Source organism: Phocoena phocoena, chromosome 4 (genome assembly GCF_963924675.1).
Source record: "Phocoena phocoena chromosome 4, mPhoPho1.1, whole genome shotgun sequence".
Taxonomy (NCBI): domain Eukaryota; kingdom Metazoa; phylum Chordata; class Mammalia; order Artiodactyla; family Phocoenidae; genus Phocoena; species Phocoena phocoena.
The window spans coordinates 138,979,927-139,124,105 of NC_089222.1; the positions used below are offsets into that span (position 1 = coordinate 138,979,927).

The 144,179-nt window shown below is 45.6% G+C and overlaps 1 protein-coding gene across 1 annotated transcript; it reads right to left on the reverse strand.

The window, feature by feature from the left end:
* Positions 1-7,577: 7,577 nt before the first annotated feature.
* KCNJ6 (potassium inwardly rectifying channel subfamily J member 6) lies at positions 7,578-97,105 on the reverse strand. Its single transcript, XM_065876335.1, has 2 exons — positions 96,193-97,105; positions 7,578-7,903 (listed from the first exon to the last, which is right to left on the reverse strand). The coding sequence occupies exons 1-2, from the start codon at positions 97,088-97,090 to the stop codon at positions 7,578-7,580; spliced, it is 1,224 nt and encodes a 407-aa protein (XP_065732407.1). The 5' UTR covers positions 97,091-97,105.
* Positions 97,106-144,179: the final 47,074 nt, after the last annotated feature.

Sequence of the window (144,179 nt, forward strand, 5' to 3'; positions counted from 1 at the left end):
TTGGACTTCCTTACACTTACTTCATTTATGCATTAGTATTGTTTGATTTTGACTTACATATGGGAGGGGCATCCCTGTGCATAGGGGACTCAAAAGGTCTTACTTGAGTTCTTCTAGGGAGAGTCATCATCCCTAACCCACGTGGGTGCTCTGTGGGGTCAAGTGTGCTGGCCAAGAGAAGCTCAAAAGATACAGGCTTCCCAGCAGACACTTCTGGGGGGTCATTGTCTAAATGGGCAGAAACCAGGGCTGGAGGGAGAGACTCACCCAGAGAGGTGGTGGGTATGAACAAGGCTTCTGGACTACCCAAGGCTGAGCCAATGGACAAGGGAGGGAATGGCTCATGCCCCCGCCCCCCCCGCCCCCCCCCCCCCCCCCGCCCCCGCCATCAGCCATGCTGAGAGATGATGCCAGAACGGCACCTGCTGTGCCTGGATCTTAGAACAGTGTTCGTCTCCTTCTCTAAGAAGGCTGGCGAAAGACCAAGAGGTTCCAGTCATGCACAGCTGTCGACAACCCAGCTCTGTGCACTACAGCTGATCCAGTTCCGCTACTTTTGTTTAGTGGTGAATATTGAAATATTCCATAAGGCATTCAGCTTGGACTGGGGTTTTAGTAGCCAAAGAGATCTGATCCTGGACTCCAGGGATGTTTGCTCCTTTGGATGGATATTTTGTGGTTTCCATTAGAATTTTAGAAATGATGATGAATTACATGTTTATTTCACTAGTGCCTGTTGGTAGCAGATATTTACATTGCCTGAGAGAAACAGCCTTTCCTATTCTTATAAAGATTGGCTGGTTGGTATCACAGTATTCATGATCCCTGTTAATACAACGGGTATGTAGCCTTAATCTTGAAATGGTCAGTTACGCTTTGTTAGTAGGAAGAGTTAGTTCTCTGAAATCAAGCTCTGTTGCTTGTGTGGTCACAAATCTCTAGCTGACCACAGGGCACTATAGGATTGATGTCTAGGGGGGTAGTGTCTAAAATTACCTTTACAAATACCATTTTCACTGGTGATAAATCTCAATCACTTAGTCATGCTGACTACTTCAATTAGCTATTCTCTTAGTGCTAAAGTATTTTGTCCTCTTTCCCCTAGGACTCTCCTATTTGAATTAGGTGGATGCATGAAGCTTTCTTTCACCAAGGTAATGAGGCCAAGTAACAGTTTGACTCCTTTTAACATTTATTTAAGTTTTATGGTGTTGAACTTTTTTCCCCTCCCACTTAGTTATGCTGTTCCATGCAGTTGCAAGATTGCAAGCTTTTTGCACGATTGCAGATACCATCAACTACTTAGTTTCAGACACAGGACCAAATTCATCTCAATTTCCATCATTTATCTGTCAGCAATACAACATCACAATGATTTATTACAAAACTTTTTCTTTTCCACCTAACTTCCAGGAAAGCACTCATAAGAGAACTTGATATATTTTTCAATAGAACTAAAGAGATAAAAAATGTAACTTGGCTGACCTATGTCTGGATTTGGAAATGCTTCCTTAGAATACAAGTGAGTTCAGCTTAGTGATACTAAAGAATGTCATTTAGTATTGATTTATCTCAAAACTCCATGGTCTGAATTTCTTTGATCCAATTGGTAACTACAGAGTTACCAATTTTTATCTTGTGCTTCAGACTTAGAAAGCAGCAAACAATGCAATAACCCTTTACTATGCCTCTGTTTTTCCTGAGCTCTTTCACAGAACCTGTTTGTTTTCTAAGAGAAGCATTTAGTTTTTATTTGCATGTTAAACTTTTAGCTGAGTACCTAGAGGGAGCCAGAACAAGTACAACTAAACAGGAGTGGTGGTTTAAGATTCTTCTTATCACGCTGATCAATTGTGAGCTAGAGGAAGCTAGCAAAGGAAGATGGAGAGACAGCTCAGCAGTCTAGTTAGTTCTATTCCAGGAAAGAATTAGAGGGAAGGCATGTAGGGGAGGGGAATTTGTTTGGATGTGTGACAACTACTGCAAGTCTAGTTCATCCCACTCAGCAGAGGCCCAGGCCCCAACTGTCTACATATTTAAATACCTATGCATGTCAGCGAAGCAATAGCTCAGTCCCTGGAATTCCCATTTTTTAAAATTGTTCATTAATGAGTAGTTGTACCACATCACTTTCTGAGCTGGCCACTGGCTCTTGCCTGACTATTTACTCTATTTACCACTCTTGGGGGAATGGTTATGAAAAGAAAGGAATTTTCTTTGAGACTCAACTCAAAGTCCTGTGAAGCAGTTGTCTCTCTTATAAAAAAATGAATTATTTTTCCTTGAACAAACCTAAGCACAATACTGGAAAATAGAGTTATACTGGAAAAGAATGTCATCATTCTAATTTGCCCAGGAATATTTTAATAGTACAGTACAATATGTAATAGTACTTAATGGTATTAATAGTAGTTAATAGCACAGTACTGGGGTTGGCAAACTTTTCCTGTAAAGGGTCAGAGAGTAAATAGTCTTCTGGCTATGTGACCTCTGTTTTAATTACTCAACTCTGCTGTGTATTGTGAAAGCAGTCATAGAAACAGATAAACCAATGGGTGTGCCTGTGTTCCAATAAAACTTTATTTATGGACACAGAAATTTGAATTTGATATAATTTTCACATGTCACCAAGTATCCTTCTCTTGTTTCTTTTTTTTTCTTTTTCCCAGCCATTTAAAAATGTAAAATCAGTCTTAGCTCGCAAGTGGTGCAAAAACAGGCAGTGGGCCAGATTCTGTGCACAGATTTGGTTTGCTGACCCTTTTTGTAGTAAAAAGAGCCCATGGTTTTTAGCCTCAGCACCTGGATTTGAGACCAGGATCTGTGATTGACTTGCCTTGTAGCCTTGGGGAAGTTACTCAGTTTGCCCAAACCCTAGTTTTCCGTCTATAAAACGTAAATTATAATACTCAAGCTCTGATGGTGGATTAGAATTAAATGAGAAAACTTGTGCAAGTACTCTGAATGCTCCAAAACACCACACAATGTAGGGTGTAATATTGTTTGGTTATCATTGTACATACTGTGCTTTGTCAAAATCAAATAGTAGCCTGACAGAGCTTGGACTGCTAGATGACATTCTACATCAAAAGCTCTCCAAGACGTTGAGGGCAGAAATATTAGGAAGAGGTATGCTTTACTCAATTTTAAATGAAAGGATAACATTTTCTTAAATGCGGGGTGGCCATAGAGTCTAGAAACAATGTATTATTAGTTGATTATATTGTAATGCAATATCAATGAATCATCTATTATGTATATGTTGCCTATGTTTTTTGACTTTATAGCCATCCATTGAAATGAAACCATAGAAGATAATGTTTACCATCTATGTAGGACATTTAATCTTCAACTACCCTTATGACTCTTCTGAATCACATAGAGTATCATCCAAGTCAAGGAAAGAAAGACTGTAAAGTAGTCAGACCCTTGGCAAGCTGTTTTGGAAATGACTATGTATATATATATATATATATATATATATATATATATATATATATATATATAATTTTAAATCTTGTATCACTTAGCTAAGCAAATGATTTCACATTATTTTGCTGAGTTAAAGTAGTTTTCTAATGGAATTTTTAGAGTCTCTTTCTCTGTCCACCAGCTCCCATATTTATAAACAGTTTCTGAACATCCCAAAGATACTGGCTTCAATCTAAATAAAAAAGCAAAGGGGAAAAAGTAAGAAACCTGAAATGTAAGAAAATGTAGGAAGGGAAAACATAAGAATGTTGCTTGGAGACTTCAAAACTTAGGCTTTTAAATGAAGTCATAAATAATTTTTAAATTAGAGTATAATGAAAAACAGACATTTCAGAGCCCTAGTTTGGTTAAACCAGCAAGAGAAAATTGTGCTTAAGAAATAGATTGACCTTTTTAGAAACAGTAGCTGGATTTCTGTTAGGGAACATAAGATATTGAACTAAATCAATGGAACTGGAACTGGAGAACTAGGGAAAGAGAAAAAGAGAGGGACAGAGGGAGGAAGGGAGTGGGGAAAGAGAGGTTTCCTTCTCCTGGACATAGAGTGTCTATGTATTGGACCAACCAGGCTAAAAGGCCATATTTCGAAGGGATGGAAAAGTAATGACCTGACATTACAGCGATTGCAAAGGTGTTAATCCAAAAGAGTATAGTTTGCCCATGGGACATCCAAGGACATAAACAATTTTATCAGTTACATAAAGCTGACATAAATAAATAGGTGCTCTTCCAGTTGGAAAGCATGTTGAGGTGGGTGGAAATGACAATCTGAGGGTCTTGTCAGCCCTTGGGGAGGTCATGCTCCCAGCTGAGTCTGCCCTTTCCTCCAAACTGGAGTCAGTTGTGGCAAACTGTAACCCTTTAGCCCAAAGTTCTTATCTGGCTAATGGATACTGCCATGCTTTTATGGGAAAGGGACTCAAATACACCATCAAACAGACCAAAATATCAAGTTGAGTGTGATCCTCATTCATTACGAGTATTGGTGCATTAAAATAGGCTTATTTATTTCCATAGCTCTGGATTTGCTAACAAAGTGACTGAGTGATTGGAGCCTGGATATGGTGGAAGAGAATGGGTAGAAATTGTAGGGTCATCTTTGCTGAACTGTTAATGAAAAACACCATTCAATACTTGCTACTTAGAAAATTCAGTCTTAATGAGCTTTTTTCAGTTCCAAATTTCAACAGTTGACACAAAATACACTGTTAAACTGTGTTATCAATAATTGTAGAAAAATAGACATGTTTGATAAGGACATTCTAATAAAAGGTTCTTCTGGAGCATCCTCATTTAAAGATTCAGAGGCTCACATTACAAAAATGAGATTTGGTTCATGTTCCATCTCCAACCACATTGACACCAAAGACAGTGAGAAATAGGGAAGGACCTCACACCTGGGTGCCCTGTCACAGATACAGAACTGACGTGTGTGTCTGACCAAAGGGTTGTCAAGGCTCTTCATTTAGTTGTGCTCAAGGGCCCCCAATTGCTCTTCCAACCAGACAACAGGGTGTGTGTTGTCCTTTAAGCCTTAGTAATGGACTTAGAAAGACCCATTGAGTCTTTAGGAGCTAAATTAGCAGACTTTTTGCAACCCCAGCTGATCTTGCTTTGTGCTACCATGCCTGGCCCTGCAACCCTGGTGATGCTGCAGGGATAGCGCCCCCAAGGCAAGAGGGCCCTTCCTAAGACTACACTGAGGTAAGGCCACAGTACCTCCCCACAGCCTGGCAAGAAGTGTATGGGGCTCCCTCCTCCTCCTCAACTACAACCTCCTCTTTGGAGTATGTGGAATGAATAAATGATTCAACAAATATTCAATGCGAAAAGTGAAATGTTGGCAAAAGGAAAGAGTTATGGCCAACAGTTTTGTTTTCCATACCGTCAGTGCCAAGAAGCAGTTGTCTTGATACAAGGTGTCAGAAGTGGGAGAAGAGAGACCCACCCCCCATGTCAAATTGAGGAGTTACTTTCCTTATCTCTGGGACATGCTTTTTAGTAGACAAGGTCCCCAAACTACAGTGTGAAGCCCTGTGATATCTGGTCAGGGAAGGCAAGGGCAGCAGGGAGGGACAGCTAGTTTGAGCTCTTTGACCTCCATGGTGCAAAGCCTCAAACTGAGCACAGCTGTAGAAGTTGAAAATGAACTTGGATCCAGTCAATGAATATTTATGATGGATGATTATGTTAGGGAACAAACAGTTTATAAATGCCAACTTAATGTGAAAGATCTGTTTCAGTGCAAAATCTCCACCTGCCCTTGAGGTTTTGTCTAAGATTCTCTTCCTTTTCTTATTTTTTCATTTGAAAATTTTTTCATTTTGAAAATTAGATTTTCCTTACAAAATACTATTCCTTCCTTCCCTCCTCCTCTCCTCTCCTTCCTTCCTTCCTTCCTTTCTTTCCTTCTTTCTTTCTTTCTTCTTTCTTTCTTTTTATCTTTGCAGATTAAAATGAATTAAGGCTGTAGTTTTTTGTTTTCTTTGATTGGGAGACACTTTGGATTTGATTTCTAACCTGTGGCATACTCTAGAAATATTTCTTAGACAGTCACCAAGATTGTTGATCTAATCTTTAAATATTGAACTCTGGAAATTTCATAATAATAAACTAATAATAATAATAATAAATACCAATGCAAGGAATGCTGATGGATAAGCCCCCCAGGTATAGGAAGAGTGCCAGATGGAGTCAAGGTGTGTGAGATCAGTGACTACAATATACTTCGCCCATTACATGTCATTATGAATTTCATGACTTTAGACCCAAACCACCTTTTACTAATTTAACATGTCTCATTTTTAAACTGTGATTATAGAGTGAAAATAGTTGGAGAGTCAATGGTTTTGTAGAAAAATAGTTTCTCAAACTGTGGTACTACAAAGGGTGAGAGCTAACTTGAAAAGCATAAACACAAAATTCCCATCATTGGTGGGAATTCCCTCGTGGTCCAGTGGTTAGGAGTTGGCACTCTCACTGCTGGGGCCTTAGGTTTGATCCCTGGTCAGGGAACTAAGATCCTATAAGCTACGAGGTGTGGCAGAAAACAAAAACAAAACAAAACCAAAAAACACACATCATTGATGACATGCCAGAGCATGTCCTCCTCCTGAAATTCTGCCCAAGGCTAGTCAGTGAGGTCTTGTTACTTAAAAAAGAGACCTCAGTTTTGTAAACATTTCACAGTATATCAGCATACTGGTGGTGTGTTTTGCCATCTACTGAACCTCCAAACTTCTCCCAGACCTATGGCTTATTAGATTCAATTAAAGGGAACAGTGAGGTACCCAAACGGCTGCCAGTCTGGGACACGGAGCAAAGGCCATGCACTAAAGGGCCAGCGGTCAATGGGACCAAAGAAATCCAGAAAACAGGACATCAGAACAGAAATGCCTACTGTACTTTGGGAATCCTTTTTTTTTTCTTTTAATCTTATTTCTAAAGTTATATATCTAAACCTACATTATTTTTACATCTATGTACATTATTTAGAAGTTTTGTTCTACAGTACTTTTGTACATGCTGGGTTTTATTACTAACTGCAAAAGAAAATAATTACATAAGGCATATATATGTACAGTATTTTGTCATTACCTCACCTGGGTCCTATAAATGCAATGCCTGCAGAGGGCAAGCACCTCGCCCTGTAGATGAAATTTATTGAGATGTATAAAACTGAGGGCTCGACTCTATGTCTCACTGCATGAATGAATAGGCACCAGAGACCTTCCTCATCATACCCCAGGTAAACTCTTTGATGCACTCTTTTGAGATCTGGTATTGTACAACACATGCAGGTAAGTAGCAGAAATCTCTAGGACTTGGATGTGTCGTATTCAGGGAGGAGACCAGGCTTGGGTCACAAATGAGGGCACATGACACCTTAACCCAATCTGAATCTGCCTTGTCAATCTGAATAACTGAGAGGGCAGGTAGATATTTTACACCTTGAAGATTTGTTTTCTGGTAATGCCAAACTTCAATATAAGGAAAGAACAAAGTAAGAGAGACAGAAAAGAAAGAGAATGAGAGACAAGGGAAGGTTGTGGGCAGAGAGGAGAAGGGGTGGCCCAGCCAGGGGACTAAACTTTGGATTCGTTCTCTAAATTCGCCACATCACCATTCCTCTCCGTCTGCTCCTCAGGGTTCTTTTCTTCCTCCTCAGTCTCCAGTTCTGCGTGTTGGTTGAGTTTGCTGGAGACGGACCAGCTCAGGGGCAGCTCAGCCCTGCTGGCTAACTCGGCCAGCTCTTTGGCACTGAGAGATGGGGTGCTGGTCTCGTAGGTCTCGTGGAAGCTGTTGTAGTCGACTTCGTAGAACCCGTCCTCCAGCGTCAGGACAGGGGTGAACCGGTACCCCCAGAGGATCTCACTAGTGATGTAGGAGCTTCGAGCTTGGCATGTCATCCCTGCAGAGAGGAGAACGGAGGCTTTAGTGTGTGTGTCTGTGGGCTTTGCATCACCCAGGGGACTCAGGGAGACAGGCAGGACTGCTGCATGTGGTGTTGAGACTGTGACCCACATAGGCTGCTATAATAGGGAAGAACAGAATCTGACTCCATATTAAATCTGCTTCTTTTACTTAAACCTTGTATTCAATTGCTTTTGCTACAAGTTAAGAATGTTGCCTATAGCCTGAAATATACAGGATATCCCATTCTCAAAACTCTGACCTTTAAAGGTATAACACTTTCCCATTCATATAGAGGTAAAAAGTTGCAGAACAGAGGATAACATTTGTCTTGTTGGAGGTTTACAGGGGTATCATGACCTGACCTACCTGGACAGCTGCAAGAACAAAGGATTCTGACCCCAAGAAGTCTGCAACAACCACCTACACCCCCTCCCTTTTTAGTATAAAAGAAGCCTGAATTCTAACTCAGGTGAGATGGTTCTTTGGGACACTAGTCCATCATCTTCTCGGTCTGCTGGCTTTCGAATAAAGTTGCTATTTCTTGCCTCAACGACTCATCTCTTGATTTATTGGCCTGCCGTGAGGTGAGCAGTACAAGTTTAGACTTGGTAACAGTGTCACAACTACAAGGAGGTGTCTTTCTTGTTGTAGACATGTGCTACCATGCAGGAGGGCATGTGGTGGAGATACCAGGCTTCCGCATGGAATCCCAGAGAGCAACGTGAAAGTCCTGGCTCACACCAGGCACTTGCCGGCACTTGCCTGCAAGGTCAGGCACACACACAGGAAAGCATGTGTGCACATGCATACAGGTGCACACTCATGTGGTTGTGCCTTGTCCACTTTTTACTCCAGGATCATCTGAGGTCATGACTTTTGTCTCACACTGCTTTTAGAGGTTTTGCCTGAGCCCTGCTGGGATTTGAGTCTTGGTTTTGGCCACAGACTTAGAATGAAATTTGACATTTTAAACTAAACTTATGCTGCCTTTCAGCTGGAGGCCACAGATTTGTGTTACCCTCCCATTGCCGTGACACAGAGGCAGCTACTGTGGTCCCCCAAATGAGGTTGGAAGGGATGCTGATCTGAATTTGTACTTTCCCCAGGACCAGTGGAGATGGTTGTTCAGATGGTGTGATAATATAATACTTTAAAGTTGCCCCCCCCATCTCACCCGCCCTTCCTGCTTATAGACAAGAAGACTTTTTCTAATTTGCACAAAAATGCCATATGAGCTACTGGCAGCCCAGGAGTCAGGGATAGCTTCCTTTTAAATGTGAAAAGGCAGAACAAGGGAAATCCCACCCACCTCCTTAGAAAAGGAAACTAGGCAACAGGCTTGGTGTAAAATACGGGGAAGACATTGGTGCATTTTTTTTCTGAGGTCGAAGAATCTCTTATGAAACTTCTCAGGACATGGAAGCGTTCATTCAGCCATTCCTTCAGGGCTGACTTTCCATTAGCTCAGTAGGTCCAGTACCAAGGGCCCACAGTGCTTTTAGGGGCCCATGAAAATATTCATCTTTATGTAAAGTATATTACATATTACATAAGGTAGATTATACACTTTATATTATATTATATAATTATATAAAAATATAATTAGAAAAATTTTAAATGGAATAAAGGGCCCGCAAAGGTAAAACCACGTAGGACTCACCATAGTCCTACTGCAGCCCTGTGTTCATTCATCCAGGGAAGCAGCCAGCCAGTCAGTCAATATATTATTCCTTAGGACAGCCTATAAGATATATTAGGCAATTGCTTTATGCTGAATGCAAGTGTGGTAAGGAGAAGAGGACACATGTAGGTTTTACACAGAAGCGTTCAGATCTACAAAATATTCCCACAGCAGTGCACCTGTTCCTCGTGGCTAGAAGAAGAATGTTGGGGCCCAGGGACTGAAGTGACTGACCCACAGCAGCTGGCAGAGTCTGAGCCCATACGGCCCTCATTCACATTCTGCTCTTCTTCTGAACCTTAAAACTGAATGCTACCCTTCTTCAGTGTTTCCCTGACTACCCAATTATTTGGTCTGCCCACCCCCATGCCTCTGAAACAAGTACAGCAGGGTTACTGGGCATTGTAAATCAAAGAACAACAGCATCTTGCTTTTATTTCTCAACATTTCTCTTCTGAGTTACCAACTCTTTATCTGTGTTTGGGAGTGATGGGGGAAGACAGGTGATGACAGGGTTCTGTGGGCTCAGAGTGAGGCACAAACAGGAAGTCAAAAGGAAAAGGTGATAAAATAACTTTCAAATTTTTCTTCCCATTGAGGAAGCATATGTTTATTGTGACATGACTAGAAAACAGAGACAGGCAAATAAAATTCACCTAGATTTTGATTTCTGGCTATGTAAATGGCCAAATGGAACTAGAAATTAAAAATACAATTATTAAAATTAAAATCTATATGGAGGTTTAACATCCAATTGGAATTGACTGAAGAGAGAATTAGAAACTTGGGACACAGGTATGAAGAAACAACACAGGATGCAGCCAAGAGGTTGTCATTGGGACTGCTGGAGAAAGGACCTCTGAAAACCCTCTCCTCCATGAAAGCAATGAGAACGCTGGCAGAAACTGACAAAGCAAACTCTTTTAGAACTCTGTAAATGAACTCCAGGAGTGTTTGCTCAAGAAAAATGGCTGAATCGCAGTAAAAACCCTGAGCTTTGGGAAATTTTAACTTTCCCCCTGCTCAGCTTTACGTTAGCCTTAAAAATCAACAGCCTGCAATCATGGTGCAAAAGAGCAGTCTAGCAACTGCTGGAGGGGTCAGAACAGGATTGGAGCTCTTTCAAAGCCTCATGCTCAGAACTGTCATCATTTCAAGTTTCTAGCAGTTCCCTAGAAAATCCCATTTACAAGGCTTGTCTCTTTTTGACTTGGGACAGAGTTTGCCCAATGCAAATAACTTGTTCCCTTGGGCTGTTTGTCAAAAACAAACAGTGGTTAAACTTTGTACTCTCCCCCAGCCCAAATTCCTATGTTGTTCTAACCCCCAGTACCGCAGACTGTGACTTGTTTGAGAGAGGGTCTTTAAAGAGGTAATTAAGTTAAAATGAGGTCATTGGGAGGGGGTCCTAATTCAATATGACTAGTGTTGTTACAAGAAGAGGAGATAAGTTACACAGACATGTGTAGAGGAAATACTGTGTGAGGACATAGGGAGAAGATGGTCATCTCCATCTATAAGCCGAGGAGAGAGCAACCAACCCTGCCAACACCTTGATCTTGAACTTCCAGCCTCCAGAATTAGGAGACAATAAATTCCTGTTTAAGCCGCCCAAGTCTGTGGTACTTTGTTATGGCAGCCCTAGCAAATGAATGTGCTTATTGAATTCCACAGGGATAGTAAAATACCTTTTCATAGTACCACTTTAATAGGATTAATTTATGTAATCAAAAATGAATAAGAGAGATTTAAACAAATGTTTGTGGATGCTTTCCCAATTTTTATTCACCTTTTGGTGTCCTAATTTATTTGAAAAGAGATGAAAAGAATATTAATATATTTGTCTAACAATATCGAAAAGTATTTCTAGTGTAAGCTGATAATTTTCATCTTCTTCAGAAAGATTCCTGTTTTACATATTGACATTGGTCCCAGTCCATTCTTAGAAAAATTGTGATTTTTACTGATGTTGAAAAAGTAACAAAATAAAACCAACTAAGGTGCAGCCACCAAAATTACATCAGTGTGTGACAGTGGAGCCCTTGTGATTTTCGATGTCACTTAACTCACTGAAGTGTGACTGTGACTCTGAGACCAATTTTTCACGGATTGTGTTTCAGGCTTTGAAATGAGTGTGAGCTGAGGATGCAGAATTTTCTTTGCTTAATAAAAAAGACTAAAAATGAAAAACATGAAAATATCTACAACACTAATAATGGAAAACAGGAATGACACATGTATATTTACCATGCACATAAAAGTTTAGATAATACCTGTCTATGTATGTACAGAAATATAAAGTAAAAGGAGACCGCCTGGTCATCAGAAAAAAAAAAAGATTCAATCAGTGTGTATGCAAGTTGTGTTTGTTTTTTCATATCAGAAAGATCATTACGGTGTCCTGAGGTAGGTTTTTTTTTTTTAATTAATTAATTAATTTTTGGCTGCACTGGGTCTTTGTTGCTGTGCGCATGGCTTCTCTTGTTGCGGCGAGCGGGGGTTACTCTTTGTTGTGGTGCATGTGCTTCTCATTGCAGTGGCTTCTCTTACTGTGAAGCACGGGCTCTAGGCACATGAGCTTCAGAAGCTGTGGCATGCGGGCTCAGTAGCTGTGGCTCGCGGTCTCTAGAGTGCAGGCTCAGTAGCTGTGGCGCAGGGGCTTAGCTGCTCCACGGTATGTGAGATTTTCCCGGACCAGGGCTCGAACCCGTGTCCCCTGCACTGGCAGGTGGATTCTTAACCACTGCATCACCAAGGAAGCCACTGAGGTAGGTTTTTGAAGTGAGTGAAGTAATCTCTGGAAAAAGAGAAGCTCCTTTTGTAGAGATGAATAAAACCTGAAAAATCTGATCTCCAAGTTCAGATCACAGCCTTTACTCTGAGCATGCTGGCTGTCTTGCCATTTGCATTTATATTTTTATGCCTATATGTGTGCTATTTGCTTTATCTTGAATGCCCTTCCCCCGGTGGACTCCTGTTCATCTTTCAAGAGCTGATTTATTATCTCCTTTCTAAAGCCCTCTGTGACCGACCCCACTTGAGTTGGAACTAGGAGCCCACGGCTATCAGGATATTTCAGTGACACCCCATCACAGCCTTCTCCACAGCCTTTGCAGCTCATGCTAAGTGTCTGGTTTCCTTGTTGGACTGTGGATGCCTCAAAGTTCGTTTATCTTCTTTATTTCCATATTCCTAGCATTTACATAGTGCTTCAACATTGGAGGTTCCCCCCAAATACCTGTTGTTAAGTGAAGAGAATGGACCTAAGGAACTATAGAGAAATGTTGACTGGAAATGTCTGACATGTATTATTAAATTAAAAGATGGCTTGTGGTCCTTAGAAAAGAAAGTGGGAGATTTCTGTTTCTGTGTCATGTCAGATTATCTAGGAAGGACCCTCAGCTAAAATACAAGCTAGACACTGGAAAGTTACAAACTCCCTAATTTTAATCAAAAATAAGTTCAATAACAAGTAAGGGATGGGACTTCTGGGCTTGGTGAAGATGGAGTCAGTGCAGCCTTTGTCTCCCATTGCTTACAATGAAGACTTCTAGACAAAACACAAAATGCAACAACCTGCAGACTCTGAAAAGTTACCACTAGTGGGAAGATTGGGGAGGGGTACCAAAACTTGAAGAATGACTTGTTTGGGGGTAAATTTCTTGGTTTGGTTTTTTCTCTCTTTTATCATCTGGCTTTAACCTGAGAGTGGTCCCTATGCAGAACTGGGCTGTGGTGCTGCAACAAAATCTCAGAGAGAAACCCTGTTTTTCTGGCCAAAGGACCAGGACAAGGTCCCCTCTGGGCTGGAGAATGGGGGTGGGGAGCCCTTATTAATTTTGTATCTCTGAAGCCAGCTCTCAGTGCTGCGTAGTCCAGAGCTGGGAGAAAATCTTTCTGGCCAGAGGACTGGGAAAAGAGGTCTCTGTGGACCAAAGAGTTTGTGGCTGCGTTTTCCTCTCTTCTCACTGCCTTACTCTGAGAATGAACTCTGAGCCTGTGAGACCGGGCAGCAGTATGGGTGGCCAACACGTGGAGAGAAATCCTGTCTTTATAGACAGAGAAGAGGGGGCCTGGGAGCTGAAAAGGATGGGGAATCTCACAGAGGACAAAACTGAAGAAGAGTATCCCCTAATTCTGTGTACGAATAGATGCAAATCATGAATAAAAAGAAACAATGAATGAAAAGAAACTACTATGTGTTTCATAACATATAATCATACTTTGAAATGACTTCAATGAAGAAACTCTAATGGGAGTTCAATAATACGTAGAAATGAATGATACTGAAATGTAGAATGTCAAGATTGTGGGATACATGGAAAGTAAGAAACATGTATAGACCTAAATGCTTATATTAGAAAAGAAAAAAGTCTGTGCAGAATATCCAACTTAAGAAATTAGTAAAAGAACAACAGGATGACTCCATGGGAAATAGGTAATAAACATCAGTATATAAATGAATAAATTAGAAAACATAATATTGAGTGAAAAAGCAAGTTGTATAGAATATATAAAATGATACCATTTGTATAAAGCTAAAAGTAAGCATAAGTAATATAGCATTCAGGGGCACATTCAAAATTATTTTTTTAAAGAAATTAAGAGAATGATAAAAATAAGTAGTTATGTTAGGGTGGAGAAGGAATACAGAAGTAGATACAGCAGTAATGTTCTAGCTCTTAAATCGAACAAACTGGAAGTGTTTTCTTATACCCTGTAATGTAATGCGTGACATGCATTATTTTGTACTTACCAAGTGCTACTTTAAAAGATGGCTAATTCCATTTGTTCTTGCAGTATTAGCCTGCTTATCTTTTGTGCAAAAGCTCCTCTCGTTCTGTGTTTTCAGAACTGCTTTTTCTTCTGTTTTTTTATTGAAGTATAGTTATTTACAATGTTTCAGGTATACAGCAAAGTGGTTCAGTTATATATATATATATATATATATATATATATATATATATACATGTATGTATATTCTTTTTCAGATTCTTTTCCATTATGGTTTATTACAAGATATTGAATATAGTTCCCTGTGCTATGCAGTAGGTCCTTGTTGTTTATACAAACTTATATTTTTATGTAAAGAATTGGAAGCAATAAAAAAGAATTGTGACATAATCTAATCTATATAATTCTGCTTTGTACCATCATTTAAATGTTTCCAAACATCTGTTGGCTCAAAATAGCTATAATGTCTTTTCCTAAAGTTACCCTGTGATCAGAGCTGTTAACCACTCATTTATTCGGGTCATGTTTATTAAATGGAATCCATGTGCTAGGTAATGAGTTCCCAGCCTCAGGGAGCTTACAGTCCATCTTCTCATTCCTGTAGAAGCTCAGAATCAGGAATTCTGACTGGGACTTCCAGAAATGAGGGCCCTTGCCTGCGTGCCCTAATGACCAAGGGTTCACGCTAACTGACATCCAACTGGGTGCCTGGGGTCTTCGGAATGTATGGTGGGGGCAGGGGAAGGAGGGAGGCTCAGTGCATCTGGGGCATAAACTCCATCCATGGTCTCCTTAGCTCCGTGACCCAGCTAGTGGGGTTAAACAGAAATACATGATTGTGTTTCTCACCCTTCAACTAGTTTTTCATGCATTTTTATTTCCTTGATGGTGAGTCAGAAACTGGGTCTCTGTACAGTAAGATGCTGTCTACTTAGCCTCCTTGACTGCTTTCTGTGCAAATAACCACAGGAAATTCCACAACTGAGAGTCAGCTTAGAGGTGGGCAAGACAAAATCGGGGAGGAGGACGTGACATGTGAGACCTGTGCTATAAATGATAGTCCCCGTTTCTTCTCATTCCTCATTATCACGTCACTGTCATCTTCATGGAATATTCCCAAGTAGTTACTGTGAGCTGGGGATTCCCTAAGCCCTTTACCTTGTCTATTTCATTTAATCCTTATAACAGCCCCATGAGCATGTGCTATGATTCTATCCCTGTTCTACAAATGAGGAAACTGAGGTGTGGAGACCACTCATGTCACATCCCTGGGGAATCTGGCCTCACAATCTCGAAAGAAACAGGTGGACACTGACATTGCGAGACAGCATTGAGGCCAGTGGGGTTAGAGGAGGAATGGCCTGTTGGTGTGTTCGTGGGTCAGGCATGCCTTTGACTTTGTGTTTGAGGAGCCTGCTTGATTTCCATAGCAGCGTTGTCTGGTCTAAGTTATTTCCCCAAAGCCCAAAGGCACGCGCGCGCGCGTGTGTGTGTGTGTGTGTGTGTGTGTGTGTGTGTGTGTGTCTTAAAAAAAATTATTGCACTTCATAATTTATCCACTGAGAGCTTCTCTGGTTAATCTTCCAAGAGTTTAACTCACTTGAAAGTGAATAGAAACAGCCCATCTTTTTGGTGGTGTTTCATTCCTTGAGTAAGAGTACATTAGAATAAGGAGTGGTGAAGGAGGGACTGCTTGTCATTGGTGATGAACAAAAAGCCCAGGAAGCTGGGAAGCCAGACTGAGGCCCAGTTGAGGGATCTAACAGGCACTGAACAAACACAGGTCAGACCCTGCAAGATGGAGATTCAACAGGCAAAGCCTTATTTTTAGATTCACGGTGACAGATGATGACTGGAGATGTTTTGTGCAAGATACCAATGTGATGAAAGCCATCCTCAAGAGAGAGCCCTCTGGATAAAGCTGGAGGTATGCACTCAGTAGATAGAAAATGCATCAAAATTGCCTGGAGAATGTGATTCCAATAAAATAAGATGGAATACACCACCCTCACCACTTTGGAATTCTGTAAAATTAACCTATATTGCCAATATTCAGAAACAAAGAATTGACTGCAGGCGTTTTGTCTTTTTATTTCAAATACCAGGCTACATGATGTAATGTTTTCCTTTACTCTTTGTTCTCATTCTCAATAAAAACTGCACTGAATTAGTGCAGTAATAAAGTGTTCTGCACTAATGTTTATAAGTCTTTGTGAGGGAGAACGATCTTGGTGATTTTCCAAGCCCAGTGTCAAAAAGAAGCAGTATAGAGTAATCTCTGCCATAATGTAATGGTAATCTTATTCATTAGGCTCAGCCAACTGCTGATCATTTAAACAACAAGCCCTGTCTTATGCTCAGGTTAAGAATACCTTCAATAGGGCTTCCCTGGTGGCGCAGTGGTTGGGAGTCCGCCTGCCGATGCAGGGGACGCGGGTTCGTGCCCCGGTCCGGGAGGATCCCACGTGCCGCGGCGCGGCTGGGCCCGTGAGCCATGGCCGCTGGGCCTGCGCGTCCGGAGCCTGTGCTCCGCAATGGGAGAGGCCACAACAGTGAGAGGCCCGCGTACACCCCCCCAAAAAAAAACGAATACCTTCAATAAACTGTTGTACTTCTTCTGTTACTGAAATTTTGGATGGCCAGTGAGGTTCACCTCTAGCTACACAAAAAAATATTGAAAAGTGTATTTTTTTAAATGTTTGAAAAAAGGCATTCTACATGTGTACTCCCAATTGTACTCTCACCAAAGTAACTGATAAATTCATAAATCAAGTATTGAATTAAGTAAAAAACATTATTTATTGAGTGTTTATTGTATGCCTGGCACCAAATGCTTTATGTGCATCAACAAACTAACAACATCTTACAACAGCCCTCATAGGTGGGTGATGCTACGATATCTACTTAACATATAAGCAAACTAAGACAAAGAGAGGTTAAGTAAATGTTCTGGGTCACACAGTTTTATGGACTGAATTGTGTGCCTCCAAAATTCCTATATTGAACCCTAACCCCTTCATGTGACTGTATGTGGAAATAGGAACTTTAGGGAGGGAATTAAGGTTAAACAAAGTCACCTTATCCAGTAGGACCATTGTCCTTGTAGAGGAAGAGGTACTAGAGAGCTTTCTCTCTTTCCACGTGCCACATGAGGACACAGCCAGAAGGTGGCTGTCTACAAGCCAAGAAGAGAGGCCCTACAGGCAAACAGCACTGATGGTGCCTTGCTTTTGGACTTCTAGCCTCCAGAATGATGAGAAAATCATTTCCGTTGGTTAAGCCACCCAGTCTGCGGTATTTTGCTATGACAGCCCTAGCAGACTAATATCGGTAAGAGTGGAACTAGGGTTCTAATTTAGGGAGCCTGTCTCTAGAGCCTATGTCCTCAACTGTCACACTATTATATCTATTTTTGAAAACAGGGATCATGTGTTCATTGTGATCTTTATAACTCCTGCAAGTGCCTTATACCTATATTTACAAAATAAAATGGAGAGTAGATGAATCATCATGGCCCAAGGGATGTTGCCACTGGATGTTGTAACTTGACTGCCAAATAATACCTGCTCACCATTTGTCTTTCCCATCATATCTACCATTTGTTCCCCACCAGCTCTCCTAAGTCTGTCAATTCTTACCTTGTCTTCCATACAAATGTACTTATTCTCTACTCAGTCTGGAGCAGTGGCTACCAGATTCAGAATGTTGCTTGGAGACACTAAACAACCTTGATTCTTTTTGAAAGAAATCATGAGATAGCCTCAAATCAAATCATAAACTGCAGGATTCTTCTTCAACCTCTCCCATTCTATATTTGTTTCTCTCTTCTCCAACAGTTCCAGGTTCCCAAAAATCTATACATTTATCATTGGCTCTATCCTACGAGCACACAAAGCAGCTTTGGAATTATCACACCTATAAGTCTACTGAAGAATTGTTTGTACAAGACTCAGACCTCACAGCAGAGGACCAGATATGCTTCTAGTTGAAACAGGAAAGCCCCTGTGACTTTACAAGAAATCCCCAGTATGTACCAGTAAATAGTGAACCAAAGACTGCCAAATGCACTTGAAAGCCAATTAGAACACTTCCCTGCTTCCAAAAGTTCTATAATAGAACACTCACCAATCAAAGACTATCTTAACACTTCCTCCTTTTACTCTGTAAGTCCTGTGAGTTTCTACCGAAGGAAAGAGATAGTAGCAAACTATCTTGTATGATCTGAATAAGCAACCTTTTGTTAATAGTACAGGTGCTCTGTGTACTTTTGAAACCATCATCCGCAAACCTATGAGGTAAAATTAAAAACTGAAATTCTTTTTAATCTTAGACTATTCCCACTGAGGTAGTGCAATCCAAGTACTGAGTTCCAAAGTTATTGGATTCATCCTTTTTTCTATGTAGCCTTGTTATCTGTTTTATATCTAGTTAGGTTCATTTGTTTCTAATTGTATTTCCTTTTAGGATTTGCTTTTGTGGTCCTTTTTTTTTTTTAAAAGAAAATTTAAACCACTTAAATAGTTCAAAAATTAAGTCAGCATAAAAAGATATATTCAGAAAAGTCTCATTCCCACCTCTTCTTCTATCCTGTTTCTGCCCACCTCCTGTATGTGGCCATTTTCATTTGTTTCTGCTTTACCCTGTGCTTCCTTTTGTAAAATAAGCAAACTTAGATGCACACACATTCTTATTTCTCATTTTGACCCTGCAGAGGGAATATATTTCAGGACAGGAAGCTGTATGATGATTTTCTTCCGCTAAAGCAATTTGAAATCTCTGGACGTGCTCATTTCCTTTCATCATAGAATCCATAGGCTTATCAATGATACAGTGGAGTTGAACAGTGGGAGCTGGAAGCAGACTGGCCCAGGTTTAAATCTGGGCTGCCCAGAGCCACAGTGTGGCCTGGATAGGCTACTTAGCTTCTCTTATTCCTCATCTGTCATAGCTGGGAAAATAATGACCAGAGTAGAGAAATGATCTACAAGAAATTTCACAGGTGAAAGCCTTGACCTAGGGCTCTGTTTGAGGACAGCACTGGCAATTCTCTTAGTGCCATTCCTTCCCTTAGTCAAGCATAAAAGCTGACCTTTCTTGTAGAATTAGCAGCATTGATCAATAACATTTTTTCCCTTACATCAAGTATTTGGTTGCTTGTTGATTTTTTTCAAAAGGAATAAAAACCATTCAGAGAAAGATCTGGAGACATCATGTTTCATCTTCCTGTTGATGTCAGGGTTTATTTTATGCCTTACTATTCTTTGAACATTTCAAAATACCCTTTGGTGCCTGATATTTGAAGAGTCACTCGTCTCTTCATTGTCCCCCATTATTCTGCATTTTCCAGGCAGTGGTTCTTAACATTTTTTGGTCAAGGACCCTTTTGGGAATCTTATGAAATTCATGGATCCTCTCTTCTTAAAATATACAAACATACAACAGTTTGTAAAGGCTCAAGGGCTCAGGAACTCACTGACATTTGTGTGATCCTAGGTTCAAACAAAACAAAGAGAAGCAAAAACAAAAGAACAAAACAATTCTGCTTTAGGAGAAGGTGTGTGTGTGCACGTGAGGAGGAAGAGGTTTAAGGGAAAATAGAGAAGAGAGGGTTTCGTTAAACTGCAACTGGGTTATGGGCAGGTCATGTGCTTTCTCAGTGGCCAGTGCTCACCCTACCAGAATCTTCCTCACCAAATTGCAATTGTCAATATTTGTTCCTACATTTTCAAGTCTGGGGATGGGGGTTCCTGTGGGCAGGAGTTCTGTCTTGGCCACTACTTTATCTCTGTCCCCTGCTATAGTGTTTGGCAACGGTGTTTGATAATATGCCCAGTAAGTATTTGTTAATGGCTAAAGGAATAAAAGGGCCCAGGTGATAATAATTCATTTATTCATTCATCATATAATATTTATTGAGGACCTACTATGTGTCTGGCATTTTGACGAATTCTGGGCGTCAAAAGATGACATGGTCCCTGGGTTCATCGGATTTATAGTCTTCTAAGAATGGAATAAACATCTAAATGAATGTAAAATTATAACTGTAATAAATGCGATGAAGAAAAGGTGGATTCTTCTATAAAACATAACACAGAAATCACACTTGGGTTCACGTGGGAATTAGTGAAAGTGTCCCTGAGGATGTGGCGTTTGGCTTAAGACTTTAAGGATGAGCAATGGAGTGAGTGAGGTAGGGGTAAGTGGACTATATCAAGGAAGCATTTCTGGCAGAAGGAGGTTCCGTTGGAGGAGGGTCCCTGAGATGTCCAAGAAACTGAACGACTAGTGTGTTTGGGGTAGGGGTGAGGGGAACTAAATAAAATATTGCTCTGGCTACAGAGGGAAAAATGACTTGGAGGAGGGCAAAGTGTGTGTGGGGAGAAGAGTGAGGAAGCTACTTCAATAGTACAAAGAAGAAATCATAGTTATCAGAAGCAGAAGAGAACCAGTGGAGATGGGAGACTAAAATGGACTGAAGATGTATTTAGGAGGCCAAATGGATAGACCTCTGTAATGAATTATTCATGGGAGTGAGTTAGAAGGAAGAGCCAAGAATGATGCCCAGATTTCTGGCTCCGGCAATGGGATGGATGGTGGTGCCATTGCGAATCTTGAGTGCAGGAAAATTACATGTTTGGTTTTGGGAATGTTAATTTTATGGTGACTTTGAGATATGCAAGAATATTGAATAGGTCCTTGGGATAACCAAGTCTCAAATCCACAGAAGAGGTCTGGATTAGGTATATACTTGGGATGTCAGTGGCATGTGGATGGAATTGAAGCCTGGGGGCAGATGAAATTGCCAAGGGAAGGGTTTGTGATGAGAAAAACTGAGGATGAGACTATTGTGAAAATTTAACATTTGAAGGTGGAGAAGGATGAGCTTGCCCAGCATGTTGAGAGAGACAGAGGGTGGCTAGAGAGATAGGAAGAAAGACAGAAGAGTGGAGGGTGGCACAAGCCACGGGAGAGGAGTGTTCAAGAAAGGCAGTTGGTTAACAGTGCCAAGAACCAGTGAGAGAAAATTGCCCCAAACTGAAAAGTATACATTGGATTTCAGACATGGTGGTCATTATCAACTTAGTGAGAGTTGATGGGCAAAGGAGTCAGTGAAGTCGTTTGAGAAGTGGGTTTGGGGTGAGGAAATGGGGTAAGTGAATTTAGGAAATTTTTTAAGAACCTGACTATGAAGATGAGGAGAGAAGGCAATAGTTAGCAAGGGACATGGGATTGAGTGAGTTTTTAAAGACATGGGACACCTGCCCACGTTCAGATACTGATGCAAAAGGCTCTGGTTGAGTGGGAAGGGCTCCATGTAATGTAGGAGAAGATGTAATCAGTAGCTTATGGTACTGGAGAGACGGGTAAAGCTAGGAAATCAAGGTGGCAGAAGGAGGCTCTGTCCTTATAGACCGTGGGCGTTGGTCCAGGTAGATTTGTGATATGGGGCAGAGTTGAGCGAATTTCTGTCTGAAAGTGCCTATCTTCTTATTGAAGTAGGAGGTGGGTGGGGGAAGATTTGAAATTTTCGGTGGAGAGTGGGACAGCGGATTGATCAGAGAAACAAAGAAGGATTAAGACGGGAGGGTAATCATGAACTTGCAATGAATACTTGTTGCTTATATTCCTTCTTCCTAAAGGTACTCAGAGTTTTATTAGGTGCACCCCCTCCACTATAGCCCATGAACTCTGGGGTCCCACTCGGCTTAAGCTTGTGGATACATTTCATTTTCTTGGCCACGGTCATTGGTTGCAGAAGGCATATGATGTTCCTTCAGTGGTTCTTCGTTCAGGATGACTTTCAAACCATTACGTAAAGTGATGGGCAGAAGTAAGCTCTCATGATTGTGAACCAGGGCACATATAGCCCTGCTGGCTGCTGGTGGCCATATTGGGGCTGTGAAAGCAGAGAGATAGGAAGAGATGACCAGGAGCAGACACCTTATCTGTCCATGGACTTTGCACTTGTGAGAGGCAACAAACCCCCTAAGTGTTCTAGTCTGGTTGTCGACAGCATCCTAAAACAATCTGTCTGACCCTGGTACCAGTTTGCCCTGATGTGTGTTAACCTTCTCTAGCCAGACTGCTGGGGTTAACACATGGGTCCATTGATCTGCCAACTAGACCAAAACCAAATGAAGACTAACGTATTCATTTTTTTCAGTAAGAATTTATTGAATACCTTCAAAGCGCCATATATATTTTGTGCTTGGTGATGGGGATTCAGTGATGACCTTGACCTCATAGAGCTGACCATCCAGTGAAGGGCTGCAATAGGGCCAATGACCCAGCACCACTGATGATAAATTCTCATCAAATTTCAGTAAATGAATGAATGAGGGAATGAGTTTCTCATTATCACTACGGCAGTTCGGGGTGATTGGCCATATTCTCCTGAATGGCATATTGCCTTAAAAGGTCCCGCAAACTTCAATTCCTTCAATTCAACAAACTTCAAAGCTGCTCTTGACGTTCATTTCAACCTACTTTTTCTCATCAAAAATACTAATTTTAAGGGGGTGGGCAAGGAGACGGTGGGAATTTTCTCTGGGTCTAGACCTACATAGAGATGCTATCAAATGTGCTAAACAATAAACTGGTCCTGATGCTGACGTCCGAAGCACACACGCACACACACACCCACTCATTCTGGGGCCCGCCCCACGCTGCTGCCAGACACTCCCCTGTCGGTGCTTGTCCCACGCTGGCCACCAGCCTTTCAGTTTTCACCGTGCTCTCTGTTGGTCGAGGAAGCATCACTTTAGAGCCGATTCCTGCAGTGGGGATTTCCCTGGAGGGACCCATGAACACGCAGAGGGAAAGTCTTTTGGAAAGTTCATGAATACAGTCTTCTTCCTGATGACCCCAGGTTATTCCTGGCTGCCCTGTGTCTTCCCACTCATGGTGTGAATGCTTTTCACAGCTTCGTGGGGTGGGTGGAGAGGGGCCAGCTCTCAGCTTTGACACACTATAAGTTACACTTCGAATCCAAAGTTGCACCAGTGGCCTGGACAGCAGGGCCGTCATTGACAAGAGCAAAACTTTGTGGAGAGAAAATAAAAAGGACTTGGGAGTTCCAGAAGCCACAGCTATGAGAATTGAAGTCTTCCTGTGCCATTCAGGAAAGTGAGACCAGCTGGGGAGAGGGGGACCGGGTGGAGGTGTTGGGGATGTGACTAGGGTTTGCACACTGCCCGGGTTTCCAGGAAATGGCTCAGGACCCCCTGCCTTGGGCCTGACAGGCGTGGGAAGAGGCCAAACAAAAGGCCCTAAAGAGTTTGAAGTGGAGTCGGAAATCGTCAGGACTCAGTGCCTTTTCTGTGGCCCTGGAAGATTTCAGACATCATGGAGCAGGCTAGGGTTGGCCCAGCTTCTGCGAGGCTGGCTGCTAGCACCGACAGGGGAGTGTCTGGTAGCAGCGTGGGGCGGGCCCCAGAGTGACCGGGTGTGTGTATGTGTGTGCATGGGAGTGCACTGTGCCTGTTTGTGTGTATGTGGGTGCGTTTTGCCCTTGTGCAAGCTCCCCTCGTGTGTGTGCAAGTGCGTGTGTTCCAGAGCGTGTAAGCGGGAGTGTGTGCGTGTGTTCCCACATCGCTCCACCGAGAGGGTGGAGCCACTGGCAGGCCCAGTGGGGAGAGGTGCCCAGAAACTTCTACCCAGGAGCCTTGGCACCTGCATCCGACACAGGGACACCATGGGATACCCTCAAAGACCTTGGGGGGAGCAGCAAGGAGACAGGATGTACTTAAGCCACACCCCTCCATCCCTCGTGCCAAAATGATGTATAACCCACCCCGATTCAGAGCGCTCGTAGGATGGCAGAGGGGGACATCTCGAACGACAGTTTAGATCTGAGTTAACCCCATTTAAAGTTGGAAGTGAGGGAATTCCCTGGTGGTCCAGTGGTTAGGACACCGTGCTTTGACTGCCGAGGGTGCAGGTTCGATCCCTGGTCGGGGAACTAAGATCCCACAAGCCACAAGGTGTGGCCAAAAAAAAAAAGAATGTGCAAAAAAAAAAGCTGGAAGTGATTGTCACCTTTTAATTCCCAAATTTAAGGTTTCTTTTTTCTAGGAGGAAACAAAAAGGGAGCTTAAGAGTTAATTTCAGTCGCAGAGAAAGTCAGTTCTATCTCTACTTATCTGAGTGTTGTCTGTAAAATTATAAACTACCCTTGAACATGTTTTTAAAAGTGGGCTTAAAATCTTTAGAACTCCTTTTCAAATAAGACATCAAATGACATTTATAACTAAAATGCCTTTGTCTTGGAGGGAAAAATCAGCGTCTGTGAGCCCGAGGATGCCCTCTGATGAGTTTACAAAACTTGGGAAAACTTATGTGATCCTAATACTCTTTGTAGAGTTCAACATAAACATCCTATTTCTACTGACTTTAAGATTCTAGTGAAACCAGTTTTGAGTTTGATAATTAGAACAATATAGACATTTGGGCGTGGGGCTCAGTTTTTTTCCAAAGACTTAGGATCTTTTTGATGGGTAAAGATGTGTAGATGGACCATTTCTATGGACCTGTGGGCTTCTGTCCAGTACATTGATTCATCGGTGTTAAAAGCATGTACTGTGGTTTTGAGAAGACTAAAACTTACATGAACTACTGCCTACATTGTTTTTGTGGTAATTGAGAGTTAAAAATGTTGAGGGAAACTCTAGATGAGGACCTCATCCCACCTACCTAGCTTTTTATAAAACCCCAAACTCAGGTGAAACTGCAGGCAGGCAACAGATGGGTGATCATGTCCTGCAAAAATCAGTTACATGATTGTGGAGCTCCTACTATGTGCAAGCTCACTGGATTGGCTCTGCAGCTGACCAAGCCTGTCCTCTTGGTCATCAGGGCCGTCTTCTGGGGCTTCGGGGTCCTCTGTCTACACTCTCTCCCTGGATGACCTCATTCACTCATGTGATTTCATGTGCTGCTGGCTTTCAAACCTCCAGCCTGACCCTCATGTCTGATCTCCAGATGCAGACATTCACCTGCCCACTGGGCATCTCCCCTCCAATGTCTCATTAAATACTCCTGATGGAACACGTGCAGCCACTTTCCCTCCAAGCCTGCACCTCACCCCAGGTTTCTGATTCCAGGTACCATTACCACCAGCCGGACAGAATTCTCTCCTCCCCCCAGCATCCACTCCCTGAACACATCTGGTTGATTCTGCCTCTGAAATACTGCTGGGATCTCTGCTGTTCCCTCCCCTTATGGCCAACACTGTGACCTGTATCACCTCCAGCAGCAACTCCAGCCTTCAGCCTTTCTGCTCTCCTCTCTTTTCTCCTCCTGCCACCAGGGTGACCTTGGTCTGATTCTATCTGTGTCTGGCTTAGAGCCTTTCAGTGACTTGCTATCGCTCCTCGAATAAAACCCCAAATCCTTACAGCTTTCTCTCCGGGTCTCTGCTCCCACTACCTGAAGTCCACCCTCCTCTCGCCTGGCTGGCTTGAGACCTTCCTCGGGGGCCATATTGCCTTCTCCAGGGGTTCTTTCCTGACCCCTGCACTGAGTTAGGCCTCCCCGTCACTCTCACCATCACACCTGCCTGTTCCCTTTGAGACTCTCACTGCAATTCTTGATAAAATGCTTGTATTCCCTGATAGAACATAAATGCTGTGACAGCAGGGACTGTTCCTGTTTTATGTTTCTGGAACCGTGCCCAGAGTGGGACACGGTAAGTGCCCAATAAAGACCTGGGGAACTAAAGAAATGAGAGGAAATGACAAAGCATAACCAGCATTTCTTTCACTGATAACACTTACAATAGCACAAATCCAGTTGGAGAGGGGATGCCTTCACCTGGGCAAAGATAGTGGGTAGTTAGAGGTTGCATGTGATCAAACCTAAATGAGCAGCCCAGGGAGTGTTTCCAAGTTTAAAGGCTGAGGGATTCTCTCTGGGTTGGGGCCGGCTGGGAAGACTCTGGACCAGGATGCCTTTAGCTGGGCCCTGAAGACCGGGCAGGACGGGGTTTCAGGTTAGCAGAACCCCTACGCCTTGAAGTTTCCATCTGTCACTTGCAAACAAGCTCTGGGCTAAGGTGCTACCATTGAGAACTAGACACTTCAACAAAGGCTCAGTTTGGCATCTTGTGGATACCGTTGGCATCCCAGTGGGTGACCCATGTCTCTAGACCACCCCTTGCCACAAATTTGCACCTGGGCAGTTGTGTAGAAAGCTGAAAGTGAAGAGAAGGGTCTCGGCAAAGGTGACACAGTTACCAGAGAAAAAGAACATCAACTGATCTACATTTGATTTGGCCAAGAATACGAAGCCAGTAACACCTATCAAAACAACTTTTAGTTCTCCAACCTGAGGTTTGTCTCTGCCTGTAAGAGGCATGTGTACAGCCCTCGATTTTTTTTAGGGATGATTTACGTGTGGGAAGGGAACAGAGTGGGGGGACCCCCCTCCTGATTTTCCTTTAGGTCTATGAATCTGTCCTATCTCTCAGAAGTGTACACAAACTGGAGACCCTTCACTGAAAATTAAGTATAGCTTAAGCCTGGCCTAGACATAGTTCAATTTTATTGCCTTTTCATAATTGTTTATGTTTTCATTAATTTTACACCTTGGGAGCCACTGTTTGATCAATTTGCAGAGATAGAGTTTCTGTGTCTCAGAGGACCCATTTGTACTCTGCCTTGTTAATAGCCAGTCAGAAGGAAATGGCTTGAGAAAGACAAATACTGTATGATCTCACTTATATTTAAAAAAAAAAAAAGCCATCAAACTCAGAGAAAAAGAGATCAGATTTGTGGTTACCAGAGTTTGGGGGTGTGGGGAAGGGGAACTGGAGGAAAGTGGTCCAAAGGTACAAACTTCCAGTTATAAGAGAAATAAATCCTAGGGATGTAATGTACAACATGATGACCATAGTTAATACCACCGTATGGTATATTTCAAACTTGTTAAGTGAATAGATCCTGAGAGCTCATCACAAAGAAAAAACATCTTCATTTCTTTTTTTTGGTATCTGTATCAGATGATGGATGTTAACTAATAGTGATATTAGTGATAGTCATAGTGTATAGTCATAGTGTATTGTGTTCACAATACATGTAATCATTAGGCTGTACACCTTAAACTTACACAGTGCTGTGTGTCAATTGTATCTCAATAAAATTGAAGAAAAAATAGGAAATGCTTTGAGCATATTTTAAATTCTTCTTAAAGTTAAGGGCATACCTGCAAAACAATAGCCAAACTTCCTACCCTCCCTCCTTTCCTCAAAATCATTTTCTGGAAGATTCAAAGGTGCCCTTCCCCTAGGGGGAGGGAAAGTGATGGGCAAGGGAAGAAGCAGCAAGTGTGGGAAACACCAACTGCAAGAAAGCCAGTGTTTTTCTTTTGAAAAAATGAACAAACAAACAAAAAAACCCAATATAACCAGACCCTAAAGGATTTTTTAATCACAAGCAACAGATTTTTAAAAACAAAGAAGACCTTTACAGACTGACTTACAAATCTAGTGACATTCTTGTGATCTGTTGGAATTTCCTTGTTGTTCAACTAATGCTGAACAGTTAACGAACGTGGGGCCACTCCTACTTATGATTCTATTCTGCTCCCTTTCTTCAAATTTGGATTCTTTCCTGACATGCGGAAAATGGGGTTTGGCTTGTAGCATGTGAGGCAAGCCTTTTGAATGAGCACATCCTCGTAAACGTGCGTCATACTGTTAGAAAGGAGGCATCAACCTGTTAGCCTCCTTAAGCTAAGTTCTGTGTTGAAGCCTTGATTTCAAGTACATGTATCAACTAATCTCTACATTCCTCATTCCAAACCATTTATGGTGAAAAGTGTAACCCAGGAGGGTATGACGCTTCAAATATAGGGTTTTGATGTTAAATGAGAATCAAACATTTCTAAGGAACGAATGGAAACTTGGTGTGGCCAGATAAACCCTCACCACGCTTCATCCTTTGGCTCCGAATCGCCACCAGGTGTCTGGGTTCTAGCCCACCTGAGCTCCGGGCAGTGACGGGACCATCCCTTTGGTTTCTATTCTCACTTCTTGCCTGTTATTATCCTGGCATGATACCGTGTTCTGGGAGCCTCATCGTTTACTTGGCTCTGCCTTTTAAGGCAAGAAGGGTCCGTATAACGACACTGTGTTCCTCTTCGGGCTAATCTCTGCCATCTCATCTCACTGTTCCTCCGGGAGGGATGCTGCGATGTTCCAGCCCGTGTGCCGGAGATGCTGAGCAGAGCTCCCCGGAGACAGGAACAGCAAGTGCCTGGATTCTAGGCCACGGTGTATCTGCAATCAGCTCAGACTCTTTGTGACAGTGGCACTTGTGCAGCGTGTCGCAGATTGTGTGCGCAGGTCAGACTGAAGGCAGGGGGGATCCCCTCCTCTGTCCCAGTGGGAGGAAGACAAATCATATGTCAGATGGAGTAATACACGAGTATCTAGCACGGTGCCGAGCCCTTAACGCGTTCCTAGTCAATGGCACCATCTATTAAGCCTAGGCTGTTATGTTATGCTTATTGTATCCTCAATGTACTGGTGATTCTTTTTAGCTCATTTCCTTGCAACCCATGATTTTTGGGGTCTTTCTAAGAGTGCTTTATGAAGTGTAAAGACCTGGCCGAGGGGCGTGTATGTTTTTAGGGTCAGGGTGGGCTGGGGGAGCAGTATTTTGCGGCTGTTTTGTGGCTTGGTTCTGAGTTAAGGTACTAACCATGTCTTTTATTTTCTGTGTTCTGGTGCTTTGACACCTGGGGCCTTGTTGACCCTGGAGGGACTGTCCCTCCCAGGGTTAGTCAATCCATGCACATATTGATTGATAGTAAACAGCTTGCCCGTGAGAGAAAGTTTTAAGTACAAACTGACCAATCCAGAGTCGACGCTCCGAACCAATTCCTCTATGAGGTTTTCCCACTCCTGGGCCACTGTTCACCTGCCCTAATCACCTCCGGGCCAGGTGTCAGACAGCCAGGGGCAGCTCCTAGGCTTGGAGTCCGCTAAAACCATCCAAACCAGCCCATTCAGTCTTGCCCCTCCCTCCTGTGAAAATGGCTAAAGGAAACCTCATTGAAAATGGAGCCGGGAAGCCCTGAAACGTACAGACCCGGGCAGGAAGAAAGGTTTCCTCTGACCCTACAACGCAAGCTGCCCGCCGCCGTCTGCAACTAATGGCAAACCCCACGGCCCGCCCCAATTCCCTGCTTTCAAGCCGCCTCCTCTGTTCTCTGGACTTGCCTGTGGTTCACCATAGTTGGCTTGTCCTGAACTGCAATTTTTTGCTATTCCTGAATAAACTCATTTTGCTGGTAAAATACATGTTTTTTTTGTGTGTGTTTTTAGGTCAACACTCCCCACAGAAACCACAATAAATGCTTTTCCCAACGTTTCCCCTTTCCCTCTGCCTCCTGGCCAATCCTAATGCTTCTTCCCATCACACACCCCCTCCATGGCATGGCGTGCCATGGGATCTGTAACAAGTCGTCTTTGCAATGGCAATCATCTCCTGATCTGTTGGCCTTACGGAACCTCAACTTTTCTACTGATACATAGAAAAGTTGTTTCTCTATTTTAAAACAGTTAACCCCTGGAGGAAATGGAGGGCAGTGTCTGTGGCTTGGTTGACAGCAGTGTAGCTGGGGAGGAAGTAACAGCACCGCTAACAGTGATTGTGTTTCCTGAACCTCAGCTCGGGAACCGTGATCTGAGCCAGCACCATGTCTGTTGTGTTACGGGCTTTACCTGTTCTGGACTGGAGTAGCCAGGACAGGGTGGCTGCTGCCACAGATGCTCTTTAGACAGTCCTGGGGGGATGTCAGGAGCTCATGGAAGAGGCAGCTTTGAGCATGACCTCTGCCTTTCTCTTTCAAGAATTAAAATGCTCCCCAGGGCTTCCCTGGTGGCACAGTGGTTGGGGGTCCGCCTACTGATGCAGGGGACGCGGGTTCGTGCCCCAGTCCGGGAGGGTCCCACATGCCGCAGAGCGGTTAGGCCCGTGAGCCATGGCTGCTGAGCCTGCACGTCCGGAGCCTGTGCTCCGCAACGGGAGAGGCCACAACGGTGAGAGGCCCGAGTAACGCAAAAAAAAAAAAAAAAAAAAAAAATTGCTCCCCAAAAGAGCTAGGACTTGGGGATCAAGGCCTGGAAGGGGCCCACAGGGGAAGAGGCTCTGCCTGGGAGGGTGGAGGCTGGCCTCGTTGAGGCCGGCTGCTCTGTGTGCAGAGTTTGGGGCCATAGTCTTGCAAGTAGTGGGTTCCTTGCTGCCACCTCCTTGCCGAGCTCTTAGAATGTTCCTCAGGGGAGCCATGGGGAAAGCCGCCTGGCCTTTCCTCTGGGAAGTGCTTGTGCACATGTGGTGGGCGTCAACCTGGAGAGCTGGTCCATGGCCTCAGGGGGATGCATGTCATCTGGTTAATATTTAGATTGGGGGATGAAAACCAGAATTTTTTATTTTCCTTTCTGGATAATCTAACTTCACTCCTTTAGCATTTTCTCCTAACCAAACTGTCAGTAGGTGCATGTTTTCTGCTCCTGGAAGACAGGGTCTTGATTTCACTCTGCTACTTCCCAGACCATAGATGTCACAGGACCTTTCTCAGCCTGACGAGATGATGAAAACTAGCCTCCTCCCCTGTTTTTGGTTATTTCCCAGGGTCCATCATTTCTAGAGCCACATTCTACTGGATTTATTATGCTGGGGTTTTAAAGTTTGTTATTTTTTTAAAAGAACTTGTAATGTTAAAATCAACGTGCTTCTCTTTTCTCTCCCTTTGACTTCTATTTAATTTTTTTTTCAAATCTCTTGCCAATTTTTATTAAAAATTTTTTAAAATAAATTTATTTCTTTTATTTATTTATTTTTGGCTGCATTGGGTCTTCGTACCTGTGCGGGCTTTCTCTAGTTGCGGTGAGCAGGGGCTACTCTTTGTTGCGGTGTGCGGGCTTCTCATCGCGGTGGCTCCTCTTGTTGCGGTGGCTCCTCTTGGTGCTCTAGGCGCGTGGGCTTCAGTGGCTGTGGCACGCGGGTTCAGTAGTTGTGGCACGCGGGCTCAGTAGCTGTGGCTTGCAGGCTGTAGAGCACAGGCTCAGTAGTTGTGACGCCCGGGCCTAGCTGCTCCACGGCATGTGGGATCTTCCCAGACCAGGGCTTGAACACATGTCCCCTGCATTGGCAGGCGGATTCTTAATCACTGCACCACCAGGGAAGCACCTCTATTTAATTTTTGCAATTAAAATGTCCATGAGTTATGGTGGAAGAGACCTGAGAAGTTTCAACCCGAGGAATCCTAGCACTTATATTCCTAGAAGGAGGTTGGGATGCCTTTTCTCCTCTGGCCACTCCTTCAGTTTCCTCTAATTGTTCAGTATTGTTCCACAGACTGGGAATTCATTACAACTGTATAACTTCTCAATACAAGTTATTAAGGAATATAGAATGAGAAATTGAAGGAGACTTATAGAGAGGAATATTTTTGTAGGTTGCAAAAGCCCTCCATGACAGTCTCATGATGAAATCAATTGGAAACTAGGGTTTCCGCGGTGGGAAGCTGTGGGGATGACAGTAGTCTTTTGCCAGGGGCTGTCTGCACCATCTATAGAGATGCAGCCATGAACCGCAGATTGCCTTTGGTGGGCTGTCTGTTGCTGAGGTTTCAAAAGGCGCTGCTTCCAAATGAAGTAGCCTGGGTTCTGATTTAGTCACATTTGTATCCCGTATGTTTATTCTACGTCACTGAATAGAAGGTGACCACATGGCATAAACTTGATTCAGTGAGCATCTTCTATATGCGCCAGGGACATGCCCCTGCCAAGACCTTCATGGGCGATGCAGCCCTGCTTCCCTTGGACAGCCTTGGTGGCTTTGTTTTTGTTTTGTTTTTTTTTTTTTTTTTGCGGTACACAGGTCTCTCACTGTTGTGGCCTCTCCAGCCGCAGAGCACAGGCTCCGGACGCGCAGGCTCAGCGGCCATGGCTCACGGGCCCAGCCGCTCTGTGGCATGTGGGATCTTCCCGGACCGGGGCACAAACCCGTGTCCCCTGCATCGGCAGGCGGACTCTCAACCGCTGAGCCACCAGGGAAGCCCGGTGGTTTTGTTTTACGTCCCCTTGGTGGCCTTTTTGGTGGAGAAGGGTTTGGGGAATATCTCTCAGTTCATTGGAGGCCGTGTATTTCACTTTACAACTCACAGCACTTCATAAGGACTCCTTTACTGTGAAAATACTGATCGTGAATGTACACCAATGCGTGTGAAAGTAATAACTTATGACTTGATCTACATTAATCAGAAAATGTATAGTGGAAGACCAACTTTAAAGAACGCTAAAATGTTTGCATAAAAGGGTGTCAGGTGGAATTATTAAGACTGAGAAGGGGTGCAGAGACAATGCCAAGAGGGGGAGCATCCCTAGTGATTAGTACCAGCCAAGGCAAAGGCCCAAAGCACAGAAGACTGAGCTGGGGCCCCTGCATCCCAGCTCATTTCCTGTTTGAACCATAGCTATTTGCATATCTGTCTCCCTTTCCCTTTCCCTATTCAAGAGTAAGCTTTCTACCTAATGCAGTATCTACCCAGTGCCTTGCAAATAGCAGGCGCTCAATAAATCAATGGATGGATGGAATCATGAAAGAACAAAATGAGACAGATAATCAAGGAATTATCCACCGAGGTCTGGAGTGGAGGTGAGTTTGTGCTGGTCTGCACGTGGGCCCAAGGGATTCAGGCAGAGAGTGTGGGAGAGGGGTCAATAGGAGATGCAACTGGGGGTCCTTCTACAGGTACTTCTCCTCAGCCCGGGTCCCAGCAGCGGTGCACAGATGGGCTCTATCCTCTCCAGGCTCCAGGCAGCCTTCCTGCCTGCAGGGGGCACCAAATCATCCAGCACCATCTCATTAGCTGCATTCGCTTTTGCAAAAGCTTTCTCAACTCTTTGAGGGATGGTTTTAGTCTGTGGAGATTCTGCGTGGTTTGACACGTTTATATTGGGCACAGCGCTCCCTTTCAGCCCTCCCTTGTACATTTCTAGCTCTGCTTTTAAATGAAGAGGTGGAGTAGACTTGTGGTTGCATTACTTTTCACCTGACCATTTTATAGGGTCTTTCCTCTGCGACACGTTTGGGGCAAAATCTTCACTTTTTTTTTTAAGTTAAAGGTTTAATTGACTCTGAACTATACATGCATTCCTCCATTATGAGTTGGAATCTGCCTTTTAGCTGGAAGTCCTTCAAATATAATTTTAAGATTTTTATTAACAATCTGACTTGGGAGCTCCCTGTACCTCACTGATTCAGTGATCTGATAAGAAGTTTGTATTTCACAAAAGTGACAGTGTTACTCTAATAGAAGAAATGGAAGAAAGACCCTCCCTGGGTCAGGGAGAACACCCAGTAGCTTGCTTGCTTTCCTCTCTGTCTGTCTCTCACTCTCTGTCTGTCTGTCTGTCTCTCTTTCTAGGTCCCTGGAGACTAGTTCAGCCCTGGACTCTTATAAGGATTGAATATCCTCAAACCTCTATGTAAAGCACAAAGATTCATGGCAGAGTATGAGAGAGACAAATGTCTATTTATCTCTTTTTGGACTTGATAAACAAAAGGATGTCCTCATTTGTGGAAATAACAAGGAACTCTCATTCCAGCTCTTAAAACAATCTGTCTGGCGTGTCTGCATTCTAGAAAAGTAGTGCACTAAGATGTGACTTTGATCCTGCCTGGCCCACTTGAGGCTGATTCAGAATGTCTGGGGCCAGTCCCCTCCTGTCCTCTGTGAGCAATCAGCCCTGACAAGATGGTTCTGGGCAGGAAGGAGGCAGCCCACAGTCGTTGGGAGTACGCTACCCTTGTCTTCCTGTCACTCGTTGTGTGACTTGGGGCAAGTTGCTTTGTTTTTCTGAGCCTCAGTTTCCTTATCTATAAAAGAAGAATAATAATACTTTCCAGGTTGCTGTGAGGTGTACTATACAAGGCATGCAGGGAATTTTACCTGATCCATTGTAAGCTCTCCATAAAGAGAGCAGCTGGAGGGCAGCAGCCTCCACACCTTTGTGCCATTCCTCCTTTCTGGAATATTCTTTCTCCTCCTCTGCCTGTCAGAGTCCCATCTAATGCCATGAGGAGGCCTCTCTGAGCATCCCAGCCAGCTTTATTCTCAGGAATTCTGATTCATTTATTGTCTGTACCACTCACTAGGGTCTTTTCTTGTTCTGTCTATTGTTTTTCCCTTGACCATTTTTAAGGGTTTTATTTATCACTATTATAAAAAAGTTAAGTGTGAGTCTTAGTTCCTCAACTAGGCGGTAAGTCCATGGAGTTTACTTTTCATTTTTATTTATTTATTTATTTTTGGCTGCGTTGGGTCTTCGCTGCTATGCGTGGGCTTTTCTGTAGTTCCGGCGAGCGGGGGCTACTCTTCGCTGCGGTGCACGGGCTTCTCATTGCGGTGGCTTCTTTTGTTGCAGAGCACGGGCTCTAGACACACGGGCTTCAGTAGTTGTGATGCACAGGCTCAGTAGTTGTGGCATGCGGGCTCAGTAGTTGTGGCACACGGGCTTAGTTGCTCCGTGGCACGTGGGATCTTCCCAGACCAGGGCTCGAACCAGTGTCCCCTGCATTGGCAGGTGGATTCTTAACCACTGCGCCACCAGGGAAGCCCAGTCCATGGAGTTTAGTGAATGTATTTTTGCACCTCCAACCTCATCCCTTAATCAGATAACCTGAAGAGAATTTTGTATCTTTTGCATAAGCTTACTAAATACTTGAAGATAATATCTAAATAATATCCCCAGAGTGGGGTACTTGATTGATTCTACTGGCACTACACAAAGCTTTTGTTCTTTTGAAGTGGGTACTCACTCCCGCAGCCAGCCTGGATCAGGTGTCACGTACATAAATAAAAATCATTCAGTAATTCAGCAAGTGTGGGCGCCTATTATACGAGTCAGGCACTGTGTTGGTTATGGGATACACTAATGAATAACACCAGACACAAATCCTGTCCTCTTGAAACTTGTAGTTTGGGGGGGGGGTGATGAACATTGATCAGTGTATAAAAATTGTGATGAGTTTTATGTAAGAAAAAGGTATAGAAGGCTATGGCTGTAGATAAAGGTGGGGACGTGGTATAAACTGGTGAGTAGAGAAGGCTGTCTTGGTGTCAGAATTAACATTACCCAGGTGAAGGGGAATGTGGAGAGAAGGGAGTTATTGGACTGGTGAGCCAGCACCCTGTGGTGGGAGAGTGTGGGCTGGCCATAATGGGAAACAGGGCTAGAGCGGTGGGCAGGGGCCCACGTGCAGGCTGTGGTCATGTCAATAACTCAGCCTTTCCTCTGAAAGCAATAAGAGGTCATTGGGGGCGTTTTGAGGAGGAACCAGAAAGGACCGGATCTGCATTTTCATTGAAAAGGGCTGTAGTGTGGACAGTGGGCTGGAGGGCAGTGCACGTGGTCACAGGAGGGCAGCTAGAGGGCTTCCTGATGGTCTGGGTGATTGGAGCAGCCGCAGAGAGGGAGAGGGTGGGTGGATTCAAGAGGTAGGAGTTGAAATGGGCTGAGCTTGAAGCTGGATTGGAGAGGGGCGTGGGGAAGATGCAGGGGCCCGATGTCTCCTGGGTTTCTGGAATGAGCATTTGGAAGGATGGAGGTGCTGTACACCGACATATGGGCTCCTGGGAGAGGACCGGGCTTAGGGGGTATTTGTGAATTTAGTTTGGTTGTGTTGCGTTATGGTGCCTTTGAAACCCAAGCTCCAAGAGGAGCTTTCACGGGGGCCGTTGGATGAAGCATTCAGGAACTCTAAGGACAGGTCTGGGTTAGGGGTAAGCTTAAGAGTCACTGGTGTGGGGTAACTGAAGTTGTGGGTGGGAATGAGAATTGGAGACAGGATAGAATGAGGGAGAAGAGGGCTTAGATTGAAGCTTGAGAAACTCTTGACATTCATGGCTGGTATGAGCTTGAACAAGAGCCTGAGGGATGGACAGAGGGGAAGAAAAACCACGAAGGTTAGATGTCATAGGAGCCCAGGGAAGAGAGCAGAGGCAGAGGGAAAGTGTGGTCAACATCAGAAATGGCTGGAAGAACAAATAAAATGAAGATTGGAACTGGCTCATTGGATCTTGAGACTAGATGTCATTGAGGAGCTGAGTGAGAGATGCTGGACCAGTAGGGTCAGACCCCAGTGGGAGGTATGGATGGGCAAAGAGAAGAGGGAGGAGGGAAGTATAGACAATTCTTAATTTGCTTGTGTGGGGAGAGAGAAAGAGAGCAATGGGGAACTGTGGAAGCAGGGGGAACATTTCTTTATCTTTATTAGGTTTTTAAAAAAAATTATTTATTTATGGCGGTGTTGGGTCTTCGTTTCTGTGCGAGGGCTTTATCTAGTTGTGGTGAGCAGGGGCCACTCTTCATCGCGGTGCATGGGCCTCTCACTGTCACGGCCTCTCTTGTTGCGGAGCACAGGCTCCAGACGCGCAGGCTCAGTAGTTGTGGCTCACGGGCCCAGTTGCTCCGTGGCATGTGGATCTTCCTGGACCAGGGCTTGAACCCGTGTCCCCTGCATTGGCAGGCGGATTCTCAACCACTGCGCCATCAGGGAAGCCCCCTTTGTTAGGTTTTTAATAAAAGAGACTTGAGTACAATTACAGGCCAATGCAAAGGATTCACTGGCAAGGGAGAGGCTGAATATTCAGGAGAAAGAGGATCTTATCTAGAGTGTTTTAGGGTGAATGGCTGTCTTTGTTTGCCCAGGACAGAGGGGTGTCCTGGGACCCAGGACTTTCAGTGCAAAACCCAGAACAGTCTTAGGTTAACTGGGATGGTTGGTCACCTGAGGTTTTAGAGAAGGTGAGAGGGGATGAGATCCAAAGCATAGGAGTAGGAACCTACTTCTGCAGGAGGAGGGCCACCTTCTCTCTTGAAATGGAGGGAAGGAAAGGATGAACTGAGGTGGAGGGAGGTTCATAGGCTTGTTCTGCAGAGGAATCGAAAGGTGCTCATCTGATGTTTTCAATTTCATTTAGGAAGTAAGGGGTATGATTATTTGCTGAGGGGAGATGAGTGGAGAAAATTTCCAATGCTTCTCATGGAGCCTGGGAGAGCAAGTTGACCAGAGAAATATAGTGGTATTACTGGGTGGTGGTGAAGGGCCATGTGAGGTTGGGTGCCATGAATTTATAGCAATGCTCATTTGCCCGTCACGTGTATGGGATCATCCAGCAGAGATCAGCTGCTCAAGGGCAGCTTAGAGATGGTGGAGGGTTGGCTTCCCGCAGGGCTGACATTTTTCCAGCTGGTGCAACTATTCTAGCAACAGAACAAAAGGGTGAAAGGAAAAATGTAATGTACTGCCAAGAATTTTATTAAAGTGGTGGAAGACGGAACTTAGGCTGCATAAAGCAAAAGTGAAGAACTTAGGCTGGAGAAAGGAAGAAGTGATGATGGATTTGGAGTAAAATCAATGGATTGGTAAGGTTGGCGGTAAGGCTGTGAGCCCAGGGTGGAGGCTGTGGTTGAGCTGGAGGTGTGAAGTTGTCACCAATCATGCCAGAGGGCACAGGGCATGAGGCTCGGAGGGTGCTGGCTGCGACTTGTGAATGTGCATTCTCTTCATGGGACGTTATAACAAAGGGAGGGAGGGACAAAAATACTCTAGGGGGAAGTAGGGTGAGTGATTGATGGTAGAGGCAAGCTTCTAAATGTGTTGAAAAAAATAAAGCAAATGCATTTAAATGCTTTAGGGAAACTACCATTATCAACTGGTCTTTGATTCTAGGATGAATGGTGTTATGGGTTGAATTGTGCCCCCCTAAAATTCGTATGTTGAGTTCCTAACCCCCGTGTCTTCAAATGTGACCTTATTTGGAAATAGGGTCATTGCAGATATAATTAGTCAAGTTAAAATGTGGTCATTGGGGTAGCCCTAATCCAATAGGACTGGTGTCCTTATAAAAAGGAGAAATCTGGTCACACATACACACATACACACAGAACACCATGTGAAAATGAAGGCAGAGATCAGGGTAACACATGTATAAGCCAAGGATGCCAAAGATTGCCAGAAAACCACCAGAAATTAGGAGAGAGACCTGGAACAGATCCTTCCCTCAGCCCCCAGAAGGAACCAACTCTTTCGACACCTTGATCTTGGACTTTTGGCTCCAGACTGTGAGACTAGATTTCTGTTGATTAAGCCTCTCAGTCTGCGGTACTCTGTTATGGCAGGAAACTAATACATTTTGGGATTATGGGACTTCAGTCAGTATTTTATATACTCTCCTCTTTCATAGTTTTTCCCTATCCTGTCTCTAGTTCTGATGTAATTCTAATTTGGTATTCTGAGCAAATGTATTCCTCTAATTATCTTGCCTCTGTTACTCTCTTATGTAATATTTTTAATCTTTAACAGGCTACCCTAGGTAAGAATTTATGACCTGTGTTAAGGGCTTGAAATGCTTTCCACAGAAAGTTGGAGACACAGTCTCAGTTATAACAACTTCCAGAAAAATTAGGTAAGACGACTCTGTACTCTAAAGGACAGTCCTCAAAGTGTGAAGCCACCCTGCTCCAGCACAGACCCCGTGACGACAAGGAAGCTCAGGCAAGGAGACCCCAAAAGGGTCTGGAGCCGTGTGCAAGAGATGCCCATGCAGGAAGCTGGTGGTCTCTGGGCAACTTTCACCATCTCTTAGAAGCTGACATTCTGCCTCGTGGGAGCTTTATGAGCACTGGGGACCATGGACGTAAAAGCATCCCGCACACTTTGTCAGCTTGCCGCCCATCTCCTCAATGTTTTCATTCATTCATTCCTGGGGCCAGCGAGCCGATAGCCCTCAGGGCTGCTGTGTCTGAGGCACTGGGATCGTGGAGCATGCAGCATGGCCCTCAACACTGGGCAGACAGAAGCCGCTGTCAGCTCTCTGGCTGGTCTCCTGTCCTCCTGATGTAACAGTCCCCTGTATTGACGAGTGGGAAATAAAGTTTCCGTGTCTCCTGATAACTCCTCCCAGCTCGCTTTCGTTCAGTGACAAGCCCAGATCCCCTTCCCATAGTTCCTGTAGGCAGCAAGTGCAGGAGAAAGGGCACCGGCCAGCCGGGGGTCAGAGCCCTGGCTGTGCCCTCGGGCAGGGCCTGTCCCCACCTCCCTCCCACTCCCACTGGCCTCCTTTGACCTTCTCAAGCGCTCTGTGAAGCGGCGGGGGCAGTAGCTGCTGCCGTTCCCGTTTGACCGATGAGCAAATTTACGATTAAGTGACCTGCAGGAAGCAGAGGTGAATTCCTGGAGGAGCCTTGATGTGGTGGATATTTGGGGTTCTCCTCCCCAGCAACTGCTTCCTCATCCTCTCTGCACAGTGCCTGGCTGTGTGTGGGGTCACAGATGTTTTCCTGGGCTCCGGTGAGGACCCCGTGTCCAGGTCAGTGCCAACACGCGTGGACCTTCCTGAGGCCACGTGGGACCCAAGTCAATCACAGTGATTCTCAGAACTTACGGGGCTACAGGAAAGGACCTTAGCCCTTCCCCTTTGAACTTGAACCTGAGAGGTGTGAGAGAGGCTGGCTGAGACAGAGGCAACCCAGAGGAAGTACAGCTGAGAGAAGGAGGAAGGGAAGGTCCCATGCCATCGTTTGAACTCTTGGGTCAAACTGTATCTTAATTAGTCCTGCCTGGGTTTGTGACACTGGTCTTTGTGCTCCAGCTTGTGTGTGTGTGTGTGTATGCACACATGTGTGTTACTGGCACTGAAGAGGGTAACTGATACCCAGTGCTACGATGTGAAACCCTGAGACCCCAGACCAACACCCCCCAACCCAGTGGTAGCCACATTGCTTTCTGAAATAATTACGCTTTCAGAGATGACATCTCTGAATGTGACATGCAAATCAAAGCTGCTGCTTTTTGTAAAGAAGCCGAATGAGCTCACGGGCTGTTCTTTACAAGAATTTCAACAGACTCTTTATTCCAAGGAAGAAGTGATTCTAGATTTTATGTGGATATCTGTGCAGGCTGTGATTGTGTGTGTGAGTGACTGTGTGAAAGTGTATGCGGGGGAAGGTGGGACATAGGTGGGGGAGGATGGATGAGAACAATGATGGGAAAATTCTTTGCAAAGTTAAAGAAAGGTCTTGCTCAAATATGATGTGACCTTCCATGATTGTTCAGTTGATTCTTGGCCTCTGAAAGCCCCATGATTAGTGCAGCGCCTTCCCTTGATTCTTCCTGATGACCCGGGAGTTCCCGGCGGTGATGACTCACACTGGTGGGGTAGCATTTCTTCCTTAGAGACCATGACCCGGAGCCCAGCCTCGAGATGGAAGAGAAGGGAGCAGAGGCAAAAAGGAGGCCAGGCCAGCAGGTGCTGTGCTGGGGACCGGTTCTAGAGGCACATCCTCCCCTGGCCCGGCTTCTGGTGCTGTCACCACCTTCTCCTCTCCTGTGTCTGGAGTTGGTTGATGCCACTACTGGGACGCATGCAGCCCAGCCCCGGGGGCATTGCATGGACACAGTGTCACACCACCACCTTTGTCCTGTGGTTTCTCTCCACGTTTCCATAGCACACGGGACCCCCGTGGGCTTAGGGATCGCGCCGATGGTGGTCACTGACCATCCTGGCCCAGCCGATGGGGACCCGGGCAGGCACAGCATGCTTGCATATTGCATTCACAGCAGCAATGCTGTTTTTGTTGTTGTCACTATATATTCTATTTTATTTTTCATTTGAAATATTGTTAGTGCCTACCCTAGGTTCAGCCTTTTTCCAGGTGGGAAAATTCAAAAGCAGGGGACACAGGGAGAGGCAAATACCCTTGAGATGCGTGAAATATTCAGCACCCTCTCCCCTTATACTCTCCCTTGGGATCCAGCCTTCTCTGCAGATGGAATAACAGACCCGCCTCACCTCTCAGACCTTCTCTTACCAATTTACTCTCAAGATTTCACCTAGGCTCCAGGCTTTTAAATGCACATAGCCTGAAAGACGTAGCTCCTGGATCCATGGATCATTTATGGCTCAGTGTAAGCACATTTTCAATGAGTTTGAACAGAGCAGAGCACCCATGGGGACTGGGCTTGAGAGGCCACGTTGCCTGGGTGCAAGATGATGTGCTGTGCCCCCCCAAAGTGACGCACCCTTGCTCCCCAGACTGGCGTCTGCTGCCCACCACCACCTCCTCCTTGCCTAGCATTACGGGCACTGTGTTTGCTCCTGGAGACCGGCACCTTCATCACATTGCTTGGGGCTCCTTCCGTGGTGTGTCCAGGGTCTAGGCTGGATAACTCCTCCCTGGAAGATGCATGCTGGGTTTGAGCCCATGGGCTTCAGACCCCTCTTGACCGCTAAGGGGCCTGCCTCAACATCCCCGGCAGCTCACCTCTCTCTGCTGGTCCCTCCGAAGGTGCAGCTGCAGACTCAGCTTGGTTTGTGGTGTAGACGATGGCTTGCAGCTTGGTTTGTGGTATAGACAATGGCTTGTGGCTTGGTTTGCGGTGTAGACGATGGCTTGCAGCTTGGTTTGTGGTGTAGACGATGGCTTGCGGCTGGGTTTGCGGTGTAGATGATGGCTTGGTGGCCCTTGTCCTGGACTGGCTTCTGGCCCCTGGTGCCTCCACCTTGAGGGGGGCGGCCAGCACCTCTCACCCCCCAGGCTGCACAGAGCTGCAGGGATTGAGCCGGGTGGAGCTCCTGGAGCTGGGAGCTGGCATCCGATCCAAACGCAGTTTTCATTTCTGTCCTCACCCAGCCTGCCCTCTTGGACGGCGCCCTGGAGAACAGACCCTTGGTCTGGCTTCTGGCCAGGATGCTGTGCTGGTTGGGTGTGGGCTGAGGACAGAGGTGGTGGTCGTGCAAGACTTGGCCCCCGGGGCTCTCTTCTCTGGAAGGTGCTGGAAACCACTGGAAAGAATGGGGGATGCTTGCTCCTCCTTCATCCCTGGGGTTGTCTTGGCACTTGTGCTTCCTTCTGACCTGGAGAGAGGTTCCAGGTGCGTCCCTGTGCTGCTACACTGGAAGGTCTGGGGGAGGGGGAGAGGCTGCCCCTAGGGTGAAGGGGGAGTTCGGGGTGCCCCTGCCCTGGGGCCTGCACCGGCCTCGCTCCCTGGGATGAGGAGTCCCCTCCTCCACTGCCACCAAGCCCCAGATGTCTGGGACCTGGGAATGCCCTCCCACAAGTGGCTCCAATCTTATTCCAAGGCCCACGTTGGCCAGAGTCGCAGAGTTGGCTGTGTGGGCACCCCTGGGCCTGAGGGGCTGTAGGAGACCTTGGACATACCTGCTAGGGTGAACCCACATAGGTCCCAAGGACCCCCGCTGGACCAGTTGGGAGACGGGGACTGGATAGAAGAGGTGTGTGTCCTGGGGGGTGCCACCTCTGCGCTTGCTCTGGCCCCATGAAGCACAGCCAGTGGGAGCCCAGGGGGGAGGAGCTGGTCCTGAGATGGGCGGGGATCTGCCCCACCATCCCCAGAAAGAGCCCCACTTCTCCATCTGCAGCAGGAGCGCCTGCCCGAGCTCCGTGGGGAGCATTGGACCCTCTTCCCCGCCTTCCTCTCTTCTTCCTTTAAAGGGACACTGTCACTGGCTACGTAAGTTGTGGGGTCTCATGCAAAGTGAAAATGTAGGCCTCTTACTCACAACTGTTTAGAATATTAAGACTGTGACAGTGGAGCATTAAACTAAGTCAGGGCCCTGTGTACAGGTTGCTGGCTCATACTGTTGACCCCGAGCCTTTATAATTTTTACTAACCTAACTTTTTTCTTTCCTTTTTTTTTTTTTTGCGTTACGCGGGCCTCTCACTGTTGTGGCCTCTCCCGTTGCGGAGCACAGGCTCCGGACGCGCAGGCTCAACGGCCATGGCTCACGGGCCCAGCCGCTCCGCGGAATGTGGGATCCTCCCGGACTGGGGCATGAACCCGTGTCCCCTGCATCGGCAGGCGGACTCTCAACCACTGCGCCACCAGGGAAGCCCCTAACCTAATTTTTTACCGAGGTATAATTGATTTACAATATTATATTAGCTCAGGTAGTATAACACAGTGACTCAACATTTTTATGGATTATACTCCATTTAAAGTAATTATAAAATATTAGGTATAAAAAATAAAGTAAAGGGACTCTCTCCACTGGGAGAGGGTCCATCGGGATGACCACAGTGAACCAGAGGGGCTCCCCTGATTTTCTGGACTTGGTGGAAATCACACTCCTCCAGTTTTGCCATATCATTCCTCATAGAAAGACAAGTAAATAAAGTGGTGATTTCTCAAAACTGACCCATCCGGGCCACCACCTGGTTTGGAAAAGTCCCTGCAACGTGAAGCACCTTTTCAGGGGAAATGGCACACTGTGTTCTCTGACAGTGTCTTTCCCGTGGTTGTCTTGCAGGCTGGTGAAGTGGTGAGTGCGGGATTTGAACTCAGGTCCGTTGGCTATTCAAGTTCATCCCACCATGCCTGACTGGACTCAAGCTCTGAGACTCATGTTTCTAACTAGGATGTTTTCTTCTAAAACAAGGCTCCTGTTTCTGTAAATATTTATCGATCACTTTGTTACACATGGAACGGAATTTCTTTGAGTGAGGTGGGGGCAGGAGACATGGCCATCTGCAGAAAGGGCCCAATTAACTGATTTCATGCCAGCCACAGCCTGATGGAGACACTCATTTTAGTGACTAAGTTGAAAATAAAAGCGAGATCAGAGCATCGCAAACATGTAGCAGGAACGCACAGTGAATTCAAGGGAGAGACGGAAGATTTGGACCCTGAAGACAAGCATGACATTGCAGTTTAGTTTGGTTGAGAAAACTGAGATCTCTTGGAAATGCCTCTGCACGTGTGCGAGTGTCTCTATCAGGTTTCTGCTGCTGTGCGGCCATTTAACATTGGTCCTAAAATATCCTCAGTGCAGAACATTTGAAATGAGCTTTTCATTTGCTAAAATGTTGCAACGAGCAGGCCGAAGTGATGCTTGTGTGCAACTTTCTGATGGTTTAAAAAGCCTTTTGCAGAAATGGGGGGTGGTGATAGTTTTTCTTTTTCTTTTTTTTTTTTTTTTGGCTTGTCTACAGAATGAGTGGAAAGAGAAAATGTATCTAAATACTGTGCTCATTCCCAAGGGCACACCAGGCAATGCAAACACCAGAGGCAGGACTGATGGGCGGGAAAGGGATGCTGAGGCCAAAAGAACTCTCTGTGGCACAGATCCTGCCTCATCAGGGCTGGAAAGGACACCAGAGGCCATCCCCGCCCCCCTCCCGTGGCAGGTGGGAAGACAGAGGCAGTGACCGCTTGCTCCGGGCGGCTCAGCTGGCTAGGGGCAGAACCTGGGGCTCATCTAGACCCTCCATTCCCCAGGCCAATCCTCTTTCCATTCTGCCTCCCCCAAACATTATCCGTCTAGAAATGTTGGCTCCCACACTCCAAAACAGAAAGCTCCTTGTTCTCTCTCCCCATGTGAGTAATTTGTTTTCAGTGTTTACATTAGCTGGAAACAGAGCTGGGAATACTCCTCACTCTGTTTTCAAATGAGATGTATTTTGATCAAGTTTCCTGGCCTCAAATGCTTCTCTGCTTCGTCAGGGCCTGTTGGTTAGAACTTGGTTCGTGGAAGTTCTCAGAGCGGCGGGTGGAGCTCGGAGGAAGAGTTCCAGGTTGTCCCTGGGTTTTGTTTTTTTCCAGGCACGGCTGGAACCTGCAACACAGTCAGATCACACTGTTCCACATAAGAAATGTGCTGTGAGGTCTCATTCCTGACCATGACCTTGGCACCAAATGAGTCGTAGAAGTGAAACCAAAAGGAGTGACCAAGGGTGGGTAGATGACCCCTGAAGACCGAGCCCCGGCTTTCAGCTGCCACCCCATCACACCTGGGGCAGATCTCTTGTGACCCCAACTGCTGGAGATGCTATAAGCGTCCAGGTAGGTCTGAGATGCAGCGGAGAAGATGAGAATGGAAAAAGGGAAGCTTGAGAAAGAGAAAGAGGCAGGAATAAAAGAGGGGAAGAGCACAGGAGGACGCAGCCGGAGGGCAGGGGAGCTTGTGCTCACCACGGCCTGGGACCTCCCTGCCGTCCCTCAGCTTCCTCACTGTGGAGGGTACTCACATGAGCCAGTGGTCTCCAGCCCAACCCAGTGGAAGGACCACAGTCCACAGGTGGGGGCTGTCAGGGACAGCGTGATGCTTGGTCAATTTTGCGACTTCAGGATTAGGTCTGGTACACTCCTGGCTTCTTCTGGCCTTCCTTACCGGGTAGAGATTCAAAACCTTTTGTAAAACTACCCAAGCACTTCTGCGTCTAGCTGTGTAGGCAGCTGGAAAACTGTCCCCTTCAGAAATACTTAAAACGCCACCGACACACGATAAAAACGTAGGTGTCGGTACAGATGAAGCTGGGAGGAAAGGCCAGTCCCAAGAGGCAGGAACGGAAGGGGAAGTGGAGATGGCTAGGGGCCACCGCGGTGAGGTTGCTCTGGGTCCACCTGGGTGGCCGGCTCTGCCTGGAGGGCTCGGCACAGCATCACCTGCAGAGCCTCACCATCTGGGGAGCCTTTCCCAAACGTGTCCACCTGGCACACACCTGCAGTTTCTTTTCCCCGTTTTTATTTTTTTGTGATTTGTCCCCTTGCACTTGACCAAGAGTGGCCACATTTCACCAGCATCAGTGCCCCAGAGTGCAAGGACCTCCCGAGGCCCCAAAGGGGCAATAGGAAATAGAGCCGGTGGACACGCTTTTAATTGGGTACCACTCTGGGTCTTGCACGTCCTGCCCTGTGCGGGGAACACTGGACACAGGTGTTCTGGCCCAGGGGCGATGCCAGAATCCAGGTGAGCTGCAGAGCGGGCTAGCACATGGGGCACAACTCTCCCTTTAGCCACCTTGTCCCTTTCATCTCCTACTATGGCCACAGCATGTATTGTTCCCACGAGGACAAAACAAAGACTCTTGGATGGTTATGTCTCCTGTCACCCAAGCAGCAAACACACACACACACGCACACATGCACACACACACAGGACTCCACGCCTTGTCTGCTTCTCTGTGTTAGAAATATCTGGGCTTGGGACAAAGCATGCTGGAAGGGCCCATCGGCCTCCGAGTACCCTCTCTGCCTGTTTTCCACCTCGAGACAGAAAGAGCTTACTGCATGCAGGCCTGGCACCAGGAATTGCACACTTTGCTTTATTAACCGCATTGATCTTGGGGAGCCCTGTCTTATGCTGGTGTCTCACTCCGTGGACCGTCGCATGGTTTTAAGGACGAGAAAGTGAGACTGTCCACTTCTAGCAGGTCATTATGACATCTTTGAGAGAAGGCAGCATGTATCAGTGGTAAGATAGTGTTTTAGAGTTTCTTCAACATTATTCAGACTTACAGGGCAAAGATTTGCATTAAGTTTTGCCACAACTTTAATTACTGACTGAATGCCCTATTCAACTTTACCATTGAAAAGGTCTATTGAAATGAATATTTCTAGTTTTCTAAAATTTTTGTAGAATAGGCTAAAAGATATGCCTCTAACTACAAGAGTAACCAGCATAATTAACTTTGATTATTTTGATTATTATATAATTAATTGGATACTGGTTAATAGTATTAGATACTCTTGGTAATAGTCTTGATAACCCCTCCACACCCACACTCTGTATAACTCTTTGAAACTGAGAATGTGATTGACTGTAATGATTGACTAGAATGTGATTGATTAGTAATGCGATAGGGAAGAACAAATCTGACACCATGTTGGATCTGTTTCTTTTACTTTAACCTTTGTATTCTGTTGCTTTTGCTACAAGTTAAGAATGTTGCCTATCGCCTGAAATATACAGGATAGCCCATTCTCAAGGCTCTGACCTTTAAAGGTATAACATTTTCCCATTCATACAGAGATAAAAAGTTGCAGAACAGAGGATAACATTTGTCTTGTTGGAGGTTTACAGGGGTATCATGACCTGACCTACCTGGACAGCTGCAAGAACAAAGGATTCTGACCCCAAGAAGTCTGCAACAACCAGCCACACCCCCTCCCTTTTTAGTATAAAAGAAGCCTGAATTCTAACTCGAGTAAGGTGGTTCTTTGGGATGCGAGTCCACCATCTTCTCGGTCTGCTGGCTTTCCGAATAAAGTCGCCATTTATTGCCCCAACAACTCATCTCTTGATTTAATGGCCTGTCGTGCGGCGAGCAGTACAAGCCTGGACTCGGTAAGGGTAACAACCCCTTTTGTAAGTAGCTGGTTTCTAAGGATTTGCTTTTAACAAAACTAAAACAGGGGACTTCCCTGGCGGTCCAGTGGTTAAGACTTCACTTTCCAATGCAGGGGTGCAGGCTCGAGCCCTGGTCAGGGAGCTAAGATCCCTCATGCCTCACGGCCAAAAAATCAAAAGATAAAACAGAAGGAATATTGTAACTAATTCAATAAAGACTTTAAAAATGGTCTACATTGGGCTTCCCTGGTGGCGCAGTGGTTGAGAGTCCGCCTGCCGATGCAGGGGATACGGGTTTGTGCCCCGGTCCGGGAAGATCCCACATGCTGCAGAGCGGCTGGGCCTGTGAGCCATGGCTACTGAGCCTGCGCGTCTGGAGCCTGTGCTCTGCAACGGGAGAGGTCACAACAGTGAAAGGCCCGCATACCGCAAACAAACAAACAAACAACAACAAAAAACCAACAAAAAACCCTAAAACAGGACCTAATTCATGTCTCAGCATGTGGATCATTTAAAATATTTTTTGATGATTAATCAATATGTAATTTTTAAAGCAAATGATTCCAAAGAAGTTCAAAGAACTGAGTGGCAAGCTATAGTGATACGCATTCTACCCCATTTATGTATTTATAGGAATAATACTTATCAGTACTTGTAGCTAAACAAATAATAAATCAGAATGAAAATAATGCTCATCGCTGTCTCAGACTACCAATAAGTAATAGTATCTACAGCTACATGTGAAAAATAAAAACTCCACCCAAGTCTTTAAGAGATGTATATCTAATAAAATTTTTCTGTTTGTACTTAATAATTATTTACCCAAAATTAATATATTATTTATTTATTTATGACTGTGCCACATTGCTTGTGGGATCTCAGTTCTCTAACCAGGGATTGAACCCAGATCATAGCAGTGAAATTCTGGAATCCTAACAACTAGGCCACCAGGGAACTCCCTTTAATGTTTTTTATTTTTAATATATTTATATTTTGATTATTTGTGTTCTACTTATGTTGTAATGATATCTATGTAGAAGAAAACAGTTTAATCCTTGAAGTTTTATGATTACAAGAATTTTTTTTCAAATTTAAATTTGTATATGTATTCTTGTTGCAAAGAAGTCTGACATTGTAATCAAAAGATCTGGAAGCACAAAAATGTAACACACTACAATAGAATTATCTGGGGGAGGTGAAATGAAAATACAAGTTCAAGGGAAAAAAGGACACTGTAAAATGTCAGATGTTTAAAGAAAAGCTTGTCTTGTGTTTTTAAAATAGATGATAACTTATTAAATTGCTATATATTTATATTTCATAAAATATATTTAAATGAATTATGTAATCATTTTATAGTTAATGTCAGTATTTACAGTATGCCAAAAAATCTTTTGCAATTACTTAAACTTATGATAAATATGTTAGATGTCAAATTAAACCTCTGTGAGAGGCCTGTTTGCCCAAATTTTTAAGGAGTATGTGAACAGAAAAGTTGTATAAACCCCCCTTAGACCTCTGATGTACAGCACTCAACTAATTCCCTAGTAAAAAGACAAAGATGGTTCTACTGAAGTTTTAAAGAATCCAATAGCATCCTATTTATAAGAGGCAGTCCATCAAAACAGTATGGTACTGGCACAAAAATAGAAATATAGATCAATGGAACGGGGTAGAAAGTCCAGAGATAAACCCATGCACTTATGGTCACCTAATCTATGCAAAGGAGGCAACAATATACAGTGGAGAAAAGACAGTCTCTTCAGTAAGTGGTGCTGGGAAAACTGGACAGCTACATGTAACAGAATGAAATTAGAACACATCCTAACACCATATACAAAAATGAACCCAAAATGGATTAAAGACCTAAATGTAAGGCCGGATACTATAAACCTTTTAGAGGAAAACATAGGGAGAACACTCTCTGATATAAATCGCAGCAAGATCTTTTTTGATCCATCTCCTACAGTAATGAAAATAAAAACAAAAATAAACAAATGGGACCTAATTAAACTTCAAAGCTTTTGCATAGCAAAAGAAACCATAAACAAAACGAAAAGAAAACCCTCAGAATTGGAGAAAATATTTGCAAATAAAGCAACTGACAAGGGATTAATCTCCAAAATATACAAACAACTTATGCAGCTCAATATCAAAAAAACAAAACCCAATCAAAACATGGGCAGAAGATCTAAATAGACATTTCTCCAAAGAAGACACACAGATGGTTAAAAAGCACATGAAAAGATGCTCAACATCACTAATTATTAGAGAAATGCAAATCAAAACTACAATGAAGTATCACTTCTCACCTGTCAGAATGGCCATCATCAAAAAATCTACAAACAATAAATGCTGGAGAGGGTGTGGAGAGAAGGGAACCCTCCTACACTGTTGGTGGGAATGAAAACTGGTACAGTCACTATGGAGAACAGTATGGAGGTTCCTTAAAAAACTGAAAATAGAGCTATTGTATGATCCAGCAATATATGCTACTCCTGGGCATACACCTGGAGAAAACCATAATTCGAAAAGATACAAGCACCCCAATGTTCATTGCCTTATTCACCGTAGCCAGGACATGGAAGCAACCTAAATGTCCATCAACAGAGGAATGGATAAAGAAGATGTGGTACATATATACAATGGAATATTACTCAGCCATAAAAAGAACAAAATAATGCCATTTGCAGCAACATGAATGGACCTAGAGATTCTCATATTGAGTGAAGTAAGTCAGACAGAGAAAGACAAATATCATATGATACTGCTTATATGTGGAATCTAAAAAAAGTCTACAAATGAATTTGTCTACAAAACCGAAGTAGAGTTACAGATGTAGAAAATAAACTTATGGTTACCAGGGGTTAAGGGGCGAAGGGATAAATTGGAAGATTGGGATTAACACATACACACTACTATATAAAAAATAGATAACTAATAGGTACCTACTGCATAGCACAGGGAACTCTACTCAGTACTCTGTAATGGCCTATATGGGAAAAGAGTCTAAAAAAAGTGTGGATATATGTATTTCTATAATAGATTCACTTTGCTGTACACCTGAAACTAACACAACATTGTAAATCAATTATACCCCAATAAAAAGAAAAAGAAAAAGAGGCATTCATAGAACAGAAGAGTACAGAAAGTTTGAAGAAAAATAATAATAAGAGGTATATCAGGCAAATAGTAACCAGAAGAACACTTGTGTAGCTATATTAATATGTGACAAAATGGACTAGGGCTAAAATTATTGCAAGAGATGAAAGGATCACTTCATAATGATAAAAGTTTCTACTCGTCAGAAGATATAAACATGCTAAATTTATGTACATCTAATAACATGTCTCAAAATAGAACAAGAAGAAATGGACACATTCACCAATGTAATGAAGGCTCTATCAGTAACAGATAGATTAAACAGACAAGAAATCAGTAAGAACACATGTATCTATACAAAGAACACAATTAACAAGCTTAATTAATATCGTGAACACGTGTCAGACACTGCATCCAAGGGCTGGGATCACATTCTTTTTAAGGACATAAAGAGTATTTATTAAATTGACTATGTACAAAATCAGCAACCAAGACTTGATAAACTCCTAAGAACTATCATTCAGTTCACATTCTCCAGCCATAACGAAATTAAATTAGAAGTCGATAACAAGGAAGATTAATAAGATGCCATGCTTTTGGAAACAAAGTCATGTCTAAATAATTTATCTGTTAATGAGCCAAGATCATAGAAACTGGATAACTCTTGGAATTGAACCATAATTTAAAAACTACATATTAAAACTTGTGGGATGAAACTAAAGGGACTCTTAGAAAATTAACTCTAAATTATATTAGAAAAGAAAAAGAGGACAGAAAATGAATGAGTGAAATACCCACTTTAAGAGAAAAAAGTAACAGAAATAATCCAAAGAAAAAGAGGTAAAGAGACAATAAAGATAAAAGCAGAAAATAATGAAAGAGAAAACAATAATGTAATGGAAAGGATTAAGTCGATTCTTTGGAGGCTAATGAAATTGACCAACCCCTAATGAGATGAGCACAGTGGGAAAAAAAGATAATTTGAATAAACAGTATTAGGAATTAATGAGTGTACATACTAAAGATGCCTTGAGATGTAAAAATGTAACAAGAAATATGAATTTATACCAGTAAATTTGAAAATTGAGATGAAATAGACAAATTTCTAAAACATATGTAACTTCCAGAAACTGACTCAACTAGAAATAGAAAGACCTGAATAGTCCTATAACTATTAAAGAAACTAAATTGGTAGTTAAAAGACTTCATAAAAAAGAAATACTAGATGCAAAAACTGAAGTGGTTTTACTGTGGGCTCTTTTAAACATTTAAAGGATAGATAACTGATTGTACAGAGGTTGGAAAAAGGAAATATTCCTTTTATAAATTTAAAAATTTTAACGAACTAATTATTTAATTAATTTTAAATTGAAGTATAGTTAATTTACAATGTTGTGTTAGTTTCAAGTGTATAGCAAAATGATTCAGTTATATGTATATACATATATGCATATAGGTATATATTCTTTTTCAGATTCTTTTCCATTATAGGTTATTACAAAACATTGAGTACAGTTCCCTGTGCTATACAGTAGATCCTTGTTGTTTACTTATTTTATATATAGCAGTGTGCACAGGTTAATTCCAAATTCCCAGCTTATCTCCCCCCGCCAACACCCCTCTATCCCCTTTGGTAACCGTAAGTTTGTTTTCTATGTCTGTGAGTCTACTTCTGTTTTGTAAATAAGTTCACTTGTATCCTTTTTTTTTAGATTCCACATATAAGTGATATCATATGGTATTTGCCTTCCTTTTAAGCCTTGGTTTAGTTGTCTGTTGAATGGGATAGCAACAGTACAAAACTTTTGGGATCCTTGTGAGGATTAGAGGAGATAATGAATGGAAGTCACTTGGGGGAATAGTCATTAAATAAACAGTAACTATTATTATTATTATGGATCACACAACAGTAAAACAGAGCGTTAACATGGGGAGGTTGTCCCCGAGAGAGCCTAGCTGACAAGGCCATCCATGGTAGGGGATGTGGTAATCTTTGTAAGAGTTATTTCTCCAGGGAAGGGGTAATCATTACTCACTCTGGTTTTACAATAAACATTTAGCAATTGGCAGGATGCAGATTCATGGCAATCGGAAGTAGTTCTGAATCGTAAAAGGAAACACAGCAAGATCAGGTGGGGAGGTAATTTTTAATTATTCCACCTAATTTCAAGGGAGGGAGATTGCCACCTTGGTGCCAGTAAGAGTTAGAGCTGGGATTCACACAGCTCTGTCTAGGAGCATAGCCCCTCCTGCCTCTTTCAGTGGTTCAAGGCAGACAAATAAGACTAAAATAGGGTTTTAGGTGGATCCAAGGGTGGGTTGGGTGAAATAGTTCATCCCTCCACCAAGTATCACAGAAAATCTTGTACTTGAAAGTTTACTCCCTTTTAGTAATTTAAAATGTATCTGAGAAACAAAATACCCTGACGGAGAGTTGAACAGCAGTAGGGGGTGTTGTGTGAATGCGTGCTAGAGGTTTGGTGCTTTAGTTATTTGGAGAAGGGAGTGTCAGATGTGGTTAGGTAAGGCTTCCTGGAAGACACATTCGGGAAGCCAGAGAACGGATGGGATGTGGGTAGAAGGAGGAAACGAGCACACATGTTACGATGCCCAGGAACTTTGCTAGTTGTTTTTGACGTGTGATCTCATTTTATACCGCACGGCCACCCTGAGAACCCGAGAGCAAGATACTGTTACTCTGCATTTTGTAGGTGAGAAGGCTGTGGCCTGCACTGATGAAATGATTTTCCGTAAACCAAACAACCAGGAGTGGGGGGATTCTAGCCAGGTTTGGAGCTCAGAGGAGAGGGGAGAAGATGGAGTATGATGGAGAGACTGGGGAATGGGCAAGGTCAGCTTCTGTTGACCCAAGGGTACCCTAGTCCTGGCTTCCTGTTGGGTATTGCCAAGTCCCCAGCCTGGATTCTTTGGGCCGACCCTCGGCTGAACTGGACCCTCATGGTCTGAGCAGGATGGCATGACTCGGGTGCTGCTATATGATGATGGAAATGAGCGGCTAAGAAGGCTGCTGGCATCATAGGGAAAGCCTTTGCATTCTATTACAAGTCAATCACCAAAGGGATATTGCCTATAAAGTTAAATTATACATATTGAGCATTACGTTAAATATCTTTGTTTAGCTCACAGGAAACACCCTGACAAGGTCTACCTGTGAATGGCCACAGGAAGGAAAAAATTAACACATCCCCTCAGGAGGCTGACTGGGACCAGGAAATGTTTGACTTTACTCCCTCCCCTTTTAGTAAAAAAAGAAGCTTGAATTCTACTTCAGGCAAGATGGTTCTTTGGCACACGAGTCCATCATCTTCTCGGTCAGCTGGCTTTCTGAATAAAGTCCCTATTCCTTGCCCCAAACACTCTTTTCTAGATTCACTGGCCTGTACTGCAGCGAGAAGTATGAGCTTGGACTTGGTAACACTGGGACATCCACCTCTACCAGCACTGCTGTGTCATTTCAGGCAGGTCCCCCTACCTTTCCGAGATGTACTTTCCTCATCTGTAAAATGGGAATCCAATGCTAGTACCTCTTTCATTGTTTTCCCCTTAGGAATCAAATGAGACGACAGGGGCAAAGCACCCAGACCAGAGCTGGGTGTGTAACAATAAGTGCCAATGAGTGTTAGTTCCTTCTGGCTCACCACCTGTATCTCTAGGTCAGGGTTTCTCAACAGCACACCGTGGGTACTTTGAGCTGGATAATTCTTTTTGGCAGCTCTTTGCTCTCAGCACATAGAGCCCCAAGCTATGCGCATCCTGTCTGGACCAGGAAGTCCAGCCCAGCCTAGGGTCAGCCAGAGCACTGGCAGAGCTCAACAGGAAGAGGCAGTAGGGGTTCTTGGATCGACATGGTTGGATGTCAAGCAGCATCCCCACTTTTCTCCAGCATCTCTCATCCCCCATTGTGACAACCAAGATGTCTACAAACATTGCCAAGTGTCTCTTGGGGACAAACTTGCCGCTGACTGAGAACCACTGTTCCAGGTCCATCTCGTGCAGTGGGGCCACATCCAAATGGGGCTTGGGCACAGGGCAAGAAACCCTCCTGCTAGGGAAGTGGTTCTTGCCCCTGGGTGCACATCGGAGATCCTGGGAGCTTCTCAAAAGAACTGGTGCCTGGGCTCCACCCTGAGATTCTGGTGTCATTGCCTGCGGGCGGTATTTGCTCAAAGCTCACCAGATGGTTCTGATGCCACCATAGCTGAGGACCACCGGTGACAGGCTCCCTGTGGACCGGAACCCTCGCTCCTAGTGGCCTGACCTTGGCTGCAGGAGTGCTGGCACTTCTGTGCATGCTGAAAGCATGATGAGCACCTACTATTGTAAGATGCTCCTGAGGTCAGGAGGGCAGTTGAGGTGGCTGCTTCCTCTTCCTTGTCTGAGCCTGCTTCTCTCCAGGGAGCAGCTCTTCATCCATCCTCCCTCCTGGGCCCTTCGTTTTCTCAGGCACAGGATTCCTCTCCAAGCCTCAGAGATGAGGGTGTGTCTCAGAACAGGGCTTCTCCTAGTCCAATGGCCAAGCCCACTTGTTTCTGTGGTTGGATCCAACTCACTCATCATACCCCTGTTATGGACCAAATGCGGGGCTGGGCACCAGGATGTAGGGAGGGGTCAGACCTGAGGATACAGAGACTCTGATGTACGTGGTAACCAGATAGATGGAGGCATTTAATTTTAGAGGTGTGTTCAAGGCTAGAGGGGGCAGAGAGAAGGAAAGGGGTGCCTGGGTGAAAGTGCTGCAAGGAAGTCTTCAGAAAAGATGGACTGGGCATTGAAGGATGAATAGGAGTTTGCCAGGTGGATCAGTGGCGGCAAGAAGGGGAAGAGGCTCTCGCTGGTACTTGTCCTGTCTGGAGATGCCTGGAGGAGACTTGGAAGAGAAGACGGCTGAAGGGCAGGGTTTACCTGTCTGCTTTCATGGTGTGACTCTCAGCTCTGGGGTTTCCCTTTAGTGATTACTGTCTATGCACCCACGTGAACTTGGCCTCTATCTGGGGTCCATGGAGGCAGTGAAAAACAGGCTATTCTGGAGTGTGGGGCAGGGAAGAACCCACTAGTCCATGTGTATGCCCAGGTGTAGATGTGGAGCTCATGGGTGGCTTTCCCACCTCCAGCCCCACCTGCCCCAGCGCTGCATCTCACCTGAGTTCCCGCAGCAGACTTCTCCCCCTCTCCTGGCTGCTGGCCACACACAGGGTAACCAGCTCATCCAGGCTTGCCTGTGACACTCCCAGATTTAGCACTGAATGTCCTACCATGTCCTGGGAAACCTCTGAATCCCAGGCAAACCTGGACAAGGGTCATCCCAGCTCACACACCAGCTGATGATCCTTTGAAAATGCACGGAACGTCTCGCCACTCCTAGCTCAGCTCCATCCACGGCTTGCCTCTCGGAGAAAAGACCTCAGTCCTTACAGTGGCCCGTGAGGGCTGCCAGGTCTGGAGCCAGGGGTCTCTCTCCTCTGCCCCACCCGCTCCCTCCCCTCCACATGAGCCTCCTTGCTTTTCCTAAGCCTCCTTTCACCGCAAGGCCTTTGCACTCCTGTCCTCTCTGCTTGGAACACTCTCCCCCTTAGATCTCCATGGCCCACACCTTCCCTGTCAAGGCAAGTTCTAACATTACCTTCTCAGAGAGACCTTCCCTGACTCCCCTGTCCCCTGCTCCAGAACCCCGTTTCCCACTTCCTTTTCCTCTGTGCACCTCCCACCCCGACCCATGTACTTTCTCACTTGGCGTCTCTCTCCCACTCCCTTGCATGTAAACACATGAGAGCCAGAGCCTGCTTCACTCACTGCTGTGTCCACACTGCCTAGAACACTGCATAGTATATGCTCAGTTAATGACGAATGAATGCATAAAATCCAGACAACTTGCTCCATTGGGGTGGCCAAGGAGGGGCAAGGGTGGCTCTCCCCAGACAGCCCCCCAACCCCCAGCCTCCCAGGTGGGCTCAGGCTGCCCTGCTTGGAGCTGCCAGGTGCCCTGGGCTTAACTCAGTGGACGTCCTTCACATCATGTTCTAAGTGTCTTGCTTGGACTGAGCCCAGGAGGCCTCAACCGTGTTTTATTTACTGTCCTATTACTGCCTCTGGTCTAGGGTCAGCACAAACCCCACAGCCCTTTCCTTTCATTATCTGGAGTTTCAGAGGTGATGGCTATACCTCAGAGATACGGATGCCCACAGAATAAGCCTCAGTGATGTTTTCCAGCGGCTGACTGCACTGGTTTTAGAAACTGTCCGCCAGCCCCATGGACACCTCGGCTGCGCTGTGTGGCCTCTGCACCACCAGGTGGCGCACACACTCGCGCGTCTTTCAGGGATGGTCAGACGGTCCAGGTTGCTTTCGGTCGCTGCTGACAGCGCTGGGGAAAGAGCACCCGGCTGTCACCGCGAACGCCATGCAGGAAAGGTGCTGTCGCAGGGAAACCTCGGGCTGCACCTCGGGTCCTCGGGACCCCACCATCTCTGGGAGGAGCTGTTCCCTGATCTCTCCTTGGTCCCGGGATTTGGGAGGGGACGGCTGCAGTGATGAATTTAGCCCCGGGTGCCTTAGTCTTAGGCCGCCTCCTCTCTGCCCCAACCTGAGCAGAAGTTTCCAGCCCCAAGGAGAGGGTGTGTGATAAGAGAGGAGGCCTTGACCTCTAGATTCAGACCCTGGAGGCTGTCACTAGAGGCCTGCGCTTCTAGAAGCAATAGCAAACCAGCAAGCTGACTCTTACACGATTTCCGTGTACTGGAGGAGAAGAATTTGGAGGTCTGCCCCTGAGAAGTCTGTCAGTGTTACCCCCATCCCCCAATTCCTGTTGCTAGAGTCATCTATAGGGCGGACGCCCCTGCAGTCCCCATGTCCATGGGAGGCGGTGCACTAACCCTGCCCGAGGCAACTGTCAGATTTCCTAACTGTGGCTTGGACCACCACCCCTCACGTGTGATCCCCACGACTAGCAGTGGCAGCATCCCCTGGGAGCTGGTTGGAATGCAGAACCCAGACCTACTAAGTCGGAATCTGCCTGTCAACACCATCCCCAGGAGACTCGTGGGCATCTGAAAGTTGACCTGTGCTGGGAGAGGCCGGATGCAGGGCCCGTGGTCTGAGGGCAGTAAGCAAGGTTGGCGATGCCTGCAGCCTGGAGAGCTGACCGCTGGGTCAGAGGCTGAGAGAGGGCTGTGGGCCCTTCTTCCAGGAGGTGGTGCTGCCATGGGTCAGGCCTGTGTCCTGTGACCCCAAGGAGCTCATAGTCGGGTGGCAGATGGGCTCTAAGCTCCCCAGGGCAGGCCTTGTCCTCTGGCCACCATTGTATCCCGCTACCAGCCGACACTGGTCACCTGATAAATCACTGTGGAACGAAGCATGAACATGGATGAACAATCCCAGGGCCCAGTGGAAGGGCCCCCGAGGGCTGTGGGCATGTGCACAGGGTCCTGGGCGTCTGGAGGACACTGGCATGTTAGTGAGGGGCTGTGCCCATGGTGGGCCTGTAGGGAGGGCGACAAGTGAATGAACAAAACAACAGGAAAGCAGAGGGGTCGACCTTCCTGCCTGAGCAGTCGTTCTCAGTGGGTAGCTTTGCCCACCCCCAGTGACTGGCCACTTCTGGAGACACTTTTGATGGTTACAACTGGGGGAGAGCTGCTACAGGCAACTGGAAGGTAGAGGCCGGGGATGCTGCTGCAAAACACCCTACAACACACAGGATGGCTCCATAACCAAAAGCCTCAGATGTGAGCAGCGCCAAGGTGGAGGAACCGTGCAAGAGAGCAGAGGGCCTCTGTCCACATCGCTGGAGATTTCCTGTCTCACAGTGGCTCTGCATCTCCCTCACAAGCTCCACTTTCTCCAGCGCTGTGGCCTGAGACCTTAAGAGGAGTGACTGCAGCTCTGGTCCCAGTTGACTGTAAGGGTAGGGCTCTTGGCTAGGCTGAGGCTGTCCCCGGGAGTTCTGTCTGTTCAGTGGCTGAAATCCATCATTGGTTCTAGACAATTTCCCCAGATGCCAGCATGCCGGCAGTGCCCACCACCCTGCTGGCCTTGGACAGTTGCCTCTGACTGCAGGACCCATCCCTCCTGTGGCTTAAGGCAAGCTCCAACCTGCTGCTCTGGGACAGCCTGGGGGCTGGGGAGGAAGAGGACTTCTGTAAACACAGCCCGGGGACAATGGCTTTTCCATGGCAACAGCTCAGCGCTGGGTCTGCTCACACGTGGGGCATATGCAGCCTGTGTCCTACCCAGACAGCAAGTTGGCCAAGAGAGTTTATTTTCAATCCTTTGGGGGAAAAACAATAATATTGCTCAAGAGAATGAAATCCTTGGGTTTGTGAAATAGTGGTGATTTTATTTGCCCTTTCATTTCTTCTGTCCTTCTCCTGTTTTTTTCTCCCCTTTTGTTGTTGTTTGTATTAAAATTTTACATTTTGTTTTTCATATGGTTTTACCCTGATTAGGCTATTTTCCATAACATTTTTCTTTAGTAAATTTCTCTAGAATACATATTAATAGTTAATCTTATTTTTATATGACTGTTATAAGGTCCATGAGATCAGGAGCTGTGTCTCTCCATCCAGCCATTCACCCATCCATCTCCCCATATACCTACCAACCTAACCATTCATACATCCAATCATTTATCCAACCATCATCCATTCATCATCCAACCATCATCCATCCATCCATCCATCCATCCATCCATCCACTCATTTATCTCCCCACCCACCCACCCATCAATTTATCAACCCATTCATTTGCTCACCCATCCATCAACTCATTCATCCAGGCAGCCAACCGTCCAACCATTCGTCTGTCCGTCCATCTACTCATCAGCAAACATTTGGAGTGCCTGCTGTCTGCCCGGCCCACACAAATATCCTTCTAGTGGAGGGTATAAATTCACAATACAATGTGTTAAATGCAACCTGAGTGGTATGTACAAAGTCCTATGGGGTCAGAGAGAAGTTGCTGGCTAACTTGGCGGGTAGTCAGAAAGATCTCAGAGAAGAGAGATTTATCAGGAACGCCTGGGAGGATAAGCGGAGAGCAGTGGAACCAGCATTTAGGTAGAAGGAACAGCATTTAGTGAGTGCTTCATTGGGGCTGAGGCATGGGTTGCTGAAGTGAAGGTGAGGGCAGAGATGATACTGGACAGGTAAGTTAGGTGTACATTGCGAAGGGCCTTCAGTGACATACCAGGGAACTTGCACTGAATCCTCTAGACAGTGGGGAGCTATTGAAGATCTGAGGAAGTGAGTGATGTGGTCAGCACTGTGCTTTAGATAGATACCTCTGGGTGCAGGGAATAATAGTTGGGAATTATGGCTTCTCCACAGCAAAGTCAGAGAGAGGTGGAGAGTGCTCTCTTAAGTGACTAAAAATTCTCTGGGAGGTTTAGAAACCTCTGTTCTAGGGTCCTAAGATTGCTTGTGGCGCAATTCCCAGCAACACATGGAAAGCCACTATGATAGGTGGTGGTGCCTGGACCTGGAAGGGAGTATAACAGGACCAGCTACAGAGTTTTGCATGTGTGGTTGAGAGACCCATGTTATCCAGTAAACTTAGGGATGATGACCATAACCGTGAAGTACATGGCCTTTGGAGCCAGACTGAGTGATCCAGATCATAGCTCCAACATTTACATGCTTTGCTATTCCCCCTTCAAGAGTTGGAGCCTAATTTCCCTCCCCATAAGTGTGAGCTGGACTTAGTAACTCATTTCTAGTGAAGAAGTGATGATGTGTGACTTCAGAGATGAGGTCATTCAAGGCACTGAGGTTTCTCTCTGTCTTTTTTGGACCACCAGCTTTGGGGAAAACTATCTGTGATGTTGTGAGGACACTCAAGCAGCCTATAGAGAGACCCACAAGGCAAGGAACTGAAGCCTCCAGCCAACAGCCACATGGAAGCGGATCCTCCGGCCCCGTCAAGCCCCTGGGAGACTGTAGCCCTGGCTCATCTGCAGTCCCATGAAAAACCCCGAGCCAGAACCATTCAGCTAAGCAGCTCTTGGTTCTCGATGTACAGAAACTGTGAGACAACACCTACTTGTTGTTTCAGCCACTAAATTTTGGGGTACGTTTTTGTGCCGCAGTAGAGGACCAGTACGGAAGCCCTGTGCCCTTGGACAAGTGAATTAAATCTCTGCTTCCTCACCCACAGAATTAGGGTGATAATAACAGTGTTTCCATCATAGAGGGTCAATAACAATTCTGTGAGTTAGTCCATAGAAAGTACTTAGCACAGTACCCAGCATGCAGTAATTGCTCAATCGGTGGTGGTTAGTTTTAACTATTGCTGGTAGTCATTGCATGAATTTGGGGCAAAAGTGGAAGAGTGTGCAAGAGGGAGGAGATATGAGAATACATGTATATGTATAGTTGATTCACTTTGTTATACAGCAGAAATTAACACACCATTGTAAAGCAATTACACTCCAATAAAGACGTTAAAAAAAAAACTTAAAAAAAAAAAAGGTGGAAGAGTGGGGAAGAAAGAGAGTTCTTGCTGGATGAATAGAAGGTGGGAATTGACACTCATCCTAACTAGTTGGTGAGCTCTGCCAACCCAAACACATCACAAGGGTGAGGATGTCCGCAGGCCAATGAGGGAGTGAATGAAGGGGAGTGACCGTCACCATGGGAGGACCCTCTGTGCTCTGGGGGCTGTGTTTGTCTCAGGAAACTCTCCTGCTGCCTTTTGCAGTGATTCAGCATATTATACTGTCTCCCCTTCTAGACTTGGTTGAAAGAACCCTATCTATTGACCTGAAAAATCTTTATCAAACATCCTCATTATTCATATTTTTGAAGTAACTGTGTATCTGTGAGCATCTGTTCCCAGGGAAGCCCTGAGTCAGCAGAAGGGCCAGTTACTGTTGTGACAACTTTTATTAAAATTCTTATTTGACTCTAGCTAGATATTTGTATATAAGTAAATGGTCTACAGCAAATCATTTTTTTTTTTTCCTCTGATACAGAAGCTAGATGTGTAGATCCCATTCACTCGCTCTCAGCTGGTTTCCCCAACTGGCCAGGAGTATATATAAATAACGGCCCATTCTTAACTTGTTTTTTTTTTTTTTGACTTTTCTTTTTTTAACATCTTTATTGCAGTGTAATTGCTTTACATTTCTTACTTGTTCTTTACTCATTTTTTCCGCCTTTTGGAGTGAAAAGAGCATATGAAGATTCAATCTGGGTGCAGAAATTCCTGAGGAAGAAAGCCCTCTGGGGACAGATCAGAGTGAAAGATGTGCCCAAGAATAATGTGAGTGAAGGTAAAGTGAAACTCTGCTCATCACAGACTGCGACCCTGGTCCAGTCAGCCAGGGCCTCAGTGAGCAACTGACTGTGAATTTCTAAGGGCTCTTGCAGGAAGGTCAAGCCAGCATGCATGGCGACTCCGTCTCTGCTGGCTTCCAGAATATTTGGCTGCTGGCAAGGGCACGCCCATTTCAACCCTGCGATGGGACTGTTTCTCAGAGCTGTGCTTCCCGTGACCACCTAGCATGTTTCACCACGCCCCCGCCCCCCGCACAAAACCAACAGTTCTGAGACTGCACCAGTCTCCAAGGATGCTCACTGTCTGAGCCACAGAGCGGCTGACCAGCCAACTCTGGGCCCCATGGGGCTGCCATTGGAACCTGGGGTATCCGTACTGTGACGGTTCCTTGTATGTGTCAACGTGATGGGGCCGCCAGCTGCCCAGGTAGAACATTATTCTGGGTGTGTCTGTGAAGGTGTTTCTGGATAGGGTTCATATTTGAATTGTTGGACTAAGAAGAACAGAGTGCCCTCTGCAACATGGGGAGGTCATCCAATCCATTAAAGTCCTGAATAGAACAAAAAGGTGGAGGAAGAGAGGGTTTGTTTCCTCTGCTTGATTGAGCTGGGACATTGGTCTTCTCCTGTCTTTGGATTTGGACTCGGGCTGGAACTGCACCATTGGCTCTCCTGGGTGTCCAGCTTGCCAACTGCAGATCTGGGGACTTTTCAGCCTCCATAGCTATGTGAGCCGATTCCTTATAATAAGTCTCTTTATCTGTCATCTGTCTATATCTACCTGTTAGCTATTATCTCTCTATCTATCATCTATGGATCTTTACCCCATTGGTTCTGTTTCTCTGGAGAGTCCATACTAATACACATACTGAACAGAACACCGCAGCCAGAATCTCCATGACCCTTCATGGGGCTTTTCTAACCCACACCTCTGGGACCTCAGGGCTCACTGAAGAATCCCTTCTCCAGGGCAGGCAGCATTCACTGTCTGTGGCAGATCTGGTGTTTCTGCAGAGGTTCCCATCAAGGGCACTGGGATGAGGATTATGCCAGTTGTGGACGGAGCTATGACCCTAGAGCTGACTGCAAGATTTCTAAGTAACCCCAAGAAATCTGTCCGTTAGGTATCAAGGAGTAAAAAGCTTAGTCCCGTGGCCCCGGTCAGAAATAACAATGCCAAGGTTGAGATTTCCTCTTGTCTTTCTAACTTTCCAGGGGTTGAGAGTTTTCAGTGCTTGACTTTTCCCGGCATTTTTCATTTGATGCAACAATGTGAAACTCTCAGATGAGGGGAGGAAATTCCCAGCGTCGGCATGGATGATATGATCCAAGTGAAGGATGATCTAGAAAGAGCCAGACGGTAATTCGATAACTCGCCAAGCTTCTCTGATTGCGCCTGTCTCTTCATCTTCTGTGGATTGTTCCTGTGTTGGTTTCAGTCCGAGAGGAGAGTGACAGGTGCTTGTGGATGAATTTAGCACAGGATCCTGCGCTGTCCTGAGCAGAATAGAAACCTGTAACTTGGTCAGGAGCTTCTGAAAAGAGTGTGCACAAGCCTGCTGGTTTCACTCTGATCCATCCCCCAAGGGCTTGCTTCCTTAGGATGTCTGTACTCAGATTCTTCATAACCTTTTTTGAAAAAGGGAAAACGTGAGTAATGGTTTCTCATCTTGCTGTTCATTAAACGTTCTCTCTGTGAATGTATATGTGGCTGGTGAATTATACTAGTGAAGTCAGCTGGCAACAAAAAAATAAGAAAAAGAAGGGAAGGTAAAAAGGGTGTTTTCTGGAAGGTCAGGGCTCTGGGCAGCCACCATGGCCAACTGAGACCACCGTCCCTGGAGCCCCCGTGTAATCTGAGGTCAGGGTGTGTGATTGGGATGCTGGCCTAGGCTGGCTGATGAAGGTGTTGGGTACCTGTTTCTCTGTTTCTTTATCGGGGCGAAAGAGGTCTGGCGTGCCCACATGTTGGGGGGTTGGACTGGACCTGACACTTTTCTGTCTTGTCCATTTCTTTATTCCACAAATATTATCTATTTAGATGGTCTGTGAGGAGATAGCAGAAGGTGAGAGATTACTGAGAAGGATGGAGCATTCATTTCCCATGGCTGCCATGACAAATCACGACAAACCGGGTGGCTTTGAAACAACAGAAATGTATTCTCTTGTAGACCTGGAGGTCAGAAGCCTGAAATCAAGGTGTCAGCGGGGCTGTGCTCCCTCTGGAGGCTCTGGGGGAGGATCCTTCCTGCTTCTTCCAGCCTCTGGTGGCTCCAGATGTCCCTTGGCTTGTGGCCACATCACTCCAATCTCTGCCTCCGTCTTCACGTGGCCTTTTCCTCTGTGTCTGTGTCTTTGTCTCTTCTATCTCATAAGGGCACTTGTCACAGGATTTAGGATGATCTCATCTTGAAATTCTTAGCTTAATTACATTTTTTTTTTTTTTGCGGTACGCGGGCTTCTCACCGCTGTGGCCTCTCCTGTTGCGGAGCACAGGCTCCGGACGTGCGGGCTCAGCGGCCATGGCTCATGGGCCCAGCCACTCCGCGGCATGTGGGATCTTCCTGGACCGGGGCACGAACCCGCGTCCCCTGCATTGGCAGGCGGACTCTCAACCACTGCGCCACCAGGGAAGCTCCAGCTTAATTACATTTTTGAAGACCCTTTTCCCAACAAAGTCACATTCAGAGACACTGGAGCTTAGGGTATAAACATCTTTTGTGGGGCAGGTCACCATTCAATCCCCTACATATCGGTTGGTGCCCGAGCAGTGACAGAGTGGTCCTCTGTTGACCCAAGAACTGCTGAAGGGGGCTCCATCTGACCCTGCAGCCTGCTGGGAAGGTGCTGCAAACCCAGCAGCTTTCAAGAGCTCTGGAGCCACAGGGAGCAAAGGCAGGGATGCTTCAGGGAACAGCAGACCCTTGGGAACAGTGCTCAGGCCAAACCAGAGCTCCAACATCCACGCTCACCTTTCCGAGTAGATCCAGCCTGCTTTCACCCACGCTGCCTCTCATCTCTGAGGGAAGCATTCCTGGAAAAGCGTGTCCTCTGAATCATATTACCATCCTGATTTACATTATAATTTCTTCAGCTGTGTGTTCCCAGAGGGAGGAAATCAGCTACAAGCCATCACCCAAAATTCACATATAAGCACAAAGCAATCCCGAAAGAAAAGTCGTGTTTGCAGAAAAAGATGGGGCCAGTGTCGCAAAGGTGGATTCCCCGGTGACAGATGTGACTGTGGACTTCAGTGTGATGTGGCCGTTGAGAAACCCCCATTTCTGGAAGCATTTTCACGGTTCTTGCTTTTTTTAAAAACAGCATTTAACGAGAGCAGCTTTGAATAAATCCTTCCTCAGGGTTCCCTGAAAGGATCATCCTTTCCCTCCCATCCCCCTTCCTTTGCTTAGCCCACTGGCTTTCCTACAGTTTTAGGAGCACATTGTCGATAATATTTCTCAGCGGAGGAAACACAGATGCACTGTCTCTTCAATGGTCGGAATGGTCTGTTTGCCCAGCTCAGCATGTTTGTTTGTTTCCAGGAAGAGGGAAGGAAAGCTCAGAGCCTGGCAGGTGGTAGGAGGGGAGATGATGGGAAGGAAGCCAAGGCCAGGGCAGAAGTGGGCAGAGTTCCGCTGGGAGCTGAGCGTGGCCAGGTATGGGGAGGGGGCTGCCTCACCATAGCAGATTGCTGGTCTGGACCCTGGGCCCAGCTCTTTCCTGATATACTGCAGGGGAGGAACCCTTACTTGGGTAGGCGGAGGGAGAGGGCGTGGCTTTTGCAGTCTGGTGAGCTGGCTGCTTGCAGCATCAAACTGTGCAGGGTGGGTGGGAGTGAGGCCCAGAGTGCATCTCACTGATGGCCTGAGATGGAGAGTGACCACATCTGTGTGAGGCCGACCTGCACAGAGGGGAGATGTTCCCCATGGAACCTTCTCCAACAGCAAATGAACTGGTCTCCAGCCATAAATAAGAAGTCAAAACTTTCCCTCTGATTGTTGTATTAGTTTGCTGGGGCTGCCATAAGGAAGTGCCATAGACTAGGGGCTTCAACAACAGAAAGCTGCTGTCTCACAGGTCCGGAGGCCGGAGTCTGCGAACAAGGTGTGCGCAGTTTGGTTTCTTCTGAGGGTGGTGATGGAAGGTCTGTTCCAGGCCTCCCTCTTGGCTTCTGGGGCTTTGCTGGCAATCACTGGCGAACCTTGGCTTGAAGTTGCACCACCCCTATGTCTGCCCTCATCTTTATGTGACATTTTCCCTGAGCACGTGTCTGTGTCCAAATTTCCCCTTTTTATAAGGACAGCAGTCATTTTGCATTAGGGTCCAGCCTACTGTAGTATGACCTCATCTTAACTAATTACATCCACGATGACCCTATTTCCAAATAAGCACACATTCTTAGGTCCTGGGGGTTAGGACGTTACCGTATGGATTTTGGGGGATACAGTTCAATAATAACAATTGTAAAAAGTTGTGTTGGCATAAACAGCTTAGCGGAGTTTAGATTGATACTTGAAACAGTCACCCAAAGATCAGGAATATTTACTATTGACTTGGGTTTTCTTTTGCTGAAGAGGGTCAGGAAAAATCATAAAGGGCAAAGCTGAGAAGCACTCAAATCAGCTGAGAGAAAAATGGATTATTCGATGGATAGTGTTTGGACAATCAGCCGGTCATTCAGAGCAAAATGCAAGCTGGCTCCCTAGCTGAGTCCAGTTGGATCAAAGATCTCGGTCTAAAAGTTAAACTGTTGAAAGGACTACGGGAAAACAAAGCAGAGTTATTTTATGCTAATAATATAGGAATAGGGAAGGCCTATTCCTATGTTCCTAAAATATAAGCATGCCTATGACATAAAACTGAGATCTTATTAAAAAAAAGTGATGTTTCACTACATAAAATAAAAATATTATATAAAAATATCCAGGCTAAAGATAAAAAAATACCATTAACAAAGAAAGCCATGAGACAAAGGATAGATTGTGAAAAACATGTATGTGTAAAACATGTAACTGGCAAAGGGCTAATTTTCTTTATATAAAGCAAGGCTTTCCAAATCAATAAGAAAAAGCTAAAAACCCATTGGAAAAAACGGGCAAAGGGCAGAAAAAGCAGCACCAGGAAATATATAAAAAATGCTCAACTCCACTCTAAGAAATGTAAATGACACCTAGTTTTCACTTACCCTGCTGGCAAAGATCAAGGAGCTGCTTATATCCAGCGTGGGTGAAAATCTGTTTACTCAGGCACGAGCCCCTCTGGAGGCAGGCTTTTAAATCAACACAACCTCTTGAGGGCAATTTGGCAGTATCTTTAAAAGCAAAATATGCATATCCCCTTTTCTCCCATCAATCTCACTTCTAAGAATCTATTTTATGGAAATCAAAGAGTTTCCTTGTAGTGTTGTTTGTAATAGAAAAAATGTAGGAAGCCATCTAAATATTCATCAGTAGAGGACTAGCTCTATACATGATCACACATCCATAAAATAGACTATTATTTTGCAGTTTAAAAGAATACGTGATTTCCTGCACTGTGCAAAAGCTTTTAAGTTTCATTAAGTCCCATTTGTTTATTTTTGTTTCTATTTCCATTCCTCTGGGAGACGGGTCAAAAAGGATCTTGCTGTGATTGCAGCTGTATTTACAATAGCCAGGAGATGGAAGCAACCTAAGTGTCCATTGACAGATGAATGGATAAAGAAGATGTGGCACATATATACAATGGAATATTACTCAGCCATAAAAAGAAACAAAACTGAGTTATTTGTAGTGAGGTGGGTGGACCTAGAGACTGTCATACAGAGTGAAGTAAGTCAGAAAGTGAAAAACAAATACCGTATGCTACACATATATATGGAATAAAAAAAATAGCTCTGAAGAACCTAGTGGCAGTACAGGAATAAAGACATAGACATAGAGAATGGACTTGAGGATGCGGGGAGGGGGCAGGGTAAGCTGAGATGAAGTGAGAGAGTGGCATGGACTTATATATACTAACAATTGTAAAATAGATAGCTAGTGGGAAGCAGCCGCATAGCACAGGGAGATCAGCTCGGTGCTTTGTGACCACCTAGAGGGGTGGGACAGGGAGGGTGGGAGGGAGATGCAAGAAGGAGGAGATGTGGAGATATGTGTATATGTATAATTGATTCACTTTGTTATAAAGCAGAAACTAACACACCATTGTAAAGCAATTATACTCCAATAAAGATGTAAAAAATAAAAGATCTATTAAAATAAATAAATAAAACAAAACAATAAAACAAACAAAAAGAATACTTGAATCCGTACATAGATTACATTGTGAAAAAGCAATTAACCAGGAGCAAAAACGTATGCTTCCACTTGTGTAACAAAATATAAATATGTATTAATGCATGTGGACGTATGCTTGAATAAGTATGGAACATTTCTGGAAGGCATACAAGTGGCTGTGAACCGTTCTCTCCCGGTAGAGGCACCAGAGAAGAGGGGGTGGGCGGGAGATGTATTTTTCATTACACATTCTTTTATGCTATTGGAATTTCTTACCATGTACCACTATTACTTGTAATGTAAAACCATCGAAATCAAAATGACTAAAAAAATGAGGAGCCAGACATTGATCCTTCTTTGGCAATCAAATGGTTTTGCTCTGATGACTCTTATGTGTACAGCTGAGGACAGTGGCAGGTAAAATTTAATTGCTTTAGACTGAAGCAAATAAAGAGATTCATTACCCAAATCAAGCTGGCTATGTAGGTGGTGGATCAGGGTGTCTGTTGTGTGGGAGGAAAAGAGCTCCTATGATTTAAAAAACAGGCATTGGACTTCCCTGGCAGTCCAGTGATTAAGACTCTGCGCTTCCACTGCAGGGGGCGCAGGTTCCATCCCTGGTCAGGGAACCAAGATCCCACATGCCACGTGGTGTGGCGGTGAAGAAAACAAAACAAAAACCAGACATTGAATCTGGTGGTCTGACCTCCACATGCCCCCTTCCTTGTGTTAGATGCTCCCAGGATACAAGGGTAGACGGGGGCCTAGGTATTTGGTCCCAGGCCTCAGACTCCTGGGCACCTAGGTGCCAGGACACAGACATGATGGGGAGGGAGGGGATAAAGGGAAAAATGAGGGCTGGGGGCAGGAGGAGAGAGGGGGCCTGCAGCAAAACCCGGAGCACGCACCCTCCCTAAAGGCAGGCAAATTCAAGCTCCTAAGAATACTTGGTCAAATAAATGAGGAAAGTGAGGCCCAGAGTGGCTCACGTGGCTGCCCCAGCGGGCTGGTTCCCTAGTCCACGCCGTCCTCTCACACGGAGCATCTAAGGCCCCCAGAGGGAAGGGTACCTTCTAGGACACAGGGAAGCCCCTTAGGGCGGAGGGCGTCATCCACACAGACCGCCAGGGCCCTTAGAAGTGCTTTAGGTGCTGGCTTGGGTTAGAACAGTGTGACAGGGGCGTCCTCACTTGGGACAGGCTGGGCTGGAGACCTGGGCTGCTGGGAGCCTGGAAGGTTCATACCTGGCTGGGCCCCAGCCACTGGCTCAGCCACGTGGGATTGCACGCCGCAACAGAGGTTTTCCCCTTAAATGGCAATATGAATAAACAAACGCTTCTCAGTTGAAGCCAGAATTCTTTCGGCAGTGTGGCAAACACTCCCCTTTCTTTGCAAGCGGACGATGCCTGAGTGTCATCTAAGCATGTTCTCATGTCCCCGTGCCATGTTGCTGAGACCTTAAATACTGTGCTGTCCTTCAGTGCAGACCTGATCTCAGGAGATTGGAAGGTGTAGGAACGTGGGCTTCTCTCCTAAATAGTTCCAACAGCTGCATGTTCGGGCTCTTTTTCTTTGGTGTAGGGCTCTGGGCTTTCCTCACTTGCTGCCAGACCCAACTCTCACTGCTTTCCACATGCCAGCTGTTTGCAAACCCATCTCCTCCCTTTATTTACTGCTTCCGGTCTGCTCTGGTCTGGGAATCCTGTCAACTGACCTTAGGATTTCTTATTAGAAAAAAGAAAGAAACAGGCTCTGCTTATCTTCACGTCAGCCTTAGATACTGTGCTAAAATGCACGAGGTTTAATCAGTGGACACTCTGATGTCTTTTGTGGTTGCATTTCTCCCCTCACTTTTGGGTTCTTAGTTGGATTCTGGAATCTAGATGGATCAAGTTGCTGGATAAACAAGTGTCAGATGACTGAAATTTTTTTAGTGCTATTTAGACCATATTCAATGATTTTGAATGATTTAAAATTTCTTGTTCTTGTTCACTGAGTCCTAGCATCCAAGATGGAAGGCATCCCTCTCGTCTGACCTGGTTCAGGTATAGAACACCTGATGAGAGACAGGCAGCTCTCCAGTTCTTAGTTTAGCTGATATTTTTGCTAAGGGCTTGGCAGACAGGTTTTTTTTCCCCTATAAAGATAATTTTAGAGCTAACGTGTTCTAAAGTTACCTGAATTATATGTGTTGGAATTCCCAGCTCATCCTGCTGAGATTCAACCTAAGAAAGAATTACCAGCTAATAAGGAGGATGAGTGCTTTTTCTAACCTGACATTTTTAGGAGTTTGAACTATCTGTCATTTTACAGGTGAGTGAGAGCCTCAGAGCACTAGAGAGATACCAGTATTTAAAAAGCAAGAGTTTTTTTTTCTTGGTTGTCGGCAATATTTCAGATTCTATGCTAAGCTCTTTTATGTAATCTCATTTAAGCCAGGCAGGTTATTATCCCCTCTCATCAGGTAAAGGAACTGGGGGTCCGGGTAGACCAGGTATCTGGGTCAAGGACAGGGTAGGGTCAAGGCGTGAATGCACCTTCTGGTCACAAGAGGTCACTGCTCTCCCTGGTGAATTGCACCGTCTTGGTCAGCCTAGTGGAGTGTGTAACACAACCCACTGCTGGTGACAAAGACTCTCCCTGACCTGACTTTAGGGAGGCTCCTCTGAACCCTCTCTCCAATGAAGCCTTGACTTCAGGACTTATGTGTCTGTCTTTGCATTGCCCAATTTTAGCAAAAGTCCTGCTAAGTTGGTTTAGCCAGAACCCCCATTCCCCCTTCTTTGATATCTGATCACCCTCAGTATCTGATCTGGTTCTTGGCCCTCAGCACTCCCTAGATGATGTCTGATCACCCTGGCCCGCTTTCAGTAAGAGTTCTATTAGGTTGGTTTAGTCAGAATGTTCCGTTTTTTTTGTGTACGCGGGCCTCTCACTGTTGTGGCCTCTCCCGTTGTGGAGCACAGGCTCCGGACGCGCAGGCTCAGCAGCCATGGCTCATGGGCCCAGCCGCTCCGTGGCATGTGGGATCTTCCTGGACTGGGGCACGAACCCGTGTCCCCTGCATCGGCAGGCGGACTCTTAACCACTGCGCCACCAGGGAAGCCCCAGAATGTTCTTTTACCCCAATTGTTCCCTCTTAGTATTTTTCCATCCACCGACAACTTCCCCCTCCACCACCTTGGCTAAAAGTCCCTGCTTGTCCACACTGTATTTGGAATTGAGCCCAGTTCTACACTGAGATTTTGTTTCCCCTATTGTAATAATGCCTGATTAAAATCTCCTTTTACTGCTTTAACTACTCTCAGGCTCTGGTTTTTCTTGGACGCTGGCAAGGCTTGTTCTGGGATATTGAATTCCAGTGGCCAAACAGGTGGGGAAGAGGGATGCAGGTGTCAGGTAAGATACCTGAGATTATTCATTAATGAGACCTGTCTGTACTGATACTTGGCTGGAAACCAGACTTGGTTGCTCAGTAAATATTTTCTCTTAGTCCTACAGTTTTAGAAAAGGTATTTAATAGACACAGTGACATTATGGGTGGAAGTGTTGGCTAAAATATCAGATCCAAAGAGAGCATGCTGGAGGTCAAATGGAGGATTCTTTGAATATATTCTGAACTAATGTATTGTGTTGGCCAAAAAGTTCGTTTGGGTTTTTCCCTAAGATGTTATGAAGTTTTTGGCCAACGCAATAATTCAATCGTAGTGAAGATATCATTAAATATATGCATATAGATATACATAATGTGTATATATGTATATATATATATACATATATGTATGCATATGTACAATGTATAATAATATTATATGTTGCATTATAATATGTATTATATATTATTATATATTATAATATACATATATTCTTGAAAGTAGAGTTAAAGTGCAGGAGAGAGTAAGAAGTACCATTTAGGAAAGAACTTTCAGGGTCTACAGCTTTTAAAAAGTGATCCTTTTCTGGTTGACTGAGCCCAAGTAAGGAAGAAAATGATCTCTCCTACCCTCCACTGTCCTTCATGAGATGAAATCTTGATGAATTTCCTACCCTGGAATCACTTCAAAATCATGAATTTTAGAAGGTCTGCTGGGTTATAAAGGAGAAGGGTGACAAGAAAAATTGGTAGGCAAAGTGTATATTCCTTTTCTTCTCACTTCCCCTTCAAAGGGGTTCCACCTTGTTTTTCTCTTTCCTTTTAAGGGGCTCGGTGTTCACATTCTGCCTCTTTGTTATCAAAGCCTCCCAAGAAGAAGGCGTTGAGTTTTTCAGAGTGTTACTTATCTATCTTCTATCCAACCACAGTCCCTAGTTCTTAGTACTTAGTAAGCATTCAATAAATCCCCATCCTCCTTCCCTTCCTCCTTTCTTCCCTCTCAGGAATTAACAGTCTATTGGTAATAGGAGAAAACAGTTGCCCCGGAGTGTCAGAACACATGACATGTCATGCTGGGCTATTTGTATGTTGAATCTCACATTGATTGTGAAAGACAAGGCTTAGTCTCTTATCTCCTGTCAGGCATCAGGAGTGGGTGGGAAGCTTGGGTGACCTGAAAATCCTTTCCTCACAGCATTTAGTTCACATCAGGGAAGCAGTGTCTCCTCGCCATTATCCAGACTGGTTTGGGTCCCAGGCTAAGAATCAAAGGTTGGGTCTCAGATGGCCAAGGCACCAGCTTATTCATCATCAATGGCCCGAGCTGCTGTATCCTTAGCGAACTTAATTTTGGATTGAGGATTTAGAAAGATGAAAGACATCCACTGCAATCAACTAGAGACTGTCCATAATTATAAAAACCCTTACCTTCTCAGTATAGCATTATGTAATTAAAATTGACAAATAAACAACACATGATATAATTACTTAAAAATTACTATTACTTTCATTGTGGTCATCATTATGAACTATGCTATGTCCAGAGGTTTATCATGTAATTTTTTTTTAACATTTAGGTGCTTCCACTCTATAGCATACACCTGACAGTAACCATTTCCCCTTGAATCTTGTTTAAATTTATAAAATTCAACGACTGTCGACTACAAGACTTTTAATAAAATGTGGGTGTAAATTTTTGACTTCAGCCACTGTCTGCTGGGCAGCTACACACCTTTACAGCTGTAACAGGCATTGGTGGGATACGAGGTCTTTGTTGTGGGAACCTTAGGAAACCTCAAGGTTTTTAAATTTGCCAATGCCCTGTGAATATTTTGCTCAATTCTGGGGACCTGGTTACCAAAGATGGCACCTGGCCCGGATAATAGCCTATGGCCACAGTCAAGGCAAAAACATGAATTAAAAAAAAAATCCATAGAGTCCTTTCTTTTCCAAACAGAAGATGGATCTGAAGCAGGCAGAGATCAGAGTAACATATTCATGGTGAAACTTCAGGTGACTTTTCAATTTCAATTTACCTTCAATGTGGGTGAAGAGTTGGCCACCAAGCTGGGTTCTGACCCCTCACTTTGCTGGCTTTCAAGGAGCCCAGCAGATCTTGTTGGAAGCTGGAAGGACTTGACACCCACTGGGTGAAAGCACCAGCTGAGTCTGACTTCTGAAGAACTCCTCTTGGATGACCTGTCCTGCGCCTGATTCACAGTTTTGCCCCTGGCTGGAATGGTCTCCAGGTTTAGCTTCAGGCCACAGTGATTTTCTCAGTTTTTGGCATGAATTGAAATCAGTAATAATAATGGGGTGTAGTGAGACATGGCTGGAGCCACCTGGCAGGGGTGGAATCGGTAGAGTTACTAGCACACCTGTGCTTACCTGGAAAGCACAGCCATTAGAACTCCGTGGACCCTGCAGGACCTGTTAAGTTAAAACAGGGGCACAGATATGAATGTATTCATTCATTCAACATGCTTTTGCTGTGATCCACCACCGTGGATAAAATATGTCTTCTGAGATGTTTTGCTATGTAATTAAAAGAAAATTTCTCTACCCTCAGCTGACTGCCCACTTATTACAAGCAATCCCTGACATAGTTGAATTCTAACGCACTTGGATAGTCACTTGGGGTTGATGGCAATGGAATTTGATATATGTGTCCACTTCCAGAGGTTAAAGAGCATTGAGAGCCACCCACATTCCCATTTAACTTTTGTGTTTCAACTTCCTCTCCCTCTCCCTTTGAGAAATGAATGCAATTTATTTGTTTTCCCTTTTAGAATAATTTCCAAGGAGCCGTATACAGGGTTCAAATTGTCTTTAAAGCTCATGGGTTTAAAGTAGACAAGATCAAGTATAACCTCTTCAGCTGTATCAACCCCAATTCCTGCACTTACATTAAGAATAATGCCCCATCCTTGTTTTCCATTTTAGTAAAAAGATCAGGAAAATGATGGGAATGTGGGGGCCAATATAAGCCATGTCTTGGTTGGACGTACTATGTCCTCCTGGTTCAGAGAGGACTTCGGGGTCCAGGGCTTGAGCCCTTCTCTCTCCCTGAAATAGTTTAGGCCCTGGCTTCGGAGTGAATCAGGAAGACAGGAGAGTACTTATAATTCACTTTCAGAGAGTCAGAGTATTGACAGTTTGACATTCTCTAAGAAACAGATCTCCCATTGAGATCCACAATTGCCTGGCAATATGCCAAGGAAATATCTATTTAGCCCAAATTTCTAAAGTCATTTCCCTCAACTAAATGGTTATTCAGTTAAAGTTAGAATAAAAGGGATGGATTAGATATGTTAAGTTTTACTTTTAATATTGAAGGGGTAGCTTTTCATACGTATCTTTTTCTGTATTGTAAATAACGACAACAAAACAGATTCTGTGAGCAACCTTGTAAGAACAGTCTCATTAATGACTAGCTATACTCTGTTTATGTTCCATTTTGTTTTCCGGCTTCTATTAAAAAGTGTTAATGATCGGGCTTCCCTGGTGGCATAGTGGTTGAGACTCCGCCTGCCAATGCAGGGGACACGGGTTTGTGTCCCGGTCCATGAGGATCCCACATGCCGCGGAGCGGCTGGGCCCGTGAGCCATGGCCACTGAGCCTGCGCATCCGGAGCCTGTGCTCCACAACGGGAGAGGCCACAACAGTGAGAGGCCCGCATACCGCAAAAAAAAAAAAAAGTGTTAATGATCAACAGATGAATGGATAAAGAAGATGTGGTACATATATACAATGGAATACTACTCAGCCATTAAAAAGAATGAAATAATGCCTTTTGTAGCAACATGGATGCAACTAGAGATTATCATCTTAAGTGAAGTAAGTCAGAAAGAGAAAGACAAATACCCTATGATATCACTTATATGTGGAATCTAAAATATGACACAAATGAACCTATCTAGGAAACAGAAACAGGCTCACGGACACAGAGGACAGACTTGTGGTTGCCAAGGGGGAGGGGTGGAGTGGGAGGGTGGGGTTAGCAGATGGAAGCTATTATATACAGGATAGATAAACGACAAGGTCCTACTGTATAGCACAGGGGACTATATTCAGTATCCTGTGATAAACCATATTGGAAAAGAATATAAAAAAAGAATATATATATATATGTACGTATGTATGTATAACTGAATCACTTTGCTGTACAGCAGAAATTAGCCCAACATTGTAAATCAATTAAAGAAAAGGGTTAATGGGTAGGGAGAAACATTCCTATGATACTCTCTGTTGTGACAGCAGGAAATTAATAACATTAATCCAATTTGGAACGCTATCAGATCAACTATTTAAATGTGATAATCTTTCCTTCTGAAATTGACGGTGCCAAGTGCTATGTCATAGGTATTTTCTTGCTTCTTGAGGACAGAATCGATGTTTCAGGCAGCACTCCAGTAATGACTAGTTCAATGACATCTAAGCAGGGGTGGGGTGTAAATACTGTGGTCTCTTGATGAATGTCACCGACTGGGGGGTGGTGTCTCAAATGCCTCTTTCACAAGGAGGGGGCCCCGGGTCGGTACCTGAGCTGGAGGTGAAGGAGCATGTAGGTCTGGGCTGTGATGGATGAGTCCTCAAGACAGAATCCTGGGTGATGGCTTGGACCTGACAGCCGTGGTCCAAATGGCCAAATGCCGTGGGCAAGAAGCAAGTGTGAGGCGAGGTGTGTTGCGTGGCTCTTGGGCAGGACAGGGGAGGCCGGGGCAGCCATACGCAGGGTGCAGGAGCTGTGCATAGAGCGTTGGGCCTCTCTACTGGGCAGACCTGCTTCCCTGAGCCCCTCAGGCAATTGTAAGCAGGAGGGATCCGGGGAGGGTGGATGCCACAGCACAGCTGATAATTCAAAATGAATCGATTGGCGATTTGGGAAGAAAAGCAGAAACCCTATCACGTGAGCTGAAACAGAGCTCCCAGAGCCACAGATGAACACTGTTGGGCCAGCTGCTGGGCCAGCAGCACCCTTCCTGCCAGAGAGACTTGGAAGGGAAGTGTAGGGAAGGTTCCAGAGGGAGAAAGCTCCAAGCTGGGCGGCAGATGTGGCAAGCCCAGGACTCCAGCCTCAGGTAGCCGTGTGCCCTCAGGCTTTCCCTTTCTGAGACGAGGTCGACTGGATCCACGGCTGCCCTGCTGTGTGTTTACCCTGGTGATTCTCACCTTCCCACCCCGATGGCTCTTTCAGCACCTATGAGCTCACGTTCCACCAAAGAGGGAAGGGTTGTGGGGTGTTCTGGGCAAGGGATGATGGGGCACCATAAGGACTTTTCCATACTGTCTGATTATAGAATAAGGAGCCAAGTTTTAGTGGATTTTGCTGTATATAATTTTAGATAAAGCACAACCGATCAAGTGGCAGGTGTGTCAGGGTCTGTGTTCTAGGTGTCAGTGCAATAAAGGTTGCAGACTGTTAGTGAGGATGAAAACACTGTGTCCCTTTATTATCACTCTGATGTGGTCCACAAGGATAGAAGCAGCTTACATGGTGTTATGGCCTCAGCTGTGTCCCCTCCCCCCAAATTCACGTTGAAGCCCCAAACCCCAACATGCCTGTACTTGGACGTGGGTCCTATTCGGAGGAAACAAAGGTTCAATGTGGTCATAAGCATGAGGCCTTAATCCCACAGGATTGGTGTCTCTTTAAGAAGAGGGAGGAAGTCCTCGCTTCCAGCACAAAGAAGAAAGGCCCTTTGAGGGCACAAGGAGAAGGTGGCCATCTGCAAATCAGGAAGAGAGCTCTCACTAGAAACCGAATCTGCCACCACCAGCCCCATCTGGGATTTCCAGCCTCCAGAACTGTGAGAAAATAAATGTCTGTTGTTGAAGCTGCCCAGCCTGTGGTATTTTTAATGGCAGCTCTACACCACTAATACGTGTAGCCTATATATACATAACACCATCATGATGGGAGTGATGCTACGGAGAGAAAGCCACCTAAGATGGGGTCATAAAAAGCACCAGGATTGAGGCATCATGAAAACGCACACCACAACCACATGCAGCCTTGCTACATGCACCCCAAATTTGGTTCTAGGCATTATGGCAACCACAAGGGAGACCTGGCTAGATACAGAACTTACAGCACCCATCACATAAAAGGAAATCAATTCCTAAGCAAAAGTCCAGCTATTCTTAGTGCTATGACATGAAGAAATGTCTCCTGAGAGCTTGCAACAAACTGGTGGGTCTGCGAACTCTAGTCAACATAGCCTTCTAGGAGACACAAGGTCCATTTCACGGGGCTGGTTATACTTCACGCAGCTCAGTAAAACCCTTTTGCAGCGGACTTCTAAGTCCAGGGTTATTCTGTGCTTCTCTGGTAGGTGCAAAAGCTGGGTTATAGACCTTCTGGAAGAATGTGGGGTCTGCATAACTTCAGGCAGTCCTCCCCATATGCTTCACTCCAGACCAACTTTCTGATAAATATTGGAGGAAGTGAGCTCGAGATTTCTCCCTGACAAGTTTCTGGAGTGCAGAGTTTCTGAACTGGTTTAGTTCAGAAACATACATTTAGCAGCCAGCGGAGTTAGGGTAGAATTGACATTTTCCTTTGTAATAGGAGGAGCCTAATATGGCTATCTGTTCTGCACACCTAGTGCCCAAGTCTTGGTGCTAAAGACCATACTCTACTAAACGGAAAAAAATCTTTGGAGAAATGTCTGATTCCATAGCAGGGACTGGAACAACTCAAATGTGAGCCTGGAGCATCTTTTTGTGCCATAAAGGAAGAAAGCCCAAAAGAATTATGGGGAAATGTTCAAAGGATAAGAAGCCTGCCAGTAGGGGGTCCCATTGGCCAAATCTCAAATACTTGGAGCATCACAAATAATTAATGGTAGAAGCAGATTGTAATCCATTGGATAAAATAAGACTCAGTGAGTCCATACTGATATAGGTAGGTAGGTAGATAGATAGATAGGTAATGCAGGGAGAAAAGCTCTTCCTTAGTGTTGAAAGCCAACACCTAAATGTAGAAAGAATCATGGAGTTAGAAAATTGCCATTTGATAGCCATCCTAGTAATAGTTGATTTGGGTAAGAATCATCAACGGATGCTAAAATGAAAGTTTGCCGAGGAACAGGATATTTACATGGTCTCGAAGTGTCTATCCGCAAGATGCTTTTTACAAAGTGAAAAGCAATAACTTTACAATGAAGAAAGCTGGTAGGCACCCCTACCCAACACCACATGCCTCCTGATCTGACGTACAGAGAGGGGCCCGGCTTCACTTCTATTGTATTCTTGTCAAAAATGCAAAACCTGAATCTAACCACAAGGCAACAAGAGAAAAATCCATATTAAGGGACGTTTTACAAAGTATGCGGCCTCTACTCTTCTAAAAAAGTCAGTGTTTGGAAAGTTAAAGGCACACAGAGGAGCTCCACTAGGTCACAGGAGATTGAGACATGACAACAAAGTACAGCCTGTGACTTTCTTTGATAATAAATTATTTGGAAAATTGGCAAAAGCTGAATCGTCTTTAGATTAGATAATAGCCTTGTATCAATATCAATTTTCTGATTTTGATGATTAGACTGTGGTTTTGTAAGGCTGTCTTTGCATTTACAAAATATACACTGAAGAATTTAGGGTTAAAGTGGCAGCTTGTCTACAGTTTACTTTCAAATGGTTTAAAAAATCTCAAGTTCATATACATGCGTAAGCACATGGATCTATGTTGATACCTGTATGTAGATTGAGCAAATGTAGTAAAATGTGGAAGACGGTTCCTGCTGTTCCTGACTCGTGATATATAGCACGGCTAACGGGATCAACGTGGGGATCCGAAATGGGTGAGGGATACTGAGTGTCTATAACTGACCTCATAACAGATTCTGGCCCCGACAATTGTCAAATTGTTAGCAAAGAACTCCTGGCATGTTTGGGATCCATAGGGGAAGCTCAGGAGGTACGCTTGACAGGTCCCCGAGCTATCACCAATGTGCACTGTGGTCTCCTGTTCTCAGTATAGTGCCACGGGGACCGGAGAGAGAGAAGACAAGAAGCTTAGGGTCCACTCGGGAGATGACAATGCCACTTGGAAAAGGAGGGGACATTACAGGACCTGGTCAGGGGTGAGGCTGCGTCATGTGAAGTCCTTGTGGATGTGAAGTCCTTGTGGAGGAAGGGGCGCTTGTTGGACTTTACAGGGTGTGGAGAATTCAGAATGGGAGGAAAAGAAGCCACAGAAAGCAGTGTGGGGAAGACGGGGAACAAAAGCGAACCAGGAGAGAAGCTGAGGCTTTCCCGTGTGTGTTTTCCAGTGAAAATCCATTCTAGGGAAAATGATTTCTGTCAAGGCAAGTTCCAATGTGCAACTGTTTTTCAAGAGTTTGTTATGATTATTCTGAACCAACCTCCTGCGATTAGGTAGCAATACAGCCAAAGCAGGTTGTGGGTCTTGGTGAGGTCTTCCTTCTACCATATTTGGTTGGGTCAATGGCAGTTGTGTTGACAGCAAGTTGTTTGATTGGAGCCATTTCCAATGAATTTGTTAAGGACAACTTTCTTTGTGGACTGAGTCCCATAATCTGATAGAGGGTGGGGTTGTGTGGATGTGTAATTCATAGCAAAGGTTGAGTGTCTTCATTGATGGCTAATCGCTATACGTTCCCCTCAGCCTCCTAAGAAAATGGGAGTGCGAGTGGGAGGGGGCAGAGGGGAGTTGGGACCAAGAAAGGCTCTTTCGGGGTGGAATGGAGTTTAGGGCCTTCAACCTCCAAATGAATTGATGTTAAGAATAAATGTTGACGTAGAAAACAAACTTCTAGTTACCAAAGGGGAACGGGTCGGGGGGGAGGGATAAATTAGGAATTTGGGATTAACAGATACATACTCCTATATATGAAATAGATAAACAACAAAGACCTACTATAAAGCACAGGGAACTATATTCAATATCTTATAATAATGTGTAATAGAAAAGAATCTGTATAACTGATTCACTTTGCTATACACCAGAAACATTGTATATTAACCATACGTCAATAAAAAATAAATCAATAAATACATATTTTAACTTAACAAAAGAACAAATGTTGTTGGGAGAGAGTTATATAACTTTAAGTAGGGGGAGTAATTTTCAGCCAAAGAAAAACAGAGCAAGCACAAAAGGAAGTGTCAGTGCGAACCCTCCCGAAACAAAGATACTCACATTCTTTAATTTTTTTCCCTTTAAACCATGATGTTAATAATAGCACTGTTTACTGATGAATCTCTGCTTTTGAACAGAAGTTCAATTTTAGCTCTCTCTCAAAGGTCAGGAACCCTCTGCCCCCCATTATCTTCTCCTTCTGGGGGATTGCAAATGCAAAGAGCAAATGTAAGTGATTTCCTCTCTCCTGGGTTCTGGCCGCTCCCCCTTCTCCCTGGAGGTGCCATGCTTGCTGCTGTCACTGGTACTTATTATGTGGCACACATCTGAAGTGGGATTCTGGCTGGGAGTACAAGAGCAGAGCTCCTGTACCCGCTGGTGCACCTCCCCATTAAAAATGTTCTCTGTATATACATTATTCCATTTTGTATACTAACTTGTTTTTATGTCCAGTCCCATCGCCTAGAACAGGAGAGAGCTAAAAGCAGTTCTGGCATTTTTAAATGGTTGGAAAATATCCCAAAGGAGAATAATATTTTATGACACGTGAAAATTATGTGTCCATAAATAAAATTTTATTAGGACACAGCCACGGTCCTTTGGAAACATACTGCCTGTGGCTGCTTGAACTCCAAGGCAGCAGAGTTGAATAGTTGTATGAGTAGTTGTAATAGAGACATCACAGAGTCTGAAGTATTTACTACCTGGTCCTTTACAGAAAACATTTTGCCACCCTCCTGCTCTAAAATGTGAGTTCCCTCAGGGCAGGACTGTGTTTGTCTAACTTTGCCCAATGTCAGGTACATGGGAGGTTCTGGAAAATCCCTGCCTGCGGACTGAGTATGCCTCAGCCTCAGACACTTTGCCTGTAGAGTTCTTACCTTCAGAAAGCCCACTTAGGATGCTTCAGATGTGGGCTGGTGTGTCCTGATCTAGCACCTACCCTCATCCTTCATCACTGCAGAAGGTGAGGGGTATATAGTGAGAGACCCTTTATTCATTTATGGATTAGAAACTTGGGTAAAGGAATCTCCCTTTCCCATGATTGGCTCTTCTGAGCTATCTGCTTGGTCCTTCGGCAGAGTGGAGGAGATTTGTGAGCAGAGCCAGACAACATCAGAGGGAAATATCCATGCGTGGGATGAGGGGGAATGAAAGTAATGGGGGACTCTTGTTATGGGAGCCCCATCTCCTGTCCCCACTGAGCCTCCAGTGGACTAGACCTACTTTAGAAAGGGGACCAGAGATATGTCTACTTGGAAGAGCCCCTTGTGTAATTTAAGACCAAATTCTGGGACAAGTTTGCCTTTTGGATCTCTGCTTTAAACTATCTGTATTTACATTGGATAGACTTTATAAGATGCCTGGTGAATATTGGATGGGGAAAGGATCTTGTAAAATAAACAGGCTCTTTAAATAAAAAGTCTTTAATTTTTATTTATTTATTTTTATTTATTTATTATTTTTTTGCGGTACGCGGGCCTCTCACTGCTGTGGCCTCTCCCGTTGCGGAGCACAGGCTCCGGACGCGCAGGCTCAGTGGCCACGGCTCACGGGCCCAGCCGCTCCACGGCATGTGGGACCTTCCCGGACCGGGGCACGAACCCGCGTCCCCTGCGTCGGCAGGCGGACTCTCAACCACTGCGCCACCAGGGAAGCCCTAATTTTTAAATTAAATGATATAACAGCCTCATTGGGAAGGCAGATGTAGTCCTTGGCTCTCAGTAGAGTTGAGATAAGATGGTGCCAGGTGAAAAGGAAATGCTGCCAGGCGTCTAAGACACATTTAGAAAGGCCAGACCTTGCTTTTTACAAAACCATCAATGTATTCATTCTTTTTATTGGGCACCTACCACGTGGTAAATTGTGCTAGTTGTTGGGGTAGAAAAAAAGGGCATAATCTTTATCCTCAAAGTATAGTCTGTTGGGGACACCCAGCCATGTGATCAGTCATCCACAATGCAGTCAGATATCATGGAGATTTGTAGAAGTGCAGGGGAAGCAGAGAGGGAGGATGCCAGAGTTTGCCAAGCAGTCAGGAAGGTTTCACAGGAGGCAGCATTTGCAGGGAGATTTGGTGGGTGAGTAGGGGTTATTGGGAAGATAAATGGAGGAGGATATTCTAGGCAGAGATAATGTCAGCTCATGTGCAGACCCGAGGCAAAATAACCCATGGTGCGTTCAGGAATTTCAGTAGCACAAGCAGGTAGTGGGGAAATTGACAGGGCTCCTGGACAGGTGGCAAGACTGTGACATGCAAACGAGATTGGACTTGATTCTTTACCCAGAAACTACTGAGAATATTTGAGCTGGGGAGTGAGGAGATGGGATCTGTAAGTTACAAAGTTTACTCTACTAATTGCAAAGAGGGTAATTGTAGAAATGAGAGTCTATAATTAGGGAAGTCAGTAAGGAAGCAGTGTAATAGCCCAGAGGGAGAGAGTGGTGCTGTGAACCAGTGCAGTGGCCAAGATGCTGGAGAGGAGAGGACGTTTGGATACTAGAGACGGGTACGAGATGGAATGGATAAGTTTAGCTCGGGCCACCACATACGGTTGTGCAGGTTGTACACTGCACAACTCACTAAATCTAAGTGGTACAGATATATTTATGACACAAATTTCCCAGCAGATGGCAGTAGAGTTGAGGAGGGATGGCTTTTCCTCATTTGCACAAAGGAGCCCAGTGGGCTTGGGGAAATGGTTGGGAGAGAGAAGACTGCAGTGCCCAAGGGAGGGGAGAGCATAAATGACAACCACGTTTCTGACCTGGGCAACCAAAGACTATTGGTTAACACACAAGTCCACAGGATACCATCAGCTGGTGACACGTTCTGCACCGAGTGACAGAGGCACAGTGATGGGAGCTGGTTTCTATCTGGTGGGCAGAGAAGGCCTCCCTGTACAAGAGCTCTGTGCTCAGAACGGAGAGCCCACGTGGCTGCAGCGTGGTGAGTTGGGTGGGAAAGTGGCTGGAGGTGAAAGCAGACAAGCGTGCTGGAGCCAGACCAGAAGGGCCTTGTAGGCCATGGCAGGGAATCTGGATTTTCCAAGTGCAGCCAGAATCCATGGGAAGGTTTTAAGCACGGGAATGACTTGCTCTGGTTTACATTTTTCTTAACATCACTCTGGCTGCTGTGTGCAAAACGGATTTGTGTAGGGTGGTCACAGTTAAACAGGGAGACCCAGTTGAATGCCGTGGGCTCCACATTATGACAATCTGTGGCAGTAGCCACAGAGATAGACATATTTTGGAAGTCACATCTATAGGACTTCTGGACGGTAAGGGCAAGAGATGAATCAAGGATGCTCCCGAAGTTTCTGATGTAAGTCATTACGTGTTTGCTGATGATATTTATGAACATGGGGAAGATGGAGAGGAAAGCAGATTCTAGGGGATGCTAGGATATCTAGTTTCTGCTTTGGTCACATTAGTTGTACAAGTATCTAAATAGAGATGCCAAGTAGGCAGCTGGATCTTTGAATTCAGAGCTCAGGGGAGAGGTTAGGACCAGAGATAGAAATTTGATGTCACATGCGAAAAAGATGGTAATTAAAGCCAAGGTCCTGGCTGAAATAACAGAAAAGGATAATTAATGGAGGCTAGGGCTCTGGATGGAATGGGCCGTGAGATTTTGGGGAAAAGGAGAAATAGCTTGAAGATGAGGATGGAAAGGAGCTTTCACTGAAGAAGGAGGGAAAGCAGAAGTAGTGGTGAACGCTGGGGAAGAAAGGCTGGAGAAGGAAGAAGTGGTCAGCATGTTGATGCAAAGAGGCCAAGTAAGATGGGAATAGAGGGGTGGCCTCTGGAGCTGGCAGGATGGATGTTGTTGGTGTGTGTCAGTGGTGTGCTAGGAATGGTAGCTCATTTGGAAAGGGAAGTAAAACAGTGGTGATGGAGATACAGACAATTCTTCCTAGAAGTAATGTGGGAAAGACCGTTGAGAAATGGGATAGTACTGGAAAGGGACACAGTACCAGGAGAAGTCTAGCTTTGTTTTTGTTTGTTCTCAAAAATGATAGATATTAGGAAATATTTTTATGTTGCTGGAAATAAACTATTAAGAAAAAAATTGATGATGGAGGAAAGAAGATGGTATAGTCTAAAAGTCTTTGAGAGGGCTGAAGGGATGTGGTCCAGGTTTGGCCCCAGGTTGGACAGGGCTCCGGACAGTGGTGAAAGGCCCAGGCGGCGGAGGCGGGGGTGTGGTGGTGAGATAGGGACCGGCGGAAAGGCCAGTGTTCCAGTCTGATTGCTTCTATTTTCTCAGTAAAGTGTGAAGCCAGGTTGTTATCTAAGAGGGAGTGATGTTGCAGGATTGAAGAGAGAGGAGGATGTGGGGCTCATGATCTTGGTGGATGGGAAAATAAAGAGACTAAGCATTTAAATGTAAATGCATATGCCTCGGGTCCATCTGTGGATTTTGTTTCATCATAAGAAGACACCCCAGCCTTCCCTGGTGGCGCAGTGGTTAAGAATCCGCCTGCCAATGCAGGGGACACGGGTTCGGGCCCTGGTCCGGGAAGATCCCACATGCCGCGGAGCAGCTAAGCCTGCGAGCCACAACTACTGAACCTGCGCTCTAGAGCCCGTAAGCCACAACTACTGAAGCCCACGTGCCTAGAACCTGTGCTCCTCAACAAGAGAAGCCACCACAATAAGAAGCCTGCGCACCGCAATGAAAAGTAGCCCCTGCTCGCCAAAACTAGAGAAAGCCCGCACGCAGCAACGAAGACCCAACGCAGCCAGAAATAAATAAATTTAATTAAAAAATTTAAAAAAAAGGAAGACACCCCAGGGCGGGGCCCATGAGAAACACTGAAGGCCATGGCACATTTTTGCCTAACATCTTCCCCGTCTCCTGTTTACTAGGCCATCTCCTGCCCAGGTTACAGATGCTCCTCGTTCATGAGATGCCCCCTTCCACCTGGGTGAACATGTATTGGAGTGAACTCAAGGAAAGGAAGTGCCACTGTGTCATTCCACTCTTCAACATGGCAATAGAGGACACTTTGATTTGCTGACACGGGAGCTCCAAGTGCACCCAGCTAGTCTCTTTGATGTCAGGAGTGAGCATTTCTGGTCACAGGTGAGGCTTTTGCGAAGTCATCCACCAAACACAGGGGGTGACTCTGTGCCAGGTCCCCGCAGCAGCAGAGGCTTTGAGCTGGTACTGGAGACATCCCTGCCCTTCCTTGTTCTTGGTCTGGTTTGCTGATGGCCAGTGAAGCTGCCAGCCTCCTCCCAGGTAGCTGTGACCCATCTGTTTTTAGCTTCATGAATGTGGCTTCTTTCTTCCCCCAGCCTTGGGGGCTGACACAGGATCTGCAGGTGAGGCTGGACATGCTGAGGTCCCTCTGGGTGAACATAAAGGACTCATGCTGTAAAGACCCAGGGAGGTGTTTGGAAATCTTTCTTGCCCCATGTTGGACCTTGTGGGTTCTTAAGGGTTTCTGTAAGAATCGTAGACATTTTGTTTTGCAGTGTCATTTTTGTTCTCCTTAGGTTGTACACCTTTTCCAACTTTGGGGAGAGAGACAACATATATAACCAAGTATCTAAAGCAAATACTTTATGACTAATACTTTGTTACTACTTTAGCTCTCTGAGTTGTATTAAAGATACTTCATTGAGGGCCGATGTGAATGTAGCACTAGTTCCTTTCAGGCTCAACATTCAGTCTTGTCTCCTTGGAGCTCCCTGCTGTGTGCTCTTCTCTAATATCATTACCCACCAGCCTCTCCTTTAACCATCAGCTTTCACAGATTTCTATTAATATTCACCCTATAGGGCTTCCCCGGTGGCACAGTGGTTGAGAGTCCGCCTGCTGATGCAGGGGACACGGGTTCGTGCCCCGGTCCAGGAAGGTCCCACATGCCACGGAGCAGCTGGGCCTGTGAGCCATGGCCGCTGAGCCTGCCTGTCCGGAGCCTGTGCTCCGCAATGGGAGAGGCCACAACAGTGAGAGGCCCACGTACAGCAAAAAAAAAAAAAAAAAAAAAAAAAATTCACCCTATAGAAACTATGCTTGAGAAAATGTAAAAGAAAATGTATTTACTTCGCAAATGTTTAATTAAAATCGTCTAAGGATGGCCTCAGTGACAAGAGAAAAATTATCATCATCCTCAAACCCCCAAAAGGGTCTTATTGGATGTTTTGCAGTGAAATGGAAACCCCAACAGGGTTTACTTGGGCTGGTCAAAGCCTAAATCGTTTTATTATTGTGATTTCTGGCAGGAAGCTCAGTGTCAAAATTGATTCTTCCCTTTCAGTGTTAAACTTTCTTTTTTTTCTCCCCTAAGGGTTTTGGCACTGGCTGCTTGGTTGCACTTTGGGTTATACTTGGCATGGCACCAGGCTGTTTTAGATGGGGTTGGCCCAGTGTCAAGTGGCATGGTTGCCTGATAACGTAGAACTGGGCAGAATCTGAGAGTATGAACAAGTAGGTGCCCTTTCAAGAGACTCAGGGCCAACTGTTATGAAAGAGCAGATTGCCTGTACCTGCCTCCTGCGGTCTGGTGAGGGGAGCCTGATGGGGAGGCCAAGGCCAGTAATCGAAAGGGAATGTATCATTGAGCGGTAATTGTCCACACACTAATGACCTTTCATCAATAACCACTACTTTCAGTGTGCTATTGTGTACTATGCCTTCCCTGGAGAGGCGCAAGGGAGACAGACTGGGAAGGTGGGCAGCCCTGAGATGGAATCTTGCCTTACTACTTCACCAGTTGTGTGACCTCGGGCAAGTTACTCTCCCCAACTCCCTACTCCAGAATCAACCTCCTCATTTGTTAAATGGGGATGGTATCTACCTTTCAGAATTGCTTTGAGGATTGAAAATAATATATGGAAAGCATCTAATAAAGCAATTGGCATTCAATAGGCACCTAATGAATGACGGATGAGAATAGTATGATTTACAGAGTCATAGATTCACTCTCTAAATTTATTGAGCACATACTATGGTCCCATGATGAATGACTTGCCTGTATTATCTCATGGAATCTCCTTATAAATATAAGTATCATTCCCATTTTTCAGAATGGAAAAAGGTTTGGTGAAGTTAAGAAAAGTGATGCGTCCAATCACATGGACAGTCGGGAGTGGAGGCAGAATTTGAATTCAGCCTGTCTGACCTCAGAGTCTTAAGCAGTGAACAGAGAGCTTAAAGGAGGGAGGAGAAGCTTTGCAAAGTAGCTAGACAAAAATTTATTTCATGGCAAGTCTGGGGCTGTGAGCAGTATACAACAGCCAACCTGTCAAAATGTTTGCATGAAATTTTGTGTCAGGCCAAAGAGGTTAGTTAATATTGTGGTAACAAACAACCCAAATTTCAGTGGCTTAACCCAACCTAAGGTTATTTCTCAGTCATGCTACAAGTCCCAAGTGAGCCGGCAAGGGTCTTCTCTTCAAAGCCGGTCAAGGGTCCAGAATGATGGAAACTTCACTGTGACATGTGCTTCCGTGAGAACTACAGAAAGGAAGGGAATTATCCTGTTTAGCTTGTAAGGTTTCCAGCGGCGTGATACCCATGACATATGCATATACTGTTGGGACAAATGTAAGTCACATGACCGTGTCCAACAGAAACAGGGAAATGTGATCCTGACATGTGTTTAGAAGGACGAAAGCTGGACATATTTCACAAACAACACTGATGACTACCACATATTTTAAAAACCCTAACTTGCAAAAAGTTTTTAACTTGGTCTAGGGGTTTTCAAAACCACTTGGGTACCTGTGGTAGATTGTATTATTTTGTTCTGAATTATTTATTCCAAGTCCCTGTGAGAGAATTACATTTCCCCATTCCATGGACATCAGGCACTGCCATATGACTTGCTATGACTAATAAATGGCAAGCAGAAGCGAGGTGTTTTGTCATTTCTTTTTTCTCCCTGCCATGAGAATGGCATGTCCTAAGTAGGGCTGCTCCTTTTGTCTGTATCTTGGAGTCAACAGGATGTGTGAACAGAGTTGAAACTGACATGTAATAGGAATGAGAAATAAACCTTTGTGCTTTAAGCCCTTGGAGGTATTTGTTACTGCAACATGCCTAGCCAAACCAGACTGTACAGTATCTTTTATCATTCTCAGTAAATAGAGAACAATGGAATTGGCCATATAGAAATTCACATTTACTGTCCACTTTGTTGAAGTATATCTATACTTTCACGCAGGAGTATCTCTAAGGGCTTATTATGTAAATAAATATTATTCAGTTGAATTAACAGCACAAAAATACATTCTCCAAATTGGGGCATCAGCTGACACCAGAGCATTCTTATAAAAACCTAGGAGGGGGACTGGGGACATAGAAATCTTGTTTTCAAATGCAGACTCTTGGTCCTGTCCTCCCTGAGCAGCTGCCTTAGAAGACTTGAGAATAATCTATATTCATGTCCCCTTTGGGCAGAAATTATAATGATGAAATGTTACTATCTATAGGAATGCAAAGTCTATTCTGAGCCCAGTGATCCTCATTAATTCAGAGCTCATCATTCGTGGTAGGTAACTGGGAAGAGGCCAGGCTGGCATTTACTCTCACGTTGTGAGTGTGCATTTCTTGCACTGGCTATCGCAGGTTGACATTTGCCATTTTGACTGTTCAGAGTGCCTTCTGAGGAGAGTCAGTTGTCATCGTGTGGAGACACTAGCTGCACAGTCCCTGGAAACAGTGGAGCCAGTCCCTGGGACTGACCCTCCCAAATGCCTGGCTTCCCTCCTCCCTACTGCATTTCCCCTTTGCAGTCTATGGGGGAAGGAATGATCTGATCTAACAGAATCCGTGAAGCTGAAAGGTCACCAACGATGTAGGTACCATTGCTGTTCCCATTTTAGAGGGGCAAAACTGAGGCCTTAGAGAATTTAAGCAAGACAGTGAATACAGCAACTGTGGTTTGAACCCAGGATTGCCTGACAGTATAAATGACACAAAGAAGTACAGATAAGCTGAGCTATGGCCAAGAGAGATTACTTTTAAAAAAGAGGAGTACTAAATAATTAATAGAACAACCAAACTCACTTACAAAGTGAGTTGGTGTAAAACACAGGAGCAAGGGTGTGCTTAACTGGGGAAGAAGCCCCTCTGGCTTCTGGCTGTTTAGCTATTTAGCAGAGGGGTGTGTGTGTGTGTGTGTGTGTGTGTGTGTGTGTGTGTGTGTTTATGTATGTGTGTGTGTTTGCATGTGTGAATAAGTTATATGGTTTTCCCCAATGATCCTCTTCTGGTCATTAGAAATTGTCAGGTAGAACTGCTTCACTGGCATCATGCCGTCAGCACTCATATTAGTGAATGCCCTGGGAAATAATAAAGCTCGATTTATTTAAGGATGCACTAATTAGAGGCTTCCCACTCTTTGATACTCATCTCTTAATCTGAATGGTGCAGTTTCTTCCCAACGTGAGTACTGACTTCAGAGTTTGAGTCAGAGCTAACTTTTAGATGCTAGTCTATTTTTTACCTTGGGTTTGAACTTTAAATTGTATATATTGTTCGGCCATTCCTGACTTCTACTGAACATCTATTTTATGAGCTCCTCACAGCCCATTTGGAGAAGGAAGAACAATGGATTTTCTGCTATTGATGTTTTAATAATGAAAAGTTTGATAATTATCCAGTATTTTTGTCTTTTCAACCACAATAGTATATGGTGACCTCAATACACTGCTATCTAAGTTATGAGATCCTAAGTGCCTTCTAAGTTATGAGAAATGTTTAACAGAGGTATAATGTTTAACAGAGTTACAGTATCTTTCTTCTAGAGGGGCGGTGGAAAAGTATAAAATTCTATGTGTGCTCTACTGCATCCAGCCTCAGATTGTTAGGACCAGAATAGTGTCCTCAAACTGCTTAGAATCACAAAAAGTTTACCATATTTAGGGAGCAGGTATTATCAGTTTTTATCCAGTCACTGACACTACTTCGGTATATTATATTGAGGTAGGCATTTGGGAGGAAGCCCTGAATAAATCACCTGAACCTAATGCTCGAAGAAGAAAGGATGGTTGGATTTCTTGATGTTGATGAGTGGTAGATTTCCATCCAGGAAAAATAAATTCACATGTCTTTGAATTTTTTAAATTGCGCCTTATAGAGATTTACCACGAGATTTTCACCCAAGATCTTAGCATTCCAGATCTTATCAATTAACTCTTTTCCTAGGCTAGGTAGTTGGGGTTACAACTCTTAAAAGAAAAATGGTAAATCTGGAGATAATGACTTGCCAGTGGAGAGACTAGCAGCTACTTATCTAAAGGGGAAAATAAGATTTGAAAAATACAATGGCTATGAAATATCATTAGTAGAAACAGCTTAAATGTACTGTGATGCTAACCCTCAACCATCTTAGCTGAGAAGTGCCACCTTTTCAAACTCTGTGATCTCATATTCTCCTCTGTTATAGTGAAGTGGCATTTTGACTATGGCGAAGAAAAGTGGTTCTTGGAAATCAGATTTGACAGAACATTATATTCTTCCAGGAGTATTTTTGTAGACGGTGCTTATTGAATTTTGATTTCAGAACAGTTTTGTGGCAGATCTCATTTTAATATATGCTTGTTAAAAATTCATGTGAATGTAATAAAGAATTTTAAAATGAACTGATAACATTGGAGACCGAAAGAGAAGCCTTAAAGAAAAAGAGCTAATGATGGGAGAAAAGAGAGCCTGTCTGCATGTTAAATACCAGTCATCTTTTCGGGTGCATGCTCTGCAGAATCTTCACGAACCAACAGCATTCATGATGCAAAGAGCACTGAACTTGGAGGCTGGACATCATCAGTGGTTTAGGGTTTCAAGGTCTTGCTCTGCCCGTAACTATCGCACCTTAGCCAGCTCGCTAGTTTTGCTGGGCATCCATGTCCTCACCTGTAAAGTAATTAAGAATAGGGCGAAGACTCTTGCAACTCAAAAATCCTGTGATGTGATTTATGTGACTAAGCTCTCCTCGTGTGAATAAAGAACTGAGCTTTCCTGTGGGGAAGGATGGCTTGCCCTCACCTACTTCCGGTTTGCTTGCCTACTTCTGGCACACACTCCCCCTCCTCCATGGTAACCCATAGATACTGACGTCTGGACAGTCAGCCCTGCTTCCTCATCTACAAAATGTTATCTAGTATATCTTCACTAAGTTGGCTTCCTCCCACCCTCCACTTTCCCCAGCTTTCTTCGTAGTATATAAATATTTCAGAAACTCTCTTCTTTGAGAAAAACTTGAAAGATAAAAACCCCACAGGGATGGAAGGGGAGCTCATAGACTAAGGCTTGGAAGAGATCTCAGCCGATAACAGTGTGTTAACCTGATTTGGATTCAAACAGCAGATTTAAACAAAACTTAAAAAGACATTTATGAGACAAATGGAAGTCAGAGCACTTAGTAGATATTGGATCTTAAGAAATGATCATTAATTGTTTTAGGTGTCACAACAGTGTTATAGTTATGTTTTTTAAATTAATTAATTTAATTTTATTTATTTTTGGCAGCACTGGGTCTTCGTTGCTGCACACAGGCTTTCTCTAGTTGTGGCGAGCGGGGGCTACTCTTTGTTGCGGTGCGCGGCCTTCTCATTGCGGTGGCTTCTCTTGTTGTGGAGCACGGGCTCTAGGCGCATGGGCTTCAGCAGTTGTGGCACATGGGATCAGTAGTTGTGGCTCATGGGCTAGAGCACAGGCTCAGTAGTTGTGGCACACGGGCTTAGTTGCTCCGCAGCATGTGGGATCTTCCGGGACCAGGGCTCGAACCCGTGTCCCCTGCATTGGCAGGCGGATTCTTAACCACTGCGCCACCGGGAAGTCCTACAGTTATGTTTTTAAAAGAGTCCTTATCTTTTAGAGGCATATTGATATATTTGCAGGTAAAATATGATGCTGGAGGGGCAGTTAGTGAGTGGGTGACACAGATGAAACAAGTTTGGCCATGAACTGACAATTATAGAAATTGAATGATGGGTACATGGGAGTTGATTATAGGATTTGGTCTACTTTTATATAAGTTTTATAGTTTCCATAATAAAAAATGCAAAAAAAAAAAAGCTTAAAACAGATAATCAGGAAGGACCTACTGTATAGCACAGGAAACTCTACTCAATATTCTATAATAAACTATATGGAAAAAGAATCTGAAAAAGAAGAGGTATATGTATATGTATAACTGAATCACTTTGCCATACACCTGAAACTAACACAACATTGTGAATTGACTATACTCCGATATAAAATAAAAATTAAAAAAAAAAAGCTTAATGGGATTCATTCTAAGGAGACATATTTGCTGAGGTGTTGGAAAGGGCTGCCTGTCATAGTTGCATAATCGTTGGGGGTAAATATGGAAGTTCATCAATCAGAAAGCCTATAGTGAGGAGCTGGCTGGCACCGGGCCCAGCTCTGTGTGGCTGTCATCTAGCCTCTATGCCAATTTGCCCTCTATAAATAACAGTCTATATGAATGCTTTACTATTTAAGGCACACTTGCCACAGCTGCTCGGCATGTTTGTTTACGTAGCTATGAACACTTCTGTAAACATCACTATCTCCAAATTGCCCCTGTGTCAGGAACATAAAGGGCCCCCTTTAAAAATATATTTATGGGATGAGACACGGCCAGTTCCCAGATGTCTGGGTGGCTGGTGTCAGAATTTTCCAGGGTTTGATTCATTTTCAAAAATAGAACCACATGACTGGAAGGTTCTTGAGAGGTGACACATCCCCCTGACTTGGGGCAGGACCAGACCGAAACCATCCACCAAGAACGTGGGTCTGTCTTTTGTGGGTGTGAGTCTGTCTTTTATGAGGCCAGAGAACTCACTGAATGAAGGACTGGGGCCAGGACCTGCAGAACATCAAAGGTGGGCAAGACTCACCTCCCGCCTTCAAGGAGCTTACTCCCATTTTCTAAAGACAAGCCTGACCCTGAGTGATGTGACAAAGCAGGCTTGGGGCAGCACAACTGGGGTGGGCATATTATGTGTCAACCAGCTGGCCTGTGATGGGCCTGAGCACCCAGTGCACTAAAGGACCTGCCGGGTCAGCCTACTGCGTGGTAGCTTGGATCCCCAGAAAATACCACGTCGGGGTCGCTGTGTGCCCACAACCTGCAAGACAGAAAGAGGGAGGGCATCGCATGGAGGTTGCAGTGGTGGCGATGGTGAGGCTCGTCCTTGAAAGAGGCATCCTAACTGAGGTCACTGAGAGTAGTTTCAGGTCAACTAAGACATATTTGAAAGAAAGCATGAGTCAAGCAGAGGCCCCTTTGTGTCAGCTTGCGGTTTTCACGGCTCCTGATTTCCCATCTAGCCTTCCAATGAATAATTAGATCCTTGTGAATCTGTTTTCCTTAGGGTGCATTTGGTCCACATCTATTTTTTTCCTGTGGCTTTGATTCATTGAAACATTCCCCCCACCCCAAGGGCCTACTTAATACCCATAAATCCCAACTGTGCTTTTCATTCACAAAGAAAAAAAGTGTGCCTCGTTAAATTAAGAGATGAGATGTGCTGGAAAGACTGAACTCTACGAATCCTATCAGGAAAGGATAAAGACGTGTCCAGCTTCCAGACAAACCCAGAACTTTCTAGAGCACTCTTTCCTCCACTTTCCAAAAATTAGAAAATTATTACTTTTAGAAAGTTAATAGTGGTTGCCTTTGATTCTTTTTTTGCTGGCAAGTACCCAGTTTTCTCTATGAAAGCAGTAGAAAGGCCACCGAATGCTCAGAGGTATCCCTAACAACCAACAAAAGGATGTTCCCCTATTTGGAAAGGCTCAGTCATTACAAGCTATCTTCAGAAAGACAGGGTCTGCCCCAGGGAGAATTCCGACTCAGAGACATCACAAAGGTAAGTTGCTTATTCCGGACTGACTTATTTTTAGAGCTTGGGTTTTGATTTGAGGGAACACAGCTCCTGCAATTCGAAGCTCAGATTAACACCAGTAAACAGAGGGTACGTCTCCACTGGCTTTTGCTTCTTGAGCTCAGAGACCGAAGGAGAACAAGGCTTGTCCGCTCCCCTCCCTTCTGTCCTATCCGGAGAGTTTATAGCGAGAAATCTAATATTAAAAGCGCATCATAAGTGGTCAGTTTATGCTGCCAGAGACTGTATCTCAGTGGCCACCACTAGGGGGACCCAGAGTCCAGGTGCTTGGCCGAGGTGGGAGTAGTTTCTGGTCTGTGGGAAAATGACGGAGCTCTCTCATTGAGTTGGTTTCTCCCCGCCCTCCTCCCCCCTCCTTCCTCCTCCCTCCCCTCACACAACTATTGGCTCACGAGGGCACCCCAAAGTCAGGCTCAGGGTACAGATAGCCCAGTGCACATGTGCAGCACTTATTTATAATTTCACAATGATTGTTTTAGATGTTCCTTTTGCCTTATGCAAAGGATCACACTTCACGCAAAGTCTTTTACTCACATTTTCATTATTTGTTGCATTTTTAAAAACTATTGCAAAAGTTTTTACCGCTATAAGAGAAATTTGTTAGAGGTAATGACTTTGCCTGTTGGGTCCAGGGAGGCTGAGACATGGGAGCAATGACTTTCATTTGATGGATGACTGAGGTCAGGGTGGATGAAGAGTCTGGGGTCTGGCTGGTGGCCGTGCATTTTCAGATTGTGTAAACCTACCTTGAGCCTCAAGTTGAAGACCTCAAAGCACAGAAGGGCAGATTGTATAACTAAAGAGGATCCCAAGACTAATGACTCAGAAGAATAGTAAAGCAAAGCTTGAATTAGTGTTCTAGTTTATACTTTTCCTACAGGCACTATTGTTAGCTTAAGGCAGAGTTTATGGCTCTATTTCATAGAAAGTTACAGATAAATACAGGCAGAACCTCCTTTGCTCCTGGGATGTGTAACACGTATGGAAAATATGAGTGAAGACTTCAATAAAAACAGACCATTTCTCTATTTTTAGAACAGATCATCTTTGTTAAAATACACCAGTAGTTAGCTGTTCAAAGCAGATGGGTCAATAGGATTATGATGAGTGGATATCAATATTTTTTCTTTCCTGTTAGAGTTATTTACTGGGTCTGCATTATTATATCTACTGGGGATTTGGCAGGTAGAGTATAAAGAAAAGATACCAAGTGCTCACTTGATATAAAAGAAAAAGCAAGGCTATGGGTCTTGCAAATGGCTCCCAAAGAAGGGGCAAAATTGTATTTTTATTAAAGCAATTTGTCAGGCTTCCTTTGAAAGGCTTAACTTCTTCCTCCTGGCTTGACAATAAATAACCTCAAGTATTTAATTTAAACAATGCTTTAAAACCATCTAAAAATTGCTTTAGAGAGAGATCAAATTTTAATTTAAGTAAATATTTGAAAATTTAAAATATATTAAGAGGTATTTTAAAAAATTGTTTATTAATTTATTTTCCCAAGAGCTTTTAAAAAGCTAAATTGTTAGACTTTGTGGTGGACATACTTAAGGTTATAGGCCACATACTACTTCATGAATAAAGAGGTGGCGTCAATAAGTGAGTGAGGTTCAGTTTTCCATATTTTGTCAAAAATAAGAATGTGAGGTTCAGTTTAAAATGAGCATCAATCCTACAGATACCCCTGGATGGAGCACACCTTACCTGTAGCTTCCACCATGCCTTCTAGGATGACCACGATTTCCAGTTCCTCTTTGGGCAGCTGGGCCTTGGAGATCTCCCAGAAAGGACTCTGTTGGTTAATTTCGTGGCTAATGATGAGTGGTGATACCAGAAAGAGACGGTCATCGCCGGTGTAATACCCTACGTTGATATCCGTCTGGTTCAAGGGGATGAACTCCCCCTCTGAGGTCTGTTTGGATTTGATCAACTTAGCTCTGATGGAAGCCTCCACGATGTGGGAATTCCTCAGATCCCCTACGCGAAACATCAAGCACAGTTTCCCATCCCTCATGGAGATCACCGCATGGGTGGAAAAAACCAGGGTCTCTGCCCTCTTCTTGGGTTGTGATATTTTTACAAACATGCATCCCACCATGAATGCATTGACAATAGACCCCAAAACAGATTGGATTAAGAGGAGAATAATTCCCTCTGGGCACTTGTCTGTGATGACCCGATAGCCATAACCAATGGTGGTTTCTGTCTCTATGGAGAATAAAAAAGCAGAGACGAACCCATTGAGGTTGGTGACGCAAGGAGTCCATGAAGGGTCCTCTATGTGGTCCATGTCTCCTCGGATGTATGCAATTAGCCACCAGATCATTCCAAAAAAGAGCCACGTCACTGTGTAAACCATGACGAAAATCAACAGGTTGAATCTCCACTTGAGGTCTACTAAGGTGGTGAAGATATCGGTCAGGTAGCGATAGGTCTCCCTCACGTTGCCATGGTGGACGTTGCACTTTCCATCTTTCCGCACGTACCTCTGGATTTTCCTTTTGGTCCGGTCTCGGCTGATGTGTCTTGGCAGGTCGTCCCTGGCCTGCTTAGGCAACTTTGGCTGGTGAATGGCCACAGGGCTCTCAACATCCTGGTCCATGGAGTCACCCTCCAGGACATTAGCTGGTGGTTTGGAAAAAAGAAAAGAAAAGCTGAATGAAAAGCTGGCTCTTTGGAGGTCATGGAAATCCCACTGTGGATGGAATATGGTAGGAAACCATCATTTGACCATTTGTGTAGCTATTAACAGTGTAGATGAAGGCTTTTTTGGGGGGTGCCATCTGAATGGGTTGCCTTGGACTCCTGGCCTCTGTGATCTAGTTTGTGTAAGGACTTCACCACCCTTCTCACAGGGACAGAGCTTAACTGCTGTGAAATTGTCTCCCTGCCAGCAAGTTCTAAGAGTCAGCTTTTACAGTGGGATGTGTCCACATTCTCTCTGAGATGCTGTGGTATGTGAGAGGCAGTGCACTCTGGATAAAGAAATGTTTAGATTCAGACAGTATTTGGTCTACCACTCAGCAACTGTGGGCTCCTGGTCATGCTATCAGTTATGGACCAAACTGTACCTCCACTCCACCCCCAAATATGTTGAAGCCCTAACCCCCAGTGTGACTGTATTTGGAGATGGGGCTTTGAGGACATAATTAAGGTGAAATGAGGTCAGAAGGGTGGAGCCCTAATTCAAGAGGATGAGACACCAGGGGTGTGCACACAGAGGAAAGGCCACGTGAGGACACAGTGAGAATACAGCTGTCTGTAAGCCAGGAAGAAAGGTCTTCCAAACCAACCGAGGTCACCAGAAACCAATCTTGCTGGCACCTTGATCTTAAACTTCCAGCCCCCAGAACTGTGAGAAAATAAATTGCTGTTGTTTAAGCCCCCCAGTCTGTAGTATTCTGTTATGGCAGCCTGAGTAGAACAATAGACTATTAAAATTCACTGATTGATCCTCAGTTTTCACATTTACAAAATGGTAATCATGATAGCCAATTCATAGGGTTGTTATAAAGTTAACATGTGCATTATATGTGCCTGCATGGAACAGACATGTAATAAACATTCTTTTGTAATAAATTGTTCCTTTGCCACTCTCCTTATATTTAGGGGCAAGAATTTTGAGGGAACTCTTTAAGGTGTCAGTCAAATTTCAGTTTAAAAAAAATTCTGGATTTTATTGGTAAGTATGCATGCATTTTACCCTAATGGTTGATGCAATGCCAAGGTTAAAAAATGTGTGGGGGAAATGTTCTCTCTCTTTCTATGTGTTTACACATTTCATTTGGTTTCTGCCTCAACATTTAACATCTGCAGTTTTGGCTTGCGGTTATTTTATTCCTCATGGCCTTCATGATTAATGCATCGGTACAATCATTTGATGACGAAGCATTAGGAAAACTCTCCCAGAATCCGAGTGCAAAGGGGCATTTGGAACTGATGCTGCTGTGAAATACATATAAACCACTGTATGAAATTACTTGTTTAGCCAATAATTTCAAAGCTTTCTGAAAGTTTTATAAGCAGTTTCTTCCCTCAGGCTTTTATTCTGTGTCATTTGACTTTGCCGTGCATTTTCTCCCTTTGGTTAAGGGAGAAACACAGTCCGTTGAGAAAAAACGTTTATCTGAATAAGAAAACAGCTGGGGATGGGACTTGAGTGGTACCAACTTAACTTATGGATTAACCTTGCTCATGGTTGGATAGTTTCCTTAATTATCAATCCCATTGATCCGGTTTTAGACTTCAGCACAAGGAAGAGGCAGCATTTGGTCTGCAAGCTTGATGTTTGGTCCGATAGCATTGACTTTAGATCACTACCCTCAGTAACTCTTCATTTGTAAATAAAACCTTGCTTTTGTTTCAAAGCAGATACCAGGACAGGAGTCGAAGGAAGCAGCTGAGAGTGGGACAGGATGGAGGGGGTTGGGGTATTTGGATGGAGGTCACGGAGAATGTCCCGGCTCACTGCAGGCACCCCTGGCAAGGTGGGATGTTTGTGGCCCAGGGGGCCGCATGTCCGAGCTCTCGCTGCTAAGTTCGGCCTGAGAGGGAATCTCTAACTGTGACTTCACGTGGGCTGATTTTGGCTCAGGATCGGCCAGCGTGGAGCGGCCTTGTCTGCAGAGCTGCAGTGTGGTCTGGCTCTGGCCCAGGTGAGGAGCTCGCTGCCTGTGCAGAGTCACCCTGGGTTCTTGTTTCCACGGGGTGGGAAGTGGAAGAAGGGGGTTTGTCTGAATAGCTGACTCCCAACAGTCTTCTGCCATTTTCCATGCTTTAACATTTCATGGTGGCAACCTACACATACCCCAGCCCCCAGTGTGAAGCTGTTTTCTCCATTTTCTGGCTCAGTTGTAACCTTCCTGTCTGAAGGGTTAATGGAGGAGTAGAGATAAGTGCTCTGGACAGTCTCGGGAGCCTGCCAGTTGATCCTCCAAATCCATTTTTTCCCTTTTCCTAGCTCAGGACTGGACCACGTTTCCTGGCCTCCTTTGCATTGAGGAGTGGCCACGTGCTGAATCCTGGATCATCAGGAGTGGGTGTGCCCTTCTGGACCAAGGCCTGAAATAGTGGGTGTGTCCCCTCCTATGCCCTTGCCCCTTCTACGAGGGATGATGGAGTCATGAGGTGGAGGGGCCTGGGTCCCCAGCTGGTGGCAGAGAGCTGCCATCCAACTAGAAACAAGAAAAAAAAATTGTGTTTGAGCAGCTATGTATTTTGTGTCTGTTATCAAATTGAGCCTTCTGTCTAATTTTATGGGCAGCAGTATTGACATGGATAAGCAGACAGAAGAGTTCTCAGGGGGCTGGTGTGGGAAAGAGCAGGGAGAGAGGAAGAGAGTGAAGATGGGGTGTTTGGGTTTGGTGTTTTTGAAAAGAAACAGGGATCCAAAAATGGAGTCACTTGTGCTAAGCTCTACATCAGTCAATGGGGACTGAATACCTATCCAGGTTCAGTCCCTCCCAGGGATGTGACCTTTTACCAGTCAGTCTGGAATTTTCTGGCCACAGATGAGGTAGCCTACCACACAGACCCCTGCCTTCCCCCAAGGCAAGTGACCTTGCTTGAAATACTCCTCAATTGTTTATGACTTCCTGTCCCATCCCCTTTAGGCCTTTAAAAACCATCCATTTTGTACAGGACCCCTCCTGTCTGTTTGCTAGGAGGGATGCTGCCTGATTCATGAATTGTTGAATAAAGCCAATTTTTTCTTCAAATGTACTCAGTTGAATTTTGTTTTCTAACATTGTCTTTTGAGAAATAAAACATTGCCAGCCATATCAGTAAACAAAGGATGTCAGAGTCATCAGCAATTGCAATTGCAGCCCTCCAGGGGTGAGCTGGTGAGCCCTGAGGGAACTCAGGGAGGAAACAAAGAATACCTGCCGTCAAGCAGCCATGAGACTGTGGCCACTCCCCATGGTGAGCCTTGAGGAAACAGTGGGTGTGAAAGCACAGGATATTGGCCCCGATAGCTGAGGTTCATATCAAAAGAGTGGTTTCAGTGAGCCTAGACTCTTGCATTTTCCTATGCATAGAAAAGCACTAAATTCCTTAATTTGAGATACCTAATTTTCTTTTATTAACAGTAATCTTTTGTTCCGACTACCCGCCCTTTGCTGTAAAACTCCTGTATATCCTAGCTCCCCCCTCACCTCCTCAGAGCAGTTGTCTGAGGGTTACTTGAGATGCTGCTTCCCAGGCTTGAAGTCCTCAAGGTATCTGCTGAATAAAACATAACTCTCAACTCTTAGGTGTGCATATACTTTTTTTTTAGCTGACACTAATGAACTAGCATGTGGTTAATTGAATGTCTGTGTTTTGTGTCAGGGAAATATCATTGCATATGCTACTTAAGTGCCTTTTAAAAACAAACAAAAATGGAAGCAAACAAAGAAAGCTGAACATGCCAGGGAGTATGGTGGAAAGGTGGCTTTGGAGTAGGGAAGAACAATGACTCTATCTGGGATCTGTTTCTTTTACTTTAACCTTTGTATTCCTTTGCTTTTGCTCCAAGTTAAGAATGTTGCCTATAGCCTGAAATATACAGGATAGCCCATTCTCAAGGCTCTGACCTTTAAAAGTGTAACACTTCCATTCATGAGATAAAAAGTTGCAGAACAGAGGATAACTGTCTTGTTGGAGGTTTATAGGAACATCATGACTGGACCTACCTGAATAGCTGCAATAACAAAGGATTCTGACACCAAGGAGTCTGCAACAACCAACTACACCCCCTCCCTTTTTAGTACAAAAGAAGCCTGAATTCTAACTTGGGTAGGATTGTTCTTTGGGACAGTAGTCCGCCATCTTCTCAGTCTGCTGGCTTTCTGAATAAAGTCGTTATTCCTTGCCCCAACAGCTCAGCTCTTGATTTATCGGCCTGTCTTGCGGCAAGCAGTATGAGCTTGGACTTGGTAACAGCCTCAGAGGCACCACTGCAGGTGAGGCAGTGGGTGCACGTGAGATGCATCCAAGGGAAGATGGGGAGGTAAGCTGGGCCTCCCACTTGACAGTGGCTGGTGGGGAACAGGCAGAGTTGAGAAACCAAAAAAGCCAATGAAATGTGAGAGTAGAGGAGACTGAAGTAGGAGTCTCAAGGGGCAGAAGAGGTGAGGACAGCGAGGAGAAGAGGTGGGGTGTGGAGTGGGCAGAAGAAGGCAGCACAGCCTCCAGGCCTTTCCCAGAGCAGTGTCAGGCAGCCCTGGACTGGGGAGAGGGCCATTCCAGGTCTGAGCTGTGAGTGTGCTTCAGCACCCGGGCAGGAATGCAAATGCGCATGCGGGGGGGGGGGGGGGGGGCAGGGGGGGAGGGGCGGGGAAATACAGAAGGGAATGTTGATTCTCTAGCTCTTGACGTTTCTTTCTTTCTTGGAATCTCAGGTGTGAATTTGACCGGGTGTTGTGAATTGCATTTGCAAGAGCATTTGAGCTGCTCAGCGTGGGGAGCTGCAGCTGCGGTTGGGAAAGCAGACAAACCTACCTGCGTTCCTGCACAGCCCAGGACACAAACAACTTCCCACCCCACCCCCTCTCGACTCCCACCGCCTTTCAGGACCTTGCCCTGGGCCCCCAGCCATGCGCATGCGCATCAGAGTCCTGGTGAGACCCGCCACCCTGGTCCTTCGGCATCGTGCACGTGGCTTGACCAGAGATAATGTAGAGGAACTCTCTGCCAACTGTGAAGTGCTGTACAGCGTGCAAAAGGACGGGAGGAACGGCGCCAAGGATCTTGATGATTTACTTAACCTGAGTTATTTTGGTTTAGAGTAAATGTGACTCTGTGTGAAAAAGCCGCTCTCCCGCCCCCCTCCACCCCCATGTTCTTTTTCTTTCTATTAGAAAGATGACCAATTTACATAAAACTAGGTAAGGTGCAAAATAGCCTGGTGTTGAACTTTAACCTCAAAGAAATAACATGTGACTGAGTTACAAACTGGAAAGAACCTGATCCCAGAATTACTGGAAGCACCTCGAATTTGGGGGGCACCGCTTGTGGAGAGAAGGCTGCCGTGAATAGATGCTCTCCTGATGGGAAATTCTACACTGAGAATTGTATACGAATTCTATGGGGGAAACTTACGGTGTCTAAGAAAATGTCCGAAGAGCACTTCAAGAATTTTTAGTATCGTGGGGGAAAAACCCAATGGAAAAGCGGGATGGATCTCAAACGCACAGGAAAAATCAAAGACTGGAAGGAAATGCACACATGTTAATAGGGAACTTCTGAGAGGGGGGCTATGGGTGCTTTTAATTTTCCTCTTAAACATTCTGATTTTTCCAAATTTTCCAGAATAACTTTATATTCCTTTTACCATCATAAAGAAAAAAAGGTATTTTCTAACAAAACCTTGAGACTCTCCTGGCATGTGATCGATGGAATTTAGCACGTAGAAGCTAAATAATTATCAAGTACTTGATCTGAAGGTGTTCTGTCCCATATATCTGGTAACTTAGAAACTGAGAGATTTGTTTCACATGACTCTAAGAAAATCATAAGTAACGCCCATGGGGTGCTTGTGGGCAGAGGAGTGGTGGGCGTATACAGAATGCCTGCAGGTCTGAGACCACTGGAGGCCCCCAGTGGAGTGTAGATTAGAGGCAAGGTTCTGCAAACTTTTTCTGCAAAGGGCCGATAGTAAACAGTTTAGACTTTGCAAGCAACACGTGTTTCTGTTGCATACTCTTTTGTTTTTTGAAAGACTTTTTACAATGCTTCAAAAATATAAAATTATTCTTAGCTCATGGGCAGCACAGAAGGAGGCTGCAGCCTTGATCTGACTCCCTGGGCTGTCATTTGCTGACATCTGGGTTAGAGGCATGCTGGTAAGAAGAAATGGCTAGCTGCTGGATTAAGGGAGCAGCCATGAGGGTGAAGAGGGGACAATGGATTGGGGGCTGAATAAGAAGCAAAACTAAAATAATTTGGAGATTAGAGACTGTGGAGGGGAGTGGACAGGAGAATGGGGGATGGCAGGATGGTTGAGACCAGAAGGCAGAGGATGATGTGGTTTGGGCAGGTTTAGTTTCAAGTGTCTGCTCTCTCCTATGGGCTGAAGCTTATCAATGACCTGGACCAAGCTCTAGATTTGGAGGTTGTTAGCACATGTGCGTGGAAGTGTAACTATGGGCATGGGTGAAATTTCTTCTGGAGGCTGTGGAGTAAGTAGAGGATATAGAAGACAGGATTCTGGAAGACAATTACAATATGAAGCCAGAAGTAGAGAACCCAGAGTGGGTGCTGAGGAAGGAATGAGAGATGTGAGGAGAAGAGGGAGGGCAGGCCGGTAGCCAGGTGGCAGGTGGAACTGGAGTCTTAGGGGGGCAAAGGGGGCATTTGGCACACGCTGTAGGGACAACTGGAAGAAAAATGATGCATCCCTTCCCTCTTCCTTACATCAGAATAAATTCCAAGTGGATCAAAGATCTAAGTGCAAAAAAATAAAAACTACAGAAGGAGTAGAAGATTTGAGTGTTTTTATAGTTCTCTGAGTTGAGAAAGCCTTTCTAATAAGAGGAATCCAGAAACTATCTTGGAATGCTGGTATTTTTGTCAATATAAAAATTATAAATGTTTGTAAAAAAAAAAGCAAGAAGACAAACCACAAAAAATATTTTCACACATCACATATATATTTCTGATTTACAAAAGCAATAAATACCCCCGTAGAAAAAACTGATGAAAGGAAATGAATATGGAGTTTATAAGAAGAAATACTCGGAGCTGAAAAGCATATGCTCAACCATGGCAAAGTAAAAGCAGTGCAAATATAATAACATTTTTTTACTCTAAAGTTAGTAACATTAAAAATAAACCATAAATACAGTATGTGGAGTGTATGTGTTGGGGGGCAGTGGAATTGTGAACTTGCATGTATTATCAGATGTGTAAACTGGCAAAGTCTTCCTGGAGGAGAGAGTGACAGTAGGTCTCACAATTTAGAAATGATTAGATGCCTCGTATTAGCAATTCTGGGTCTAGACATTTATCCTAAGAAAATAATTTTACAAACATTTATCTATTGTAGGCAGGGGATATTGCAGCCTCATTTATAATAGTTAAAAATTAGAAACAACTTAAATGTCTATCCACAGAGCACTAGTTAAACATATTGTTGCAGCTCTAATCAATGGAATACTGTGCAGTTATTAAATATGATTTCCCAATGTTTTGGGGTCTTCAACTCTTTGTGTAAAAATCACCTTCTTAATGAGGACATTTACCTCCTCTTAAAAATCTCAATCACTTCCTTCAGGTCCTCACATCTCTCTTCCTTATGCTACTGTTTACTTTTTCTGTAGCACTTTCACCTTCCAGCATGAAAAATTTATTTATTGTGTTAATTTCTTACTTGTCTGTTGCCACTGTCAGAAAGGAAGTTCCTGGGCAGACATCTCTGTGTGTTTTATCTACTGATGGATCTCAGGCTCTGGAAAAAGTGCCTGACACATAGCAAGCCCCAGCACCTATTTATTGAATGAATGAGTATGTGTTTATCAACCTGGCAGGTTGTCCATGCCATAGCGTTAAGTGAAAAAACAGAATAAAACATATAGTTTACTTTGCATATATTGCCTTTTTGCATTAGTGAGTGTGTGTAGAAGAATGTCCTCCAAAATGATAATTGAGATCAATCTCTGAGCTGTAAGTTTGTTGGTGTTTTTGCTTTCTTTCAATTTTTTTATGTTTAAACTTTCCGTTAATAGTTCTATCATCTAAAAAATCAGTAGGAAATATAAAGCTATTTCTGTTCTAAATAAACAAAACAAATTCTGCATACAGCTACTGAGCCATGTCCACTGGGCTTGGCAACTGGGATTTACTAGTGTAGTGTGTTGAACCTTGTCCCACCCCCCAAATTCATGTCCACCGGAACCTCAGAATGTGACCTTATTTGGCAGTAGAGTCTTTGCAGATGTAATTAAGATAAGGATCAAGATGAGATCATACTGGAGTAGGGTGTGCCCCAAATCCAGTTAAAACATCTTCATATGACACAGAAAAGGACAGACAGAGACACAGAGAAGGCCATGTGATGGCAAAGGCAGGGAGTAGAGTGATGTGGTCACAAGCCAGTGAACACCTGGAACCCCTGGAAGCTGAGAGGCAAGGCAGGATTCTTCCCTAGAGCTTTTGGAGGGAGAATGGTCCTGCTGACGCCTTAATTTCCAACTCTGACCTCCAGAACTGTGAGAGGACACACTTCTGTTGTTTTAAGCCCCCCACTTTGTGGCAACTTGTTGTGACAGCCAAGGAAACTAATACAGTTGGTGACTTTGAACCCGGGGAGTTTTTAGCACATTTGCATCCTGAGAAGAAGCTGAAGCGGAGAGACTGACCCAACAAGGAAGGGGGGAGTGTGGGAGTGAGGGGTCTGGTGGAATGGAAGTCAACACATAGTGCTGTCAAGAGCAAGGGTGGGGGGATGGGCGCGTACAGAAAAAGGGATGAAGCTTCCTCCTGAGAGGTTAAGTGTGGTATGAGGAGGAAAGGAGAAAGATGGGAAGGGAATATTGGTGACATCTGTCTCAGGCTCTGTGTCATGGAGGAGCTTCAGATGGGCTCATTTTCCAGTGTGAATTGCAAGAAATCTGTACTTCAGCAGACTCATTGAATTGAATCTGCATCTCACAATGCAAATAACTGAACTCTGCATAATCACAGATCAGCCAAAGGTGTCCCCATCCTTACTGGTCAAGAAAAGCACATGTAAACAGATACCTGTACACTCCTGTTCACAGCAGCATTAGTCACAATAGCCAAAAGGTGGAAGACATCTAAGTGTCCATCAACAGATGAATAGATAAGCAAAATGTGGTCTATACATACAATGAAACATTATTCAGCCTTAAAAAGACTACAACATGGATGAACCCTGAGGACATTATGCGAAGTGAAATAAAGGCACAAAAGGACAAATACTGTATGATTTCACTTATATGAGGTCCCTTGAGTAGTCAAATCCTTAGAGACAGAAATTAGAATGGCGGTTACCAGAGGCTGGGGGAGGAGGGAATGGGGAGTTAGGGTTTAATAGGTATGGAGTTTCAGTTTGGGAAGACCATGAGCTCTGTAGATGGATGATGGTGTTGGTTGCGCAACCATATGAACGTACTTAATGCCACAGAACTGTAGATTCTACAGAATGGTTGGAATGGTAAATTCTATGTTATATGCATTTTACCACAATAAAATAGTAAATTGTGTTAACAAAAAGAAAAGCATATCTATTTTCTAAACGAGAGGGGAAGATTAGCTTCTAAGATGCTTTCTTGTCTTACTTCAGGAAAAAGTTTACAAACAGCAGTAATGAATTACAGGTGATGATGCTCCAGACAGAGGACAGGGTGGGGTTTTCCTGTTATATTCATGCCTGCATTTTTCCATTGAGGCTCCCACTGACGACTGGAACACATTTGAGAGAAAATTCAGAGCCGTAGTTACAAGTGGTGCTTAAAGCTCAAAGTCAATAGTTTGCCTTACCCCTAGGTAAGATAGGAATAAAGACGCAGACCTACTGGAGAACGGACTTAAGGATATGGGGAGGGGGAAGGGTGAGTTTTGACAGGGCGAGAGAGAGTCATGGACATATACACACTAACAAACGTAGTAAGGTAGATAGCTGGGGGGAAGCAGCCGCAAGGCACAGGGATATTAGCTCGGTGCTTTGGAACAGCCTGGAAGGGTGGGATGGGGAGAGTGGGAGGAAAGGAGACGCAAGAGGGAAGACATATGGGAACATATGTATATGTATAACTGATTCACTTTGTTATAAAGCAGAAACTAACACACCATTGTAAAGCAATTATACCCCAATAAAGATGTTTAAAAAAAAAAAAAAAAAAAAAAAAAAAAAAAAATAGTTTGCCTTTGGCCCCTTGTCCTAATGCTTGTCGTTTTGCATAAGTCCTTATGTGAAGAGTCTCCTTCCTTGGGGGCTGGTGGTGATGCCTGCCACTGACGTCTGATGTGTCGTAGGGAGGTGAAGTCTCTTTTATTTGTCCTGTACCTTGAGCTGTTGTAACTATGGGAGACCATTATAATAATCTGACAGACTGGAAAGTTTAAAGTCATAGGTGTGTGTGTGTGGCAGAACGGCTACTATGTTCCACTGGGAATATGTGACAGAAACTAAAGGGCAAATGTTCCTATTAAAAATCTTAGCTTGGGGGCTCCACAACATGAACCTAAATTTAGAATGTCTAGTACCCACTGCCAGGTCAGAGGACTAACCCTGGCTGCTGTGCACGTGGATATGACTTTGTACAATGTGCAAGTTCAGTGCTCAAAGGAGGGAAATGACAGGTCACTTTGGACAGATCAGAGGAGACCAACATTCAATACCATGATTTCTCTTCTCATTGGATTTCAAGAATCTGAACCTTGGATAGTGAGAACCAGTAAGAACCTCTCAGGACCACTGCATACAGGTGTGTAGGTTGTGCACTGCACAAGGGTGTCCAGAGGAGGGGAGCAAGATGACTGAGATCCAGTCAGTGCTTTGCGTGCCTAGCTAGCACTTCTGGAACTGTGGGCATCATTTATTTTGTCCTCCTCCCTTTTAAATTTAAATTTAAATTTTTTTATTGAAGTATAGTTGATATATAATATTCTATAAGTCACAGATGTGCATATAATGATTCACATTTTTTAAAGGTTATATTCCAGTTATTATAAAATATTGGCTGTATTCGTTGTGTTGTACAATATATCCTTGTAACTTATACCTAATAGTTCATACCTGTTAATCCTCCACCCCTATGTTGCCCCTCCCCGCCTTTCCTCTCCCCACTGGTAACCACTGGCTTGTTCTCTATGTCTGTGAGTCTGCTTCTTTTCTGTTATATTCACTAGTTTGTTGTATTTTTTAGATTCCACATATAAGTGATACCATACAGCAATTGTCGTTCTCTATGTCTGTGAGTCTGCTTCTTTTCTGTTATATTCACTAGTTTGTTGTATTTTTTAGATTCCACATACAAGTGATACCATACAGCATTTGTCATTCTCTTTCTGACTTATTTCACTTAATATAATGCTCCCCAAGTCCATCCGTGTTGCTGCAAATGGCAAAATTTCATTCTCTTTTCATCACACAGGAAGAAAGTGAGGCCCCAGGAAGCCAACTGACTTGCAAGGAGGCAGAGCCAGAGTGAGCTCTGAGTCCATGGATTCCAGTCTAAGTTTTCCCACCTTCCCTGTTCTCTGAAGACGGGGCTGCTTCAGGTTTTCCCCTTCTTCAGGGACCTTGGACTTGGAGGTTCCCTTCTGGAGTGAGAATTCCTCTACTGTTTCTCTCCTGATGAGCCCAGGGCGTGCCTTAGCCTCAGCCAGACCTGAGGCATCCCTGTTGGGCTGCTCACCAGCTGGGGGACTTCAAGCTACAGGTTCTTTATTTGTAAAATGGCCTTGCTGGGTTGATGGGAGAATGAAATGACATAATTGTGTTGGGCTGTGTGGCCTGGGACAAGGCACTGGGCTTTGGCAGCAGGCAGGCCTGTCTGGGACACTGCTTTCCCACCTCCAATCCATGTGCATTTGCTCAGGGCACTTCAGTCTCTGAGTGTCTGTTTCCTCAGTTATAAAATGAGAATCATAAGACCTACTTTGCTGGGTTACTGTGAAAAAGAAGTAAATCACCTGGTCCGTAGCAGACATTGAACAAATGGTTACAAGTTACGGTAGTGTCTGGGTTGAAGAAGATACCCAACTTGTAGCTATATTAATCACAATTTTTATAAGCTCAACACTGTCTTGGAAACTGTGAGAAATTCAGATGCAATCCAAGACACAGATGGGTAGACCCATCTGGAAGCGAAGAACCTGCTTGGTGATGTGAGACGCGCACACTGTCCCATATCAATGTGAGTTACGCTCTACACGGTGGATGAGAGACTAAGAATTTTCCAGCATGTCAGAGACAGGGGTAGGCCGTGGCTGGGCTGATTAGCAAAGGCATCTTGAAGGAGGTGGGAAATGAAAGCCAACCTTTAATGAGCATATACTACGTGCCACGTACTGGGTGGGGCACCATAGCCACCAGGAAATGTTGGCCCACCTTGCAGGGGAGGCAATGAAGATCTGTCGGGTTGAGTGACCTGCTGAAGCTTATGCATCTAAAATGGGGCCGGAATAGGATTCTCCGTCAGGTTGGCCTGATCCTGAAACTCATATTCTTTCCCTTCGGCTCCTGTGGCGAGATGTGAGGATGTGTGTGCGTACGTGCATGTGCGTGTGAGCAACGCAAGGGAAAGTGCGGCAGTGAGAGAAGGATCTTGCCTCACTTGGGTGCCCTTCGAGTGAATTACCCCGTAGAGTGGAAGAGATGGAAATAAAAGAGTGATGGATTTGTGGGGTTGTGTCTGGGGTAAGGGTCACTCTAGAGTGGGGAAGGTGGAGGAGAAGGGAAAGGGTTGCAAAAAAAAAAAAAGACCTTCTAGGACTTCGTGTGCCCAAAACCAGTGTGGTAAGTGGGAAAATTCAGGTGTCTTTTATAAAATTTTAAATTGGAAGGGGGACTGGTCGTTGGAAGGTGGGGTGAATATTTATCGAATCCCTCCTATGGGTCAGTGTTGAGCTCTGTGGCTCCACCTGCTGTTTCAGCGCATTCTCATCTTTCAGGAATCGGTGTGGCAGACTTGAATCACTGATTCAAGCAAGGCTGAAGTCTTCGCCCGAGGTTACACGGCTAGAACTGTGTTTGGTCCAGGGTGCTGGCTGCGCGTCTAGGGCTCTTTCCATTAATCAAACAGCACAGAGATGCGCAACGCACCAGCCCAGTGGTGTTGAGGGCGATGGGCGAGCTGTCCCAGAACATGAGAGCATAGAGGGACCACCAAAGAATCGAGACCACAGGTACCCAGGGGGTATCGACAGAGAGTGGTCTGAGGAGGGAGTGAGAGAGGGAGTTAGCAGAGGGGAGAAGGCTCTGCTGAGGGGAGGGTCCGGGTCAGGGAAGCCAAGGCCCCATATTTAGCAGAGGACAGGTCATTGGGTTTGGCAGCCAGGAGACCACTGGCGACTCTGAATAGACCGGTCAGAATGCAAGTCAGGCTGCAGGGGAAGAGGGTGATGATGGGCTGAAGAGGCAGGAGACATTTTGTCTGTAGGTGGAGGGAGGGGGCAGGGTGGCCGGGAATAATAAGCATGAGACCTGGATTTTCAAACGAGGGGAGGGGGGAGCTGGTGGAAACGGAGCAATGGGGAATTCTGGACGAAAGCACTGGCATGGGAGTGAATAAGTTATCCCGGGGATGGGAAGGGGTGGAATTCAAGCATCGCCCGCAGAGAGAGGACCACCCCTTCCTGTCTGCTGAAGCCACCGTGCCTGACACAGGAAGGATGACAAGCTGTGTCCAGCTCAGAACGGGGACAGCCGTTCCAGTCCTTTCTTCTTCCTGTCCCTGGACTGCGGTCCTCCACCCTGGAGAGCCAACAGAATGGATCTGACTTTCCAGCCTTGAGGAGGGACAAGGAGGGGCCAGGAGAGGTGAGAAAGTAGTTTCTTAGCTCTGCAGTAGAGCTGAGCCCCAAGACGACCTCCCGAAGATTCTAGAACTGGGAGGTGCCCAATTTTCTATGAAGGGTTTGGTAAGCTCTAGGGTGAGGACAGGGGAAGCTGTTTCAGAATATCCAATCCCTCCCTGACTGATGGGCATAACGTTTCTGTCAATTTTCTGGGGCAGGACTGGCAGAGCCTAGTCAGGCCCCACCACATCGCGGGTTTTCACAGTGGAGGAAGGACTTCAGCCCTCACGTTAGTCAGAGTTCCAATTTTGGACAATTGTTTCAGCTCACTGCTTCCCACAGACCCCTTGCTGTTAAGAATTCTAGCAAGTGGAAAACTGAATTTTGTTTCCTCTGCTGCCCCTTTCCTGGGAGCGACAATAATTGGGTTTCAGGAGAAGGGTCCTGGCAGTTCACTCTGAGCAGTGACCAGGTAATTGAGGGCTCAGGATAACTGGTCCCCACCATGAAACACCTGTTGGGAGACTCCACCTGCTACCAGCAAAAAAATTGGGGGTGGGGGATGGAGAGCAGGATTCAGGGTATTTTCTCTGCTCTAACAAGGTATGTTTAATTTTACAAGAAAACAGTTATTTCCCTGCATCATTTCCCCCCTCAACTTCACCTGCACGATCTCTAGGCATCCTGTCGTTTAACTTTGCACTTAAAGTTTAAGCGATAGCATTTCGAGCAGATTAAAGCCGACGGCCTCTTTTCTTATGAAAGCTTGTATCCTCCGAATGTATTTCAATGATTACACTAATTCCTGCATCAATGAAACTGCATTGCTTTTACTGGAGATGTGGCTTAAATTCCTGGTGAAATTCCGGTTGGAATGCAGAAGGCCTACATTTTGCACTTCATTAAATCTGTGTTGTTCTGGCAAAATCTGCTGTTGGCATTTGAGAGTCTTTTGAAGAGAAGCCTGTTCCATGCCATCATTGCCTGAGCACGCAGGAATGGGTATATCCTCCGCCAGGGCTTTGCGGAGGGCAAATGCACTGGATTTGGGGTCTGGAGACTCAAGTCCCCAGACAGCCACTTGGTCCCTTATCTTGGGCCACTGACCTTACTTCCCCACCTCTCGGTGCCTTTTTTTCCAGAAAAGGTGCCTTTTTGCTGGTAGACAACTTACCCCATCAGCTTTCATCCTGAAAAAGATTTCCCATCTACAATTGTTTTTTTTCAGGATGAAATAAGAAATTCCTTTTAAAAGGAAGCTTGAAAAGAATGAAATAATGCCAGTTGCAGCAACATAGATGGACCTAGAGATTACCATACTTAGTGAACCAGAGAAAGACAAATATCACATGACATTATTTATATATGGAATCTAAAATATGACACAAATGAATTTATTTACAAAACAGAAACAGACTCCCAGACATGGAAAACAAATTTATGGTTGTCAAAGGGGAAGTGGGGGGATAAATTAGGAGTTTGGGATTAACAGATACACACCACTGTATTTAAAATAGATAAACAACAAGGATCAACTGTATAGCACAGGGAACTATATTCAATATCCTGTAATAAACCATAATGGAAAAGAATATGAAAAAGAATATATATATATATATAACTGAATCACTTTGCTGTATACCAAAAACTAACACAACATTGTAAATCAACTATACTTCAATTGAAAAAAAAAAGGAAGCTTGATATATTTTTGAATGGTCTTTATCCAATGAAGTACATTGCATCTTATTTTCCCTGGGAAGCAAATAAAATACAATCTTAGCCATATGTTCTCAAAAGACTTCCATGAGGTTTCAGTAGATGTGAGAATCACACCTCACCATTTTTCACACATATGATTACATTCCATGAGGCTTGCGTTCCCCCAGGTTTCAAAGAAGAGAACGGCTCTCCTCCACCTGCATCAGACAGGTAGGTGTGGTCATTCCCTCACCTCTGCCCCAACTTCCTGGGCAGCCCAATTTTCTGTGAACCTGTACCAGCATTCTGGGTTCTCTTCAAACGGCACTTGACTGACGCAGCCCACCAGGTGACTGGGTAGGCATCAAATCTCACTGCCTTCACTTTCCACAGTCTCTTGGGTTTTCAATGTTTTTCTCATTTGTTTGAGTCAACGTGTGTTGCCCCCAAGGCTCTGAGGGGCTGGCAAGCAGAACCTGAATCTCTAGGCTGGATGCAGGTTTCTGGTTCTCCATTTGGCCAGGCTCCAGGGATATCATTTTTCTTTTCATAATTAAGTCACTGTCTGAGAACATGTCATAAACAGTGTGGGGTGGGTTTCCTCCCATTAGGGCTGAGACTGGGGGTCTGGGTCAAGGTGTTCCCACTGGGAGGGGTGGAGTGGAACGCACCTCCTCCCTTCCAGTCTGTGCAGAAGGGAAACTGCTGAGGCCTCAAAAGGCCCCACAAAGGGGAGCCAGTCCAAGGATTCCACGGAGGAGGACAAGACATGGGGAATCCTCAGACTCCCTGACGCCCCCTCCAAGTCCAGGAGACTCCGTAAATTGGGCTAAGACCACTGTTTTGCTGCTAAAGCAGCTCCACGGGGGGTGGCTGGTAGGGGGGAAGTAAAGCCTTGATCAGAGAGTTTGCCTATTCCTGGGCTGCAAAAACTCCCACCATGGCTGATTCCAACCTATCAACTGTTGACCAGCTCTCAAAATTCCTGAATATGTAACAGTTGCCTCTCATGAGCTGGTATGAACCTACTTCTTCACCCGGCTGGAACAAGTTCTACATCCCAGAGTGAGGGTGAAGGGATCCTGTTTTGAAGGGGAAGGAAAGTGAAGGGATAGTAGGTTTAGGAAATGCTGCCGACTCTGTCTCGCTCTTGGAGCGTTCTAGAACAAGCTAGGCTTATTCCGAATCATCCTGTTTTATAGATATATAATATTACAATTATTTATAATTGCTTAAATGTGTTTCTCCCAGAATTCCACATCTAGGTTCCACAGAACATGTACCTGAAATACAGATTTGCTGGTTCCTGGGATGCAGTGGGAATTGGTGACTGTCGGGTCCACACTTGGCCTTCTTTGCTGTTTGCTCAGGGCTGGCCCTCCCCACCCGCTCCAGCTGCTCTCCATCTGGCTGACACGGTTGACGTTGCAGGCTGCTCGGACTCTCAGTGTACCCACTGTTCTCGGGGCCCATCCACCCATCCTCCCTCCCATCGACTTGGGAAAGAGAGACTCAGTCACCCTGTGACAGCAAAGACGAGAGTGACTATTATCCAAACAGAGGAAGACTCTCTGACACACATAGGAGGTTACCTTAGACTCTGTTGCTAGACCCAGAGGGTAGATGGAAATCGAGCTTCTAAAATAGAATCACTTAACCAGAAACAGGTACAGCCCAGGGCTGGGAATCACCTACAGACTCTTTGTGCTGCTTTTTCTGCTTTCACCCAGCACATTTTTTCCTATGGGCTTGAAAATGCAATCCTTCTATGTTTAAGTGTGGTACTGCCCCTCGTGGCACCAGGGAGACTCCAGACCTCAGCATCTAGGCTTTGGGCATTTTTGTGTATTCATCCCCTCCAGTCCTTCTCCCCAAAGCTATCGCCTCTGGTGGAGGCTGGTGCCAGGACCAGTGCGGTATCCAGACCAGACCCCATCCCAAAGGGTCAGTGCAAGTCCCGGACCCTCCTCAGAGGCACAGTGTGGGGCAGTCGGGCAGAGGGGGTGCTTAAAGCCTCAAGTGACTTAAAGTCCTTGAAGTGACTCATTTGGTGGAAACCCACAGCTGGAGGCAAAAGAGAAAAGGACATCTGCTCTGAAAGAGCCAAAGCAGCCTCGCTGGTGGGGAATGAGGGCAAAGCCCCCATTCCTGGAGCAGCGCTGCTGCTGTTATGGGAGCCAGACGGAATTCTTAGGGGAAAATATGCCACAATCAAATGCCCATCCCTGAAAAATGCTTGCTGTTTCCTGATGTGATATTATCACGTCACAGCATCCCATGGACCACCCATGGCTGGGTTTCCAAGGGGAGAGGGAACGGTGTCATGGAGCTCATCTGTGGACATGCCATTTGGGATGCCCTTGGGGTCTGGACTCCATAAAGGAAGGAGGATTCTCTCCTCCTGGCTCTCATTGGCTTCCCAGCCAGCTTAGGCCTTGGGTGAACTTCACATGGAGTCTAGGGTGAGGTGCAGCTTCAGGGCTAACCTCAAAACAGATGAGCTGAAATATGCATCCCTGACGCCTTAAGTGCGCTAAGCGCCCTATCTCTACCATTTTGATCCCATAACTTCAACTGGGGGGCCACATGTCACTCACTGTGCTAGGCCCTGGGATACAGAGATGAATAAAACCTCAATCCCTGCCAGAAGACGCCACATTTTTTTTGTGGCTAGAAACTGAGGTCAGGGCAGGAGTGTGGGGAGATACTTTTTTGTAATTAGAGAAGATCTTCCTTTAAAGGTTGTGTTGGAATAGGGGATGTCAACTTAATGGGCATGGGGTTTCCTTTTGGGGTGATGAGACTGTTTAGGAACTTGATAGAGATGCTGGCTGCACAACTTTTCAGTGCACTAAATGCTATTGAAATCACTTCAAAAACATTAGTTTTCGGAATTCCCTGGAGGTCCAGTGTTTAGGACTCAGCACTCTCACCGCAAGGGGGCACGGGTTCAGTCCTTGGTCGGGGATCTAAGATGCTGCATGCCACAGGATGTGGCCAAAAAAAAAAAAAAAAAAAAGTTAGTTTTCATGTTATGTGGATTTCACATAAAAAGAAAAGTTGCATTGGATGGTAAAAGTCCAGAAGGTCATGCCTCCTCATCTGCCGAAGCCTGAGAAGCATACGGGTAGCTGGGAGATGGAGCGTGTTGGGATGCTTGCCCGGGGCCGCTGGCCTTGCAGGGAGATGGACAGAGGTTGAGGACTGTCCCCCAGCTCCTTGTTCATATACCATTCACCCCTACAGGCTCCAGTGCCGACCATCGTGCTGAAGCCAGCCTAGAACATCTGGCAAGTCATTCATAACCAGTGACTGTGATGAACGCCTGCGAGCTTCAACTGATGTTAGCATTTCACTGGATGGGAGGTGCCATCCTTAATCATGTTCTTATGCAAATTAGACACAAGTTGCCACCATGGGCCATTGTGGTTGACTGGGTGACAGTGAGCTTTTCTCCTGAGATCAGTTTCCCAACCAATCACTTTGGGTGCATCATCTTTTCCTTTTGTGGTGCTGGCATTCCTGGCTTGGCACTAATGTCATGGGGAGCACGGCAGTGTTCTCAGAAAGCACGGCTTGTTCTTCCCTTGAGGCCCCCCGCTCCATCTGGGCTTGATGCGAGGGGAAGACCTGTTTCATCCTGCCTCACTTTGGGTGTGTTTGCTGGAGACGGAAGTCTCATTTGGGGTTAGAGTGGCCAGAAGTTGGCTGGATTTGTACCTATCATTCATTCGCTCCCTGCGGATGATTCCCCACTTGAACCTGCAATACTTTGTGAATATTCGTCAGGCACTGGAGATATTTGCCTTTCCCTTCTTCTCCCAACTCAGGCTGTGTGTTTCTCTTGTGAAATTAAGCGCCTTTGTAAAGTGAAGCCGAGGCAAAGTCAAGACGGCAACTTCTCTGTGATTCTTTGCCAGTTTTGTTTGTTTGTTTTCTGGTCTCATCTTGCTAAAAGGAAGAAACAGTTTCCCCAAGCAACAGCCTTGCATTGTGGAACACCTTTGGGCAGCTCTGACCACAGTAGGACTCGAATTGAGTCTTCCATCCTGGGAGGGAAAGAGATCTGGAAAGGGGACTGTTGATTCCTTCCTGTCCATTCACAGCTAGTGAGGGTGGGGCCTGAGTGAGCTCTGGGGATGGGGTCAGAACACCAGCAAAGGCTCTCGGTCCACTAAGCCACAGCTCTGGACTGTTTCTGTATAGAAAGTGGCAAATTACTGCACAATAAAGCTGTTTAGCCCTACATGGCTGTGTCTGGGGACTTAAGGTCATTCTGGTCCTAGGTTTTCAGGTCTACAGTTGAATGAGCTTGGAAGGCTCTGTGGCTGAGGTGTGCTTCTCACAGAAGATGCCTTTGGTAGAAAGGGAGAAAACTCCCACCTTCAGCAAGAGGAACTTCTTGGACTGTGCACTTGGTCAGCTCTCAGAGAAGCCGGGTGGAGGGACGGTTTGGCACAGGGGATTCTGGGCTTTTCTGTTGCTGTATGTGTTCAGTGTTCACATCATGCTCTTTTTTTTTTTTTTTTAATTTATTTTTGTGGTACGCGGGCCTCTCACTGCTGTGGCCTTTCCCCTTGCGGAGCACAGGCTCCGGACGCGCAGGCTCAGCGGCCATGGCTCACGGGCCCAGCCGCTCCGCGGCATGTGGGATCTTCCCGGACAGGGGAACGAACCCGTGTCCCCTGCATCGGCAGGCGGACTCTCTACCACTGCGCCACCAGGGAAGCCCGTCATCATGCTCTTTTTAAACAGTGAGCTCTTTTTGATTCTCTGCTCCCACTGACAACTGGCGTAAGCCATGGTAACAGGCAGCCCTTGGGGGTAACTATGATGCCGGTTTGGTGTTCTGTATCTCCCGAGACTGACTTATTAACAACCCATAGATTGCAAAAGGCCCTGCGCTGCCCGTGCCTGGGGTCTGTCTGCTGCAATGCTGTTTGGGTTTCATGCTCTTGGGATATGGTCCTTTTAAAATTGCATTTTCTCCTGCTTCTGTGCTCCTCCCCTGTGTGTTTTGCTCAGCCTCCTACTGAATCACTCTTTCCTTTTGGTTCTCCAGCAAAGGTGTATTTGATTTCTCTGAAGTCACTTGATAGAATTCTGAACACAAGTACATACACTGAAGTAATTACATCTGCTCTTTTTAAAAGGAAAAATAGAAGTTGGTGTTCTTCTCTCGACTTTGCCTTGCCTGTGGATGTCAACAGTTGCAAATGATATGTCCTCGAAAAGCCATGTTTTATCTAGCTTTGCAAACTTTTGGCTTATATCATAAATCCAGAGACGCTGGTGCTCCTAGCCATAAATCTAATGTTCCTATTTATTTCCTTTTCCCCGAGTCCCAAGAAATATTTTTCAAATAAATGCTCAGGTGGACCAGGAGAGATTTTGTTTGTGTGTATTGCTTTAATGGACCCTGCGATGGTTTGGATAATGCTGTTCATCACACAATAAGGCATAATGGACTATGTGCCAGCTCTCTCCTTCCTGCACCAGCCATCTCTATAACTTCCTTTTTTTAGGTTTTTTCTTTTCAAAAAATTTTTATTGAAATACAGATGATTTACAATGTTGCATTCGTTTCAGATATACAGCAAAGTGATTCAGTTATACATACATATATATATATATATATATTATTACAAGCTATTGATTGAATATGGTTCCCTGTGCTATACAGTAGGTCCTTGTTGGTTATCTACTCCATATATAGTAGTGTATATATTTTAATCTCAAACTCCTAATTTATCCCTTCTTCACCTTTGCCCTTTGGTAACCTTAAGTTTGTTTTCTATGTCTATGAATCTGTTTCTGTTTTATAAATAAGTTCATTTGTATCATTTATTTTTAGATTCCACATATGTGATATCAAAGGGTATTTGTCTTTCTCTGTCTGACTTACTTCATTTAGTATGATAATTTCTAATAACTTCCTGATACGTGCAAAACAAAGAGAGCCTTTGTAGCCCACAAGTTCCTCCTTGGATGGGCTGATGGGCTCATTTTTTCTGGGAAGAATGAGTAACTTTTGCTGGAGAGAACCCTGGGGCGGTCACCAGAGGAGGGTCCAGGATCTGCAATAATATGACAGCCACCTGCCACGTTGTCACTACTGGGCATTTGAAATGAGCCTGACCCAAATTGAGATGTGCTGTAGGTGCGATTGAAACAGGGGATTTGAAGACATAATGAGAAAAGTAATAATGCAATAATGTAATATATCTCATCAATAGTTTTCCTATTGATCGTATTAGAATGATAATACTCTGTATTGTTATATTGGGTTAGATGAAATATATCACTATGTTAATTTTACCTATTTAATTTTCCAGTTAAATGTGCCTCCTAGAAGCTGTAAGATAGCAACGAGGGGCTGGCCGTATGTTTCTACTGGACAGGGCTGCTGTGGAACATCTACTCCTCAGCAACGCCTACTCCTAGTGTGCTGGGACTGGAATTGATTCAGAGCAGCCAACTCCCTAGCCTAAGGGAGAAGAAAAAGGCTGCTATATGGGAGGAGCAAACTTGGGGGCCCAGGATTTGGGAAAAAAAATGAATAAGGGTTTGGAATTAAGCACAGCTAGTTGAAAAAGGGTTAAGACATTGCTGCTAGTGTGAACCGCTTTCCATCTTTGGAAACGGTGGCCATTTAGCCCATTTGTTCAAGCATGGGCTGGCTTTCTGCACATCAGCAATAACCTAATTTGTGCCTGGCTGGAGAAAACAGACATTGAGAGCACCTTACTTTTGTGCTCTGCACAACAAGGGGGCTTGGCAGAGAGGAAGAGCTCTTGGAAAGACGGACACTTGCAAGTGGAAGAAGTGAGATGTGAGGACCAGGTAGTGTGTCTTTTGGTTTAGGCGACTGGATGGCTCATGAATTTATGTGTAATTCTGTGTTCGTTAAAACTTCCTCGGGGATTTTGAAAGAAAAATAACAATAATTACCAAGCACTGATTGGCATCCCGCGCTGAAGGTATGAGTCTCATATTCGAAGCACTGGTGACATCGCCTGTATTGACAATCATGCAGTTTGTCACCCTAATCTTTCCCGCCAAATCAGTTCCTCCAGGGCAGCTTGTCAAACAGGCTTGCTGGGACTACTTTATTTAAAAAAATCTTTTGTTATTTTTAATTAATTAATTAATTTTTATTTTTGGCTGAGTTGGGTCTTTGTTGCTGCACATGGGCTTTCTCTAGTTGCGGCGAGCGGGGGCTACTCTCCGTTGCGGTGCGCGGGCTTCTCATTGTAATGGCTTCTCTTGTTGCAGAACACGGGCTCTAGGCACGCGGGCTTCAGTAGTTGTGGCGCACGGGCTTAGTTGCTCCACGGCATGTGGGATCTTCCTGAACCAGGGCTCGAACCCCTGTCCCCTGCGTTGGCAGGCAGATTCTTAACCACTGCACCACCAGGGAAGTCCCTTGCTGGGACTACTTTAGAAAATGTGTTCAAGGAAGTGCAAATGCTGTGACTCCCAGTAACTCTTCCCTATTGCCCTTCCCCCTAGAGCCCTCAAAGACCATGAACTTCAAAATTATTTGTGTTTGGTTTGACCTTGTACCTTTGTTTAGATCTTTCCCTAACTTATTGGTAGACCTGACTGCTGAAAAGTATGACTGAAAATCTGATGAACATCTTGATTCTTGTCTCTAGGTCTCTGATCCATTCTCCTTCCCATTGACCTTCCCTGACCCCTTCTCCTGTTTTCCCACCTCAATGATGGGGTTGCCCAGGGTTTGTCCTCAGCCTGCTTCTCTTCTCATCCCTCACTCTCTCTGGGAGTGGTCACTTGTGCTGAAAATCTCCTAATATTTAGATGACTTCCACACCCACCTCTCCAACTCAGATCTTTCCATTTCTATGCTGCCATATTGACTTGCTTGCTAGACAGCTCCACCTGCATTTCTCATGGGAACCTCAAAATGAACATTTTCAAGATGGAGCTCATTATCCCCAGGCTGTCTGGGCTAAGTATTCTCTAAGTGCCCCTGCAGAGCTTCCCTGAACCCTTCTTGATTCTCCACATCACAGGAGAATGGCTATTATGGATGCACTGGGTCTCTCATGTCCTCTGGTTTCCTGGTGGGTTTAGCTCATGGGAAGCACTGACAGGAGATGGAAGGACAGGTGGACAGTGGAGCCTTCCTGTGGGCTCCAGGTTGAATTGAAGTGGATTGAGCTCCTCTTCCTACCACCACAGTCCCATTCGGTGGCCCTCTCTCCCACAGTTCTCTCTGGTTTCCTTCTTTGGCACCTGTGGACTCCAGGTGGTGATGGCTCCAGCTGTTCCCAGTCCTGATGCCTCCCCATCCCTGGATGGTTTCCCCTAGATTTCCCCACACCTCCATAGAGTCTCTCTCCTAACCTCCACACCCCCTCCACCCTGTGTGCCTTCTGTGTCCTGTAGACCCTGTCACATACCTCTCCCATGTGTTCCTTCCCTTTACATGACTCCATGGATGCCACCAGCGTCTGCTCAGAATCCCAAGCCAGAAGCCAGAGGATCCCTTGCTTCTCTTTCCTTCACCCCACTGACAGTAGACACCAAATTCCATGGCTTCTTCTTCCTAAAAGCTTTTCCTCTTGTCCCCACTTTACTATCCCCCTGTAGCAGAACTGATTGTGTTGTGGAATAAATGAAGACCAACCACATGAGAAAAGCAAAGACTACTAGAGTTTGCTATAGCAAGAGAGTCAGCCATGTGACTTGCATTTTGGCAAAGACTCAAAGGCAGGCAGAGGAGAGGGAAAGCTTCAGAGTGGAGAAAAGGGAAGGCTTCAGGTGTGCCCTGATTGGAGGCTATAGGTCTGGAGAAGCTATGGGTGGCCAATGAGTAGGGGGGTATCCTATGTGATTGCTTAGGGATGCATAGTTAGCTTTCTTTAGTTGGTACTAAGTTGGAAGCAGAGACAAAAATTAGGAAAGCTGTCAATTATTAATCAAGTCCCGGCCATTTTGAGCCAGTTGTTATGGAAGTCAATATTTAACTTCCTGGGTTTTACTAGAGATGACAGTCTGGGTTTCTACACCTCCCACTACAGTCTGACCCAGGAAGCAGGCTAGCTTCCTGGGTTGTTCATTGCACATAAGGGGCTGGTTTCCTGGGCAGATTGCTACAGGATATGGGTCAACGTTCTATTTTTATACATGGTCTGGCCATTGCCTATTTGTATATTCAGTCTCTCAGGGTCACTGTCAGTTTTTAATAAGCAACAAAAAGTTTTTTTGTTTGTTCTTGCTTATAAAGATAACATATCCTCATGTAGAAAATTTCAAGCAACCAAGGAAAGTATAAAGAAGCAAGCAAAAAATTCACCCTGTGTCCTGCCACCAGAGGTAACTACTGTTAACATTTTAATGAACATCTTTCCAGGTACCTTTGTGCATCAACACACATTCAAACACAAGCGATCAGCCCATAAATGCTATTCTGCAGCCTCTTATCAGTTTTCATCTGGATTGCTGCAGGTGTCTCCAAGTCTAGATCATGGCTCCAGTCTTTCCTACCTCCACTTCCCTTTTTTTATTTTTTTTTTATTTTTTAAATTGAGGTATAGTTGATTTACAGTGTTGTGTTAGTTTCAGGTGTAAAACAGAAATAGACTCCCCTTTCTTTTTCACAGAGCTTCCTCATGGGCTCTTTCCAGTTCAGATCCCATTGTGTTCCTGTCCTGCTTTACGTTGTTCAGGGGCCCTGCTGGTAAAGTCCAAGCTCCTTGGCAGTGGCTGCCCACGCCACTGATGATGTGACCTTGGTTTTCCCTCTGCCTGAACATAGAGTTCCCAGGGTGCTCTAAGGCACGATGCTCTTTCACACACGTGTCCTTTCACATGACAATGTCTTTTCACTTCCACTGTCTTCCATGCTCTTTCTTACCCCCTACAACTTACCTGAGTCCTCAGGACTCAGCTCAAACTTTCCCTCCCCGTGGAGCTCCCAAGACTGTTGGTTCCCATCTTCTCCACCCAGTGCCTGCAAAGGATAGCACTCAGCACATCGTATGACTGTGGCTGGCTTCCATGCCACTCTGCCCTGGCAGACCCTGAACTCTCAAAGGTAAGTGGCTACATCTCACCCACTTTCTCCACATCCCCGTGCCTGTGATGATGTGAGGAACACAGTGGAGGCTCAGTAGACATTGCCTGAATGAGTAAGTTGGTGGATGGATGAAATTATATGAATGTGTGTGTGTGTGTGTGTATGTGTGTGTGTGTGTGTGTGTGTGTGTGTTTCCGCACACATATCTATCTGTAAATGAACTGGTCGCATGTCAGGTTGATTTGGGGTATCAAATAGAAAATGCCAACACCTACCTTCTGTGGGGTGGCCACTTAAAAATCTCAGTTATTGCCTTTAAATATGCTCAGTACTACTTCTATAAGTTGCCGCCATTTTTATTTCTTCTGTCTATAAAGATCTTGTGGGAAGTGAAATGTTATATTCATAAAAACGCTTTGAGCTTTTTGCAGGAAAATTCACTTTTCCCCAAATCAACAAGGGAGCCACACTCCCTTATAAATAGTAGATAACATGCATCCCTATTTTCCCAGATGAGAGGCTTTCAGGAGAGATGACTGGGAAGCAATGCAGATGATCTATGATTTTCCAGAAACAGAAAGAATTAGAGGTCCAACCTGCTGGAAGCACAGATCAGGTGTGGGCTTTATCTAGGGTTTCCCACTCACGAAGCAGTGTCCTCTTGGGAAGGTGGAGGGGGCAAGAAGAGTGGCAGAATCCCCATTTCAGAATCTTTCCCAGAAGGCTATCCTGCACTTACAGTAGTAATTCAAGTGAGACAAGTGAAGATTAAATGGTTGCTGGACTAAAGGCCAGCAAGAAAAAACTCAAGCATCATAGGATAGGTGTTGTATCTCTTATGCAATGTTATTCAGGATAAGTTCCTGAGATATTCAAGACTAGAGACCAGGCTTACCGGGGGTATGGGTTGTAAAGGATGGCAGCAAGAAGAGGGTGTTAGGGTTTTGCTGAGTTGCAGGCATCATAAATTAAGATCCAGGTTTATTCAGTTTCTCCTTCTATGGCTTGTAGTGGGCAAGATAATGCCCCGATGGTGTTCACATCCCACTCCCTGAAACCTGTGAATATGTATGTTACACGGCAAAAGGAAATTGAGGTTGAAGATGAAAGTGGGGTTGTTAGTCAGTTGGGAGATTATCCTGGGTCCTTAAAAGTGGAAGACAGAAGACCAGAGAGCTGGCAGCATAATTTCAAAGATGGTAGAATGAAGCCACAAGTTCAGGAATGCAGGTGGCCTTCAGAAGCTGGAGGAGTCAAGCGAACAGATCTTCATGTAGAGCCTCCAGCAAGGAGCACAGCCCTAATGACACCTTGACTTTAGCCCAATGAGACTCATGTCAGCCTTTTGAGTAAGGCTGTAAGATAATTCATCTGTGTTATTAGTGCAACAAATTTGTGATGATTTGTTATGGCAGCGACAGGAAACAACTCAGGGCAGTAGATCCTGTGCTAAATGCTTGGGGTAAGATGGGGAATAAGGACACAGCCCTGCCCTTGTGGGTTCACAGCCTTGAAGAAAAGGTAGGTGCACACTGGCCACTAGGGCAACAGTGGTGATCCCAGGACTCTGGTGTCTTAGTCAGCTCAGGCTGCTACACGAGAATACCAGACTGGGGGGCTTCAACGACAGTCACTTATTTCTTGCAGTCCTGGAGGCTGAGTCCTAGGTCAAGGCTCTGGTTGATTCAGTTCCTGGTGAGGACTCTCTTTGTAGTTTGCAGATGTCCTCACATGATGGAGAGAGAGAGAGAGAGAGAGAGAGAGAGAGAGAGAGAGAGAGAGAGAGAGAGAATGCTCTCTGTAGTTTCTTCTTAGAAAACACTAATTCAATTAATGGGCTTCACCCTCACAATCTAGTTGCCTCCTAAAGATGCCACCTCCAAATACCATCACACTGGGGTTTAGGGCTTCAATGTACGAATTTTGGGGAGACATAATTCAGTCCGTAGCATGTGGGAATGCAGAGATGGTGGACTAATTGTCTGGGATGAGGTGTGAAGGGAGAGGCTGAGGAAAGCAGGGAGTTCTTAAGTGGAAAAGCAGAGGCTTAGGAACATCCCAGACACAGGGAACAGTTTAAACAAAGCCTGGAATTACAAGAAAGCCACTTCCTTCTTTCTACCTGGAAGTCTAGTGATCTGGGATTGTTTTGAGTGTGTTCTGTGAGACAAGAGGGGTGAAGAGGGATATTTATTGAGTTCACTCTATGTGTGCAATTCTGTCTTCTCCCCAGTACTGTGAGCAGATGTCATTTGTATTACCATTGTTAAGATATAGGGAGGAGAAGTTACTGGAAAGTTTTGTAGCTTACCCAGGACATCTGACCTCCTGTCTCATGTCAAAGCCCACATCCTCCATGATACTCACTCTACTCTGAGTAATTCCCCTCTGATTAAACCATGGAGGAAAAAGAGAGAGCACAAGGTTTCCTGTGACCATAAACTTGGTACTTCAAACAAGGCCTTGCATATACTAGGAACTCAATAAATGTTTCTTGAATAGATGAATGAGTCTTTTCCTTTCCTTAAGACTAAACATTTGGAATGGTAGTCTGCAACTTTTTCATGCTCTCCAAATGGTACTTCATTCTCTTTGATTGCTCTATGGCTTGTGTTTTATAAAATGTTCTAGCACAATATCCGAATGGATCCCAAGCAAAAGTTTTAAGCTTTCCAATTGTAGGATTTTGTTGGCTATTGAGATTGGTGGCAAAGCCTTACATTCTTCTATATTTTTGACGATTTTTGAAACCCTGCCGAGACAAAGCTAAAATCTCTCCCGTTGCATGTGTTGGTGTGAAATCAGTGAATGCTTGAACATGTGTGCAGAGCACTGTGTGAGCTCTGGTGGAAGGTTCAAGTGTATAAGATGTGTTCCCAAACCCAAACAAGCATAATGATAGGAAGAGGCACACTGCAGGCATAGAGCAGACCCAAGAAGGCAATTTTCAGAAAGACAGCTGAGAAACCAGCTGTCTTTTCTCCCTCCCTGAAAGGGGCAGGTATTCTCCCCACCTGGAGAAGGCCAGAGGGATTTGTGTCTTGCCTTTGAGGAGTTCTTCAAAGTTCTTTTGTTTTCCAAAGATTTGGCTTCAGGAGAAAAAGAGCTGGGTTGTTCTCAAGGGGTGAAGCTTTGAGGTTTAATCAGGAAAAGCTGGTAGGGGCCTTGCTAGGGGCAGGGAGGAATCTCTAGATCTGAAGAAGGGGGTTGGTTTTGCAAGTGGGAGGGGACACCTGAGCACATTATGCGGGGAAGTGGCAGGATGTCTGATGGAGTGTGTGGTAGGCAGGATAACGTCCTCCCAAAGATGACCATGTCAATCTTTGGAGCCTGTGAATATGTTATGTTACATGGCAAAGGGGAATTAAGCTTGCATGTGGTATTACGGTTGCTAATCGGATGACGTTCAAGTAGAGAGGTTGTCTTGGATTATCCAGGTGGCCCACCGTAATTACAAGGGTCCTTGTACGTGGTGGAGGGAGGTAGAAAAGGGAGAACCAGAGAGATGGCAGCACAAGAAGGACTCGGCCCCATGTTGCTGGTTTTGCAGGTGGAGGAAGAGTCACGTGGGCAGCTTCTAGACAATGCAAAAGTCAAGGAAATGGATTTTCCCCTTGAGCCACAGCAGTGACACAGTCCTGCACAAAACTTGATTTGAGCCCAGTATTTTTTTTGGGGGGGTGTAACAAGGATATGCCTTCCACAGATTTTATCAGAAATATTTATTAAAAAAGATATCTTTGGGCCTTCCCTGGTGGCACAGTGGTGGCCGATGCAGGGGACACGGGTTCGTGCCCCGGTCCGGGAGGATCCCACGTGCTGCAGAGCAGCTGGGCCCTGAGCCATGGCCACTAAGCCTGCGCGTCCGGAGCCTGTGCTCCGCAGCGGGAGAGGCCACAACAGTGAGAGGTCCGCGTACCGCAAAAAAAAAAAAAAAAAAAAAAAGATATCTTTGGAGGTTTAAAAGGAGGTAATGTAATGGGCAGGACAAAGTCTCCAGCCCTTCCCCCTCAGATTCCTCTGGCCAGCTTCTCTGCACATTCTCCAAGTTGCAGGCCTCTTGGCAACAGTCTCCGTGACCTCTGCTGGGTGGTTGCTGACACTCCTTTTCGTCCCACTTGGGTGTCTTTTCTGCCTTCTCATTTGCACAAGGAAGGCGATGCTGGTAACAGGAAAGAGGAGGCCAAAAACCAGGGCCGGGATGTCTCCAGCAGTGAGACAGGAATTCAGGTGGACTGACTCAACGGTCCAGACTTCTAACAGAATTGCCAGATAATGTATTTGTGTTGTTTAAGCCACCAAGTTTGAGGTAGCTACCCACAGCAGCATTCGGAAACTAACAGAGGGTGACGTGGGGATGCCTGGAAGCTAAGCCACTCTGCTGAGTCTGTAGCAGGCAGAGAAGGCTTCACTGGATGTAGAGGCATGAACTCCATGCTCACAAGGTCTTGTTCCCTTGAATAGATGGTGCAGAGGTCAGACGACAGCACAGACCAGGACCAGAAATCTTTCCGCAGGGTTTGTGGACTGTGTAAACCACTTGAGCTACTTATTCAACCCCAGAGAGAGCTGGTGTCCCTCAAGAACGACAGCCACAGGACGGCTCCTCCACCCTGGAGGGCGGCAGGTGCTCAGAACTCGGAAAATCTGCGGTTGTAATGGATCTTGCCCCCAAGGGTGGTGAGTGCTCTGCTAATCCAGATGTTTCTAAAAGAATATGGTAATTTTTGCAGAATTGTACTTGTCAGAGCAAGCTCAGAAAAGAGATGGGTTTTTGGCTGTGTTTTGGCCAGGATGGGAGTGGCAGGTGGGGAGGTGGGAACCAGGCTCCACGGCATCAAGGATGGGAGGAGAGAAGACTTCCAGAGACGGATGGCAGGAGTCCATCTCTAGAAATTTCCACAGGGTTTCAGGTTTTCTCAGAGTTCGGTTTTGTCTTGGGGAAAATATGACAAAATGAGTTTACTGGTGATAGAAAATGGAAGAATTCATAATCAGAGGGTCAGGTCTCAGCAAAAAATTTCAAAGATCCAGTTTCTTTCTTCTTAGACTGGTGTTTTGCTTCTCCCACTGCCTGTCTGTTAAGTCCCAACATGGTAGGTTGAGATTTGACAGCTGCTCCAGGATCTTGCAGTTTATTTTTTTTGTTTGCTTTACTCAAATTCATACTCGGCTTTGTACTACAAAGGACAAACCTGTGGGTCTGAGTATCCCCACTGGGGTTTCACTGACCTGAAACTTGGGAGCCCCATGAAGCTGCAGTGACAGGAAAAATGTCCAGGGATAAAACTGTGGAAAAACCTGAACATTAAGGATTCCAAGATGATCTTTGCCTTGTGCTGTTTTACTAGGTAAAGAGCAATCAACCCTGAGTAGACAATGGATATTTAACCCTCAGATTATATGTATCTCTCAACCCTACACACCTACAGTTACACTTTTTTTTTTTTTTTTTGCGGTACGCGGGCCTCTCACTGTTGTGGCCTCTCCCGTTGTGGAGCACAGACTCCGGACACGCAGGCTCAGTGGCCATGGCTCATGGGCCCAGCCGCTCTGCGGCATGTGGGATATTCCCGGACTGGGGCACGAACCCGTGTCCCCTGCATCGGCAGGCAGACTCTCAACCACTGCACCACCAGGGAAGCCCTACAGTTACACTTTTTGATGGAGGGCACTACTTTTAGAGATGTATAGATTAATTTCTATAATTTCTAGCTTTCGCGTTGCAGCTCGGGTAGTCTAGGTGATAGGAGGGAGGTGGGTTGGCTAACACAACAGCAGGTATGTAGACATCAACTAGCTGGTCAGAGGGAAAGGTGGGTGGGAGCAGGCATTGGCATCCCTTCAAGGAAACTGGGTTTGTTCCAGGAGCAACTTTGCTTGGGAAACAGTTGAGCAGAGAATGCGTATGTGTGGGTGAGACTGGGCAAACACTGACACAACCTGAAGAGACACCCTCTGCCGGTAGACAGAACACTGCACCGTGCCTGGGACCCTGCAGGAGTCGCTTCATAAATAAACTTGGATTTGATTTATCACTAGGCTGTGTGAGATGGAATTTTTATAGCACCCATGCCTAGAACCCAGCTGTAACTCTCTGTGTTGTGGAGACAAAGTAGAGACGTCAGGGCTGTCCTGGCCGCCTTCCAAGACGACTTAGACTCCAGCTTAAAGGGAGGCTTTGTGTTTAAGCCCATCGTATTGCCAGAAACGAGGGAAGTTATGTTTGTGGGTCACGATTCTAAGGAACTTCTGTTAGCTTAAGGATGGAATCTAAAAGATGCTGGACATTGAAAAATGGTCTTAAGCAAGTCCTCCTGCTTGTTGTAAGGACATAATCTATTGAGGCAGCATGGGGGGCAGGGCAAACCACTGCCTTTGGAGCCAAAGTGCTGGAGAATGCATGACAATGTCAAGGAGCAATAAGCCCTCCCACTGTTGCCAAGGGAGCTCCAAGCCAGTGTGAACTGACGAGCAGTAGGACATTATCTCAGGAGAGGGCGGCCTGGGCTACAAACTCACAGATCTGAACCTTCATCTGTGGGATCAAACATCTGGGTTGATATGTTTTTTAAAAAGCTTACGGTTTTATTTTTAGCAGAGCACAGAAGTCTACATTTATGCAGTAGTTTTATTAGAAGCTACAGCTGGTAAGACCTGGGAGCTTGCCTGAAGCTACGACCTCCTACACACTCCCTAAAGCCCTTGTTATGGGTTTAGGGTTAAGAAACTCACAATAAAGCCCCGGGAATAAGAGAACACTGCTTGTATTTGTGTTCCATGATGTCCTTTTGAAGAAGTCACTAAAATATCGAGGAGAGAACATCTTTGAGAGCTCTGAAAGAATAGTCTTTTTGGAGGGAACTGCTTAAGCAAGTCCAAGAGACAGTGGAGAGAGCCGGACACACAGAGAGGATGCAATATCGCTTGCCTTCAATCTCATGAACATTCGCTAAATGTCCAACCTCTCATTGGAATTCTTCATGCCTAAAGTAAGTCATGATGTGGCTGGAGTGTGAGTCCTGGGCTGCTGGGAATTTTACTAGGGAAATGCGGACAGCGCTACCTGCTGAACTGCTAAGGAGCTCGGCCTTGCCCCCATCTCCCTGGGTGATGCTGGGCCCAGGGCGAGCGGGAGGGAAGTGGGACCTTATTGTTATGATGACGATGTGCCTCTTTTCACACTTACACATTGGAGCCCTCTGCGAGTCAAGTGCAAGGTTGGACACTCCTGTGTTTGGAGTGCGTTTGCACTTGCCACGTATAGTGGGAAATGTGAGGATCTTCTGTGCTTAGCAGACCCAGCGGACTGGGAGGTTGTAGGGAAGGAGCCCAGCTGTCCAGAGACATTTCAACTGCAAGGATGGGCTCCCCTTCAAATGCAATATTTACGGTGCCACAGGAGGGTCCTGACTGTAAGCAAGTTGGGTTCTGTGTACTGAGTTTAAAAGTGTGATTGTGGCACCTTTTAAAACACTTCCTCCCGGAAGGAAGAATGATGTGGAAAAATGATGAACATTTCACAAACCCATGTACTACTGTAAGCTCTTTTACTGTTATGAGGTCTTTGAAGACAGGAACAACTTTTTTTTTTTTTTGATATCTGTACCCTCAGGCCCTAGCACAATACTTGATATATTGTCATTCCTCAGTGCATTCTTGGTAAATGAATGAAGGAAGGGAGGAGAGAGGGAAAGAAGACATTTCCATTGTGTGAACAGAATGCATCAAGTTCAAAAGGGTGTATTAGCACAGTTAAAGAATGGGCAGCCATGGAAAGCTATTCACAACGTATAGTAATCTCGTTCCTTTGCAAATTCAAGTTAACCTTCAGTGGTTACTGAAAACCATGTCGTTAAAAGAAAAGCTCTCCAGGAGTCTCAAGCATCTGTCATTCATCAAGTGGAAACCGAAAAAGCACAGTCCCGCAAGGCGCACTTCTCTGTGTCCTCGTGAGACCTTGGACACCAGAGTCTACCACAGCCGTACCTTCCTTTAGAGGAATTTTCCTGGATAAGCTTCCCTGATTCATGCCAAGAGGCCCTGCTACTCTGCTCACAGCTGATTGGACCAGAGAGGGACACCTGACCAAAAAGGCAGCTGACCACCAGCCAATGGATGACCTGACACGGAGCCCTGCCCAATAGGAGATGACTCTAGTGTCCAGTGGCCGGTCACCCAGTCTCTTCTCTCCCTGGAAAGTGAGCCAGATAGAGAAGTCACAGGCAGCAGCGAAAGCTAAGAGGGATGCAGAGAGAAGGCAAGGAGAGGAAGCTCCAAGGGAGCAGGAAGGAGAGGAGAGCAAAGCCAGGAGCGGAAGTGGAGAAGCTGGGTCCTCACATGGCAGACATGCTACTATTGGGTCGCCAGAGCCGCCAGAACCTAACGGCGCTGATAAATCCTGGAAACCAATGAGGCTTCAGTTCCCAGGAAACCTGGCTGGGTGGCCACAGGCATTATTTCAACAAAAATCCCTGACCCCAGGCAGCCCAGTAGGCTTCCTCAAGAAGCCTCATCCAGGGGGCTTCCCTGGTGGCGCAGTGGTTGGGAGTCCGCCTGCCGATGCAGGGGACACGAGTTCGTGCCCCGGGCCGGGAAAATCCCACGTGCCGCGGAGCGGCTGGGCCCGTGAGCCATGGCCGCTGAGCCTGCGCGTCTGGAGCCTGTGCTCCGCAGCGGGAGAGGCCACAACAGTGAGAGGCCCGCAAATAAATAAATAAATAAAGCAGATTTCATTTAAAAAAAAAAGAAGCCTCATCCATTTCAACAGGCCAGCTAGTCTAGGAGACGCAGCACTAAAGCTGTGATTTCAGGGTTTTGTGTGCTGTGGGGAACTGAGGGGACCCTAGGAAACTGTAAGGCTTTGCTTCTGCCTGGGAGGGAATTTAATACTTGCGTTGAGAATGCAAGAAAAACCCAAGGCGGTGTATATTAAGTGAAAGGGAAAATGAAGGTTTCCAGGAGTGAGAAGTGGGTGAGGGCAGCATGGGCCCAGCAGGGAGCAGGGGGAAGGCCTCTGAGAAGGCAACCCCTGAGCTGGGGGACGCCTGCATAGATGCCTACGTGCAAAAGCACACGTGTGCGTGGCAAATGCATGCACCGTGTGCATCCAGGGTGGGTGAGGGAGGCCACCTGAACCTCTGCACGCCCAGGGGGCCTCCTAATGCCTAAACGTGGAAGCACGACTCTCTGAACTTCTCAGATGACCAGAGTGAACAGTTAGGGCCCCAGATGGCCTTTCTTGGCTCGGGTGACAGCTGTGATCTTGGCTGTTCCCTAGGGCCCTGTACTCAGGACACTGAGGGCACATCTGTTTCTTCCTGGGAACCACAGGTTGCTGATAGAAGGGAGACCACAACGGGAGAAGCTTCAGCCAGGTGTCAACTGCAAAGGGCCACAGTGTTCTGTTCACACAGTGAGGCTATGTCCCAGTTTCATAAACAAAATAGAAACAGAGGGCAGTGTCTGCAGAGATGGACTGTGGTCTGCCTGGTAACCAGGTAGGAATGCAGCGTTCTCGGAGTTCTCCACCAGGCTCTGCTCCTGAGGCTGAAAGGGGACTCTGGAGAGGAAGCTGGGAAAGCCCATTCAGACAATGTTAAGGAAGCATGCATTTCAGAGGGCCCTCTGTTCTGTTTTCTCCTGTTTCTTTTCATCATCTGAAATACCTGTTACCAGCAGAACGAAGGAACACTCACTGGGATGTTTTATAGGTGAGCCTTGGAAGAATCCTTAGCGCGCTTGGATGGTAATGCAGGGGGCTGGTCCGACCCCTCCCTCTTCTTGGCCTCTGAGGCATCTGATGGCACTGCCTTCACTCCTGTGGGATGCTCTGGACTTCCTTGGCTGGTTTTATTCCACTGGGAACAGGCTGGACCCTGGAGCATGTACTAACTGACTTTGGAGCACAGGGCTGCTCCCTCGTGGGGTCTGAGATCAGAGCCCACATGCCTGTAGGTAGTTGTCATGAATGTGTGAAAACGTCTTGGAGCCTGGATAATACCTAAGATACTGCACTCAATGGAGAATTAAACATGGATGTCATATGCAAGCCCATTCTTTACGTTTTGCACATGAAATAGATGTTACTAGAGGAAGAGAATTGCCAGGGCAAGGAAGGCCCACGCCGGGCAGTTAGTGGGGATGCAGATGTGTTCCTGGTGTTTTTGTGTTTCTTTGAGGATAGTGAGTCTTCCCTGAAAGGAGGCCTTCTGGGATCCCAAGACAAAGCATTCTAATTCTCCCCTGCTGCTTGCTTGAGCAAAATGAAACTGGCTTTTTAAGAGACCATGAGTCTGTGAGAAGTAGGAGGCCTTTTATCAGGTATCTTCTAATGCCATAGTTTGCGAGCAGAACACAGAACTGGTCACGATGGCTTGAAGCCTGTGGTTTGGACGGATGTGTCTTTCCAGTGCTCGGCAGTTCGTAAACACCCGATAAGTGTCATTTTGTTGAATAAATAAATGAAAGAAGAAACACACTATGTCTTTATCTCCTGTGGTTCTGGCTTATCTGTTTTAAACTGTGCCGTAGCAGATGGGACTGGGACTTAATGCCATCAATTGCCTCAGTTTACTCACCCCTACAATGCGTGTGTGAGGTTCCATTGACGGTGCATGTGGGAGAGCCGTGCCCACCAGGAGATGCAGGAGGCAGTGGGCTGTCGTGGGGTGAAGTATCCAGGCAGGCTTTGCCTCACCCCTAATTGTGGTAAATTTCCAGCTTAGATGTTTGCCATGGTGAAGGAGACGTGGATTTCTTCCTTCGGGATTGGGAGTGGTGTATTTCCCTTCTAGGGGGCTGTCCCTGGGCCTTTGGCTACATTCTCAGTGCTGAGGGTTACATGGCTGCCAGCCACAGGCCGACACGTGTGAGCACATGCTGGGCAACCTGCCGTTGGGATGGGAGCAGCTGAGGTGTCTTAGGGCTTCGAGGGTTCCTGAAGGACTGAGGCTTTGCAACAGGTAGCAAAGTGACAAACTAGCCAATCTGAGATGTGTTCATCCCTAAGACATGTAGACTGCCAGTCTCCCTGAGAAACAAGTCTTAATTCCTCAAAGAGCCACATGGAAATCTAAAAAGTCAGTCACTGGCTTAGTTGGTTGAAAGTCAAGATAAATAGAAATATCTAATGTCATGGAAGGAACAGTGATTACAATAAAGAAGGAATAATATCAAAAGGAACTTGGCTGACTTTTGTAGTCCCTGGTTCCTTATTTCTGAGGTATCCACGTTCAGTGGTATCCTGAAAATAAAAAATACAGAAACACACACGCAAAGACCCTCAAAGAAGGCAAGAAAAAGCAGTGCCCCAGGGGTAGAAGGCTCTTTTCTGCGACTTTTTTCTTGGTTATCTAAAAGGCCTGCAAATCTTCAAATGCTACCTGAGAGCTTTTCATCTGTAGTTGAATGTCTTTTTTAAAAAATCAATCCAAAAGAGAAAGCAGGGAGAGGCTAGGTTTTCTTGAAAACAGACACACTGGCTTTACAGATGCAAATCTGTGTGCACTGGTCACCAGTGGCAATTAAATGAAAGAAGGGCCTGAGCTGCCCTTAGTTTAGAAGGTTTAGATGTTCATAACTGTGAAAGCTAAGGGGCCTCCTCTACCTGCCTTGGACCCGAAAGGTGGCCCAGCCACCTTGAGTTCCTGGTCATAGCGTGAGCAGCTGTGATGGAGTGAGGTAGGTGCTGCTGTGCGGCCTGACAGCACAGGGAGAGGGACAGAGATGTGGACATAGTGCGAGCCTGGGGGCTGCGTGGAGGCTGCTGGTTCCCTCCAGCCCTCCTCACACGGCACCTGTTAGCCCTTGGTGAAGCCATCAACTTCTGGAATCTTCTGTGTTGGGTGAATGCGTCCTGCAGGATGCATGGACTGTCTGAAGTCTTTATTCAGTGGCTCTAAATGGTCACTTGGTAGAGATTGAGAAGGAAAATAAATAGCCAGTGGGGTTGGTTTCATTGAGATGCTTTTGGATTAGAGCTCTTCTAGGTTTTCTGGAGGGATGGATGGCGCCCCATTCCCTCATTTGGAAATGGAGCTGGTGGCACAGCTCTGGATTTAGTGAGATAGGTTTGTCAAATTCCTAGCTCTGGACTCAGTGCCTGCTGGCCTCCTGTATGACTTTGGCAGAACCATCATTAAAAATGAGCAAAAGCAGGGACTTCCCTGGCTGTCCAGTTGTTAAGGCTCTGTGCTCCCACTGCAGGGGGAGTGGGTTCCATCCCTGGTCGGGGAACTAAGATCCCACATGCCGTGTGGCCAAAAATTAAAAAAGAAAAAAGAGCAGAAGTAGAAAAACTGACTCAAAGGAAACAAACACTATGACATTCTATGTTAGAAATGAAAGGCTGGACCTTGTTTTGTAATAAACACAGGGAACACGAGACCACAACTTGAAGGGACATGGGGGTCATGAGCCCCACGCTCAGGGAATATGTCCCAGGAATAGGGCTGGCTGGGGGCCCTGGGAGAAGACAGCTGATGTGCAAAGGTATAGAGGCTCAGTCTGGGGCTGGGGCTCCAGCCTTCAGAGCTGCACTGACATCTTTCTCCATCCTCGCTCGGGAGGGCAGTCAGCTTGCTGACATCTGCCACTTCCACCCTGCTTTGTGGCCATCACCAGTGTAAAGCACCCAGGGGAGTGTCTGGCCCATTATGAGTGCTCAATTACAGTATGATAATTCCCTTTATTGTCAAAACAATCATTCTGTGTTATAGTAAAGCGACAGATGACCTTGACTTGGATGCAATCACACATCTGGCAACTGGCTGGCTTGAGCCCAGGTCGTCTGAACTGACATCCGATTCTATTGCAAAATGTGTCTCCTAGAAAATGACTCCTGATTAAAACAACAGCTGCAAGAAGGCATGAGAATCTCAGCTCTTGGGATGAGATCAGGTTTTGACCCCCAACCCCTGCATTTGCTCGCTGGCTGTGAATGACTGCCTGGCGTTGTCTGGGGAAGTTGCAGTTCCTGGGTCCTGCCTGGGAGGGTGGCAAGGAGGAGACCCCCCCTTGGTTTGGGGCCATGTCTCATGTGGCCGCAGTGGAGGGGGTTTTGTGGAGGCTGCTCCAACTGTCTTTCCTCTTAAAGCCCCCATGACATAACTTCCTTGACAGAGAAAGAATGTGAGTGTCCAGAGCAGCGGGGCATCATGGAGGTGGCTGGTCACAGAGGTCTGCAAGGTGGATGCAGTGTGACTTCCCGGAGGTCCTGTAACTCTTCTGTCTTTAGACTCAAAAGGCGTTCACGGTCATTATGGCTGCGTTGATGAGAGTACATGTGGACGAGTAGCAACTGTTTGGGGAGAAGTTACCGTGTGCTGGGTGCTGTAAATATTTTCTCCTTTTTCAGTTCTGAAAACAAGAGCACGTGCAAATGGCAGGCGGATAAGCCAACAGCCCAGAAAGGGGGGTGGAGAAAAGTCCTGATTTGCAGTGTTTGCCAATTTCCGTGGTGTAAACGCTCCCACCACTGCTGATTTCAGGCTTATCAGCAGTTTTACAACCAGTTCACAAAATCCCTGAATATTTACCAGGCAGATCTCTTGGGCCAGAGGAGCAGCTCCAGCACATTTAAGGTAATCAGGGATTTTACAGATGTAGGAGGTAAGGATTAGAGATTTTTATTTTATTTTATTAATTAATTAATTCATTTTTTTGCAGTACGCGGGCCTCTCCCTGTTGTGGCCTCTCCTGTTGCAGAGCACAGGCCCTGGATGCGCAGGCTCAGCGGGCCCAGCCGCTCTGCGGCATGTGGGATCTTCCCGGACCAGGGCACGACCCCGCGTCCCCTGCATCGGCAGGCGGACTCTCAACTACTGCGCCACCAGGGAAGCCCTAGAGATTTTATAGGTAAGGAAATGGAGGCTTGGAGGTCACCTGCCCTCTAACTGTGGGTTGGCAAAAACTGTCCGAGCCTTTTTCTTCACTGCCTCCTGGCCTCCATCTGATCCTCAGCCCAGTGGTGAAGTGTCCATGCTCAAGGCTGGGGAGGAGGCTGTCTCTCAATTCATCTTCCTGCTCCCCCAGGTCAGGTGACACCAGTGGCCTTTGGAGAGCTGACTTTGCCCAGCCACATCCCACAGCCTGTGGCTTGCTCTCTCTTCATCCTCTCTGCCCACTCTAAGCTGTCTTGCTGCTGGTGCCTCTGTCTCGTCCTTGATGCCCTTGACCTCTCCTGGTGCCCTCTCCCTCCTTTCAACACTCCTGAATGAGCCACTCAGTAGCAAGCAGTGAGATTGCACTAAGTGGCAGAGCCTTTGAGAACCTGGAAAGATAGGTGCAATGCTGCCTTTCCACCCCTGTTCCGGCAGCGCTCACCCTCACTCACCGGCTCCAGGCATCCTGGCCTCGCCGATGTTCTGGAGCCCCCCAAGATCCTTCTCTCCGTTGGGCCCTTGAGCTTATGGTTCCATCTCCCTGGAATGCCCATCCCTTGGCTATTCCCATTACAGACACACCTCATTTTATTGCTCTTCACAGGTATTGTGTTTTTACAGAATGAAAGTTTGTGGCAACCCTCCATTGAACAATTCCATAGACACCATCTTTCCAACAACATTTGCTCACTTCAGGCCTCTGTGTCACATCTGGTAATTCTTGCAATATTTCAGACCTTTCCGTTATTATTATATTTGTTATAATGATCTGTGATCAGTGATCTCTGAAGTCACTATTGCAAAAAGATCACAAATCACTGAAGGATCAGATGATGGTTAGAATTTTTTAGCAGTAAAGTGTTTTATAAATTAAAGTATGTACATTGTTTTTTTTAAAGACAATGTTATTGCACACTTAATAGACTACAGTCTAGTGTAAACATAACTTTTATATGCACTGGGAAACTAAAAAATATGTGTGACTCACATTATTGCAGTGTTTGCTTTATTGCAGTGGTCTGGAAACAAACCCATAATGTCTCTGAGGTTTGCCTGTATTGGTTGCTTCTTGTCCTTTAGAAAGTGTCTCCAGATCATCCCATCTAAGTAGCCTTTCTGGCCTTCTCTGTACAGCACCCTATTTCTTTCCCTCCTGGCACTCCTATCATCCTTAATTCTTTGACAGTCCTCCCTTCAAAAGGTAGACCCTGATTTCCCTCCTTTTGAATGTGGGCTGGACTTAGTACTCTCTTCTGATGAATAGAATGTGAATAGAATGAATAGAATAGGAGTGATGGTGTTAGAATTTCTCAGGCTGGGTCATAAAAGGACAGCAGCTGCCTGGCTCTGTCTGTCCCAGATTGCTCTCTCTGGGGTGACCAGACGCCATGTTGAGAGGATGCCCAAGCAGCCCTGCAGGGAAGCCCACGTCAGGATGCCTCCCACCAACAGCCAGCACCAGCTTGCCAGGTGTGTGCATGAGCCCCCTTGGAAGCCGACCCTCCAGCCAGTTGAGCCTTGAGATGACAGCCCAGCCAACATCAGCTGGAACCCCAGATAATCCCGAGACTAACCTGCCCAGCCAAGCCAGCCCCCAAATTGCTGGCCCACAGAAAATGCCAGAGATAGTGTTTCCTGCTATTTTAAGCCACTAGGTTTTGGGGTGTTTGTACAGCAGCAACGGCAAATTAATGTGAACATTAAAGTGCTATCATTATCCTCATTTTATGAGTAAGGAATCTGAGGCACAGAGAGGTTAAATGATGCAACTAAGGCCACACAGGGTCAGAATTTGGACAGTGGTGGTCGGATTCCACAGCCCGTGCTCCTAACCACTACACTATACTATCTCCCCCCAAAATGTTCTCAAACCCTTTTTACTTGTGGACAATGTATCCCAAATGAGGGACAGATTGGGTGGTGGGGAGGCACTGGGCCTTCCCCTCTGCAGTCAGAGGCAAATTCAGGCCCTGCAAACAGGAGAGAGGCCTCTGACTCAGTTTGGTGTCCCACACTGCAGGGACTGGGAATCCTACCTCAGGACCACCGGCCATCCAGCTGTCATGTGCTGCTGCCCCTACTTCTGCGTCTGCTTTGAATTTCAGGTGAGCTTTCCCTGCTCAAGGACTTGTCCTTTCACCCTTATCTGCAACGTGTTGGGGTTCAAGAACCCTCCTCCCTACCTTTCATCAGAGCCTGCCTGGCCCTCTTGTCATCTGGAACAGGAGGCCCAGGATGCAGAGGGCTCACTCTTCTTTTACTTTCCTTACCTGTGCTGGGAATGGATCTTCCCACCCCTTCAACACACATTTCTGGAGTTGGGGGGCACTGTGTTTGCCCAGGGTTGATTAGGGGATGGCCAGAGGGCCTTGGGCTGAGTTCCTGGGCTCAGAGGGACACAGCTGGTTCAGACAAAGCCAAGGAGGTGAGGAAGGAGCCGGAAGAAAGACACAGCCTGGGGTCCCGGGGATCTGGGTCCAGGCTCACGCAACTGGGCTAGGAGGGTTGCCATGGCATACCCCTTGGAGTATGGGCAGGTTTGGGATATGTGTGTGCGTGTGAGGGGTGTGTGTGTGTGTGTGGTGTGTGTGTTTGGTGTGTTTGTGTGCATTGGTGCGTGTGTGCTTGCATGCACATTTACACATGCACACATGATCACTGTTAAACTTTTTACTCCTTTGACCCCAGAGTCCGATAAAGTCTAGGGAGGAGGGGAGTGAGGTCCACCCATCATGGGTTATGTAGAAATAGCAGACAAGTAGTTAAGATGGTTTGGGGCCAGCCTGGAACCTTGTAGCTCCCTGGGGGCAGGGATGTTTATCTGTGGTTTGCTAGTTTTTCTCAAATGTGCGGGCAATATTTGACCTGAAGTCTGAGATACCGAATGTGGAAGTCTTCACCAGGTAAGGACATCACACACCCTCTTCCTTTTTCATCAGGAGAATCTGAGGTCCATTTGAACTCTCTCCCCAACCCCCTATCAGGACAGTAGCCCTGAGGGTATAATGACGCCCACAGCGGCCATAAAACACAGGTTGGCAGTCACTCCGAGCCAGGAGTGCCCAGAGCACTCTGATAGGTTGAACTCTTTCAAGGAAACTCCCCTTTTCTCTGCCTAGAAAAGATCTGCCCACAGCTGGGACAGAGTGGGCACCCAGCTCTACCTACTGGATGTCACTGTCCACAGCAAGAAGCCCTGCAGCTCTCCTCCCCTCTGCATCCCAGGCCCTTGCCCAGAGGCCTCATGGAAAGAGCTAAGTATCCAGTGGGAGCTGAAGCGAAAGGGAAAAGCCCATCCACATGGCTTCCCTGCTTTCCCAGGGGTGCTGCTCAGCTTGGTGGCCCTGTGTCGCTGCACTTAGCATCCCTACCTTGCCCACCAACGCCATGCTTCCAGTGGCTTCCTGGGTGGAGGTAGACACCTGGTCTGTGGAAGGCAACCCATAAAAGGTTGTGAGGTTTCCTGCCCAAGTTACTAGAAATTAAAACATTTAAGGGCCAAGCTGGCCACAGGGGCTCCAGTTCTGGGTTGATGGACAGGCTGGGCCTGAGCCTTTGCAGGGAGGAAAGAGGTCCCTCCTCCAGGCGTTGGCCATGCAAGACTGCCTGCCCCTTGGCTGGACACTAAGCCAGCCACTCTCATGGGGGCCCCAAATAGGAGGCCACAAGGTCCCCAGCGAGATCCACACTTGCCAACCACACCCGCAGCCAAGCGCACCCGCTGACCAGAGCTGAGACGACTGGTCACCAAGATGCAGGTGATCTCCGCCACAGCCTTGGGCGGAAAGAGCCATGCTCCCTTGGGTCCTTGGGGACCCAGCCAGCTGCACATTGTGATTAGAGCTGCTCAGCTGTGGTCCCTGGCCCTGCTTGCACATTAGGATCCTGGGGAAGATTCTAAGAAATTCCAGCATCTGAGCTCCACCGCAAGGCAATTTAAACCCCAGTCTCTGGGGTGGGGCCTGGAGAGCTGTTTCTGACGGGCAGCTGTTTCTAACAGGCAGTGGCCGAGAAGAATGATGTCCCCATCTCATTGCAGCAGGGAACTCTTGCCTCCACCAGAATCTGCACCGAGGGATAAACATGGGCAGTTGAGGACAGGCTGCTCTGACTGCCGTGCGTTCCCTGTGGTTCCCCAGCTTCTGAGAAGCCCCGAGTCCTCGAAAACCACTGATGGGCGGCATCCACTGGTGGATGGGAATCATGAGAAAGGAATTTTCCAAAGTTCCTGGGAGAACACAAGGCCAGCCCTCACCTACCCCTGGCAGGTGCCATTCCCGAAGGTCAGAGCCTGCCGCCCCACCCTGCCTGGTGCTGCTGCTTGCAGACCCCTTCTCATGCCCCCCAGGACTTGAAAGCAAGGATGAAGCTTCAGGGGGCGAATAGCGGGGAAAACATCATCTCTGCCTCTCTTCCATCCTCCTGTTCTGCTTCCCACTCCTGATTCCAGAGGGGCCACAGAGCCCATGCCAGCCCCTCTGGCTGCTCCGTGAGGCTCAGCCATGTCAGCGGGGCAGGTGGCTCCATGTGTCGTAAGGTCCTGGCCAGGCCCACTTCCGACCTTCTCCACCTACTGGCAGAGGCGGGACTAAGAGGACCCGCCCTTCCCTCCCTTCATCACATCCGGTCCGACTGGGGGATAGTGGAGCCTGCGGTATTGGGCAGCCATGGACGAAGTACTAGTGCAGTGAGGCTGCCCGAGCCCCTGACCCAGGCAGCCCAGCCCCTCTGCTGGAGAACATGGCCTCGGAGTGACTCCTGGGCACAGCACCTGCCACCTGCTGCCCACACCTTCTGTGTTCCCTCTGTCGTGTGGAAGAGCCACCCTCTTCATTTTAGATCAGAGTTTGGCTGAGGGCTCACCCCATGGCACCCTTTCTCAGAAGCCATATTCTTCCGGGTGGGGCTGTTGGTCTTCGCCAAGGACAACCCCCCCAACCCCCGCCAGACCCCCAAGACTGACAAGGGCAACAGGGGGAGTCCTCTGTGTGTGGCATCAGCTGGCTGAGATTTGGGGGCTCTGGTAAATGGGGGTGTCACCAGGGTTGGGAAGGTAGGGCCGCTGTCCAGTGAAGCTGCTGTTCCTGGTCTGCTCTGTCCCCATGGTCCCTTCCAAGATTTGAATCTGAGCCACAGGGACTCCTGGAGTCCCCATCCCCTCTAATATTCTCCAGTGTCACTAGCTGTGACCCCTGTGCTGGGTGACTTGGAAACTGTTGCTCCCTGGACCCCCTGCCTCCAGACTCCATCACCCTAGACCTTGGACCACCCCTGCAGGAGCAGAGGTAGACTGACCCCGTTTCCAGGAAGGAAAGATTTCCAAGTGGTCTCCATGTGCGTGGGTGATGTTTCCTCAGAGTCAACACCCAGGCCAAGACCGAGGCTGTTTCCTCCCCAACCAGCCCCAGATCTTGACAACCTCCTGGACAGAGAGGCTGGCTTTCACTAGGGCATCTGGAATCCACCTCTGATCTCACCACCTTGCCTGTCCTGGAGACGTTCATGGTCAAGGGTGTGAAGCCTGGTTTCTGGGCCCTGTGCTGAACTGCCCGGCCAGGCTGTCTGCACAGGGTCTGCAGGGCATCTGTGGATGAACAGAGACAATCAGCCCCCTCACATGAGCCCAACTTTGCTGTCTCAAGAGGGGAGAGGGCTTCCGGGCCCCTGCCCAGAGAAGGGGTTTCCCGGTAGCCAAATGCTTGACTTGGCCTCTTGCTGGGAACTGGCACGTCACCATAATCCCTACACCTGGGGGAAGGCACCCTTTCACCTGCAAAGGCTAGAGGCAGACCCCTGGCTCATCCTTTGCCATAAGATGAGCAACCACGTTCAGGGTTTTATTTCTCCTGCAGGAAATAAACCAGCCAAATGACAGGCTTTCTCTGGGCACAAGGAAGGCCTCCCTTGTGGGGTATAAGTCTAGGCCTGCACAGCCAAATCCAGGCTTCTGGGCTCCCCTGAGATTCTCCAAGGCCCTGTGAGGAAGGGCAGAGCAGAGGGTCAAAATTCGTCCTCAGGATTTCCTGGCTAAACTGCTCTTTTTCTGTGAGTTGCTGAATTAAAGCTTCGCTTGGCAGATATGACACTGAGGGTCTTCCCACGTGCTTTCTGAAATCTTCTCCTTCTCATCACCCTCTGCATTATTTGTGATGATGTTTTGAGAGGTTATCTGAGTGACAACTGGCCCTCCTACTGGAGTGTCAACTGCAGGAGGGGAGGAACAGTGTTTAGATGACACACAGCTGTATCTCTGGTACCTGAACATTGCTTGGCTCATATGGAGAGGAATGAATGCGTCTTAAATAAACGACTGGCCTTTGCTTGTTTGAAAACTTTTGTTTCCCCCTGACTTAGGCCGTATATCACTACACACCCAAAGGCCTTATTTGACTAGAGTGGAGCCAAGTCCTTGATCAGCAGAGTGGATTATTATGGCACAGGTTATGTTTAAATTGAAGTTGCATCAAGCCACTGTGTAAAACAATATGGAGGTTTCTCAAAAAACTAAAAATAGAATTACCCTATGTCTCAGCAATTCCACTCCTAGGTATATATCCAAAAAAACTCCAAAACTCGAATTCAGAAAGATACATGCACCCAATGTTCATAGCAGCACGATTTACAATAGCCAAGATATGGAAGCAACTTATATGCCCATGGACAGACGAATGGATAAAGAAGAAGAAGATATATATAGGTATATGATGTGAGATGTGTATACACACACACATACACACATATACACACAATTGAATACTACTCAGCCATAAAAAAGAATGAAATTCTGCCATTTGCAACAACATGGATGAACTTGGAGGGTATTATGTTAAGTGAAATAATTCAGACAGAGAAAGACAAATACTATATGGTATCTCATATGTGGAATCTGAAAAATACAACAACTAGTGAACATAACAAAAAGAAGCAGACCCACAGATAGAAAGAACAAACTACTGGTTGCCAGTGGGGGAAAGGGAAGTGGGGAGGGGAAAGAGAGGAGCAGGGAATTAAGGGTATAAACTGTTAACGTATAAAATAAGCTGCAAGGATATATTGTACAACATAGTGAATACAGCCAATAGTTTATAGTAACTATAAATAACCTTTAGAAATTGTGACACCTGTAACTTATATAATATTGTACAGCAACCAAACTTCAATGAAGAAATGAAGTTGCATTATAGGCCAAATGCCATCTACGGAAACTGACAGCCGGTACCATCTCTTTACGAAGACTGTGGTGAGTAAGGTTGAGGGCCTGGTGTTGTAAGAGGTGTCTTGTTGTGGAAATGAGTACAGAAGCAATTGACTTGAAGGGACTTTCTCCTTCCAAAGTAACAGGTTGAGAAAACGGGACCATGTGAGCCATTAGTTGAGCTTCTGGGAAGCATGACAAATGAAGGGGGAGCAAAGGAAGAGGGGGGCTTTAGCCTGCGGTGTTCAGAAGAAAATCCTGAAGGAACTTGTTACTTTTTCATGGGATCTTCCAAAATGAGTTTCCAGGCCGTCTGCTGGCCAGCTGTATTTTTAAGGGTGAGTGTGTGCTTGGTCATCTCGTGATCTGCTAGTGCTTTGAAAGCACTTTCAAAAGAATG

Coding starts and splice junctions, on each gene's coding strand:
- KCNJ6 (XM_065876335.1), bottom strand. CDS start 97,090: ATGGACCAGGATGTTGAGAGCCCTGTGGCCATTCACCAGCCAAAGTTG. Junction 7,904..96,192: donor AGGCATGGTGGAAGCTACAG/GTAAGGTGTGCT, acceptor TCCTCTCTGCAG/GGATGACATGCCAAGCTCGA.